This window comes from Rhinatrema bivittatum, chromosome 3 (genome assembly GCF_901001135.1).
Source record: "Rhinatrema bivittatum chromosome 3, aRhiBiv1.1, whole genome shotgun sequence".
In the NCBI taxonomy this organism is placed as follows: Eukaryota; Metazoa; Chordata; class Amphibia; order Gymnophiona; family Rhinatrematidae; genus Rhinatrema; species Rhinatrema bivittatum.
This window is the reverse complement of record NC_042617.1, coordinates 538,068,601-538,190,496: the sequence shown is the minus strand read 5'-3', so window position 1 is coordinate 538,190,496 and position 121,896 is coordinate 538,068,601. Positions and strand designations below refer to the sequence as shown.

At 44.6% G+C, this 121,896-nt stretch overlaps 2 protein-coding genes across 3 annotated transcripts in view; both read right to left on the bottom strand.

The window, feature by feature from the left end:
* Window positions 1-2,559: 2,559 nt before the first annotated feature.
* Window positions 2,560-81,887, bottom strand: LOC115088261 (tyrosine-protein kinase SRK2-like). Its single transcript, XM_029596366.1, has 9 exons — window positions 81,591-81,887; window positions 67,845-67,963; window positions 55,635-55,795; window positions 32,694-32,859; window positions 23,063-23,224; window positions 22,049-22,104; window positions 21,443-21,596; window positions 10,972-11,103; window positions 2,560-4,587 (listed from the first exon to the last, which is right to left on the bottom strand). Exons 1-9 carry the CDS (start codon window positions 81,884-81,886, stop codon window positions 4,388-4,390), a joined length of 1,446 nt encoding a protein of 481 aa, XP_029452226.1. The 5' UTR covers window position 81,887; the 3' UTR covers window positions 2,560-4,387.
* A 12,598-nt stretch (window positions 81,888-94,485) lies between these two features.
* The window catches only part of GCKR (glucokinase regulator), a 142,080-nt gene continuing 114,669 nt past the window's right edge, over window positions 94,486-121,896 (bottom strand). For both annotated transcript variants that reach the window (XM_029596365.1, XM_029596364.1), the window contains exons 13-19: window positions 120,428-120,504; window positions 113,680-113,776; window positions 104,828-104,925; window positions 103,151-103,234; window positions 102,711-102,860; window positions 95,945-96,079; window positions 94,486-94,858 (exon numbers count right to left, since the gene is read on the bottom strand). In XM_029596365.1, the coding sequence (XP_029452225.1) occupies window positions 94,691-94,858; window positions 95,945-96,079; window positions 102,711-102,860; window positions 103,151-103,234; window positions 104,828-104,925; window positions 113,680-113,776; window positions 120,428-120,504 (809 nt within the window). In that variant the 3' untranslated portion in view covers window positions 94,486-94,690. The remainder of the gene's footprint in view (window positions 94,859-95,944; window positions 96,080-102,710; window positions 102,861-103,150; window positions 103,235-104,827; window positions 104,926-113,679; window positions 113,777-120,427; window positions 120,505-121,896) is intronic.

Below are 121,896 nucleotides of genomic sequence, written 5' to 3'. Positions count from 1 at the left end.
GCTTTTTTTTTTTTTTTTAGCAGATTCTTTATATGATTTGGACTTCAGCCAAGGAAGTGGCAATAGCAGTGGTAGGTTCCTGTGGTTAAGGCAGTGGGCGGCGGACATTGCCTCGAAGTCAGGACTGAGCAGTTTTCCCTATTTGGAGAACTGGACACTTTGGTAGTGGAGGCAAGGCCACAGAGGCTGCCAGAGAACCAAGTGAGAGCAATTGGGGAGTCCTTTAAGTTAAAGTCCAAGAGGTCGAGGCTATATAGGCCTGCCAGGGCACAGAACACTCAAGAAAGTAAGCTCCAGCCGAAACAGCCCTTTCGTGGGAACCAGTGGTGGTTCCGAGTCAAAAGTTCCCCGGAATGCAGGGGGTTTTAGTGGCACCAAAAATTGTTTGGGGGGGGCTCACTTTTTGATCCCCCCCCCCCCCCCAGTCAGTGGCCACCTGACACTCTTTGTCGAAGAATGGGCCCGGATAACCAAGGACAGGTGGGTCCTGGAAATTATTCAGCATTGGCTGCCCCAGTACTGGAATTTTGTCTTGTATCCCCATGCAAGTCTCCAATAAAAAAAAAAAGAGCCATCCAAGAGACAGTAAACTGGATCTTGCAATTGGAGGCAATAATGCTAGTGCCCAAGCTAGGAAAAGGAAAAGGTTGCTACTTTCTGTGTTTTGTGGTTTCCAAGAAAGAGGCGACGCTCTGCCAGTGCTGGATGTGTAAAAAGTAAACAAGGCCCTCAGATTACCTTGGTTCAGAATGGAAACCTTAAGATCAGGAAAGGGGAGTTCCTTGCTTCTCTGGACTTGGCAGAAGTCTAGTTGCAAATCCCCATCAGACAGGCACATCAGAAGATTTTAAGGTTTGTGGTACTGGGAAACCATTTTCAAGTCAAGGCCTTGCTCTTCAGTTTGGCCACAGCACCAAAGGCCAAACCTTTACAGAGCGTGATGGTGGTGGTGGTGGTAGCCTTCCTGAGAAAAGGCAGCGCTGGTGAATTGGCGACAGCATTCACCCCAATGACTGGTTCATCAGGGCCACTTTGAGGGAGGAGAGCGAGGGATTCATCCAGAGAGTGAGGTCTCTTCTGGAATCTTTGGGACGGGTTGTGAACGAGGCCCAAGATCCATTTGCAGCCTTCTCCAACACCGCTGTACCTGGGATGCCCCGTTCGATACCAAACAGGGGAGAATCTTCCTGACACAAGAGAAAGCCGAGAAATTGAGAACTCAGGCGTGTGATCTGACCTGCAGCAGCAGTGACAGAAGGAGCTTGATCTGACCTGAAATGGCAGCAGTGGGAACACATTTTGCACTACTCAGGCACTTGTTGGAAGTGCAAGTGGCAGCATGTCCGAGCGGCATGGATGGGGCATACTGGTGCGAGCCCAGCTGACTGGTTGCATTATGCATTTCTGGCATTAGTGCTGCTTGTGCACATGGGGCCACTTGGGCTGAAGACAGACAGACAGAGAGAGAGAGAGAGAGGCTGCAGCATAGCCATAAGGAGCCTTCAGCTGCTGTGGAGGGCACATTAGGGAGGAAGGCATTGGCAGACCTGAGCCATGGGTTCTGTGGAGCCGCCAAGGAAAACCTGGTAAGGAAAGTGATTCCTGGAGCACCCAATTGTGCCACTTATCTCTTCAGAGCTGTGGGGAAGGGGGGCATGGACATCATCCCCTAAGGATGCTGGCTTGGGAGGCGCAGAGTACAGAAATCTTCATTATTGTAGCCCAGATACCAAGTCTGTCTCTTAATCAGGGTCTCCAGAGGGGACTGTTTTGCTCAGACTATGAATCTGGCATGTTGCAAGAGGGGGATGAGGAGAACAGGCAGAAGGGGGTGAAGGAAAGGTATGAAAAAATGGAAGGAAGTAAAGGAGCAGCCAAAGCACCATGGGGGTGTGAGAGAGAGCAAAACACACACACACACACACACACACACACACACACACACACACACACACACACACACTCATCCACTCATCCACTCTCCTGATGCTCTACTTTTCTAGGCAGAAAGATATTGGGGGAGTGGGGAGAAGCAAGAGGCAAGCCTGTTGGGGTTTTGGAAATGTTGTAAACTATGGAGAAACCTAGAAATATTGAGATCCATATTTAATCACTGTCCAGATAGCACAGTTTGCCAGATAAACTTATCTGACTAACTTTGGAGGTATATTCAGTACTGAAGCTAACATAAACCTGATAACTTTAGGACAGTTCTTTGGCCTGACCAGACTTAGCTGGCTAGGTTGTCTGGCTATCTTTGAATCTCGGAGTTAGCCAGATAACCTAGCTGACTAACTCAGCTGCTCCCAGTTACGCTCCCAGAATGCCTCTATCTTATCTGGCTAAATGCTAACCAGCTAACTTATTAGTTGGCTAGAATTTAGCTGGATAAGAGCCCAAATCTTCATTTACCCGGATACTTTCTGAGTAATCCAACTAAATACTTTTGAATATGGATCTCTCTGTTAGTGTCACTCTATCTGCCACCGCTTTTCACCCATGAGAATCCTGCCCTCGCCTCCCCCCTTCCCCATCTTTTCAAATCACTGAATGGGCCAGACATGGTCCCTCTCTTAAACTCTTCTCAACAAACAGCCTCCCTCCCCTCTCTTGGATCAGCAAACTGAAGAGGAACTTCCTCCCTACTCCAGCCCTTTCAGTGACTTGAATTGTCCTTCTCTTGAAAAGTTCGGAGACCCCTGCAATAGAGAAACAATGGAAAAAAATATATATAGAAGTGTGTCATATCTATATATATATTTCACAGGCTCTCCATGTCCTTACTCAACCTATTGCACAGCCTTCCCTCCACCGGGGGTCCTTAATGAACCCATCTCCATCCTTGCCAAGTTCCTCCTCACTGCTCACAACCACACCTAAGCTCCAGCCCCATATAACCCTGCCTTGCCAGAACCTCAGTGCCACTTCATGGAGTCAACCTTGGCTCTCTGACCTGGCTGCTTTTACCTTGCTCCATGCCTTGTGGCCTCCGGGCCTTCTCTTACCGTATACCTTGTTTTGTGGCCTATCTAGGCCTCTCCTTGCCTTTTGGCCTTTGGGTCTTCTGTTAACTTGCCTTGTGGCCTCCAGGCCTTCTGTTTCCTTGTACCTTGCTCTGTGGCCTACTCAGGCCTTACCTTGCCTAGTGGCCTCTGAGCCTGCTCTTATCTTAAACCTTGCTCTGTGACTTACTCAAGACTTATTCTGTCTTGGGGTCTTCAGGCCTTATGCTTAGTGGCCCAAGGGCTTTCTGTGCTGCTGTCTTCAGGCCTTAGTGTTCTCAGTTCTATGCTGTCCTTTTCTGCTCCTGTCCTTGTCTGCCTTGTCTAGTCCTGCCCATGTCTGGTTTTATCATGCCCTGCCTAGTCCAGTTCCTAGTCTCTGATCCCTGCCCAAGCCTGTGTCTTTGTCCAATCCCAGTCACTGCTCAGTATCCTGCCCAGCTTATGTTTGTATCCAGCTCCAGCCCTTGCTCGGTATCCCCTACCTTCCTACTCCAGTATCCTGTCTGCAGTTCCAGCCTGAGCCTGTCCAGTCTCGTCCAGCCTGCCTAGCCTACCCCATGATGTTCTGCTGCCGAAGCCAAGTACTACCAGCCCCCAGAACCCAAGGGCTCAAGCTTCAGGGAAGAAGGCTGGCTAGGCAGAAGATAAACCCCAGTACAGCCCTGCAGTCCTGCTCTGCTCCTGAGGGTGGGTTCCCAGACCCCAGCCAGGATGACAGAGTGTATGTCTAATATAGAAAGAGGATTATGGAGTTTTAAATACAGATATTCTGAAAGGGTTTATTGTAACAGTTAATTTTTCTCTTACACACAAGAAGCACCAGGCTTTTTATGAAACTGGGCTAAAAAGATGAGTTTAGAGACAGGCAGTGCATCTTCACTGTTAGTTTTGTTATCAACAGTGTCCTATCAACTTGATAATTGTGACTAAATGAATGTGATTGAATAATTTTCCTCATATGTGAGGATGATAATTAGTAGAGCATTACTAGGAAAAATGTTATCGAACATCATGGGCTGAGTCTGCAAGTCAGTCTTTTTGCACAGTTTTGAAGACTGCGTTTGTTTTGTTTTTATCAACGTTTTAATTTCCTTAAACTTCTGAGGAAAAAAATATCCATACAAAAAATTGTCAAAGCACTGAGGAACTTTAGCCTGATCCTTGAAGCAAGTATAGAAATAAAGGATGGAGATCAAAACTCAGGAGATTAAAGTCCTGTTTACTCCCATTAGGAGGCCTGTGAAAGCTTTTTTTGTCTTCAACATCCCCCTGCATAAAAATATTGAGTTCCTATATCAGGAGGTACTCATATCTCTTCCGGTAAATATTTCCTCTGAGCAGATAACAATCATTATGTCTTCTATCAGGTTCTCACTGAAATTTCAATATAGAATTTCTTCTGCCAATGCTGACCTGAGGAGCTCCATTAACTTCTTTTCCAATTCTTTGAATGAGGGTCTCTCGGAAGGATTATTTCTCCAGCAAATTAACATGATATTTGATATGTTCTTAGGGAGGTCTTGAGGAGGTATCAGTGCATTCCCTTTTATTAACTCCCTTACATATGTTATATTGCTTATGTCTGTGAATATAACAAAAGGGAATATCATTAGTGCTAACCATTTTATTTATTTCTCATTTCTTATATACCAGTCATCAGATACCAGATCTGGCCAGAGCAGTTTACAATAAAATACAGTCAATGTATACATAACAAATAAAATACATAATACTCAAATAGCCTAATCTATATACTTCAAGCCCCATCTATTTATGCTATTTTTAATTTAAAATTTGCCCAGGTTAAGATGGAAAAAGCCAGGTCTTTACCTTTTCTCTAAAATTAAGAAAGTTCTTTTCCATCCTCACCTCCAATGGAGCTGAATTCCACAACTCCAGACCACTAACTGAGAACATCCTTTTCCTATTTGATGCTTTGCATATATCTTGACTCGATGGGACCAACACCAATGCTGCTGATTTTGAGCGGAAATTATGGGTAAGAACATAGCCCTTAATCTTTTCTTGTAAATAGTCTGCACCCCTCCATGTAATGCCTTATACATCAAAGTCATTAGTTTGAAATTAACCCGCTTTTCAATAGGTAACCAGTGAAGGTGTCTTGATAAAGGTGTCGCACTTGCCCTATGTGGGAGACCAAAGATCAAACATGCTGCCATATTCTGTACCACCTGTTGTAAACGTGTTTTGGGAAGACCACCAATACCACATTACAGTAGTCTAATACTGAGCAAACTAATGCCTGAACCACCAATCTGAAAACAGGGACCTCTAAAAAATAAAAAAAAAGACCTGAAGTATTCTTAATTGTCTAAGTCGAATCCAAGCTTTCTGAACCATTGAATTAATGTAAAAATCCATAGTCAGAGCCTCATCTATTAACACTCCTAGATTCCTTACCTTCTGGCTTTTTTCAATGACTGCATCCCTTATCCTCAAACTGTTTAATTCTTTAAGCACTACCTCTTTCCCTATTCACAATCATTCTGTTTTGTCAACATTCACTAGGAGCTTTTGAGAGTCAAACTACTCCAAGATTTTCTTTAACCACTAGTAATTCTATTCAAAGAAACAGACAATTCATCCTTTACTGGAAACAATAACTGCACTTCATCAGCATAGTTAAAGCCTTCAAACCCACATCTCGAATAAGCGAACCTAATGGTTGCAGGAAAAGGTTGAATAATAGAGGGGACAAAGAATCCCACAATCTAATCTATATGGTTTTGATGAAACCCTCCTCACACGAACCACAGAGGAGCATCCTGCCAAAAAAGAGGATAACCAATCCCAAGCCTTACCACCTAAACCTAATTGTTTACACTGTTCCAAAAGGAAATCATGGTCAACCAGGTCGAAAACACTTGACAAATCCAACAAGATCACAATCACAGGTACTCCCTTATCTCTATATTTCAATAACTCATCTTGCATTGATGCCATCGCTGATTCGGTACCATAACCCTTTCTGAACCCCAACTGACATCTTTCCAACCCCCTCACCTCCTCCAAATAACTAGACAACTGTGAGCACACAACTTTTTCTAATACTTTAGCTAAAAAAGAGCAGTTAGAAATAGGACCATAACTAGCATAACTAGAATTACCCAATGAAACCCGTTTTAAGATCAGAGTCACCACAGACTGTTTCAAAGCTCCCGGCAGATAACCCTCCTCTAGGGACACATCAGCTGCAATCTAGGTAACAAATCTTCTGGTAATGATTCAATCAGAAATGATGGGCAGGGGTCCAGCTCACATGTAGTAACTTTACAATTTTGCAACATATTCTGTAATTCAAGTATACCCACCTTTTCAAATTGTAACATTTCCCCTCTATCCATGTTATTATCTAACTCACAACTGCATCTTTGACTCTCGACATTTGCCTGATCCGGCTTTGACTCTCCTGAATTATTTTACACCAATAGCTAACAAAACTATCCCCATTTATCTTATTTGGGATCTCAAATCTAGGAAGATAATTTCCCCCAAACAAAGACTGGGTAATCTTAAAAATTTCTTGTGGTTTATTATCTGATTTCTATAGCCATCTCTGATTGGGCCTTTCATATGACTATAGCTTCTTATAATGCTCGATACCTCAGAAAGTCTTTATTGTGGAAGGGTTAACCTGCATGGAGCAGCAGTTACAACCCAAACAGCAGTGGTACATTTGAATGGGGGTAACCTATACAGTTTTATGCCAAAAACAGCAGTGGTATGACTTCATCAGAGCTCAAAGAAAGCATGGGGAAGCCAACAGTGTGATGACCATGATGGATTTGGCCATGTTTAGGACAAAGATGAAAGAAGGGTTGAGAGATCAGGTGGAAAGCTCATGGGAGAACTTGGTGTTGAGTTGCAATTGGGAGTTTTGGATGTTCATCTACCAAAAGAGGATGAATCTCAAGTGGGCAGGCTAGATGGGACATTTTGGTCTTCATCTGCTGTCATTTACTATGGAAGTGGGGAGGACCCCAGCCATGTGGCACATGCCTATGCTTGAGAGATTTAAATTTCCTTAGTACATACCTTCTGCTAGTGTTGCGAGAGCGGCCTATAGCTGGTGTTAAGAGCATGGAGGCGCGGTCGCTAGCTCATAGGAGAATTTGAGCCCCTGAACCACGGCACGATTTAGGGAGGAGCCCCAAGGCACACCATGGGAGGTGAGAACATGCAAGCATGGGCGGAACAGGAACAAGGCAGGACTGGAACTAAGACAAGAAACGTCGGAACAAGAACAAGGCAGGGTCAGCCTTCCGCTGGACCTACACGCACCAATGAGACCCAGCAATGCAATGCTGGACTCAGGAGTAGCCCTCCCACCATTTGGTAGCCCTTCTGAACCTGTCGCTTAGGAACGACGAGTGTATGAGGCCAGACGGAGGCTGAGGGCAGGAACAAGGCAAGAAAGGAACTTGGAAGACTCGGACTAAGACTCTTGGAACTTGGAAGACTCAGATGAGGACTTGGAACTTGGAAGATACAGGTGGGCACTGTCCCTCAGGATGCCCTACACAGCCCGCTATGGACTGGTCACGGACCACCCTGTCCTGCACGCCCTACACAACCTGAGAAGGCTGGTTGCAGACCATGCGAGAGCAGGAACAGCGCCGGAAGGGGATCCAACCAAACGAGGCTTCAATGACTGGAAACAGGAACCAGATCAATACGGATTTACCCTTGGGGTGGTCATCTGGAGGACTTGAGGAGCTGGGAATACTCGGAACTTGGAAAACTCAGAACTTGGAAAACTTCAGGAACATCAGGACTTCAGGAAACGGAACAATGGAACCTCTCGACACAGAACAATGGGACCTCTGGAACATCAGGATTTATGAACATCAGGACCAAGGAACATCTGAAACATCAGGACATCTGGAACAAAGACAAGGCAATGAAGGAGCTCTGACAAGGAATGAGACCAGGAACATCAAAGACATGGAACGAAGAGCCATCTAGACAAGGGAAGACCACTGAGGACCTTAATCCGAAGAGGAGCACAGACAACTGTGAATTCCAGGTTCAAGGGCCCCAAGGAACTGGAAGTGAGCCTTTTTATAGGGCTGAAGCAGGAAACAAGCTGAGGATGGCTTCCGGTGGGGCCGAGGGCTTTTCCCGCCACTGGCCCTTTAAATAAACTGAAGAGATGCGCGCTGGCACCTAGGGGAGCCCAGAAGTGAGGCAGCAACCTGCTGCAAAGGCAGGCAATGATGGCGGCATCTTGCCGCATGAAGAGCAGGGCCTGGCAGCGGCACTAGGCCGCAAAGAGAAAACTCATCGGCGGCTTCCTGCTGCATGTTGTGGAATTGGCGGAAGTGGCTTCTTGCCGCTAAGGTGGAGGCATCCTGGGGGCGGCACTAGGCCGCGAAAATGCGTGCCGGCAGTGGCTCACAAGCTGCTAGAGTGGAGGCAGCGGCGGCTTCCTGCCGTTCGAAGAAGAAGTCTGCGGCGGCGGCACTATGCCGCGAAGTTCAGAGGAGATGATGGCGACACTGGCCACACGGAGCGGAGTCCCAGCGGCGGTGCTAGGGCCATGAAGAGCGATGACATCAGTGGCAACAGGGCTGGGAGTGGCAGAGTCCCGGCAACAGCAATGGTGGTAAGTGGAGAGCCTGCTCGCAGGATGGGCTCCGTGAGCAGAATTGTAACAGCTAGTGAGATGAGAGGCCTCTTTGCATGAAGCCTTTCTGAGGAGGTGCCGTGGAGTTACGATACAGACCTTCAGATACGTGAAAGATTTTAATGATGCACAAACTTCAAACCTTTTCTGTTGGAAAGGAAACAGTAGAACTAGGGGGTCATGAAATGAAACTTCAGGGGACAAGACTCAGAACCAACGTCAGGAAGTATTTCTTCACAGAAAGGGTGGTAGATGCTTGGAATTCCCTTCCGGAGGAGGTGGTGAAGAAGAAATCAGTTAACGAATTCAAAGGGGCATGGGGTAAATATTGTAGATCCCTAAAGGCTGGAGGACGGAAATGAAGAAGAGGGTGCATGATGGTAACCTGTATGGAGTGGCAGTAATTACCCTTAATAGAAGGCATGTGGATTTCTACCCTCAATAGCTTTGATGCTTTTGACGCAACTGCAATATCGCTCCCAGCTTTGACAGCAAGGGGAGGGGAAACTGGATATAGACAACAACCAATATGGACCCTGATGTTTATGGTCTGGGGTACTGACATGCAAACATAAGGGAAAAAGCACAAGATGGCTTCTATGGCCAAGTCCCAAAGCAAAGAACGTCAAGGCTCCTCATCCAGTAAAAATGTTGCTAGCAGTAATTTATGGGTTTGACAGTGGCTTGGTTTGATAGATTGTAAATATTACCATTCTTCTCATAAGGCTTGCACAGAGCAGCATTTACTACCCTTGAGAGAAACATGGGGGTATCCTGCACAGAGCGGCAGATACAACCATAAGAAGCTTGCTGGGTAGATGGGATGGGCCATCTGGTCCTTTTCTGCCATCATTACTGTGTTACTATATATGTTATTTTGAAAAAATGAGAGTACACTTGTTATATGTCTTGATGTGGAGTGGATAGTATGATGAAAGCTGGCTCATTTTATTCTGTCTGCATTGACTGGTATTTATTTTTCTGTATATTTTTTTCCATGTATAGTAATTTTAAGTTTTGTACAATACTTTGGGCAGCCAAGTCAAGCTGGGAAGATAATTTATAAATATGATAAACTAATAAAGGATCTCTGAAAATGATACTCTAACCCGTAGTTTTGGCACCCAAACCAATCTTGGTGATTTCACAGCCAGTCATGTAACCCATGTTACTAATAGAGAGAGTTTTGCCCTGCACGCCCATGTGGGGTTGCTAATGGTTTGTTCTATGTTTGTTCTGAACATGCTCCAACTTTTGTGTACTCACGGAATGGCAGGTATGAGTTTCTCAATGCAGTTCTAGTGGATTCAGCTCCCTGAAGAGCATATGTAAGCTCCAGGGAGGTTATGCCATCAAATTCAACTGGATCTGTCCAGCACCATTGGGTTGCAGTAGTCTAATAATGATGAGCTCAATCTAAGTGAGATTAATGCATGAGTTGGATAGATACATGCATCAGAATTAATTTAACTACGTCATGGTGCATTTCCAGCTCAGGAATGGATTAAGTTAACTCTCTCTTACTGGCAAGAATTGTGTCATGTAAAGTGTGTGAAGTAAATGAACAAGATGACTGCACTCAACTAAAGTGACCCAAGTTTTATTTGAAGCGCACAAGAGCATGGAGTACAATGAAGCTGGTAAGAGGAGAACACCCAGGACCTATCCTCCTCAGAGATTGTGTGAGCTCTAAGGAAATTAGGGTGGTGCAGATTACATTAGGTTTTCATGATATCCACAATGAATATACATGAGAAGTTTTCATACATGAGGTCTCCAATATATGCACATTTTTCTCCTGCATATTCATTGTCGATATCATGAGTACCTGACTAGCTGAGGCTTCACCAAGACAAGTATGGGAGCCAGTGATCTGTGGTTTCAGAATTTATACACTACCTGATCATTACCATCTCATAACAATGATCTGCTAGCCAAAATTGCTTAGCTCTTCATTGCTAAATGGGTTACTAGCTGAGATGAATGATTGAAAATAGGTTTGGAATGGCTGAGGAGTAGCTCTTTAGCACCAGGAGTGGCCTAGTGCTTACAATAACAAGCTGAGAATCATAGAAGACAGAGTTCAAATCCCACTGCCGCTCATTGGGACCTTGGGCAAATCACTTGACCCTCCATTGCCTCAGGAACACACTTAAAATATAAGCCTGATGGAGAAATGCCTATAGTACCTGAATGTAATTTGCTTTGAAGTGCCTGAAAGGTGGAATATAAATAAGTGTCATTATTTCTGATGATCCCATAACATGAGCTTAGAATAACTGCCACAAATACTAGGCATGTACTGAAAAAACTGCCTACCTGGAAAAGGAATGATTCCATATGTCATAATTTCAAGAAGCAGGATCCCAAATGACCAAACATCTGATTTAATGGAGTATTTCTCTTCTGTGAATACTTCGGGGGCCATCCATTTTATTGGAATCTTGGCACCTGTCGGGAAAAAGCATGTGGGTGAATGGGAGTACAGGCAATCCTCAAACTTGTGTTTCCTGAAGATTGCGTCTTATGTTAAAACGTAACTCAAAACCGATTGTTCTTATGAGACAATGTTATAAATAGGTCATTGGTTCCAGATACTGCATTTTCCTCAAAATAACCAGAATTCACTTTGGAAAGGAAGAAGGCATTTTCGCTTTTCTACAGACATGCTTTAAGTTACCAAGCAGAACAGATTTTTTTTTAGTAGTTCCACTTCTTCCTTTGTCTATATAAACTAGATAGTTTCTAGTCGTTCACCTAAGTGGGCTTGGAAAGGCAGGTTGCAAAATGAGGAAGTGAAACGGTAGTAATAACTCAAGAAAAAAGCTTTTGCTAGAACAAAGAACTTTGAAATCCTCTCTCTTATCTTAAATATAATGCTTTAATGAAAATAGCTTAAGAGAAGGGACAGGAAGTGAATATTTCCTACTAACCAGAAAGTTTAGTTGAGAGGAGTATAGTGAGCAGCAGTTGTCTGCAGATTTTACAGTATGAATTAACTTTGTATATGAAATTTTCTGTTACAGAAGGAAAGATTGCAGTTGCATGAATCAAGATGATTATTTTCCATCTGGTTTTTTATTTTTTTTTAATTTTTGGAACAGATTGTACAGCTTTGGGGGGTTTTATTGATTTTTCTTTTTTTTTTTTTACCCACAGTTGGAATTACTTTTTCTTTTTCACTTTTTTGAATAGGTGTGCTGAGTCTCTAATCTCTGCTTGTATTGGAGGGTTCCCTGCTGACCCCGCATAGGTTTTGATACTCATGCATTTCTTATATCTTTATATACAGGTTTCTGTTTTTAGATCTGAAGCTAGTAGGGAAGACTTACTTCTAACGCTGGGAATGTAAACTGAGTGTAGGTTACGCTTCTAGCGCAGCTTTGACAGAGGTTATGCTGGACATCGCTGGGAGAGGGTAAGTTCAGACCGTGTTCCCAGGGTTCAGAGGGATTAGGGTCCAGGGGAGGGCTGCTGTGGTCTGTTTATCACGATTGTGGGGGCTGGGAGGGCCTGGTGCAGTCCTTTCAAATGTGGAGGGGGGAGGGGGACCACAGCGGGAAACATTAATTTGATACATATAGGAGGTGATGTGGGGTAAGAGTTGCAAGGTCACTATGGCGTTTTTTGCTATTTGTTGATAGGGTGGGAGGAAATCGTGCCATGGGACCATGTAATTTTTTTTTTTTTTTTTAACTTTCTTGGCGCTACTTATCTGGATATCTTTTAATTCAACTAGACAAGGCCAAATAACTTTAGACTGGCTTCTGAACAGGTCTAAAGTTATCCGGCTAACATAGCTGATATAAGCAATGTTTGGCTAAGTTAGCCGGATAACTCCACTCCTTCTTGGAGCACCCCTGAAACACCCTTTTTTTTTTTTTTTTTTGGCATATAATTTTTATTAGAACTTTCACAGAACCACAGATACATGGGGACATAACAACATCTTAAGAGCAAGAGGATTACAAAATGGATCCCTTATATATTCCCCCCCACCCCCCCCCCCCCCCATCCAAGTCTCTTGTCTCAGAGTCCATAACAATTCAGCACAGTACAACACAAAATGGTAAATGGATCTCAGTCCCCTTATTTTCGAAGAAAAAATAACAAATTACAAATAGTAATCCCTCTATATAAAAAGGAAGTTTTGCATAGAGACCATTGTAATTATAAATCAGGAAATCCCATACTGCATATACAACATTTCTAAAATTTTGAGGTTGAGTGTGTAACATTTTGAAGTGCCATTCATTGAAGCTCAACTGGTAAAGACCCAATAAAAGGTTTCCAAACACCTGGGCAGGGGATTTCAACGTAATAGACTGTGATTCCAGGCACAGCAAGGCCACCAATCTCTTGTGCCACAAGGCCAAAGTGGGAGCAGATGTTTCCAGCCAATGCAGTGGTATGCATTGCTTCCCAACCAAACAACGTTTATATATATATAAAGGGCACCTGCCTTAACCATATATGGTGAGGCCAACGATTTACCTAATTCGCACACCTCAATGGAACCCTCAAGGTATACTGACCACCATTGGCCCACCGAGTGAAAAATTGCCTTCCAAAATTTTTTAATCAAAGGGCAATCCCAGAAATAATGGCTCAGGACCATTTTGATCTTTTTCTGCCATAATTAGTCTGTTACTATGTTACATCCAGATGGCCATATTTAAGGCATTTGCTATGTCTGGATATCCCGGCTCGAAACGCCTGCTGAGGGGAATAAAACATTCTATTCAAGATTTTAAATTGCAACTCTATAATAAACTCCTTCCGATGATCCATATATATCATGCTCACAAACAAACATATTGTCTTCATTTAAAGCAATAAACAATTCGTTACCCCAAGCTTGAGCCATAGATGCTAGGAGTTTATATGATGAAATTGAGTGCAGAAATCTATATAGAGATGAAAGTGCATGTTTGCCTCCCAAGCATAACCGATAAAATCTTTGGAAGGGACTGGAAGTATATTGGACTGTTTGTAGTTGAAAGGTAACCATAATATAGCTCCTAATCTGAGAGAAGATTAGGTAATGATGCACTTGAAACCCTAAATGGGAGAGGCAATAGGTGAATGAGGGTACTGATCTGGATTGTAAATCAATAAATGGTAAAATCAATGCTTTATGTGTCGACTCCCACTCTCTATAAGTTGCTACTTCATCCCCCGGGGGGAAGTCCAAATTGCCCCGCAATGGTAGTAAGAATGATTTCTCCCAAGGTAATGACAACTTATTTCTTAAGGATTTCCATGCTACTCTGGCCGCATTGATCCATAATGAGGTAGCCAGATGCCTTGGGAGAGCGGTTCATGGCATATGAAGAATGTAAGACAAGGAAAGAGGTGCCATCAGTGCTCGCTCTAGGTCCAAGTCGGAATAAAACCCCTTGTCCCCCAACCAATCACCCACCTGGCTCAGGTTACAGGAATGATTATAAAAATGAATATTTGGGAAGTTACACCCCCCCCCCTTCTTCCTTAGGAATCATAATTTTAGCTTGGGACAATCTAGGCTTCTGCTGTTTCCAAACAAATGCCAACGAAATCCAATAGACTGATAATATATCTTTTCGAGAAAGTAATAGTGGAATCATCTGTACCATGAATAGAAGTTTAGGAAGTAGCATCATTTTTATGAGGGCTATGCGCCCCATAAATGATACTGGGAAGTGCATCCACTGCTCGCAAGTCTTCTGGAAACCCGTTATAAGAGAAGGAACATTGACCGCATACCACTATTTAGGATCCCTGTGAATGTATATACCAAGGCATTTCAGCTTATCTACTGCCCATCTTAAGGGAAAATTAGACCATGAAGCTTGTAGCATAACAGAGAGGTTCAAGACCTCTGATTTAGCCAGATTTAATTTCAGCCCCGAAAAGCTGCCATACCATGTAAATAGTTCCAGAGTCCGTAGTAGAAACTCCCTCACTTTGGGAAGAAAAAGTAGAATATCATCCGCAAGGAGAAGAATTTTGGAGAAAGGAAAGTTTACCAAACCACCCGCTTCTACCATTAACTTTATTAATGCTTTAACTAAGGGCTCAAGGGTCAGTATAAATAACATTGGTGCTAGCAGACAGTCCTGTCTTGTCTCTCTGATTAGTTGAAAGGTTGCTGAGAAGCAATTATTTACCCGGACCCTAGCTTCAGGATTGGAATATAAAACATGGATGGCATCTAAAAATCTCTGCAGCTCAAACAGGGGAAGAATTTTGTGCAAAAATTCCCAGGAGACCCTGTCAAAGGCTTTTTCAGCATCAAAGCTAATAAGCACCGGTTCCTGGGCTCCCAACCGCCGCCAGTTTTCTAGTAACATTAATACCCTCTGACATTCAGGCCTGCTCGCCTCCCGTAAACAAACCTACTTGACCCTTAGAGAAGAGAGAAGAAAGGAGCATTTTAAGCCTATTGGCAATCACTTTGGCATAAAGTTTAATGTCTAAGTTTAGTAGAGAAATTGGGCGATTGGAGGTAACCAAAGAAGGGTCTTTCCCAGGCTTGGGTAGGACTATTATGTTTTCACTTTTAAGAGAATCAGACATTGTCTCTTGGTGAACTATAGAGTCAAAAAGACCAAGGGCCAGGGGTATCTTTATGTGAAGGGCCTTATAGAACTGAACTGTCAGCCCTTCCAGACGGAGATTTCAACAACGAAAGTTCCCCAATGGCTTGTTGAATTTCCTTCCCATGGAAAGGTCTGTTCAGGGTTTCCACTTGCTTAGATGTTAACGAGGGGAGATCAATGCTCCTCAAGCACTGGGTCATATTCTCAACATCACATTCCTTTGCTCTATATAACTTTTGGTAGTAGTCCCTAAATGCCGTGCAGATTTCCGATGAAGTGAGCGCCTTGCCATTATTGTCCTGGATATGGGTAACAAAGGCCGACTGCTGGTTGGAGCTGACCAAATTCGCCAACATTCTTCCTGACTTATTACCGTATATAAAAACTTTATGCTGCAAGATAGAAAAGGATGAATTGGCTCTTTGGTGTAATTGATCCTTTAACAATTTAGAGGTTGTCCTGTATTCTTTTCTTAAGTTGGTGGAATGATCCCTAGCCAAGCATCTATGCAACCTTTGGAGGGACTCCATAAGTGATAGGATATCTTTATCTAGTTCTTTATGCCTTTGTTACAGTATAACTAATTATCTCCCCTCTCAATACTGCCTTCGCTGCCTCCAAAACAAGATGGAATTCTCCATATGGGAGCCATTATTGGCTTCATATTCTGTTCATTTCTCCACCAAATAAGATTCAAATTGCTTATCTTGGATCAACCATCTTGGCATTCCCCACTCTGTTCGTTCCACCAAATTAGAAAAATTGGTTAGTTCATGTACCACAAGCTCCTGATCTGCTATCATGATCAGGTTAATATCCGATCGAGTTAACCCTGGGAACAAAGATTTAGAGATAAGGATGTAATCGATCCTCGTTTGGATGTTATGAGCCTTGGCTATGTGAGAGAAATCAACTTCCCCTGAGTGAAATGTTTGCCCAGCATTCAACACATGCAACTGTTTATAGAGGAAAGAGATACCCTTGTGGGACCCCAATACAGGAGCGGGGGAGGCTGTCTGTCTAATCTCCCTTCTACTATATAATTAAAGTCTCCCCCTATTATTAGCGGTACTGAGTCCAGGGAAGCTAAAACAGATATATGCATTGGGGGGTGAAGGGCTGATGTGCACGGAGCACGAGAGAGACCTTGGGGTGATAGTGTCTAATGGCCTGAAGTCAACAAAGCAGTGACACGGCGATAGCCAAAGCCAGAAGAATGCTGGGCTGCATAGAGAGAGGAATATCTAGTAAGAAAAGGGAAGTGATAATCCCCTTGTACAGGTCCTTGGTGAGGCCTCACCTGGAGTATTGTATTCAGTTCTGGAGACCTTATCTCAAAGGAGATAGAGACAGGATGGAGGCGGTCCAGAGAAGGGCAACCAAAATGGTGGGTGGTCTCCATTGAATGACTTATGAGGAGGAGGAGGGGTGATATGATACGGACCTTCAGATACTTGAAAGGTTTTAATGATCCATGGCCGTCAAAAAACCTTTTCCATTGGAAACAATTTAGTAGAACTAGGGGTCACGATTTGAAACTCCAGGGAGGAAGACCTAGAACCAATGTCAGGAAATATTTCTTCACTGAGAGGGTGGTGGATGCCTGGAATGCCCTTCTGGAGGAAGTGGTGAAGACTAAAACTGTGAAGGATTTCAAAGGGGCATGGGATAAACACTGTGGATCCCTAAAAGGCAAGAGGATGGGAATAAATAAAAAAGCTTAACTGGCATGGAGTGGCAGTTACTACCCTTAAGAGAAACATGGAGGTAAATTCACGGAGTGGCAGGTACCCTTAAGAAAACATGGGGATAACCTGCATGGAGCGGCAGTTACTACCTTGGGAAGCTTGCTGGGCAGACTAGATGGACCATTTTGGTCTTTTTCTCCTGTCATTACAATGTTACTATGTTAATTTAGTGAAAAACTCATGGTCATATCTATTTGGAGCATAGATCGAGGCCAACCTCACTGGTTTCCCCCCAAAAAAGCCCACTTATAGCAACATAACGTCCCTGAGGGTCTATACATGTGTGGGATACCTGAAAGGAGACCGACCTGGGTAATAGTATAGCCACCCCACATCATTTAGAAGTTCCCTGTACCGAAAATACTTGTGCAAACCAACACCTCCAGAATTTTTCATGCTCCTGTGCTATCAAATGCATCTCTTGAAGAAACTCCACTTGGCACTTCTCTCGATGTAGATGGGAGAGCACTTTTGATGGGCGAGCCCAGTCCTGCCACATTCCAAGTTATACATTTATTTGCCCCCCTCCCCATATGGAAAAATAAGAGCTGGGATTATAAAATAGATCACCTCCTCTGTTACCCATATCTCCACCAAAAACAACTATATACCACTTCTGCCAACTACCCATACCAACAAGTCAATCTTTCCTGTCATAAATCAATTTGGTGTCCATCCAGACACCACAGTACAAGAGAATTTGAGCCACCCTTTCCATAACCTCTCTTGCCCTTCCTCCCCCCACACTCCCTCCATGACCACCACCTTCATACCCATTGCCTAACACTAGGCTAGTTATTCTCAGTTTAGCACCGCTGCAGACCAAAACTTTCAGTATCAAAAGGACAATTAGGATGGAAAAACGTACCGGGTATATTTAGCTGTCAGGTCTCTTTTCTGCACTGCTGTTTTAAATCAAATATCCATAACGGCCCGTGTGTTTTATGTCCTCATAATTTGATCACTCCAGAGACATGGGCCACTTACAGTTATTCCAAGAGTCTTTGAAACTTTGATACTCAGTCCTAGTGATCTCTGCAGGCCAGCATCTTTCAATAATAAAGAAACAATGGGGATGGAAAAACATACCAGATGCATCCCGCTGATCTAATTCAAGCAAAGATACTGACATAAATCTTTTATCATTCAGAGAGTATAATTTGCTGTACAAATTTCTTGGCTGCATCAGCCACTTGGAAGTCTTGTTGGGAACCAAATGCACAGGGAATTGTAGAGCGAATCTAATGTTGTGCTGAGCCAACTTAGAAGAAATAATAGAGAATACTTGATGTTGCAACATCACCTGATTGGGAAAAATCTTGGAATATCAGCACTTTATGCTCTTTATACATCAGTTGTTTCTTCTTATAAAAGGCTCTTAAAATCAGAGCCTTATAGGTGTAATGTGATAACTTGGCAATCACTGCCCTGGGCCAGGCCCTCTCCTGCAGTTTAGGCCCCAAACCATGGGCTCGTTAAAAAATCATTTTCCCCCACAGTTCTTGTAGGTCCAGCTCCTCCAGAAATTTACTCACATCCACTGTAACATCGTCCTCTGCTATCCCCAAGAATCATAGATTAGACCGCCTTGCGGAATTTTCCAGATCATCGATCTTTAATATTTTCTCCTGCATTTCTTTTTCCTGTGCATTCATTTTTCTGACTGAAGAATGTCATCTTCCATGGTCGACAACTGACCTTCTGCCCGGTCCAGTTGTGGAGAAAGCTCAGACAGAAGCTTTCAATTCTTCAATTTGAGTAGAGATGAGCAAAAAGCGATCATCAAGAGCAGTTACCACTGCATCTGTAAGTTTGATAATTAAAGCTGCATCAAAGTCCTCTGAGGGTCCAGCTCCCATGCCGTCGGCCATCTTAGGTGAGGTCAGCTTCACTTTCTCTTTTTCCTGCTTTGTTGCCCGAAACACCATAGCCTTGCGAAATCGCCTATAACTATTCTGCTGTGATCATTTCAGGTTCTGCTCCTCTGGACCCAAAGGGATGATGAGTTTTTCTGCGTAAAGATTTAAAAAACTCAAAAAAAGGGAGAGGCAAAACCCGGAGCTCAACAAAGTGCGACCAGCTAAGCCCATCACATCATGTGACTCCCCAACATCCTTTTTTTATGCAGCTAAATATAGTTATCCAGCTATAATTTAGCCAGATAAGTGGCAGAATATGCCACATTTGCCAGTTAGATGGATAACTTGTGAGTTATCCGTCTAAATGTCATTTGAATATTGACCTCCACATTATTAAAATGAACACTTTTCTAAAACTTGGTTATCTGTTTCAGAGCCTCCCCATTGGAATACGTAAATAGTTTTGATTAAAGACACAAAATAAGATCTTTGGCTTTATTTGGAGAAAACTCCCACCATTAGATTCAAAGGAAGTTCTTGAGCATCAAGGGAGTTTGGCAGTTCCTAACTTTTGGTGACATATTAAATGCCTTCCTAAAACTCTAGTAGTATGATATCCTTTTTCTGGGATTAAACCTTGTGCACAAATAGAGCAATTTGTTATAAGCGATACTCTCACTGGGGTATTAACCTTGGTATTTGGTAGCATGATAGCCTAGAAAACAAGAACTCATCCTTTTATTGACTTAACTGTCAGTTTTGGATAGTTTAAAAAAGAGAAGCAGTATTTCAAATCATTTTTCTGAGCTGATGACATTGAAGCATAATTTATATTTTTCACATGAGCTGTTTTTCAACTTTTTAGTTTAATAGAGGAAGTTTACTTAAAAAGTAGAAATTCTGAAGGCTTAATATCAATGTTTTACAATATATAAAGAAACCTCTCTAAATTAAGAGATGTACATAAAAACTTTGGAAAAATATCAAAATATGCATTTACAGCTGGCACAAGATTAAAAGAAATGTGGGAAGATACTATTTAGGTGGTACCTTACTCCATACAGACTACGGATGACTTTCCCTGATGATTTTAGCTCAGTACTGAAGAAAGTATAAAAATCATGGTGATATTTTCATATCTGTTGGTATTGTCCTATACTTCAGAATTTTTTGGAGTGCAATCTGTAATTTGCTTTAAGGATATAATGTCTGGTATAACATGGAATATCAAAACAGTGCTCTTTGGGCTTCCAGTTTCCAATCTTGAATTTCAAATGTCTAAAATAGTAAGACTTTTTAGTAGCTGCAAAATAGCATCTCATTGGAAGAAACTAAGTTGAGAAGAGCTTGTGATAATTTGTTGTATGGGAAAAAATTACTATTATTGATTAGAAATATAAGCATGAGCTTAATGTCCATTTCCTGATGACCTTGATTGATCTTGCATTTAGATTTATTGCATTTTATACAACAAATTGGAAAAGATCATGGGAACATTATTTCAAAAGTTTGGAAAATAGGTTCCGGTTAATCAGTATGTAAGAGTCTGCATATTAACCACTGATATTTGTATTCTCATGCAATATAAAAAATAAATTAAATAAAATACTGTAATGTTTTTGGCTGGCTGTGGGATGTCCCATGACCAGCCACACTCACTGCCTGATACCATGACCCATCCATGGCAAAGACGTTGCCTTGCTGTCTCCCCCTTGACTCCTGTGGTGTGCCTGTACTTATTGGCCCCATGGCTGGAACTCTTCTTGCTGGCAGCTACGGATGACGTTATGTGGCTGAGTATTTAATCCCAGCTGCGATACCGGCACACTGCCTTAGCAGCAGATCCTCCCTCAGCCTTGCAGTGATTGTTGCCAGTTCCAGATCCAGCCTTGCCTTGTTCTCAGCCTGCCTAGTCCCAGCCTTGCCTGCTGCAGCTCTGCCTCGTTCCTGCTTCCTGACTTGCCCCATCCTGGTCCTCCTCTTGCCTGTTTGGTATTGACCTCTGCTATGGACCTGGACCACGCTCTTGCCTGCCACCTAGTATTGACCCTTGCTATGGACACAGACTACTCTTTATGCTCTGCTTGCCCTGACCCTTGGCCTGTACCTGGTATCTGATTGCTACCTGCCCTGACCTCAGCCTATCTCTGGACATTCTTTCTCTGATCGCCCTTGGGGACTATCACCTAAGTCCTGCTGGTCCCTGGAACCCAAGTGCTCAACCTGCAGGGAACACGGCTGGTATAGGTGAAGGTCCAGTTCAATCCCAGCCAAGGGCATGTCCAGCTGTTGGCAAAGGCCTAGTAGGTTCGCCTACTAGGCTGCATCAGCCACACCAAAGCACAAAGGGCTCACAACGGTTACAGTATGAAACAGATTCCTTATTGGACAATATCATTTCATAAACATAACATTTTGTTTAAATTGATATTATGTTTCAATGGCATATTAACAATTTACTATGCAAGTAGTTTTGCTTCCCCAGAAGAGTTAAAACTGTATATATTTTGTTATTTGCTCTCTAAATAAAATTGCAGAAACTCTAATAGCCCCTTCTTCTCCTGAGAATCTTCAGGGAGTTCATAAATAACCAGGAACACACCTTTAGACATCTGGTGAGAGGTGTCATCTGCAAAGCGAGCCAGTCCAAAGTCTCCTATCTTACAGGATAGCATGCCGGTCAGCAGAATATTTGCTGTCCGCAGGTCTCGGTGGATACAGTGTTTTGTTTCCAGGTAATCCATTCCCTGCGCAACCTAAACGCAACAGCGGATGAGAGGTAAGTCATTGGAAAAAGTCCTACAGAACAGACAGATAAGAGCTTCAAGGCTGCCCAGTATCTGCGGATGGTGGAAGGAAGTCCACTAACAGCTATTAATCAAGCTGACTTAGGTAATAGCCACTGCTTATTACTGGCATTAGTAGCAGGGGATCTGCTTTGTGTTTGGGTTGTAGCCTGGATTGGCCATAAACATTTATGGGTCTGCCAATCAAGATACTTCAGAGAATGAAAGTCAGCCTAATTAAAAAAAAAACCAAAAAAAACCCCAGCCCCATCACATCACAACACAACAATAACTGTAATATCACACAGAAGAGCACAATTCAGTAGAAAACACTCAACACGGCATAGCTCTATTCTGCAAAAGATACTTAACTAATTTATTTTGATTCACAATGGTATAACTTAAGAATTAAATGGATTTACCTGGACAGCAAAATCAATCAGTCTATGCGGTTCAAGATTTTTCTCCACTTGGTATGCTAAATGAATAAAATGCAAAACAGAGAATTATTCTGTCTTTAGACCTTTATAATAGAACAAGTTGAACCAACTTATTCTGTCACTGGTAGGCACAATTTGATTAGAGTTGGGGGCAGTTTCTAAGCCTTCTTAAACAGGTACCAAACATATTATGAGTTGCCAATTAGAAGACATGTGACCTCAGGAGTTTGACCTCTTTCACCAATTCAATAGTATGAAAATGAAGCTCCACTTATACTATTAAATGATGAGTAAGTGGCAATCCTGAAATCAGATGCATGGTATGAACTATATAATTAGGGGGGAGGGAAAGTTATGAGAAGCTCACAGAATAATGTAACATATTTGACAATTTTATTTAATGTGTGGCCCTATCTAATTCTGCTGAGATCCCTCATGAATGAAGTAGAGAGTCAAAGGGCGAGAAACCCCATATTAAACCGGAAAATATACAACCCATGAGCAAAAGTGGAAAGCATGCAGGGGAAGGGGTGTTAGAGGCCCACCTTCGAGACTGGAAAGCAATGGGAAGTCCCAGTGTTTGGGCACTTTTATAATTTGGCAGCCAGGGCACATGCCTATGCTGCCCATGCCTAAATGCAGCCCTGCATCTCTACCTCCGCTGCTTCCACTGCCCTATCTCTCATTCCAATCATGCTTTTGTCATTGATTCTGTCATCCCCTTTCACTCACTGCTGCTTCTTTCCCCTTCCTTCCTTCCTTCCTCCTCCCTTGCCTTCTTTTTCTCTCTGGCCCTGTCCCACCACTTCATTCTGTCAGAATCTGCTTTGTTTCCTCCACCTCCTCACTCCCTGGCTCATCTTCTATCCTCCTGTGCTACGTTCCCCATCTGCTTACTATTCTGTCACTCTTACCTGACTTTTCATCTCTGTCTCTTCCATTCCCATTTTCTGCAGCCCCCCCCCCCCCCCTTCTTTCCTGGCTGTGCCAGCTTACTTTCCAGGTATGTCTGCAGGTTGCCATTTTTCATAAATTCAGTGACAATAAAGGCTGGTTCATTCTTCAGGCAGATGGCATACAGCTTCAGCAGCCGCTCGTGGTTTAGTTTCCGCATAGTTTCAGCCTCTTCCTGAAGAATATCCTTGAGAGAATTACTCACTGTAAAAAAAAAACCAGAAGGCAATATCGCAGCAGTCTCAGCCAGTAATGTGCATAGGTCAGATTTCAAGCCCTCACTGCCACTGTGCAGTAGCGAGTGCTTTTCACATCACAAAACTCCTACTTCCAACATCAAGAGGTTGAAAGGAAAATCCCACTCTAAAAATGCAAAGCCGCTTTATTGTGCAATCATTCGGGCTGGTGGAGCGCACTGTTACCCCGCGATTGGACGCGCGTTTTGGACACGCTAGCTTTACCCCTTATTCAGTATTCCAACCTCCCCGAACCTAATAGCGCTCGCAACATGCAAATGCATGTTGATGGCCCTATTAAGTATTCCCGCACGATACAGAAAATAAAATGTGCAGCCAAGTCGCACATTTTATTTTCAGAAATTAGCGCCTACCAAAAGGTAGGCGCTAATTTCTCCAGGCACCGGGAAAGTGCACAGAAAAGCAGTAAAAACTGCTTTTCTGTACATCCTCCGACTTAATATCATGGCAATATTAAGTCTGAGGTCCCGAAAGTTAAAAAAAAAAAAAGTAAAAAAAAATAGAAAAAAAAATTGAAATAGGCCCGCGGCTCATGGGTCAAAAACCAGATGCTCAATTTTGCTGGCGTCCGGTTTCCAAACCCGTGGCTGTCAGCGTGCTCGAGAACAGACGCCAGCAAAATTGAGCGTCGGCTGTCAAACCGCTGACAGCTGCCGCTCCTGTCCAAAAAGAGGCGCTAGGGATGCGCTAGTGTCCCTAGCGCCTCTTTTTACCGCCGGCCCTAATTAAAATAAATTAAAATACTGAATTGCGCGCACAGGAGAGTGGCCTGTGCGCACGCTGGGAGAGCAGGCATTAGCCCGCTCTCCCGCATTTTTACTGTATTGGCCTGATTCTAAAGTATCTCAACAGCCAGATAACGCATTTAGACTCAAGTATGAAAGATGTGCCGTGTTGGATCAGAACAAAGTACATCGAGCCCAGCATCCTGTCTCCAGTAGTGGCCAGCTCAGGTCACAAGCAGCTGGCAGATCCCAAAATGTAGCTCTATTTCTTCATACTCACGTCTCCCAGGTGTATTTGTGTTTTAGGACCTGATGGAATATTTACAGTGTTGTCTTTTCATAAATGGTTGTTGTTGTTTCAGTTTTGAAAGTTTCTACTGTTTTGGAACAGGTTTGCTATATAGTTTTTGAGTGAATTTTTATAGGGTTTTGTGTTACATCACAAGATGCCTGGTCTGCTAATGGAGAGACACTGTGTCACTGTTACTGAAAAGAAGACATAATTTGAATGTTGTCCCAATTTTAAGTAGGAATGGGATACATTCCAGTTCAATCCAGCCAACCTTTACAGATTTTACCTTCAACCAATGTTGTAAGAATTTCTTTTAATTGATAAATTTAAGTATTTCTTGGGATTTGTTGTGCAGTCTATTTCCAAAATTCACAGATTTCAAGGACCAAGATGGCCGCCACATGAGATGCAGTGGAAGGAACTCTCTGATTTTCCTGATTCTTTTTTGAAATTTCCTGACAATGCCTCACACAAAACGCAAAGCACGTTTGAAAGATTCTCTTAATTTGAAAGAAGAAGAATTACAACTACAACCTACGATTGAGTCCTTCTTCAACCTTACCCCGCAGTTTCCGGAAGCAAGGGCCGCTATGGGTGAACTCCAGGAGCTCGGAGTGATCCCCATGGCCGAGGAGATCTTGCTCAGCCTGGGCGCACCCAAGACGCCGTCACCGCCGCGAGTCCAAGAGAGAGGAGGAGGAGAGGAAATATCGCAAGCTCCAAGTGAGAGGAGGAAAGAGCTGCTACCCCCCATCTCGAGACGGATGGAAGCAGCAGAGAATTGGCGCAAGGAGAGGGTGGAGGAGATTGGGAAGGAGCAGTTGCCTCCACGCCTAAACCCAAAGGCTTACCGGGAGACATCAATGAAAATGACCTTCAAGAACTGGCAAAGCAACATTCCTTTAAAGCATTTGCATTGCAAAAACCTCCTGTAGTGACTTTAGACACGCTGTGGAAGGCTATGGCGTCGATAGAGTCTGCTGTCTTAACCTTAATGCAGGCATTCTTAGATTTAAATAAAAGGGGTTTGAATGCTGAAAAAATGAAGAGTGAGAACCAAGGTAAAATCATAAAATTGGAGGAGAAAGTAAATTCTCTGGAAAAAGTCCAAGGAACTATAATTAAAGCAGAGTTAAATGCTGAAAAAAGTTTTGAGATGATTGAGAACACATTAAGGTATTCAAACCTACGAGTGGTGAACTTTCCAATGCTGAAACAATTATCTCCGGTAGAAATGCTGAGAGAATATATGCAAGAATGCTTAAAGATTCCCAAAGAGATATTACCGGTTGTTTCAAAGGCTTATTATGTTTATATGAAGGATACAACATCAGCAGGAGCAGAACAAACCCAAGAAAAACAAGAAAAGAAATCTTTGAATGCCTCAGAATTATTGGAAATGTCTTTACAGACTGAGATTAAGAATAGGGGTACATTATTAGCAACTTTTCCATTTGAACAGGATAGAAATTTAATTTTGAAATACTTCTTTAGGAATAGAAATGTAAAATACTAAGGGCAAAATATTTGGATTTACCCAGATATTGTCCGCTCCACACAGGAGCAGAGAAGAAAGTTCTTGGTAATGAGGCCTGAAGTATTGAATCATGGGGCTACAATGGTTTTGAAATACCCCTGTAAATGTTGTTTAAAATTTCAAGGAAACAGATACATATTCAATGAACCAGATCAATTAAGAGGTTTTCTGGATGGAAAGGGTTGAGGGGATAATATATAGGGGGTAATGCATCATGTGATGGCTTATTTCTTTTTATATGTTTAAAGGAATCGAGCTCCAATATTTCTTGTTAATCTTGGTCCCAATATTTCCTGTGTTTAAGAGATCTATGTTTAATAGTATTTTTCTTTTACTTTATTATCTCAGAGAAATATTGTAAGCTCTCTTATACTTGATATATGATGTAATATATCTGAAATAATGCATAAATAAAAAAATTATAAAAAAAATTCACAGATTTCACATAAGAACCACCATACTGGGCCAGGCCAAAGGTCTATCAAGTCAGGTTTCCTATTTCTAACAGTGGCCAATCCAGGTCACAAGTACCTGGCAGGATCCCAAATAGTAGATAGATCCCATACTGCTAACACCCCAAAATAAGCAGTGGTTTTCCCTAAGACTAACTGATTAATAAGTTTATGTACTTTTCCTCCTGCTTCACTAACAGTCTTTACCACATCCTCTGGCAATGAATGCCAGAGTTTAATAGTGCATTAAGTTAAAAAAAAAAATGTTTCTCCAATTTTTTTTAAATGTGCTACTTAGTAACTTCTTGGAGTGTCTGACACTGTGATATGACTTCTGAAACATATATATATATATATACACACACACACACACATCAAACATACTTTTAAACATTAAACTATTATGTGATTTTACAAGATTGTTGTGGGAAGGGATGTGATGGTGATATAATAGTGGTATAAACACCAAAGAATAAGTGGAGAAGCAGCAATCACAACAAATTTGAAATCCAGAGAGAATGAGTGTGACACTATTAAACTATGGGTCTGAAGATAAACTCAGAGCCAAATTTAGAGATTTCAAGAAAGGGTTTTAGTAAAAATAATCCTTGTTTTCAGTCATTTCTTCATAAGTACAGTTGTTTCTTCAAAAAAAATTTTGAAAACAGTCCTGTTACAGAAAGATACTCAGTCCCCCTGATTCTTGCAGGACCAGGCACACAGCATATCAGAATGAATACTGAACCTGGCTCTTTAGAATAACTTCTGATACTAAATAGTCAAGATATTATTGTACCTAGAATGCTCTTTCATTGTTTCATTTTGGGTTTGTAAATATTATGAATGTTTTTAATTGTAAAACATCCAATCATACTCTGTTTGGAGGGGCAGTATATAAATACCTATAAATAAATAAATAAATAAACAAACAAACACGTTCTTTCTCATGTACATAATCACAGGAATGTTCTTTCTTGCACACATGCTCAGTCACAGGCATCCATTCACAGAACATGCTCTCTCATGCACATGCTCTCACAGGCTCAATCACAGGAACATGCTTTCTTGTACATATGCACACTGTCACAGGAACATGCTCTTGCACCCACATACTCAGTCATAGCAACATACTCTTACAATGAATCACAGGAACATACTCTCACACTCAAACACACACACACATTGTTTATCATAGGAACATTCACACATACACAAAAGCTCTCTCACATACATGCTGTCATACATACATGCTCTCACACTATTACACACAGGCTTTCACACACACCCTGGCAAACACTCCCTCATACACATGTTTTCAGGCACACAACATCTTAAACACACATACTCTTACAGAAGTTCTCTCACACATACACACCCCTCTTATTCATTCTCACAGGCGCTCTTCTCTCAAAACTCTCACACTCCAGGCCTTCCCTTTCTTCTGGGCTTTTCCTTGGAGGTTCTGCTGGGCTTCTGCGTCTTCTCAGGCCACAAAAGGATGGACTGTGCTGTGGCCCTGCTGGCCCTTAATGTCTTCATGTACCGTGGCCCCGCTGTGTTGGTGCTTTTGTGGGCCAAGAACAGGATTTTCTTCCTGCACACAGGGCCTGAGGTCTTCTGGCACCACTGAAGGACATCATAATTTAGGAGCGGTGCCACTGCTGAGATCTCTTTCCTGCTTGTAGGGGCTGAAAACTCCATAGGATGTTATCATTTAGTGGTGAAGCCAACATTTTAGATTTGAAGTGAAGTGGCCACCATAGGGGTGTAGTGGAAATCAATTGCTGCCACCCTAAAATTTTGCCACCTGAGGTGGCTGCCTCCTCCTGCCTTATGATAGAGCCACCCCTGTCACATATGGCTTAGAAAAGGTGTCTTTTTTTAACTCTTTATTTTTTTTTAATTAAGCTTTTATACAAAGCACATAAATGGTTACTTTGTAACACAATATAGGGTAAATAGTATCAATATAAAAAAGAAAACAAAAACCAAGAAATATTATATAACAAATAAACTCCAATTGATGCCAACCCTTTGTTAACAAAGAAACAATGTAGCAGAGGAAGCAATGAAATCAGAGGGGTGATCTAACAGGAAAACAGTTACAGAATGAAAGGACCATAGCAAAAACTAAACACTCTGGGGTAGATTTTCAAAGGGTTGTGCGCGTAAAATACGTGCGCAACCCCCGAAAACCTACCCCTGCCTCCCCCTGCGCGCGCCGAGCCTATCTTGCATAGGCTCGGCGGCGCACGCAAGCCTCAGAACTCGCATAAGTCCCGGGGCTTGAAAAATGGGCAGGGCCGTGGCCTCCGGAGCAGCCACCGGGCCGGGGGATGGAGAGCCGGTGCGCGCAAGTTATGCCTGTCCAGAGGCAGGCGTAACTTCTTCAATAAAGATCAGGGGCAGCAGCGTGCTCATGTTATAAAATCTGGCCCTCTGTGTGAAAAAAAAATCAGGAAAAGTCGGATCCTTCCTAGCATCAATAAAGGATCTTAGCTGCTCAGGAGAGAAGAAGATATAAGTATTTGAATTATATTTAATATGACATGCATCGTAGCATAAAGGAAGCCCCTAATGGTAACACCTCTTATCTCAGCACAAGAAATCCTCTCCTGTGCTCTTGATTAATCCTAGATAAATCAGGAAAAATGTGGACCTTCTGGCCATGAAATTCCAATTTAAGATTTTGAAACTAAAGAGACCTGACTTTACTTAAATCACAGTCTAAAACAAATGAAACAAGTAATGTATCAAATTCAATTACTTCATATCCTGACGCTGCAAGGAATTGAGATACATTAAAAGAAACAAAATTAGGATTAGAGCATAGAGAAACAGGAAGGAAAATTGCCTTATTTATAAATGGTATATCATCATCAGAAGGAAACTTTAATACGTCCAAAAAAGATCACTTTAAAGTCATTATAGGAAGTTCACCCATAATTTTGGGGAATTTAAGAAAACGCAAATTTAGAAGTCTTGAGGAATGCTCCAGAAATTCAACCCATCTAGAAAGAGCTCCACAATCTTGTAACAGATTAGACTGAATAGTAACCATCTGATCCAAATTTTGTTGAAAAGATGCAATTTTAGAATCATATTCTTGTATCTTAAGATGATAAAAAGAGACCAGAGGGTTCCCTTTAGCTGTAAATGAATCCAGCTTGCCTGAAACAGTCAAATGTTGACTAAAATGATAAATTAAGTCACAGAGAGAATCCAGCGTAACTTCTGCCGTTTTTCTGGGGAGGATGAAATGCTCACCCGATAGCATTAGGGATTGAAGATGCCAGTCCTGCTCCCAAATCCTGGACAGAGACATCCACCATTGGTATAGGCATCGAGGGAGAAACCGCCAACACCGCTGATAGAGAAGCCACAGGCTCGACGACCCCTTTTGTGTAGCAAGCAGGTGATCATTCTGTGCTGCTATGATCGATCGAGGAGGGAAAATCATGTCTGGGTGCCAGCAGAGAGTCCTGAGCAAGGGGGGCTAAGAAAGACCTGGAGAGGCTGGTGAGGCTGGTGCTCCTCCACCGGCGCTCTGATTCTCTGGGTGGCTCTCTAAGCCACCCAGAGAATCAGAGGAAGGAGGTGTGAAAGATGTAATTAATTGCTGCTGCTGTTGTAAGGTAAGAGGATTCAGGGGGGTAAATCCAAACCTTTCCCTTCCTTTTAGGCGCTATTAGGTAAGAACATGAAAGAAAAAGAAAACAAAGGTTTGGCAGCAACTTTAGCATCTCCTATTACGCAGCCATCTTGCTTCAGAAAAGGTGCCTACGATAAAATGTGAAGACTAATTAGAAAGAAATTGAGACGAAGCAAGGATTAAAGTCTGTATAAGGCTTGTGACTGTTTTAAAGTATGACCTTGGAAACCCAAATAAACTGCATTCCACAAATTAAAAAAGGTTGAAAGAAGAACAAGGGTCACCACAATGGCTAAATGGAGCTGGGAAAGAGGCTATTAAAATATAAAAGGCATTCTTTTAAAAAAAAATGGAAAGCTGGACCTAACAAGTGAAACAGAAGGCCCATAAACACTGGTAAGTTAGATTTAAACTACTACTAAAACAAACAAAGAGAGTCTGTGAGGAGAGACTTGCCATGGGGGAAAAATCTAAGGAAAAAAAAAAAGCTTTTTCATGTACATTAAAAAAACCCCATAAAAACAGAATCTACAAGGGATTCAGCTGGGCCATTAGATGAGCAGGGGTAAAAGGGGCAGTATGGGAGATTAAGGCCATAGCAGAAAAATGAAATTATTTTCTTCAATCTTTACTGCAGAGGATGCTGGTGACATACTTACGCAAGACCCATTCTTTCTAGATGATAATTCAGAGAAACTGAAAAAAATCAATGTGAATCTTGAAGAGGTGCTAGAGTAAATTTATTAAATATTAATAAATCACTGGGAACTGATGGTATTCACCCCAAGGTTCTAAAGGAACTCAAATGCAAAACTGTGGACCTCCTATGGATAATCTGTAATTTATCATTCCACTTTGTCTCTGTACCTGAGGATTGGAGGGAAGCCAATAAGAACATAAGATGTGCAATGCTGGGTCAGACCAAAGGTCCATCGAGCCCAGCACTCTGCCTTTGACAGTACTGGCCAGTCCCAAAAAGTAGATCTCATTTCATGTTGCTTACTTCTTAGGAGCAAGCCCATCTTGATGGTGGAGCTGGCTAGATGCAAACCAAATAGATGAGCACTGCAATATGTGAAAGGTCTTTCTCTCCTGGGGAGCTTCCCTAAATAGTACTAAATAGAAAGTGGGTCTGGTTTCAGTCTCTTACAGAAAGTCCATTGTCCACCAGATTTTTCTTTCCCAGTACCTGCCAGCAAAGGCACATCGGCTGAAAGGGTGAAGCAGTTAAGATGAATTAAGGCAAGGAAATAAATCCTCTCCCTCCTCTGCTAAGATGCTTTCTGTGCAAGGTTTAGATTATTTAACTCAGTCTCTTATGAGAGTGATCCAGCCATGTGCTCCTGGGCATGGATATCTCTGGAAAGGAAGTCTCTTAGTCACTCAGTTCCTGGCTCCACTGTCCCTTGTTAGGATTTTACATGTAGCTTGACTATGAAGCAACAACAGTCGTCTCTCTATTTCTACAGAGTGCAGACTTCTGCCTCTCCCTCTTGATAATTAGCTCTTGAGGAGAAAAACTGATTGCAGAGCTTCCAGATGCAGTCCTCTCTTCCTGGCTCCAACTCCTAGCCATCCCCACCTTGCACACACAGACAGAGCCAGCCAAATTGCCCCATTTCTACCTTAAATGGTCACCCAGCATTCCTTTGGCTTCCTCCTCTGCTGGCTTTGTAGTGCTGTTCTCTGGATAGGCTAAACAACTTATTAACACTGTGAATACTGGATGCTAGTTCTTGCAGAATATTTGTCATTCACAGGCGAGCACACAGGGGTTTTGGATGTATGTTTATATTTCATCACCTTGGCTGTGATGGTTTGCAGACTCTACAGGGTTGAAAGCCCCTTTTTGTCAGGTCCAAAACACCTCACTCAGATCTAGACACTGCTCGGTCCACATTGTAAGGCTCCAACATATGATAAGCTCATGGGGGCATGAACCTGGCTTATAGTAGCTTGTTACATTATTTTATGTAAATTAAAGCCTTGCAGAAAAATCTGCCTTCCTCAATTAAGGGAATGTATATCAGAGAATTTGGAGATGAGGTGGGGTGAGGGGGTGTAAGATAAACAGGGACAGTAGAATGCAAAAGAGAGAAGAAATTAATAGCTGTACTTTTAAAAAATGCTCTGCCCCAACAGAGGTGGACCAAAGAAATAACGTTTGGTAATTTGCCCTGCCCCAAACATAGAAAGTCAGTTTTAACTTTTAACAGCAATAAATATACCAATTTTTTAAATACTTTTTTAAATTTTGAAATGGAGTTCAAAGTTTCTCACAGAAGCTATAGACCAAACTGAATACAGACTCTCATCAAACTATTGTTGAAACCAGCAAAGTGCATTTTTAGGATGATCTGTAACCATATGATAACCATTATGGTAGGATGGCTGAATTTTCAATGGAGTTACGTGCATAAATGTAACATACTATCATAGCAATTTTCAAAAGACATGCGAGTAAATCCTACGGACAATTCAATGGCACATATTGTAGCAATTTTCCAAAAGCCCACTTACATGAGTAAAGTTAATTTCCATAGGTAAAACCCATTTTTAAGCGTGTAAATGCTTTTGAAAATCAGGCTCATATTGTGCAACTTAATCTCAGTCAAAAGGCCAATAAGGGACCAACATCAGTGTGTAGCTCAGACCCTGCATGTGGATCCCGGCCAAACAAAGAGGTACATGGTGAGAAAATGACAGGTTGTAATTACAACTCTTTAGTGTTCGCTAATCATTGCATGAAGAGTATTACCATTCAGTTCCTTGATCGCCACCTTGGTTGTTTCATTCCAAACTGCCAACCAGACATTCCCAAAGTTACCACTTCCCAACATTTCAATTTTCTTGATGGAACTAGGATGGATTTCCAAGCAGTCAATGGTGTTGTGTGCGAGGCTGCCAGTGGAAAGGACATCCAGCTGTGGGAACAGAGGATTACTGAAGATGGATATATCACCGGTAGACCTTTTCAAGTGTAGCCCTATATGTCAGAGTTGGTGGATTGCATCATTAGATTCCTTAGCACAGACTTTGAACAATAGGAAGTAGTATAAATGATAATAAAGACCCCAAGTTTTCTGCAGCAGCCTGGATATGCAAAGATTACAAAAATTCTGTGGCATCGCTTTTGAAATTATTCAGCAGATTTGCATAATTGCACTTAGGTATACTGTTGTGTGCAAAAAGTCAGTTTTATTGAAAAATCATAGCTTAAAATATTTCATTAAATAAAAGTTTTCTGACCTTTGTTGCATGGGAATAACCTTTTACCCTTTGTCCATATCAGTTCTTTCTTTGCTTTGCTTTTCATTAATTTTTCTTGCTTCCATTTCCTTCTCTTCCTCACTACAGCCTGCATCCCCGCTTCCCCAGTCTCCCCTTTTTCTCTTTCACCTCTAGTTTTTCCTTCCCTTCCTCGCTCCTGCCTTCTCTACTTTCCCTTCCTTCTGAAAGGAATGGGAATGGGATACCTCCTAGGATACTTAGAAAGCTCAGAGGTTCTGCTGAAAGACCTGCTCAATGTATCTTTGGAGACAGTAGTGGTTCCGGAGGGCCGGAAAAGGGCAAATGCTGTCCCTCCTCACCACGCATATTTTATAAAATCCAGGGTCGGCGCGCGCAAGGGGGTGCACATTTGTGCAACCTGTGCGCGCCGAGCCCGGCGCGCGTTGCCTGTTCCCTCTGAGGCCGCTCCGAAATCGGAGCGGCCTCGGAGGGAACTTTCCTACGCCCTCCCCTCCCATTCCCCTCCCTTCCCCTACCTAACCCACCCCCCCGGCCCTATCTAAACCCCCCCTACCTTTGCGTGCGCCGGGCCGGCTGCCCCGCTCCGGGGGCTGGTCTGGAGGCCGCAGCCACGCCCCCGGAACACCCCTGGGCCAAAACCACGCCCGCGGCACCGCCCCCGAAACACCGCATCACTTGTGACACGCCCCCGAAATGCCGCATCATTCCCGGCACGCCCCGACAAGCCCCCAGACATGCCCCTCTGTGCAAGCCCCGGGACTTACGCGCGTCCCGGGGTTGCGCTCGCTGCCGAGCCTATGCAAAATAGGCTTGGCGCGCGCAGGGGGGGGTTTGGGGTAGGTTTTTGGGGGGTACGCGCGTATCCCTTTGATAATCTACCCGTAAGTCAACTTGATTAATATCAGTTAATGGACTTCTTCTCCAAAACTTATACAAACATTTTTTAAACCTAGTTATACTAACTGCCTTAACCACATCCTCTGGCAACAAATTCCAGAGTTTAATTGTGTGTTGAGTGAAAAAGAATTTTCTCCGACTAGTTTTAAATGTGCTACATGCCAACTTTATCCAAAAGAGTAAATAATCAATTCACATTTACCCATTCTAGACCTCTCATAATTTTATAGACGTCTATCATACTTCCCCTTAGCCGTCTCTTCTCCATGCTGAACAGCCCTAACCTCTTTAGCCTTTCCTCATAGGGGAGCCATTCCATCCCCTTTATCATTTTGGTCCCCTTTCTCTGTACCTTCTCCAGTGCAATTACATCTTTTTTGAATTGTACACTTAGAATTGCAACCAGAATTGCACACAGTACTCAAGGTGCGGTCTCACCATAAAGTGATACAAAGGCATTAAGGCATTTTCCATTTTATTCATCATTCCCTTCCTAATTCCTAACATTGTTTGCTTTTTTGACTGCCGCAGCACACCCAGCCAAGAATTTCAATGTATTATCCACTATGATGTCTAGATCTTTTTCCTGTGTGGTAGCTCCTAATATGGAACCTAACAGCATGGGTTATTTTTCCCTATATGCATCATCTTGCATTTGTCCATATTAAATTTCATCTGCCATTTGGATGCCCAATCTTCCAGTTTCACAAGTTCCTCCTGCAATTTGTCACAATCCGCTTATGATTTAACTACTCCGAATAATTTTGTATCACCTGCAAAGTTTGATTTATGTCAATCGTTAAATTCTTTTCCAGATCATTTATAAATACATTGAAAAGCACTGGTCCAAGTACAGGTCCCTGAGGCACTCCACTATTTACCCTTTTCAACTGAGAAAATTGACCATTTAATCCTATTCTCGGTTTCCTGTCTTTTAACCAGTTTGTAATCCATGAAAGGACATCACTTCCTGTCACCTGACTTTTTAGTTTTCTGAAAATCCAAATACACTACAACTACCAGTTCACCTTTTTCTACATGTTTATTAATCCCTTCAAAACAATGAAGCAGATTTGTGAAGCAAAACTTCCTTTGGGTAAATCCATGCTGACTGTGTTCCATTAATCCATGTCTTTCTATATGCTCTGTGATTTTCATCTTTAGAATAGTTTCTACAGTTTGTTTCTGACACTAAAGTCAGGCTCACCCGTCTGTAGTTTCCAGGATCACTCCTGGAGCCCTTTTTAAATATTGGGGTTACATTGGCCACCTTCCAGTCTTCAAGTACAATGGATAATTTTAATGGTAGGTTACAAATTTTAACTAATAGATCTGAAATTTCATTTTCTAGTTCCTTCAGTACCCTAGGATGCATACCATCCAGTCCAGGTATTTGCTACACTTTAGTTTGTAACTCTGGTCTACTACATCTTCCAGGTTCACAGTGATTTGGTTCAGTTCATCTGACTCATCACCCTTAAAACCTTCTCCGGAACCGGTATTTCTCCAACATCCACATTGGTAAACACAGAAACAAATAAATAATTTAGTGTTTCTGCAATTTTCCTAAGAGCCCCTTTAACACCTTTGGTCATCTAATGGTCCAACCGACTCCCTTGCAAGTTTCCTGCTTTGGGTATATTTTAAAAAGGTTTTATTATGAGTTTTTGCCTCTACGGCTAACTTCATTTCCAATTCTCTCTTAGCCTATCTTACCAATGTTTTACACTTAACTTGACAATGCTTATGCTTTTTCCCATTTTCTTCAGATGGATCCTTCTTCCAATTTTTGAAGGATGCTTTTTTAGGCTAAAATAGCCTCTTTCACATTTTTTTAACCATGCTAGTAATTGTTTTGCCTTCCTTCCACCTTTCTTAATGTATGGAATACATCTGGACTGCGCATCTAACATGGTATTTTTAAACAATATTCATGCCTGTGTACACTTTTAACTTTTGCAGCTGCACCTTTCCATTTTTTTCTATTTTCCTCATTTTATCAATGTTTCCCTTTTGAAAATTTAGTGTTAGAGCTGTAGATTTACATATTGTCGCCTTTCCAGTCATTAGTTCAAATTTGATCATGTTATGATCACTATTACCAAGTGGCCCCACTACACTTACTTTTCTCACCAAATCCTGCATTTCACTAAGAATTAGATATAAAATAGTAGGGATGTGCAGAAGGAAAAAATTAGTTGCGATTTGGTATTTGTTTCGCCGGGACCCAAATTCATTGCATTTGTTTCATAGGGGGAAAACCCAATTCGTTGATTAGTTTTATTCATTTTCTGATTTCCCATTAAAGTCAATGGGGGAAGTATTTGCAGCCTATTTTTGGCTGCAGAATTGGAGTTTTCTTATCAATTCTGATGAAATTTCTGGGGAGCAATCAGCAGAATGAGAAAAGAGCTCCAAGGTACTTAGACTGTGGCAAAGTGGCACCAAAGTGGCATGAATAGCCTAAGGCAATGTAAAGGGGCAAAGGGGTACCAGGAGTGGCAAGAGTGCTTTAACAGGTGCAAAGCAGCAGCGAGAGTGTAAAAAACACACCACAGCTTCAAAAGAGAGCACCGATAACAGATGCATGAACCCTCGAAGGCAGCACGACAGGCAAAGTGGCAAGACAAGTGGCATCAACATCCTACAGCACAATAAAGGGGGAACATAGCAAGCAGAAAGACCAGCACCAACACACTGAGGAACCATGATAGTGGCAAGAACTGTGTTTCTGTCTTCTTCAATTTTGCCTTATCGAATGTCTCAAAAGGAGTTGAGTGAGTCATCTGAGATATGGCATCAAGGCAGAGTGGTAGAACGTTGATAGAAGCAAGACAGGCTGGCAGAGCGGAAGTAGTCTGGTCCCTGTAGTTTTGATAGGGGCAAGACAGGCTGGCAGAGCCAAGGTAGTCAGGTCCCTGTGGTTTTGATAGGGGCAAGAAAGGCTGGCCCCGGGGAGAGTTCCCTTACCTTTGAGCAGGAAAGGGCTTCCCACAATAAGAACATGCCATACTGGGTCAGACCAAGAGTCCATCAAGCCCAGCATCCTGTTTCCAACAGTGGCCAATCCAGGCCATAAGAACCTGGAAAGGACCCAAAAACTAAGTCTATTTCATGTTACCATTGCTAGTAATAGCAGTGGCTATTTTCCAAGTCAACTTAATTAATAGCAGGTAATGGACTTCTCCTCCAAGAACTTATCCAATCCTTTTTTAAACACAGCTATACTAACTGCACTAACCACATCCTCTGGCAACAAATTTCACAGTTTAATTAGTTTTAAATGTGCCACATGCTAACTTCATAGAGTGCCCCCTAGTCTTTCTATTATCTGAAAGACTAAATAATCGATTCATATCTACCTGTTCTAGAACTTTCATGATTTTAAACACCTCTATCATATCCCCCCTCAGCCATCTCTTCTCCAAGCTGCAAAGTCCTAACTTCTTTAGTCTTTCCTCATAGGGGAGCTGTTCTATTCCCCTTATCAGTTTGGTCACCCTTCTCTGTACCTTCTCCATCGCAATTATATCTTTTTTGAGATGCAGTGACCAGAATTATACACAGTATTCAAGGTGGGGTCTCACCATGGAGCGATACAGAGGCAGTATGACATTTTCCGTTTTATTCACCATTCCCTTTCTAATAATTCCCAACATTCTGTTTGCTTTTTTGACTGCCGCAGCACTCTGAACTGACGATTTCAATGTGTTATCCACTATGACGCCTAGATCTCATTTACCACTTACCACTCATTGCCAAACTGATGGAGAAAATTGTCAACAAGCAACTGTCAGAATATCTGGAAGATCATAATATTCTATCCCCGGCTCAATATGGTTTCCGAAAACGCCTAAACACCGAATCTCTATTACTATCTCTCACTGACACCATCCTCGTTAACCTGGAGAAAAAACAATCGTACCTGCTTGTTCTTCTTGATCTTTCTGCTGCGTTTGACACGGTAAAACACACAATACTTATAGACCAACTTGCCAATATAGGGATCAAAGGCACAGCTCTAAGATGGTTCCAGTCCTTCTTAAGCAACAGATTCTACAAAGTTAGAATAAACAACAAAGAATCGCATCCAATCCTCACAGATCTAGGAGTCCCACAAGGTTCCTCACTTTCACCCACCCTCTTCAATATCTACCTCCTCCCTCTCTGCCACCTACTCTCAAACCTCAAGCTTACACACTACCTCTATGCAGACGACATACAAATCCTTCTCCCGATTTCAGAATCCCTTCAAAAAACCATCACATACTGGAACGAATGCCTACAGCCGATTAAAAACATTCTCTCAAACCTCAACCTAGTATTGAATGACAACAAAACCGAAATGCTCATTGTCTCCCAGGATCCCCTTACAATCTCATCAAACCTCTCTCCTCCTAACTCAAATAGCAAGTTCTCACCCGACGTCAGAGACCTTGGAGCCTGGCTAGACAACCATCTAAACCTAAAAAAGTTCGTAAATACTACCACTAAGGACTGCTTTTACAAACTGCAAGTCCTTAAAAAACTTAAACCCCTCCTCTACTTCTCGGACTTCAGGCTCGTACTGCAATCCATCATACTATCAAAGCTCGACTATTGCAACTCCCTTCTGCTAGGTCTACCCTTCAACACCATCAAACCATTACAGATGGTACAGAATTCCGCTGCTAGAATCCTCACAAGTTCTAACAAAAAAGACCATATCACCCCAATCCTTCGTAACTTACATTGGCTTCCCATCAAACATAGGATACTCTATAAGATACTCACAATAGTACACAAAGCAATATACAATCTGGCTCCTATCATGCTAAGCACTCAACTTCAACCGCATACATCTTCTAGACCAATTAGAAGCGCATACAAAGGAACACTGCATGTCCCACAAGTAAAATCAGCATTGAGCAAACGAGCATTATCTTCAGCAGGACCCCACCAGTGGAACGCGCTCCCCCCAGATCTAAGACTAGAACCCAGTCATCAAGAGTTCAAAAAAAGACTGAAGACCTGACTTTTCCAACAAGCCTTCCCAGATTCTCAATGATACTTAGACAGGAGGACTTCCTAAATACTAGGTATCCCTAAATTATTGACACCTCACCAATTCCTACTATCAGGACTCCACAACTGCACAATCAATTTTTGAGTCCATAAGTTCACTATATTATTCTTATTGTATCTATATGGTAGATTTGACAGGTCATCACCACTACGTTAAATAGTTAAATTGTATGTACATATTATATTATATTTATTATTACTATGTTAAATTGACATCCGGTTTTATTGTTCCTTATGTTCTACAGTTATATGTAAAGCCCCCTTCCGCTGTTGGGCAGTTCATCGTTTTATGTAAACCGGAGTGATTTGTAATTCCCACAAGAACTTCGGTATATAAAAATTAAAAATAAATAAATAAATAAATAAATCTATCTCTTTCTTGGGTGGTAGCACCTAATATGGAACCTGACATTGTGTAACTATAGCATGGGTTATTTTCCCCTATATGCATCACCTTGCACTTATCCACAAAAATGTGCAGCTTGGACCTAGTACCTCCTATTAGTGCCCAGCCTAATTTAAATACTGAATTGCATGCCTAGGAGTGCCCACTCTACCACACCTTTTATTAAATCAGCCTGTAAGTTTATACCTGAGGCAATAGAGGGTAAAGTGACTTGCCCATGTTCACAAGGAGCTACAGTGGGACTTGAACCCTAGATTCCTGGTTCATAGCACACTGCTGTAATCACTTGGCTACTCCTCCACTAGAGTGGGGTGTTTCCATTGGCATCTAGTGAGCTCTTGCTGGTCTTTTAAAATCTGGTGGACGTAGCAGATATACAAACGAGAATTTTCAAGGCTGAGGTGGAGGAGGGTGCATGTGAACAGCGGTTCAACATGGGTCACAGGGTAGATACAGGCTGGCTACCCCCAGGGAGAGTTCCCTTTCCTTTGAGCAGGAAAGGGCTCCCCGCAATGGGTTGGCCCCTAGAGTGGAGCACGAGCCTTCAAAGCATGGCGATGTGCAGGAGGGTGCCATGTGAACAACGATTCAACATGGGTCAACAGGTACTAAGAGGTAGGCCGGTCGGCTACCCCGGGGAGAGTTCCCTTTCCTTTGAGCAGGGAAGGACTCCCCAGGCTCGCAAAGGGTTGGCCCCTAGAGTGGAGCATGAGCCTTCAAAGCATGGCTATGTGCAGGAGGATGCCATGTGAACAGCGGTTCAACATGGGTCAACAGGTACTAAGAGGTAGGCTAGCCGGCTACCCCGGTGAGAGTTCCCTATCCTTTGAGCAGGGAAGGGCTCCCCCCCAATAGGTTGGCCCCTAGAGTGGAGCATGAGCCTTCAAAGCGTGGCGATGTGGAGGAGGACTCACTGTGAACAGCGGTTTGACATGGGTCAACAGGTACTAAGAGATAGGCTGGCTACCCCGGGGAGAGTTCCCTTTCCTTTCAGCAGGGAAGGACTCCCCAGGCTCGCAAAGGGTTGGCCCCTAGAGTGGAGTACGAGCCTTCAAAGCGTGGCTATGTGCAGAAGGATGCCATGTGAACAGCGGTTTAACATGGGTCAACAGGTACTAAGAGATAGGCTGGCTGGCTATCCCAGGGAGAGTTCCCTTTCCTTTGAGCAGGAAAAGGGCTCCTGGATGGTCAGGCAAAGCGTTAGAGGTCAAGCCCTTTAGGGACATAAGGCCTGAACAGAAAGGCACAGCATTCGAGGATAGAGATCAAGCTCTTGTAGGGACATAAGGCCTGGAAGAGCAGGCACAGCATTCAAGGTCAAACCCTTGTAGAGACATAAAGCCTGGATGGACAGACACAGCAATTGAGGATAGAGGTCAAGCCTTTTTAGGAGCATAAGGCCTGGACAGACAGGCACAGCATTAGAGGTCAAAGCCTAGTAGAGACGTAAATCCTGGACGGATAGGCACAGCATTAGAGGTCAAGCCCTTTTAGGGACATAAGGCCTGAATGGACAGGCACAGCATTCAAGGATACACAGGCACAGCATTAGAGGATAGAGGTCAAGCCCTCGTAGGGACGTAAAGCCTGGATGGACAGGCAGGCACAGCATTAGAGGTCAAGCCCTTTTAGGGATGTAAGGCCTGGACGGACAGGAACAGCATTCGAGGATAGAGGTCAAGCCCTTGTAGGGACATAAGGCCTGGACCCACAGACACAGCATCTGAGGATAGAGGTCAAGCCCTTGTAGGGACATAAGGTCTGGACGGACAGGCACAACATTAGAGGTAAAACCCTTGTAGAGATGTATCGTCTGGATGGACAGGCACAGCATTAGAGGTCAAGCCCTTTTAGGGACATAAGGCCTGGACGGATAAGCACAGCATTAGAGGTCAAGCCCTTTTAGGGACATAAGGCCTGTACGGACCTGCACAGCATTAGAGTTCAAGCCCTTTTAGGGATATAAGGCCTGGACGGACAGGCACAACATTAGAGGTAAAACCCTTGTAGAGATGTACAGTCTGGATGGACAGGCACAGCATTAGAGGTCAAGCCCTTATAGGGACATAAGGCCTGGAAGGACAGGCACAGCATTAGAGGTCAAGCCCTTTTAGGGACATAAGGCCTGGACAGAGAGGCACAGCATTCGAGGATAGAGGTCAAGCCCTCTTAAGGGAGTAAAGCCTGGACAGACAGGCAGGCACAGCATTCGAGGATAGAAGTCAAGCCTTGTAGGAACATAAGACCTGCATGGACAGACACAGCCTTCTAGATCATACCCTTGTAGAGACGAAAAGCCTGGATGGACAGGTACAGCATTAGAAGTCAAGCCCTTATAGGGACATAAGGCCTGGACAGACAGGCACAGCAATTGAGGATAGATGTCAAGCCCTTTTAGGGACATAAGGCCTGGACGGACAGGCAGGCACAGTATTTGAGGATAGAGGTCAAGCCCTCCTAGCGGCGTAAAGCCTGGATGGACAGGCAGGCACAGCATTCGAGGATAGAAGTCAAGCCCTTATAGTGATGTAAGGCCTGGACGGACAGGCACAGCATTAGAGGTCAAACCTTTGTAGAGACGTAAACCCTGGATAGACAGGCAGGCACAGCATTCAAGGATAGAAGTCAAGTCCTTATAGGGATGTAAGGCCTGGACAGACAGGCACAGCATTAGAGGTCAAACCCTTGTAGAGACGTAAAGCCTAGATGAACAGGCACAGCATTAGAGGTCAAGCCCTTTTAGGGACATAAGGTGTGGGCAGACAGGCACAGCATTAGAGGTCAAGCCCTTGTAGGGACATAAGGCCTGGACGGACAGGCACAGCATTAGAGGTCAATCCCTTTTAGGGACATAAGGTCTGGGCAGACAGGCACAGCATTAGAGGTCAAGCCCTTGTAGGGACATAAGGCCTGAATGGACAGGCACAGCATTCAAGGATACACAGGCACAGCATTAGAGGATAGAGGTCAAGCCCTCGTAGGGACGTAAAGCCTGGATGGACAGGCAGGCACAGCATTAGAGGTCAAGCCCTTTTAGGGATGTAAGGCCTGGACGGACAGGAACAGCATTCGAGGATAGAGGTCAAGCCCTTGTAGGGACATAAGGCCTGGACCCACAGACACAGCATCTGAGGATAGAGGTCAAGCCCTTTTAGGGACATAAGGCCTGGACGGATAGGCACAGCATTAGAGGTCAAGCCCTTTTAGGGACATAAGGCCTGTACGGACCTGCACAGCATTAGAGTTCAAGCCCTTTTAGGGATATAAGGCCTGGACGGACAGGCACAACATTAGAGGTAAAACCCTTGTAGAGATGTACAGTCTGGATGGACAGGCACAGCATTAGAGGTCAAGCCCTTATAGGGACATAAGGCCTGGAAGGACAGGCACAGCATTAGAGGTCAAGCCCTTTTAGGGACATAAGGCCTGGACAGAGAGGCACAGCATTCGAGGATAGAGGTCAAGCCCTCTTAAGGGAGTAAAGCCTGGACAGACAGGCAGGCACAGCATTCGAGGATAGAAGTCAAGCCTTGTAGGAACATAAGACCTGCATGGACAGTCACAGCCTTCTAGATCATACCCTTGTAGAGACGAAAAGCCTGGATGGACAGGCACAGCATTAGAAGTCAAGCCCTTATAGGGACATAAGGCCTGGACAGACAGGCACAGCAATTGAGGATAGAGGTCAAGCCCTTTTAGGGACATAAGGCCTGGACGGACAGGCAGGCACAGTATTTGAGGATAGAGGTCAAGCCCTCCTAGCGGTGTAAAGCCTGGATGGACAGGCAGGCAGAAGTCAAGCCCTTATAGTGATGTAAGGCATGGATGGGCAGGCACAGCATTAGAGGTCAAACCCTTGTAGAGACGTAAACCCTGGATAGACAGGCAGGCACAGCATTCAAGGATAGAAGTCAAGTCCTTATAGGGATGTAAGGCCTGGACAGACAGGCACAGCATTAGAGGTCAAACCCTTGTAGAGACGTAAAGCCTAGATGAACAGGCACAGCATTAGAGGTCAAGCCCTTTTAGGGACATAAGGTCTGGGCAGACAGGCACAGCATTAGAGGTCAAGCCCTTGTAGGGACATAAGGCCTGGACGGACAGGCACAGCATTAGAGGTCAATCCCTTTTAGGGACATAAGGTCTGGGCAGACAGGCACAGCATTAGAGGTCAAGCCCTTGTAGGGACATAAGGCCTGGACGGACAGGCACAGCAATCGAGCATAGATGTCAAGCACTTTTAGGGATATAAGGCCTGGGCAGACAGGCAGGCAAAGCATTACATAAGAACATGCCATACTGGTCAGAGCAAGGGTCCATGAAGCTCAGCATCCTGTTTCCAACAGTGGTCAATCCAGGCCATAAGAACCTGTCAAGTACCCAAAAACTAAGTCTATTCCATGCTACCGTTACTAGTAATAGCAGTGGCTATTTTCTAAGTCTATTTAATTAATAGCAGGAGGTCAAGCCCTCATAGGTGCGTAAATCCTGGACGTACTGGCAGGCACAGCATTCGAGGATAGAGGTTAAGCCCTCATAGGGGCATAAAGCCTGGGCGGACAGGCAGGCACAGCATTCGAGGATAGAGGTCAAGCCCTTGAAGGGACAAAAGGCCTGGACGGACAGGCACAGAATTTGAGGTCAAGACTTTTAGGGACATAAGGCCTGGATGGCAGGCACAGCATTCAAGATCAAGCCCTTGTAGGGATGTAAGGCCTGGATGGACAGGCACAGCATTAGAGGTCAGAGTCAAGCCCATGTAGGGACATAAGGCCTGGACGGACAGGCACAGCATTTGAGGATTTCCTTTGTGCAGGTATGTTGTGGTTTGATCTGTCACCTCTTCTTGAACTGGTTCACTGCCAACACAAAATGGCATCTTTTCAATTCAACAGAGGATCTCGTATCCCAAACTGATGCAATGAGAAGTGGACATGATTCATTACACTTACCAATTAATATTGTTTACAAACTATACTACTGATCCTTAATGGCACCTGTGTAATTTAATATTCTTTAGCATGATTTTTATGTGCCTTAATGTAAACTGTTGTGACGGTCCCCACTGAATGACGGTATAGAAAAATGTTAAATAAATAAATAGAGCAATAGAGACTGCCATTTGTGAAGCACGAACTGATCTGGAGATTATTTGTGAATACCCAGAAGCTATTAACTTTACTTATGCACTTCAGCTGATGACAAAGGAACATAAAGAGCTCTTAGAAATAAGAAAACCGCTACTCAAGTCCAAATCTATAATATCAACCTATGTTGAGTTTGTGGTTTACATAGTGCCTCTGTAAACTATGGGAAGACAGACGATGAACTAGAGTGCAACTACCACCAGTTTTCTATAGTACTAGAAACATTACTGTTGGCACCTAAGAAAGATTTCGGGAACATGGCCCATATTATGAAGATCAGGAAAACTATTGAACATATGAACTCTGCAAGCTCCAAACATCAGAAGTCAGCATTTTCTGTTCTTACATTCCAAATGTTGCAAAACAGGAAAGAATATTCTGGAAAGAAGTAATGCACAAATCCATGAAACTGAAATTAGAAATACTAGAACTAAACTCAGACAGGCACAGCGTTTGAGGTCAGGCCATTGTAGGGATGTACGGCCTGGACAGTGGACGGACAGGCACAGCATTTCAGGTCAGGCTGTGTAGGGACATACGGCCTGTTCAGTGGATGGACAGGCACAGCGTTTGAGGTCAGGCCTTTGTAGGGATGTACGGCCTGGACAGTGGACGGACAGGAACAGCATTTCAGGTCAGGCCCTTGTAGGGACGTATGGCCTGGAGAGTGGACGGACAGGCACAGCATTTCAGGTCAGGCCCTTGTAGGGACGTACGGCCTGGAGAGTGGACGGACAGGCACAACATTAGAGGATAGAGGTCAAGCCCTTGTAGGGACATAAGGCCTGGATGGACAGGCACAGCATTTGAGGTAAATCAAGCCTTGTAGGAACATAAGACCTGGATGGATAGGCACAGCATTCTAGATCATACCCTTGTAGAGATGAAAAGCCTGGATGGACAGGCACTGCATTAGAAGTCAAGCCCTTTTAGGGACATAAGGCCTGGATGGACAGCACAGCATTAGAGGTCAAGCCCTTGTAGGGACATAAGGCCTGGACAGACAGGCACAGCAATTGAGGATAGAGGTCAAGCCCTTTTAGGGACGTAAGGTCTGGATGGACAGGCAGGCACAATATTCGAGGATAGAGGTCAAGCCCTCCTAGCGGCATAAAGCCTGGCTGGACAGGCAGGCACAGCATTCGAGGATAGAAGTCAAGCCCTTATAGGGATGTAAGGCCTGGACGGACAGGCACAGCATTAGAGGTCAAATCCAGTAGAGACGTAAAGCCTGGATGGACAGGCAGGCACAGCATTCGAGGATAGAAGTCAAGCCCTTAATGGGATGTTTTTGGGGTACTTGCCAGGTTCATATGGCCTGGATTGGCCACTGTTGGAAACAGGATGTTGGGCTTGATGGACCCTTGGTCTGACCCAGTATGGCATTTTCTTATGTTCTTGTGTTCTTATGTAAGGCCTGGATGGACAGGCATAGCATTAGAGGTCAAACCCTTGTAGAGACGTAAAGCCTGGATGGACAGGCACAGCATTAGAGGTCAAGCCCTTTTAGGGACATAAGGCCTGGACAGACAGGCACAGCATTAGAGGTCAAGCCCTTGTAGGGACATAAGGCCTGGACGGACAGGCACAGCATTAGAGGTCAAACCCTTGTAGAGACGTAAAGCCTGGATGGACAGGCACAGCATTAGAGGTCAAGCCCTTTTAGGGATATAAGGCCTGGACAGACAGGCAGGCACAGCATTACATAAGAACATAAAAACTTGCCATACTGAGTCAGACCAAGGGTCCATCAAGCCCAGCATCCTGTTTCCAACAGTGGCCAATACAGGCCATAAGAATCTGGCAAGTACCCAAAAACTAAGTCTATTCCATGCGACTGTTACTAGTAATAGCAGTGGCTATTTTCTAAGTCAATTTAATTAACAGCAGGAGGTCAAGCCCTCGTAGGGGCATAAAGCCTGGATGGACAGGCAGGCACAGCATTCAAGAATAGAAGTCAAGCCCTTGTAGGGAAATAAGGCCTGGATGGACAGGCATAACATTAGAAGTCAAACTCTCGTAGAGACGTAAATCCTGGATGGACAGGCACAGCATTAGAGGTCGGAGTCAAGCCCATGTAGGGACATAAGGCCTGGACGGACAGGCACAGCATTAGAGGTCAAGCCATTTTAGGGACTTAAAGCCTGACGGACAGGCACAGCATTAGAGGTCAAACCCTTATAGGGACATAAGGCCTGGATGGACAGGCACAGCAATTGAGGATAGAGGTCAAGCCCTTTTAGTGACATAAGGCCTGGACGAACAGGCAGGCACAGCATTCGAGGATAGAGGTTAAGCCCACATAGGGGCATAAAGCCTGGATGGACAGGCAGGCACAGCATTCAAGGATAGAAGTCAAGCCCTTGTGGGGATGTAAGGCCTGGACGGCAGGCACAGCATTCGAGGTCATGCCGTTGTAGGGATGTAAGGCCTGGATGGACAGGCACAGCATTAGTGTTCGGAGTCAAGCCCATGTAGTGTCATAAGGCCTGGACAACAGGCACAGCATTAGAGGATTTCCTTTGTGCAGGTATGTTGTGGTTTGATCTGTCACTTCTTCTTTAACTGGTTCACTGCCAGCACAAAATGGCATCTTTTTCATTTCTGAAAGATAATTCAACAGAGGATGCTTTTAAAGCAATAGATACTGCCATTTGTGAAGCAAGAACTGATCTGGAGATTATTTGTGAATACCAAGAAGCTATTAACTGTACTTATGTACTTCAGCTGATGACAAAGGAACATGAAGAGCTCTCAGAAATAAGAAAACCGCTACTCAAGTCCAAATCTACAATATCAACCTATGTTGACTTTGTGGTTTACATAGTGTCTCTATAAACTATGGGAAAACAAAGGATGAACTAGATTGCAACTACCACCAGTTTTCTATAGTACTAGAAACATTACTGTTGGCACCTAAGAAAGATTTCGGGAACATGGCCCATATTCGGTATGATAAGACCTGGTCTTGAGAATCGGTATAGTAAAAGAAGTTAAAGAAATAAATAAATAAATAAATAATGAAAGTCAGGAAAACTATTGAACATATGAACTATGCAAGCTCCAAACATCTGAAGTCAGCCTTTTCTGTTCTTACATTCCAAATGTTGCTAAACAGGAAAAGAATATTCTGGAAAGAAGTGATGCACAAATACATGAAACTGAAATTAGAAATACTAGAATTAAACTCAGACAGGCACAGCATTTGAGATCAGGCCATTGTAGGAATGTACAGCCTGGACAGTGGACGGACAGGCACACCATTTCAGGTCAGGCCCTGTAGGGACATATGGCCTGGACAGTGGACGGATAGGCACAGCATTTCAGGTCAGGCCCTTGTAGGGATGTATGGCCTGGAGAGTGGATGGACAGGCACAGCGTTTGAGGTCAGGCCCTTGTAGGGACATACGGCCTGGACAGTGAACGGACAGGCACAGCATTTCAGGTCAGGCCCTTGTAGAGACGTACGGCCTAGACAGTGGACGGACAGGCACAGTGTTTCAGGTCAGGCCCTTGTAGGGACGTACAGCCTGGACAGTGGACAGACAGGCACAGCGTTTCAGGTCAGGCCCTTGTAGGGACGTAAGACCTGGACAGTGGATGGATAGGCACGGCATTTCTGGTCAGGCCCTTGTAGGGATGTACGGCCTGGACAGTGGACGGACAGGCACAGCATTTGAGGTCAGGTACCTGTGCTGATTTTATCTAGAGGATAGGAGGCAGTTGGAGCTGCTGCAAGGCTTTCAATTGCTTTTATTCATCTTGCCATTCACAGGGAAAATTTGGAAACCCAAGCAAAGGCAGGTTTCTTTTCAAAAACACCAGCATTTCCATCAACTCTGATGCTAGCCTTGAGTGATGAGGGGCCATGATATCCCCTGTCATTGAAAATACACATTCACTGGACACACTGGATGGTGGACATGACAGATATTGCTGATCCACTTTGGCTAGGTGTGGCCAGACAGCGGACTTGTGTGCCCAATATGCCAGCAGATCTGTCTGCATGTCCTCTGTGGGCTCTGAGAGATACCGTGTCACTGACAGTTGTGCTAGTGTCACCTTTGCTTGGGTGGGCTGAGAGTCACTCATGCCAGCTACTTTCTCTCTAGCCCGTAGCACAAAAGATGAATCTTTATGGACAACATGCCTTTGCCGTACTGAAGTGGAGAAGGAGGAGGTACTAGCTGTCGCTGACAGAGTGCTGCTCCTGCTTGGGCTAGCACAACTCTCTGAAGTGCCTGCCGCTGTTTCCTCCTCTGCTTCATGCCTAATCTGTCTCTGCCTATGGCGCTCCTGATCATGGACTTTTGCTAACAGGAGTTCCTTCACAAATGAGAGACAATTGGACTGTAGGGCGAGTTTCCCTTTTTACACGGGGATCACAGACTGTGGCGAGCATGTATGTGTGGTCTTCTGTTAAATGCCTTAATCTCTCTTGCACCTGCTGCTGCAAAAGGTCCAGACAATACAGCATCTCAGCTGTCATTCCCTCTTCCTGTTTAAAGCCCTTCAAATTTCCATCCATGAAATTAACTATAGGGATGATGTCAGCCAAGGTGGCACGTCTGGAACTCAGCTCCTCCGTGACATCCTTGAAGGGCTGCAGGATTTTAACCAGCTGACTCATGACTAACCAATCATGATGCCCTAGGGGATTCTGCACACCTATGTCCATTGAACCAGAAACTTCATGAAGGGGTGTCTGCAGCTCCATTAACCTATGCAGCATCATATAGGTGGAATTCCATAGGGTGGCAATGTCTTGAATGAGACGCTTGTGAAGCATGTTCAAATCAGTCTGCTTTTGTCGGAGAACCTGCCCCGCCTTCACACTTCTGTGGAAGTGCACTGCTATGTTCCTGCACTTGTGTATTAACGTATGCAGGTATTCATTCTCTTGGTGACTGGACTCCAACCCCAGAGCTGACTTCACTACCAGGTGCAGAGTGTGTGCAAAACATCGGATGTTCCGAAAGCGCCTATTGGTTATTGCCTTAACCATGTTTTCACCATTGTCTGTGACAAAGAACTCTGCCTGAGGATTCCTGTCTCGCTGGTGTAGTTGCAGCCGTCCAGCATCTTTCTGATACATGCTAGAATATTGGCTGCAGTATGGGCCTGGTCCGTCAGGTGGGTGTGCAGTAAAGTCCAACTCCACCCTGATACTTGTTCACTAATATTATTATTATTATTATTATTATTTATTTCTTTTGTATACCGACATTCGATCGAGATATCACATCGGTTTCCAGATAACAGGTTGAATAGAGCCGGAACTGCCCTATTTTTACATTGTAACAAGATAACAGTTGATTAAACAATATAAGGAACATTGTAACATATGGATAAAATTAAAATTAAATATTAAAATGTGGGTATATAGAAGTGGCATATAGCCTATATACAATATGTACAATATTAATTTATATTAATATTAATAATAGAGCTGCTGCCTGCCCCTGCCTCAGCCAGGTCCCACCAGTGTGCTATCAGGGAGAGGTAAGAGTGTGCAGCATTCAAGGCAGTCCAGATATCGCAGATGAAATGCACACTCACCTGTGCCTTAGCTAGCAGTGCTTGGATGCGACTTCGACACTGCTTGTACAGGCTGGGGATGACCTTTCTGCTAAATGTGGTTTTGGAGGGGACTTTGTAATTTGGAACTACGACCTTCAGAAAATGCTTGAAACCCACATTCTCCACTATCTGCAAGGGCTGGTCATCAAGGGCAATCATTTCCCCAATGCTCCTGGTTACAACTTTTGAGACTGCCTGCCTCCTACCACGAGATAGTGTTACCGCACACCACCCCATTTCCTCCATGGTGGGTTGTCGCTTCTGCCACATGGCAGGAGGCTGCTGGCCTGCCACCTGACTGCTAGAAGAGGCTGAGGGTGTGGGGTGACTCTGCTCCTTTTCATCCACTTTACGCTGCCTGGAAAAAGGGGTCCCCTGACTGGTACTGCACCATCCCCAGATTGCAGTACTGTTGTTGGGTGTTGCTTCTTCATATGATGCGTCATGCCAAAATTAGATAGATGTCCCATTTGCTTGCCTCTGCTAATAGCCCTGCCACAGTAATTACACTGAGCAAAACGCAGGTCCTCCATCACTTTAAAGTGGCTCCAGATCACAGATGTCGTTCGTGATCCCTTCTCTATAGCCTTTGGGGTGGATGCTGGCACTGGAGCTGAAGTAGTGGGTGCACCCTGAGAAGCAATGCCAGGGGCATCAGTCACACTCTGTGCCTGCGCTGACTGCTCTTCCTCCTCCTCCTCATCAGTTTCATCTCTCCCCTTCAGCACTGAAGTGGAGGCTAAGACAGAACTAACGAATCCTACTAAACCTTCGTCAGCTATTACTTCTTCCCACAAAAGATGATTCTTCATCAGAATCAGAAGCAAACATTGTCTGCGCTACATTGTCAAGCTAAGTTGTGTCTGCTGTTGCACTGCTGCTTTTGGGTATCGCCATTTTGTCTTGCATGACTCTGCCTCCCCTTCCCTCACCTCCAAAACTACAGAGTCAGAAACAGGTGGTGGCGATGCATCATCTTTAGGTTTCAATTTTTTTCCAGATGGAACTGCCTGCCCCTCCAGAGATGTTAGATTGGAACAGGTCCCTTTTTAACTTTAATGAGGGACTGGCACTCCCTTTTGAGGTGCCTCCTCTCCCAGTCCCAATCACTCGACCACATCTAGCTTTCCCTGACATTATGGATTTAATGTCACTGCCTACTAGGGATTTCAAATAAAATAATTATTTGCAAAAGAAGCCCACTGGGGATTTGGCTTCAGAGAGAACCTCTGTCCCAATATACGTGAGTCTGCAAAACTGGCTGCCCACAGGCACAGTGCCTTGATGTGCACTAATGTAATGTATGTATTGTGCACACAACAAAGTTATATCTACAAAAGAGGCCCATTGGGAATTTGGCTTCAGAGAGAACCGCTGTCCCAATATATGTGAGTCTGCAAACCTGGCTGCCCACAGGCACAGTGCCTTGATGTGCACTAATGTAATGTATGTATTGTGCACACAACAAAGTTGTGACTACAAAAGAGGCCCACTGGGGATTTGGCTTCAGAGAGAACCGCTGTCCCAATATACGTGAGTCTGCAAAACTAGCTGCTCACAGGCACAGTGCCTTGATGTGCACTAATGTAATGTATGTATTGTGCATACACAACAGAGTTGTAACTACAAAAGAGGATTTGGCTTCAGAGAGAACCACTGTCCCAATATTCGTGAGTCTGCAAAACTGCCCAGTGCCCACTGTCACTGATGCCCAGTGCACTGCCTTCTTGGATTAAAAGCACACAGAGAGACAGTGAGTTCAATTAAAAAAAAACTGCAGTTAACAAAAAGCCTGGCTTGGTACAGCAGCAAAATTGATGAAATATCTTTTTCAATGACAATTCTATCAAACTAGCTAGAAATTCAATATATATCCTACCCACGATACCCAAATCCTGCTTGCAACCTACCCCAAGGGTTAAAATAAGCAGCAAAATGCCACTGCTAGTGTTAGCAGCTTCTCTCAGTGGCACAGAGAGCCCATCTCAGATCAGTTTAAAAAAGTGTGGTAAAAAAAAAAAAACAGGGCTAGCTGGCAATGCAGCCAAATTGAACAAATATCTTTTTCAATTTAAGTAGCTAGCAATTGAATACAGATATGAGACACTCAAACTTGCTCTGAGTTCAGCCACCTCCCCGGACCACCTCCCCAGACCATCCCCGCCAAGAAAGTGTGTGGCACGCCGTGTGCTAAATGTATAAATAGTGCTGCGTCATCAGGAATAGCGTCACAGAGCACTGAGTGAGAGCGGCTTAGCTCTGATAGGTTGCATTCTGGTCTCCTTGCCAACCTGTCTGACCCACACTATGACAGGGCTGTGAGGTCACTTATGACTCACAGGAAACATAAGAACATAAGAACATGCCATACTGGGTCAGACCAAGGGTCCATCAAGCCCAGCATCCTGTTTCCAATAGTGGCCAATCCAGGCCATAAGAACCTGGCAAGTACCCCAAAACTAAGTCTATTCCATGTTACCATTGCTAGTAATAGCAGTGGCTATTTTCTAAGTCAACTTAATTAATAGCAGGTTTTTTGCTATGGATACTCCCACATGGCCTTCTCCTATTTTAAACGGCTGCTAAGAAATCACTGAGAGCCAAAAGAATGAAACTAATGATATGTTTGTATTCGTGGGGGATCGTGATACGTTTCGCAAACCCATGAATACAATGAATAGGGACATATATGTTGCGGATTGCCAATGCATTGCAAACGAATGCACATCCCTATAAAATAGCTCCCTCATCAGTTCCTGAACCAACTGCTCCATGAAACAGTTGTTTATTCCATCCAGGAACTTTATGTCTCTAACATGTCCTGATGTTATATTTATCCAGTCAATATTGGGTCCCCTTATTACTGCACTGCCAAATTTGTTATCTTCCCTGATTTCTTAGCATTTCATCATCTGTCTCATCATTTTGTCCATGTGGTCAGTAGTATACTCCTACCCAACACATATGGGATTTCTACCCATATAGATTCTACTGTGCATTTAGTTTCTTGTATCATCTTTATCCTGTTGGATTCTATGCCCTTCTGGACATAAAGCACCACACCCTCACCAAGTTGATCCTGCCTATCATTGCGATATAAATTTGTACCCTGATATAACACTGTCCCATTGCTTGTCCTCCTTCCACCAGGTCTCTGAGATGCCAATTATGTCTATCTTATCATTCACTGCTATATACTCTAACTCTCCCATCTTACTTCTTAGACTTCTGACATTGGCATACAGTGTAATTTTTGTTTGTATTAACAACCTGCTTTTCAGTTGATAAGGATAATTTGCAATCCTTTAACTCAGATGATTCTTTTCTTATAGGCACATGGGCTACTTTTACTTTTATTGGAACCTCTCTGTTGGGATGCCCTAACTCTCCTGTTTCATTAGTATCCCTTGAAGATATCTTCCTCCAACCATGCATTGCTGAGTGACTGTTGGCTTTCCCCCTTGTTCTAGTTTAAAAGCTGCTTTATCTCTTTTTTAAAAGTTAGCACCAGCAGCCTGGTTCCACTCTGGTTAAGGTGGAGCCTGTCCTTTTGGAAAAGTCTCCCCCTTCCCCTAACGTTTGTCCAGTTCCACCAGAGTGATGCTCTCCAACAGGGAGACTTTTCTGATCAATGACAGCACCGGGGCTGTCAGACTGGATTTGGGACTTAGCTACTTCGTCCCAGTCAGTTACTCTAGGTCCCATACCATGGGCATTCAATATATTTATAAGTCTCCTATGCAGATCTATGTCAAAGGCCTTACTGAAATCGATGTACATTACATCTAGCACTCTTCCTTGATCCAACTGTAGTCACCCAATCAACGAAATTGATCAGATTTGTCTGATAAGATTTACCTTTAATAAAACCACGCAGCCTCGGATCTTGCAATCAATTGGATTCCAAAAATTGCACAATCTTCTGTTTTTTCATTGATTCCGTCAGTTTGCTCACCACAGAGGTCAGACTAACCGTTCTGTAGTTCCCAGCCTCCTCCTTACTTCCATTTTTATGAATAGGAACCACATTCACCCATCACTAGTCCTCCAGAAATACTCCTGACACTAATGAAGTATTGAAAAGGTCAGCCAGCGGAGCTGTCAAGATATCTCTGTTCCCTTGGTACTCATCGCCTTATCTATTTTAAGTTTAGCTAGCTCCTCACGAACACACTGTTCTGAAAATCGATTGAGATTTACCTCACTTCCAATCTTATTTGTGTTTGCTTTATGTGGTCCTGATCCAGGCCCTTCCACAGTGTACACCGAACAGAAATATTTGTTAAAGCAATTTTGCCTTTTCCTCATCAGTCTCTACATATTGCTCCCCTTCACCTCTGAGTCTCACAATGCTACTTTTGCACTTCCTTCTATCACTAACATAGCTAAATAAAATCATGTCCCATTTTACCATATATGCTATTTTTTACTTCTATTTGAGTTTTTCTACCTATCCTAACAGCAGCAATGTAGTGAGTGGAGCAGCAGTCCCCCACCTCCTGCTCTGCTGGAACTGGTACTCAAAATGGCCCCGGCTGACCTCATGGCAGCAGTGCTGGAAGGAATTCTTCCACAGGTTTCCTACTCCTGATTAATGCAAGAAACAGGACCAGATGAAACTGAGCTAGGATTTCTTGAGTGGCGTTAAATGGCACTACCACTCATAGGTGCCAGCTCTGTAAGTGCAGTGAATGCTTGAGCACCCCTAATAAAATGCAAACTCCTTCACTATGCTCAGGGAGGGTTAATTTGTATTGAGTTTAGCACCCTCAGTTATTTTCAAAAGTTGTCTCCTATGACCACTGGGCTATTGCTCCAGCCCTTTTCTTTCTCATTGCTACTGTTTCTCTGTAAGTCTGCCTGTTTCTCTCTCTCTCTCTTTGTATATGTATATATATTTTTTTTTCTCTTATGTCTCCCTTAATCTCTTTGGCAAACACAGAGGGCAACTGTGATAACTGTCAGTTTCCCTATAAAAATGTATACCAGAGTGTTTGGCACAAGCAGAATTCTGAGTGTTTAAAACACACAATGATTTCAAAACCAAATCAGTTTGAACTTTCCCTCCCTCCCCTGACCCAACCCTGCTCCCTTTTCCTCTATCCCCCTCCTCCCCACAAAGGGAAAAGTATTGCCTGCTTTTAAACTACACTGAGGGGGCGAAATGGGGACATTTTCCAAACACATTTTTGATGTGAGTAAAATGCATGATTTCCCACATAAAAACCTTTGAATATTGCTTGCATTAACATTTTATACTTTTATCGTTCGCTAGGTCTTCCTCTGGTTTCTCTCTGCATCCAATGTGTTTGATGCTCTCTGTTTACTTATTAATGGAATGGAATGCTCTTACCTTCACACATGGCTGCTTCAGCCTGGTGCACAGTCCATCTTCAGTGTGGGAGTAATATTTCACCAGTTCTGAGAGGCTCCTGAACTGTTTTCTCTCAACTATGTGGAATGATTTCTCTGAACCGAGGATTTTGTAGTGCCTCACCTGCTCTCTGCAGCGAACTGAGGGTAAAATCAGAAAACACTCTGCAGTGCAGATCCAGAGAGCCTCTAGCATATTCTCCTATATACGAGGTACAGAACATGTTATAAAAATGTGTATACTACCGACTGGCCATGAGAATACTCAGGGATCTGTAGCTTAATGAGGGATTTTTGCCACAGGGCAGTGTGTTAGTCAGTGGAAGGCACATTTACAATACAGGTATATTAAACATTAATATCTGTCACTATAAAAGTCCTTCACATACTATAAGTCCCATCAAGTGCAGCATATGAAATAGTATCCTTACTGCAGGCATTCTTCCTAGGCTGCAGTCTATGCTGTGGGAGCCTTACGTAACCCCTGTACCAAGGGGCCACTTTCCAGCCCTGGGGAGAGTTGGATGTACTCACTAAGGATGAGCTATGCTCACTCTCTGGGGACAGGTTTCCCTGTAAGGCCAAACTGGTTGAAGACACTCCCAATATAGTCCCATAAACTCCAGTGTCCATAAACTCCAGTGTCCAAAAAGTAAATAATGTATTGTAACACTTAAAAGGTAAATGTACTAATGTAGTGCAGCCCAGTGTTAGGGCCGAACTGGTGCAGAGACACACTCAGTCTCCGGGCTAAGTCCCAGTTTCTTTAGTGCCAGTCCTTTCAGCCCCAGGGCATGGATTCTCTCGATGGGGGTGGGGGGGAGCTTAACCTCCTGGGCCCAAGTTGTGCAAGGGAGCGGGGCATCTACTTTCAGTCTCTTCACTGTCTCACAGTTAATACTCGCTGTTCATTGGTTCAGAGGGAAGCACCTTCCTTCAGGATAAAAAATAGGCAGAATACTGGAGGTGGTGTTTAAAAAAAATTGCTGTAACAAAAAATAACTACAAAGTCCATTCAAAAGATAAAGTCCAGGAATCTTTACAAAAACATAAAAGTTCACCGTGCCTGTTCTCACTTCGTTCTTCTCTGAGCCAGTAATCCCTGTGGGGTAGGGACTTTTGAAAGACCCACACTCCTGGGTGACTGAAAGTGGGCTCCTGGCAAAAAGGCAAGGGTCTCAATCTCTCTGATAGTCTTCAAACTCTGGACCTTGAATGGCAAAGAGCGAAAACTTCCCAACAATACAACCGAATTGCTTCTCTCAAAAAAGCTTCTCTACTCCAGGCAGATGCAGAAGCATCCCACTTCACCTGGGTGTGGGGCAAGCAACGCATCCAGATTCTCTTTTCTCAAGTGTGTGTGTGTGTGTGTGTGTGTGTTGGGGTGTGGGGAGTGTCCCCTCCTGAAACTGGGATCAAGTCCAAAAACTAGAAAAAAAAATTCTCTTTACTAAAATCAGTCTCTGCAGCACCTCCAACCCTCTCTTCTCCAGGCCAGAGGGGCCTAGCCTGGGACCTCCATCAAAAACCTCTCCTCATAGCACCAGCTCCAAATCCTCTGCCTTTTGCACTTGCTCAGCCCCAATTTATGGGACCAAGCTGACCGATCCCAGCCTTGGGAGAAGGAAACTTTTAGGCATGGTCTAAAAACTCCCAGTCCCTTAATGCTGGCAAAAGGGTAAAACTTACTAGCATGGGATCGGAATATCCCTTTCAGTAGGAAAACGGTTTCTTGAAATCGCAATCCAGTTCCTTATTCACTTCAGTTGTCGTCATCTTGGTATGATCACAGAAATCACAATTTAGCTCTTTACACTTCACCGTTGTTTCACTTGTAATCCAAAATTTCCGTGGCTCCAGCAACTCCATCACTGCACTTCTGGGCAGCCTCTCTCACTTCTCTCTGCCACAATTTCTATCAACCAGTCTCTTCTTTCTGGCACTCTTAGGGGGTCCTGATGGTATTTCTTCTCTGTTACAGAAGTCTCTATTCTACTCATGCTTCAGAAGCAGCTCACATCCCCACTCACAGGAGTGACTCCAGCGTCTGTACACCACAGTGTCAGTCCCCAGCCCAGTGCTGAAATAAACAGCTGCAACCCCCCCATAGGTCCAGCCAGCCCCTCCAGCACAGTCCCTTCGTATGTCCAAATCCAATCTCCCCCCTTTCTTCTCAAAGTGCTCAGTACTCACTTTTCAGAATCAGTTCACGCTCCTGTCTCTACCTACAGAAGCAACTCCCGGGCCTGTATACCCCCTTGTCCGTTGGCCACAGTGTCAGTCCCGAGCCATGCACGGAAATAAGCAGCTGAAACCTTTCCCCTTAGGTACTGCAAGTCCCCCCAGCACAGACTATGTATCCAAATTCCAAATGTTGTCTTAATCAGCAAGAACTTGTAAGCCACACTTGCACTTCTGTCCACCTCTGGGCTGTTGGAAACCCCCCAGGCACTCCTCGACTCACACTCTTGCAATCCACACTGGTCTCTCCTTTTAGCTCCAGTCCAACCTTTAGGTCTTTGATAAGCACTTCAGGGTGAGGTTCTAGGTGTTTCTCCTCTACCCCCTTGGCATGTACCCTCCAGAGACTCCTGTTATCCTGACTTCTTCCTCAGACGACCTACCCCTGGTCCATGTGCACATATTCCTTTACACTGCACACAGCTCTCACAACCATCGGCTGGCAGTCACATCTGCCACTCAGCACACAGGCACACTCCTACCAGGGCTGTCCTTGACCACCAATCTAGAAGTTTCCCAATATAAAGAATAAGGTAAACTTTTAACACAATACACACCACTAAAGGATGAGCCACCTACATATCTCCTTCTACTAGCCATTCCCCTTTTTTGGCCTCCCAGTAACACCCACAGGAAATCAGAACATTCTTAGGGGCCGATGCAGTATGGTGTGCTCAGCCGAGCGCACTGTTAACCCGCAGTCAGACGTGGGTAGAATAGGCGCTAATCAATCCCCTAATGCAATAAGGGGATTAGCGGATATTCAGCGCACGTCCAACGCGGAGTGAATCTAATAGCGCTCATCACATGCAAATGCTCTGAATGAGGCTATTAGGCATTCATTCCCGATGCAAAAAAAAAAAAAAATGTGCGTCTCGGACGCACATTTAACTGTCATCTATTAACGCTTGCCTGGAGCAGGCGTTAATAGCTGAGCGCATTTAAATCAAGTACAGAAAAGCAGAAAAAACTGCTTTTCTGTACTGCCTCCTAAAAAAATAAATAGACAGTTGGTTTCAGGAAACGGATGCTTGACTGACAAGCATTTGCTTCCTGAACCTTCGGCGTCGGTTTTCCTTACCGGCGGATGGCCGAGTCACGAAAACCGACACCGGTAAACCGGTGTCGGTTTTCGTGCCTGCTGTCTGCCAGTAAGGAAAACCGATGCCGGGTCTATCAGCATTGGTTTTCGTGATGGCCGTCTGCAAGTCAGGAAAATCGACGCCGATAAACACGACGTAGGTTTTCATGCCTCGGCTGTCCGCCGGTAAGGAAAACCGATGCCGATAAACTTGGCATCCGTTTTCCTTGACCACGGACAGCCGAATCACGAAAACCGATCGAGACCCCCTAATTTCAATATTGCATGGCGCCTGGGGCGCATTAAGAAAGCGGGCCCTGACTGTTCAGCGTCCGCTTTCTACAAGAATTTATTGCATCGGCCCCTTAGAATTTAAAGCATTGAACTTTTAACCTGTCAGATCCATTGAAAGCATAGCTCCAGTAAAACAGAGCTACTACGCCATCTAGTGACCCCTTGGGTTTACACTTACAACAGTAAAAGGTGCAGACTGGCACTGCTCCTAGTTTCCTGTGGCAGCTCAGGATATATATATATATATATATATATATATATATATATATATATATATACTGTTGCGTACATTTGAATCATTTTCATATTAAAACATATACACTTATTTTAATTTGTCACTGTTTGATTACCTCCCACTCGCCCCATCTCCCATCCAGTCACCTTTTTTGATATTTAAATTATTTGATAAAATTTAAGAATTGCTTTCCAGATTTACTTTAAATCGCCCAAAGTGATGTACAAAAAAGAACATAAAACAATGCATAGAATAAAACAAAATTACAATTAAAAACAGACAAAATCAGATTGTAACTTCCACCTCCACCATTTCTACCGTCCCATACCTCACAGATCATTGTTCTCGCCCTTAATAACTCCCTCCACATACCTTAGCGACCATTAACCATGTTTTTAGTTTAATTCAGAATTGCATTAGATCTTTTTCCTCTCTGATCTCCGGTGGCAGTTCATCCCATAGGTACTACCATGGAGAAGGCCCTGTTCTGAAGCTTAACATGATGGTAGGCTTTAGCTGGCGGAAGCTCCAACTGATGATAATAATGAGATTGCAAACTCCTAATCGGACAGTTCTAATTCAGCTGATTTCTCATATATGGCAGACAATTCCCTCAAAATTTTGCATGCAAATATAGATTGTTACTCAATTAGAAGTTAAATCTTCAAAATAAGTGTCAATTAATGATTTAGAACAATGTGCAGTTCATCTTATATTTAGTAATTGAATAATTTAAGTCCTATTTCTGGTCATTGACAAACTAACATAAGACATCTCATAATCAGATTTAAAAACCTCTTAGATTTAAACATACTCACTCCTTAAACAGCTTTAAAAACTTTAACAATTTAACAAAATTAAGATGCAGACAAAAAGTCCAGCAGCAAGATGGGGGCTAGCCAGTATTTTGTATTGAGTGCCATATATATAATTATTTATCTGCTAGGAGAGGTTGTACGTGTACACCCAGTGCAAAGAGATCCTGGCTGTCGAAGAATGAGTCCAATCAGACCTGGCAGACCTGTAAGAGCTGAGGCAGTCAGAGAGAAATCCTTCAGGGTCATAGTAGAGGAGTCCCAACTCCAGCCTAGCAGCTCTTGTGCTGTTTTGGAGCAGCAATATTACCTAGAAAGTGCTCATTTCCTTGGTATGGCAGGAAGTGGTCCTGTAGCTAGGTGCTGCCCTTAAGGTGAAGCTTTAGCCTCTCACACTGAGGATGTGTTTCCAGGTGCGTGTGCCCAGGAGGATAGGATTAGGACTGCCATTATAGTTAGCAATTTGATCATTCAGAATATAAATAGCTGGATGGCTAGTGGGCATGAGAATTGTTTGGCAATTTGCCTGCCTGGTGTGAAGGTAGCAGACCTCAAGTGTCACCTAGATGAGATTTTAGAGTGCTAGGGAAGAGCCAGCTGTCGTGGTACATGTGGGTATAAGTGACATAGGAACATGTAGGAGGGAGGCTAAATGTAAGCTTTTAGGTAGGAATTCAAAGTCAGCATCTCCAAGGGTGCATTTTCCCATTCCATATTCAGGACCCTAAAGGCAGGTTGATCTCCAGAATCTCAATGCGTAGATGAGAAAATGATGCATGGAAGAAGGCTTTAGGTTTGTTAAGAACTGAGGAACATTCTGGGGAAAGGGAAGCCTATACCGACAGGATGGGGTCTACCTTAACTAGGGTAGAACCCAGCTGCTGGTGCTAACATTGAGAAAGGAGATAGAATACCTTTTAAATTAAAGCATGGGGGAAAGCCCATAGTGTTCAAAAGTGCATGGTTCAGATGCTTTTCAGCATCTTCAAAGCAGATTATATTCAGGTACTATGATTATTTGCCTGACCTCTACAGTGGGATTTGAATGCTTTTTTCACTGGTTCATAGCCCACTGCTCTAACTACTAAGCTACTCCTCTACTCTTCCAAGTATAGATATCCTGCTGGATCCTTACCAGAAACCATATGTTGTGATACCACTTGCGGTCTGATCCGCACGCAGCTTCTCACCTTTTTACTTTTGCTGCGCTGCCTTTTTGACGTGGCTGGAGGCCGCCGACGCTGGAGCCGTGCTGCTGACCACCCAAAGGGCCAGGAGGCCGCTGCTGCTGCCGTGCCCACATGGCCCGGACCGCCGCACTTCCAACCTCCTAAGCGGCCAGGAAGTCGCTCCCAGCTTTGTTATCCCTTGCGGTAGGGAGCCGCAAGTCAGCCTGCCTTCAATGGCAGGGAGCCACCAACACCTCACTCGAACTTGCTCTGTGGCCTAGTGCCACCCCTGGCCTACCTTCACAGCAAGAATACCGCCAGCACTCTATTCTTCCTTCTGCCTACCTCTAGGCATGTGGCTGCGCCTCCTTACTAGATTTAAAGGGCCCACGGCCAGATGTGCCCCGGGCCCCACCTGATGACATCATTCTGGGCGTCTCCTGTTCCAGCCCTATAAAAGGGCTTTACCTTCACTCCTGCTTTGCCTTGCATCGGAGTTCTTCGCTCCTGGAAGTCTTGTCTTTCAGCGTTCCATCAGGTCTTCGTGTCTTCATTGGAGCTCCATGTCCTGTTTTGATTCCTGAGTCTTCGTTGCTTGTTCTGATGTCCGTGATCCAGTCTTCATGTTCCTGTTGTTCCGTGATCCAGTCCTGATGTTCCATGATGATCCTGTCTTGATGTCCTGAGCCCTTGGTTCCTCATTGCCACCTTTCCTGGTGTGCCATGTCGTGGCACAGGCCTGCCTTCTTGTCTGCAGCACAAGTCTCCAAAGGGTCATCCTGTCCGAAGCCAAGTCTCGTCTTGGTCCTGTCTCTTGAATCTTCCTGTTTGAAGCCAAGTCTCGTCTTGGTTCTCCCTCCTGAATCTCGTTCCGGCTCCTCGGATTCCCTTGTGGCTGCTCCGTCCATACCTAAAACTCTGTTTGAACCTGCTCAGCTCCAGCATGGTCAGTGATCAGCCATGGGCGGCTGTGTTGGGCACGTCTCGGTGCAGGCTTCTTCTGAATCTTTGCCATGTTCCAGCTTCAACTTCTACGTATCCGTCTGGAGTCTGCCTCGCATCAAGCGTGGTCTGCGACCAGCCCCGTGGGTCCACCCTGTGGTGGGCTGTGTAGGGTGCGCTGCGTCATAGCCTTAACCTAGTCCTTGATCCTGAACCTTGATCCTGAACTTCCTCACTTCGAGTCCTCGTCTGAATCTCTCTAGTGCTCAGAGTTCCAAGTTCCTCGTCTGAGTCTTCATGTTCCAAGTTCCTCGTCTGAGCCTTCCATGTTGGTCTTCCTGAAGCGTGCAGGACCGGTGGAGAGTTTGAATCTTCAGTTTCCACCCATGCTTGGACACGTCTCGCCTGCCTTGGTACTGCCTTGGAGCCTTCTGGGGTTGTGCCATGGCCCAAGGACACACATTCCTCTCAAATGGGACTGTTCTCCTAGCACTCCCTAACACCATATACAATATACCATTTGTGAGGGGGAGGAAAAAGAGCAATAGTGTTGGTGTATAGCCCCCCCCCCCCCAGCCCTGGCATCATACAACATATGTGGAGGCCGCCAAAAATTGATATGGGAATTTAGCGGAGGCTAACAACCTTTCATCCCTATGGCGTAAATGTGTCTCCTGAACAAATGCTACCGTTGCTTGCAATCGATTTAATTCCCTGAACAGCATCTGGCATTTGAAGGGGGAATTTAAGCCCTTTACATTGATTGTCACAAATGTTATACTACTCATGATCGTGACCTTGTACCCCTCCCATCACCTTCCCTTTCCTCTCCCTCCCCTCCGATTGCATAACCTCTACCTCCCAGTATTGCAGTTCACCTCTACCTTGATCTACTAAAGTTCCAGAAACCACATGAAAACACTGACTCTTTTCCCCTACCTTCCTTCCCGCACCCCCCTTCCCCTTTCCCCCTTCCTTCCCAACCACTAACCCCATTCGCATCCCCGTCCACTATTCCCGTGGACCCCTATAAAGAAGGAAAGAGTCATCCGGATGTTCCCCTCCCTAGCATTATAACAATTCAAAACTTAATACATCTTTTCCCCATAAGTGATTCATATGTGAGGTAGAAAAGTAACTCTTAGCACCAGAACCTTTCCTCTCTTTCTGCACCATTGCAAGCTCTTGGTATCTATGTTTTATCCCACAAAGTCCAATCTACCAGATTATAAAGATCAGTATTATCTGTCCATGTGTATCTTGATCAGCAAGCCGCAACTCCCATCTTTGCAAAATCTTGTATCAGAGCTCTGTTCCCTTACTCAGTTCAAGGGAGGAGAGACTCTTAATTCAGGTTGGTATTTCTCATGGCTGCACAGTCTGTCCTCCGGAGTGTCTAGTAAGGTGCCTCCCGCCTGGCCTGGCTCTTTTCCACTTAGGAGCCACCAACGTGACCTCCCGAACCATTGTGAAGGCCTCTTCATTGGTTTTAACGGTGGATGTTGTCCCTTGCATAGTGAATGCCAGGCCCCATGGATACAGCCATCAATACCTGATGCGTTCTTTTTGCAAAATTGTCGTCAATGGCTGAAGCTCTCTCCTTCTTTTCAACGATGCTGGAGAAATGTCATTGAATAAGGTAAGTTCATGCTCTTCCCACTTAAATGGTGCTAATTTTCAAGTGCATCTCATGAGCCTTTCCTTAACCAGAAAGCTGTGCATACACACAATTATGTCTCTTGGGGCATTGCGCAGGGCCCTGCCCAGCGCTCTGTGTGCCCTCTCGATCACCACTTCCATGTGGCTTGGATCCACTCTCGGTTCCTCCAAGGCAGCCAATAGTATGGAACAAATCTTATGGGCAACCTCCAAGGCATTCGTGTACTCTGGAGTTTCTGGCAGCCCCCTTATCTGAGATTAGACCTCCATGATCTAATCTCTAGATCTTCCAGTTTTATGAACATGTCCTCCTGTTTCTGGTGATATTCTTCCATACCTGTCGCCAAGGCCATAAGCTTAGTTCCTTGTTCCTCCACCAATGCCTTAGCGTCTTCTACTCTCTTTCAAGGTCCCTCAGATCTGTCAGGAGATCTGCAATGGACAAGCAAAAGTCTTCCCGTAAAGTACGAATATCTTGTTTGAGATCTTGGAACCAATTGTTAAAGTTCTGTTTCATCAGCGTATCCAGAAGCTCTTCGCTTTCGGAGCATGCTCGCTCTTTCACAGAAACTATGCCATCAGCCTCCACTGCGTCAACCATGCTGGACAAGGCCTCAAATCTCGATCCGCCCTCATCGAACGAGAAATGGGTTAAATCAACCTGCTTTTTCTTGCTGGTCATGTTACCGATATTTCTATAGTTAATGCCAGTGCTTTTCATCCAAATCAGCCATACTCAGGGGGAAAATATTAAGTTTGCCTGTGAAGGGGAGCGGAGAAGGAAGTTCAAGCATCCATTCTCTCCGGATGACGTCACTTCCTCCCGAGGCATGGCATTATATATAAAGAACAGTATTAAAGCAACAGCATTCCTCGGCTTATGAGGTAAGGAGGAGGCACTGTGGATTAATCTGAAAAGAGGGAATGGAATATGTTTATAATTCTGAATATATACAGACCTCTATCACAGACAGGAGATGGATAGGGATTTAATGTAAAATATTCACAGGATTGCTGTGAAAGGGGAGATGCTACTGCTAGGTGATTTTAATCTTCCAGATGTTGACAGGGACATCCCAACTGCAGTATCTTCTAGAAGCAGGGAGATACTGGATTCTCTGCAAGGAGAACTGTTCTGTCAACTGGTAATGGAACCTACACCGGGGGGCAATACTGGATATGGTTCTTACCAACGGGGACAGTATTTCTGATTTTGTAGTGGATGATCATCTGAGAACCAGTGGCCACTGGATGGTGTGGTTAAATATTAGGACATAAGAAATGAAGGTTCATTCTAAGGTGGGGGAGTTCCTCAAGGAGTCGTTAGCTAGATGGGAAATAGAAGGGCAGGGGGAAAAACTAAAAGGAGATATCATAAGGGCAACTAATGGTTTGGTTAGGAATGTAAATACAGGGAAGAGGAAAAAGAGACATGGCTTTCTAAAGAAGTAGCTGAAAAGGTAAGGAAGAAAAGGTTAGCGTTCATAAACCATAGAAGATCTCAGAAAGAGGAAGACAGGTGGCAATATCTGGAAAAATTAAGAGAAGCTGGGAAAGTGGTCAGAAGAAAAAATAGCAAATACAGTAAAATGGGAAGCATGACCTTTTTTAGATTGTTAGTGATTGAAGGAAGTGCAAAAATCTCTGTGATAAGAGAGGATGAAAAAGATCAAATTGACAAACTTAAGAGTGACAATTCACTAGGACCAGATGGCAGCCACCCTAGAATCCCAAAACAACTAACATAAAGTTGCACTTTGAAGTTACAACTTTGAAGCACCCCCTGCTTCAAAGTTGTAACTGAAATGTGCAGAGGTCACACCAGTCCTATAATCTCACAAGTTCCCAAACAGCTCTGGGACATGTATACTTTGAATAGGGGTGAGGCTATACTTCCAGGGCCCATGGCGTTGGGATGGAAATCTCTTTTCTGGGTGTAGTTCTTAATACTCATGTGTGGATGCAGAAATTGACAGGTAGGATACTCTGGCTGGATATTTCAAATTAAATCTTTACTGTGATATTTCAGTATAATCAATTTGTACTTAAAGTTGTTTCCAGTTACATTTATGACCCGATCTAGTGTAGATCCTCACCACTCTCCTCTATCTGTGAATGTGTCCCTCAGTACTGAGTTCTGAGATGTTCTTACCCTCCAGGGTTAGGAATGATAAGTACCACAGGTGGTGGGTATATTATAGGCATAATGGGATCCCTTCCCCAACAGTACTTGAGGTCAAGGTATATTTTCAGATGTCCAATAACCAGTCCTTATCCTATATCCCAGGGTGAAGACTCTGATGAGGGTTTTCAGATGTTACAAAATTTCTTATTCCTGATCTCCTCTCAAAACAGCAAAGTTGGATCTCTTTGACTGAAAGGTCCTATAGCCAGGAAAAAGTCAGCTCACTACTGGGCAGAAAGGGTGGTAGAAAAAAAACATCCTCCCAACTCAAAAGGAAAAATCTTCTCAAACACCAACAATCAAAACTTTCTTGGTGAGTCACCACTGCCTCTACACAGGTTGTGAGAAGGACACAGCAAGACAGCACCTTTTACCTCCCCGAACCAGGACCAGTGATTCGCAAGACAGAAAATCCAAAATGAACTTCCGGAAAATAATAAATTACTTGCTCCAAAAATCTGAAGCTGGACAGAGCTATGTCTCTCCCCTTCTTCAGTGTTTCTGACTGAGGGCGTAAAACTGGAATTAGCCGTGCCTCTATTGCTCTCCTTATAGACTTATCACCAACAGGACACGCTTTGTGCTAACTCAATGGGACCGTCTGAAGAAACAACTCCTATTCCTTTAAAAAACAAACAGAGATGCCACACCACTCTTTTATTTCCACCTACATTTATGTAGCCAGGAGCTAACCATTTCAGCCAGCCTGTTAAGAATGGTATGCCTCTCTCCTATTTCCTAAGCCAGGACTTAGGCTAGGGCCATCTAGTGGAGACCTAGAGGTCTCTACACCAGTAACCTGTAACCTATCATTTGAAATAGCCACAAAACCTGAAAGCAGGGGGCTGTTCCGGTTCATGCCTCTCCTCTGGGTTCCTGATGCTGACCCTCATCCAGTGTTACAGCTGCATATCGAGAGGCCACCCAAGCTAAGTCTGGTTTTACTGGCCTTGGCTCAAGTGCTATCCAGCCATTTAGCCTCTTTATATTTATCTCTTCCTAACATACCATTCGCTGCTGATTGGACATACCATAATGTGGTTGCATCAGGTACACATCTTGAAGCCACTGGCCTTCTTTTAACTTGGAACTTCACTGAAAATACGGCTGAAGCAAAATTAAACGACATAAGTTTTGGAAAAATAAAGCTGACCAATGCTGCTGATTCACATCGATGCATGTGAAAAAAAGATAAGTATTTACGTAATTTTTCCCTGAAGCAGTTGATAGTACAAAACATCAGCTGATATTGGGATGTGATTGAACTGTTCAGGATGTGATTGAACTGTTCATCTAGACACATTGATGATATGCTTTGAGGCTATTTTATTTGCATAAAAAACTTATAAAAAGCATACTTATTGGGGTAGATGATTGAGAGGACCAGCACTGAATGCAAAAGTTCTGAAGTGTTTTTTTTCCGGCTTGCTGATACCCCTTTATATAAACACCATTTGTATTTACCTTTTGGCACACCAAATTATAGTGTACGCTGACTTCTTTATCTTGGAGGATTACTCACTACAGTACATTCTTTAACAGCAGTTAAAAACGTAGCCCCAGACATACCTGAAAGGTAGTAGCATCCAATTTCCTCGTTCTTCCAAACTTGAAAAGCCCCATCATCATTTCTAGGGTTAAGAAGGAATCTTCTGGCATCGAGACGATTCAAAACCCCAAAATACCAACTAAAAAGATATGACAGTTCAGACTGTTAAACTATGCACCTTCTTCAATTAAATGGTTAGCTTAGTTGAAGAAGAACAACAGTCCACCAAGTGCAATCACAGAATCATAGAATACAATGCCCATCTAGTCTGCCCATCTTCCTTTCCTGCTGCAGTACCCTATATCCCACTTCATCTCCAGCTTTCCCCTTCACCTCCTCACAACTAAGGAGCCTTATGCATACCCCACACTTCCTTGAAGTCTGTTGTAACCCCTGTGCTGGTTGTACCCGGGATAGTGATACCAGAGGCCATATTTCAAATACAGTTTCAGGTGACAAAATTTCATACTGTTAAAGTGTTTTAAACTCCTGGGCTCCCTGAGCAGGGGAAAAGATAACTTTCAAGGCCCTTCACATTGTAAACACTTAATTCCCAGTCGACAGTTCTTGTATACAGCACCAAGTCACTTTGTAATTAAAAAAAAGCACACTTTGGTTTCCAACAATACTTTTACATCAGATGTTGCAAAATGATAAAAATATTCTTTGCAGCTGTTCATTTTACTTCTCAATGGTACAAGTGCTTTAAATAAATTTGAGACTTCTTACAGTCTTGTTCAAGGTTTAGATGGTAAAGCCAAATGATTTAGTATTTAATCTGTTTCTCTCATCCCATTGGCATAGGGCAAGTTAATGCTTCCCTCCCAATGTTGGTGATTCATTAAAGGTGAAATCTATTTTATACAGTCATTTGTCTCCTACTTCTCCATGCAGTTTTCTGCTCTGAGTTCCCCAGCCTGCCCACAGCACCTGAATGGCAGGTACCAGTCTTAGTTCCAGTATCAGAATGATACTCCTGTTATTCCTCTTCTCCAGCAGATATTCATGAGCCCTTAAGGGGTCCATCTTAACTCCTTTCTCCCCTCTCTCCTTCTCCATTGGATGGATGTAAATCATCCCTCCTCTGGATACTGATGATCCATAGGTTCCTTCTCAGTGAAGAGACCTCTCCCTTTTAAAGTTCAAGAACTTAAAAATTGAATAGATATAGAGGGTGAAAAAAACTCCCATATCTAAAAGTAACATACAATTTCCATGGAGGTTCAACTTAAATCATTAAAAAAACAAACAAACCATGTTGCCCCTAAGATGGGAAAAAGAAAACTCCACATCCTAAGATGGTGGTCTGGATTTACTGCATGTATCAGAGGAATACACCATTTACTTTCATCCACATGGGGGAGCTATACACCCACACTATTGTTTATTATATTTTCTCCCAAAACAAAAATACACCTGTTCCTGATAGGGTTCCATTAATCTCTACAGTGTTAGTTTTTGCATCTACTGGGAAGTTATTCCATATATCTATTACCCTTTATACAAGGATCATCCCTCTTCATTTGCCATTTCTAAGGAGATCCTGATCAGTTTTTTTTTTCTTCACTTAGGGCTTAATTCATCAAGACTTATTCCTATAGACTCAGGGGACCCAATATTCAGTAAGCTGGTAAGCAGATAAATTATCTGGCTACAGTTAGCCAGATAACATATCCTGGATATTCAGTGGGTTAAATGTCCCACTGAATAACTGATTAAAATTATCCAGCTAACTGTGGCCAGATAATTTTATACCTAACTGGCTATATTTTGATTATACCAGCAAAAAAAAGGGAATTGTCGAAGAACCTCTCTATATAAAGATGTCTTGCAATTAAATAGATGAAGCTGCATCAGCAAGCCTGATGACGTGCCCCTCGGAACTTTGGGCCACCCGGACGACTCAATCATTTGCGGCAAAACAACTATTTTTCAATATATTTTTTATGCATTTAAAATATAAAGTCCATCAATTTGGTGACTGGGGCTCTACAACGGCCAATATTTTGCATCAAAAAAGCCTCATCAGGAGCCGCGTAGTTCCTTTTGTGAAGATGGACGAGATGTTACGACCGAAACATCAGCCGTTGTAGAGCAAAGTTAGCTGGATAAACTTATCTAGCTAACTTTAACAGGATATTCAGCAGCACAGCCACATCACTGAATATACCCAACCAACTTAGTTAGCCAGATAACTTTATCTGGCTAACTTTAGAACTACTCTATACCATGACCAGTTATCCGGATCAAGTTATCTGGCTAACTCTGATTACTGGAGTTAGCCAAATAACTTATCTGGCTAACTTAACTTTGCCCTGGAACAACCTATATTATCTGGCAAAATTTTAGTCTACCCTTCCTGCTCCAGCTGGACCCCCACCCCCTCCCCACCCCAAATCCCTAAATACAACCAGAAGTTTGGAACTAGCATCCAGCTCTCAGTGCATCCAATGTTGCTGTCAGAGTATTGTTTTCATGGTAATGTGGGATGCACCAGGAGCCAGTGCTGCACAGTGCACCTTGAGGCTGAAATATTTTCCCAAGATGTCTATAGCTATACAAATGAATATGTTTCATAGGTATATGTTAGAAATTTCTGTGGCATGTTTGATAATTACCCTCTTAATGAATAATTTTGTGTTAGATCCTGATAGGGACTAGGTTCTCTGAGGTGTTTTAAACATAAGGAGACCCAATTCCTCGATTGTGTAATAATGCATTTCCTGTTGTAGCTGAGACTACAACAGAACTTGGTTAAAACATTTCTCCTCGTAAGACCTGTAGTCTTACAAATTGGGTTCTTTTTGTTGCTCAGATTCTGTACAAATGCATTCAGTACCATTCGATTAGGTGTGGTGGGGACTGTGCCCGTCACTAAATTTAATTCCCAGATTTTTCCAGCTATGGGCAGTGGGAGTGAGTTTGCATTTCTGAATCCTCCCCTTGCCAAAACCCCACCTTTTAGGGGGATAAGCTTCAAGGGGGGCTATAAGATCCCTTGGAGCAAACTCAATAGTCAGAGGGTTAGATGTGGCTGAAGGAGACAGAGATCCCTCCCAGGATCTCAACAGAGAGGGCGAGGAGCTGGAAATCTCAGAGCAGAGGCGAGATAGAGAAGGAGAGCTGTTCGAGCTGTTCATGAGATTCATCCAGAGTCTTAACTGAGGAGACGTTTTTGACTGTTGGAGATTTTTGCATTTTATTTCCTGGTGTGAAGAGAGTGGTTGCTGCCTGCCCCCTCCTCCTCCCCCGGCTCCCTGTGGATAGGGATTGAATCTTTTTACTCAAGTGACCAGACAAGCAAGGATGAAAAAGAGCATCAAGAGCTTCAGTGTTGGATAATTGGATTACAGTTTAAGGTTTTGGGAAGTTTGGAACCCATTTTGGATATTTTTGGATTGGGGATATTTTTCCAACAGATTGGATGATGCTCGAGGCTGCACTCTAGTAGTCCCACCCCACTGGTGAGGGTGAAGGTGCGAGAGGTAGGAGGGAAGTGAAAAAATCTAGAATGGACAAGGATACCACTGCTTTTCTCATTTTGATCTTTTTGATGTTTTTGATTTTCTCATTCTTGGGGTGGATACTTTTATTTAAGTTACAGTAAAGGGTTTACGTTGAACACCACTACTGGACTCCTTTTGCATTTCTTCCTGCTGATTCCAGTGAAAGGGTTGAATGGATTGAGACTGGGTTGAGTTCATTTTCTATTTGTTTATTTCACAATAGCCCTAGAATTATCATAGTGGTCTTTGTTTCTCAATGCTAATTTTCCCACATCTGTGACAGACAAAGGGCTGTGTCTTTGTGTATTGTATTATTCTTTAAATTGGGACCTGCCAGCATGCCGATAGGTGAACTTACAGGTATGTATGCTTGTTGACCTTTATTTTTTTCTAATACACATTGCTAGGGATGTGCATTCGTTTTCAACGAATGTGGCATCCACAATGAATAGGTCCCTATTTGTTTGATTCGTGGGTCCATGAAATGAATGATGAGCCTCCACGAATGAAACAGATCATATTAGTTTCATTTGTTTGGTGCACTCTTGCCACTCCTGGTACCCCTTTGCCCCTTAACGATGCCTTAGGCTATTCATGCCACTTTGATGCCACTTTGCCACAGTCTAAGTACCTTGGAGCTCTTTTCCCATTCTGATGATTGCTCCCCAGAAGTTTCATCTGAATTGATAAGAAACCCCCAATTCTGCAGCCAAACATAGGCTGCAAATACTTCCCCCATTGACTTTAATGGCAAATGAAAAATGAATGAAACTAATAAACGAATATGATTTTTTGCTATGAAACTAATGAAATGAATTGGGGTCCCAATGAAATGAAAAAATGAACAGAAACACATTTTTTTCTTCTACACATCCCTACACATTGCCATCCCACCACAGAAAGACATCTGCATGATTCTTTTCTGTACTTTTGTAATCATTTTCTAGACACAATCTGGTCTACAAATAAATGACCTGGAATTCTAAAAGTCATTTTTACAGTAAGCATTGTTGTTTATGGCTCACCATGCCCAATAAGGCTCATGGCAATCTGGAACATAATAAAATTACATATAGTAGCAACTTACAATCAATAAGGTCATTTTACAGCATCACATAAAATAAGTCATTATATTAATAAAGTCATAGATAAAACATAATAATAAACACTACAATTGACAAATAAACCCCATACCAATCTAAAACACATTATAAAGTAAAATGCAACTCCTTAAAAATCTGTACAATGCTGGAAAATCTGCCATGAGCTACAAATAAAATATAAGGCTCAGCAAATGCTTGACAGAAATGCCATGTTTTTAGGGCTTTCCTAAAATGAAGACAGACCTGCTACAAATGTAATTCTTTAGGTAAACTATTCCACAATTTGGGAGCCACTAATGAAAATACTCTTTCTCTGGGTCTCTGCAGTCAAGCATTGCTATTGAGGTAATAGATAAAAGGTCATCAGAAGTTAATCTCAGTCTATGGTAGGAAATGTAAGGGATTACAGTCGGTAAAATAATCCAATAAGATAGTCCAAGGCCATGTTTGATTTTAATTGTTAGTATCAGGATCTTAAATGTAATTCTAAATTATGTAGGTAGCCAGTGTAGGTCTCCTCAATACGGGGGACATAATCTCTAAAATGCAATCCTCCATGAAGTCATGCAGCCATATTCTGCAAAGCCTGTAGTCTTTTCAAAGATTTTTGTAGAAGACCCATATAGACGGCATTACAGTAATCTAATCTTCATAATTCTGTAGCTTGAATTACTGAGGACAAATCTTGTCAGATAATCTTAAACTGATAGAAATCTGAACTAACTACAGAAGAAATCTGATCTGCCATCGACAGCTTTGAATCAAGCCATATTCCACGATTCTTGACTTTCTGCTGAAATGTTAAAAAAAGAACCATTTATGTGAATCTTGATTTCCGGATGCAGATCTGAAGTTCTAATCCATAATACTTCACTTTTATTACTTTGTCTCAACCCATGTTCTCTAAGCCATATAACAATAAATGTTAGGCCAAGATTTATTTTATCTAATTCCTTTAGTCCATCTTTTTTTAATGAAAAATATAGCTGCACTTCATCTGAAAATAATAGTGGAAGCTTGATGTCCTAATACTTTATAAAGTGACTACATATAAATGTTAAATAAAAACAGCAAAAAATTCCAGTTGCTTACCTAGCACTGTCTTAGTGCTAATTGTATCAGGGCCTGAATTCTGTATATAGGTTAAGAAAGATCTTCCATTTTGGAGGAGCTTGATTACAAGCAGAGGTAATTTTTCTGGCCTGATTCAGGTGTTATGACTTTATTTTGAAGAGGGAGTATTTAATTTTGTCTTTATTGCTTTTGTTTGGTTATTTTTGAAAGAGGGATATTGTTTCCATTGCTTTTCTGTTTGTTGAGTATTACTGCTTAGATTTCTAGATATGAATTTTAGAAGGGAAAGGGCTGCTTTGCTGTTAGGTTTTTATTCTTATGCTTTTAGTTCCCTACCTCCCCCTAACTCCCACCCACCCCTACCTTCCATTCTAAGTATATAGACCAACCCACTAATTAGGAGGTTAGTTTATGCAAAATAATGACATTGGTTTGCAGAGACACATAAGAAAGTAATTTAGATAAGTTTAGTTATTAATAAAACAGATCACTTAAGTAAAATTCAAGAGAGTTAAATTAGTAATATCATAGTAAACCCTTCAGGAAATTACATTTTATTGTTCTGATCTTTAGTAGCCAAGGCTATAGAATTCTTTATATAGTATATACCAGATAGATACATAAACCTATTTTATAAAGGGAGTTTGGGATAATTGTGTATAATACTATTTTTTCAGCTGTCTGCAATGAAAAAGCAGCTGACACATTAGAAAGGAATTGCTCAAGTTTTAGAAATCCTCCCTTCCCTGGCAGCATCCAGAATATCTCCCCCAGCTCCCATAGAGGATTCAGAAACCCAAGAACAAATGGTTTACAGTGGGCTCTGGTAGAACAAGACATGTGACAATACAATACCCAATTTCCCCAACTGTTCAGCATCCTGAATATCCATCCCCACTCCCACAGAGAAGTCAGACATTCAGGATTCAGAAACCCAGGAATAAATGGATTACAGTGGGCTCTGGCAGAATAAGACCTGTGATGAAAAGACACCCACTCTCCCCACTGTTACTCTCCCAACCGTTACTCTTACATAATATCTTTTCTGCATTGGATAATGAAGAAGCCTCAGGAATAGAAAAGGAGGTGATATCTGAAAGAGATGTAGTCACCTCATGTACCCAGAAACCCTTAAACATTATCAAAGGTCATTAAAGGAAGCTGCTTCTGCTGGGAGACACAGTCAGCAGAGGCAACAATTTGGGTAATAATTTTGATGGGGGCACAACAGTTAAATGCCTTCCAGGATCGTCAGGCAGTAGAAATACCAACCAGATAGTCAACACAATTACAAAAGAAAGTAGAGACTTCAATATCAATGTTATCATTCATCTGGGGACCAATGACCTTGCTAGATATGGTATCCTTGCAGAACAAAAAGATTTCCAAAACCTAGGGAAGAAGATTAGACACATGACAATGACCATTGTGTTTTCAGAAGTATTGCCAGTTCATGGAAAGGGGAAGGAAACTCTCTGTTATATAGATAACTTGTCTGTCGAGAAAAATGGTGTAAATCAAATGGTTTTGGTTACAGTAGTGGCTGGGGCCATGTATGGAGCAGTAAAAGGTTATACTGTAAAGATCATCTACATTTGTCCTTGCCCAGAAAGAAGATGCTAAGTGAGAAATTCAGAGCATACACTATCAGGCATTTAAACTAGAAGGCAGGGGTGGCAGGAGGTGGCCAGTGAAATTGCAATGTCACCCCCAAGCAATATAAGAATTGGGAGAAGAAAATAACTCAGTCAGCACAAAGTAGCAGAAAAGATGACTAGGAAGAGCAGCAATCCTAGGGAGAAAAGTTGGAAAGCTATGACCACAAATGCTTGTAGTCTGGGCAATAAAATCCCAGACCTGCAGGCTTTAATAGTGGAAGCAGATTTGGCCATATTTGCTGTTACAGAGACCTGGTTCACTGAGTCTCATGACTGGGATACAGTCATCCCTGGCTATAACTTGATAAGGAAGGACAGAGAGGGCAGAAAAGGAGGAGGAGGTGTTCTTTATGTCAAGAACAATATCCAAGTAACTAAACTGCAAGGGACATGGGGTAAAGAAGAAGCATTATGGAAATCCTAAAAAAGGAAGATGGTGTGTCTACAGGCCTCTCACTCAAACAGAAGAACTAGACAGAGATCTGGTCGAAGATATCCAAAAGGTGAGCAAGAAAGGAGAAGTGTTGCTTGTTGGAGATTTTAATCTGCTGGATGTAGATTGAAGAATCCGTTCTGCGGAATCTTCCAGAAGAAGAGAGATAGTGAATACCCTACAAAGGGCACTATTCAAACAAATGGTAATGGAACCCACAAGGGAGGGAGTTAAACTCAACCTAGTTCTCACTAATGGGGATAATGTCTCTAATGTCTGAGCACTGGTGATCATCAAATGGTATGGATTAATATCACAAATAGGATACAGAGAGTCACATGAAGACCCGAGTTTTGAATTTAAAAAAATGCGGACTCTGTCAAAATGGGGACATACCTGGAAGAAAAACTAGAAGACTGAGAGAAAATGAGAGAGGTGGAACAATAGTGGGCCAAACTAAAAGGAGCAGTTAGAAAGGCAACAAATCTGTATGATAGAAAATAAACAAAAGTAAGAGGAATAAGAAATCAATCTGGTTTTCAAAGGAGGTGGCTGAAAAAAATAAAGGCAAAAAGAACAGCATTTAAGAAGTATAAAGGATTCCAAATAGAGGAACACAGGGAAGAATATCTGGTAAAACAGAGGGACACAAAGAAAGAAATCAAAAAAGTAATAGGTCAGGTGGAAGAAAGGATTGTCAAAGAGGTAAAGCAAACATTTTTCAGATATAACAGTGAAAGGAGAAAGGTCCGAAGTTGTATAGTGAAATTGGAAGGAGAAAAAGATCAATGTATGGAGAGAGATGAAGACATGACAGAAATGTTAAACAAATACTTTAGTTTGGTGTTCACTAAAGATGACTCTAGCTGGTTGACAAGGCTATAGATGGTTTGGAATAGACAAAACTCTGTTTACGGAAGAGAATGTATGGGAAGAGCTAGGAAAACTGAAAGTAGACAAGGCCATGTGGCCAGATGAGGTACATCCCAGGATACTGAGGGAACTCTGAGATGTGCTGATGGGTCTGCTGAAAGAGTTGTTCTATAGATCCCTGGAAATGGGAATGGTGCTGCGAGATTGATGAAAAGCAGTGGTGGTCCTGCTTCACAAGAGTGGGAGCAGAGAGGAGGCTGGAAACTACAGGCCGGTTAGCCTCATCTCGGTGATGGGAAATTTAATGGAGACTCTGCTGAAGGAAAGGATAGTGAACTATCTAAAATCTGGTGGGTTGCTCAACCTGAGGCAGCATGGTTTCACTAGGGGAAGGTCCTGTCAGACAAATCTGATTGATTTTTTTGTTTGGGTAACTAGAGAATTGAATCAGGGAAGAGAGCTCGATGTGATTTACTTGAATTTTAGTAAAACTTTTGATATGATCCCTCATAAGAGGCTCGTGAACAAAATGAGAAGCTTGGGAGTGGGTGCGAAGATAGTGGCGTGTATTGCAAACTTGTTGACTGACAGGAGACAGCATGTAATGGTAAATGGAACCTACTTTGAAGAAAGAATGTCGTTAAGTGGAGTGCCAAAGGGATCAGTTTTGGGATTGATTCAATATCTTTGTGAGCAACATTGTGGAAGGGATAGAAGGTAAGGTCTGTCTATTTGCGGAAGTTACTAAGATCTGCAAACAGAGTGGACAAGCCTGAAGGAGCAGAGAAAATGAAAAATGATTTAAGAAAACTTGAAAAGTGGTCGAGGTTTTGGCAGCTGGTATTCAATGCCAAGAAGTCAGTCATGCATCTGGAGTATGGTAATCCACAAGAGCTGTATGTAATGGGTAGTGAAAGACTAATGTGCTCGGACTAGGAGAGAAACCTTGGGGTGATAGTGTCTGGTGATCTGAAGGTAGTGAAGCAATATGACAAGGTGATAGCTAAAGCTAGAAGAATGCTGGGCTGCATAGAGCGAGGAATAACCAATAACAAAAAGGAGGTGGTGATGCCCTTGTACAGGTCCTTGGTGAGGCCTCACCTAGAGCACCTTTTTCAGTATTGGTGCCCATATCTCAAAAAGGATAGAGATAGGATGAAGGCGGTCCAAAGAAGAGCAACCAAAATGTTGTAGAGTGAGCATCAGAAGACTTATGAGGAGAGGCTGAAGAATCTGAATATATATATCTGTATCGGGCCGATTCAGTATGGTGCGCTCAGCCGAGCTCACCAGTAGCCCCCGTTTGGCCGCGCGTTTTCAACGCACTATTTTTATCCCTTATATAGTAAGGGGTAATAGCGTGTGGAAAACACACGGCCAACCCCCCTCCCCCGAAACTAATAGCGCCCACAACATGCAAATGTATGTTGATGGGCCTATTAGTTATTCCCGCGCGATTCAGAAAGTAAAATGTGCAGCGAAGCCGCACATTTTACTTTCAGAAATTAATGCCTGCCCAAAGGCAGGAGTTAATTTTGGCCGGCACCGGGAAAGTGTACAGAAAAGCAGAAAAAACTGCTTTTCTGTACACCCTCCGACTTAATATCATAGCGAGGCTCCAAAAATTTAAAAAAAAATGTAAAATCTGCCCGCGGCCCGCAGGTTGGAAGATGGACGCTCAATTATGCCGGCATCCATTTTCTGAACCTGTGGCTGTCAGCGGGTTTGACAACCGACGCCAGTAAAATTAAGCGTCAGCTGTCAAATCCGCTGACAGCTGCCGCTTCTGTCAATAAAGAGGCGCTAGGGACGCCCTAATTTGCAAAGCTTGTCTTAGTGAATCACGTACCCAGGAGAGTGGCCTGAGCATGCGTCGGGAGAGTGGGTGCTCGCCAGCTCTCCCCCGCAGTTTACTGTATCGGCCTGTAAGAGAGGAGATGCAGGGGGGATATGATACAAACCTTAGGATATCTGAAAGGTTTTAATGATGCACAATTGTCAAACCTTTTCCATTGGAAAGAAATCAGTAGAATTAGGGGTCATGAAATGAAACTCCAGGGAGGATGACTCAGAAACATCAGGAAATATTTCTTCACGGAGAGAGTGGTGAATGCCTGTAATGCTCTTCCAGAGGAAGCGATGAAGACAAAAATGGTGAAAAAAAATCAAAAGGGCATGGGATAAACACAGTGGATCCCTAAAGGTGAGAGGATAGATATGATAAAAGAATGTATGTGGGTAGCTGACTGGTGCAGTAGTAACTACCCTTAACCAATAAACCTTGATATTTCTGAGGCAACTGCAACATTGCTCTCTGTTTCCAAAGCAGGAGGTAATGGGGAATTGGATTCAGACAGCGACCAATGAGGTCCCTGACATTTATGGTCTGGGAAATTGATAAGCATATGGGTAACCAGCATGGCGTGGCAGATACTACTATAAGCTTACTGGACAGACTGGATGGACCATTTTGCCCTTTTCTGCTGTCATTTCTATGTTTCTCTGTTTCTATTAATGACCTTAGACAAATAAGTGCAAAATTAACCCTTAACAAAATTGAAAGAAATAGGTGTTACGAGCGTGCGCGGGCGTCTCAGGCAGGTGGTGAGCCCTTGGGCCACGGCAGGACTCAAGGAGGAGCCCAAAGCCACACCGTGGTAGGTGAGCTGAGCAGGCATGGGGAGCCAGGCGGGTACAAAAGCAGGGAGTCCGACCCTCAGCCGGACCTGCACGCCCATGGCAACCAACACTGGAAGTTGATTGATGAACGGTCCTCCGACTGTTCCCGGCCCTTTCGGACCTGCAGCTGGGTACGGCAATGGGCGGCAGGCCGGACAGAGGCGAGGGCAGACAGAGTCCTTTACACTGAAGACATCGTAGACAAGGCAGGTGCAGAGACATCAAGACAAGGCAGGTGCAGACATCGTAGACAAAGGCTAGTGCAGACATCGAAGATGGGGGCTGGAAGGAGACATGGGCACTGTCCCTGAGGGCGCCCTACTCAGCCCACCCACGGGACTGAGTCGCGGACCACCCCGTCCCATACGCGCCCTACTCAGCCCAGGAAGGCTGGTCGCGGACCACGCTGAGAGCAGGAGAGCACCAGGAAAGGTCCAGTCGAGAAGGAACTCTGATGCTGGGACCAATGACATCCGAAGCCCCGTCGGCTGGCAGGAACAGAAGCTCAAGAGCCCGGGGGACGAATCCCTCCTGTTGGCCACACCAGGGCCCAACAGGCCAGAAGGCTCAGGAGCCAGACGAGGACATAGGGCAGAACAACCGGAACTGGAACAGGATCAGGCGGCTTCAGGTAACACATCAAGGCAGACATCAGTAACATCAGGTAGCGGACATCAAGGTAAGACAGGACAAGGAGCCATCAAAACAAGGTAGACCATGGAGGACCTGGATCGAGGAAGAGGTACAGGCAACTGTAGCACTCAATCCAATGGCCAGTTGCAAGTGACAAGAAAGTCCTTATATACTGGAGGTTGTAGGCAACTCTCTGGGAGGAGTTTGCCAGGACCGCCCCTTGCTGGCCCTATAAGTGGGGTAGAGAGCTGCGGGCCGGCCCCTAGGAGAAGGGCGTCGCCAAACAGGAAGTCCAAATGCATGCATGCAAGCCACAGGCAGGCCTCAGGAACCGCTAGGCCTCCCAGGCCCTGGAGCAAGTCCCGGATGGTGCACAGGAGAGGCCCTGGCTTCGAAGCGGCCTCCGGGAGGAAGGTAAGATACCTCCTGTAGCGCAGCAACAGGGGGGATCGCAACAATAGGTCTATTAGAAATCATAGGCCAACAGATTAAGATCATAGATTAGGATAAATTACTAGTCATCAGTTGGAGAAAGCACTGCTTTTTACTAGGAAAAGGAAGAACAGCAAGTGATTTAGGTCAAAGTCTTGTCATCTGCAAATAGAGCAAATTAAATACATTTCTGGGGCAGCTTGATTTTGTAACATCATGTGAGATCTTTGTGGTAACTATTTCTAGTTGCTCTGATTTACTCTTATACCCTAAGCAGCAAGAGTCTTCAAAGAGAGCTATACTAAACTATACACTTCAGAGATTTATAAATGTATATTGTAGTTTGAAAGAATAAGATGACACCTGATACTGTCAAGCAACAAATAGGCAAGAAAGCAGGACAACAACCAGGGATTTTGATTGTGCAGGTGAAAGTTAGATTCCACAGGTGAGCTAATGTTACTTGGAGGACAGTTAAGGAGAAAGTAGAGACTTTGGAAGGTCTGACTCACTTTCTTTCAACAGGTACCAGAGGCTCCCAATAGCTGAGGGATGGCTGGGAAACATTGTATTGTCAAAGCTATTGCCTCTGATACTAGTTTTGCTGCTGTCCAGACAGATGCCTTGATCCATAGAAACATCAAAACATGATGGCAGAAAAAGACCATATGGCCCATCCAGTCTGCCCATCCACCACTTCATTTAGCTTTATAATTCTCATCACTTTCTTAGAGATTCCCTGTATTTATCCCATGTGTTCTTGAATGTAGATACTGCTTTTGTCTCCACCACTTCAACTGGGAAGGCTGGTCCATGCATCCATCACACTCTCTGTAAATATATTTCTTAAGATTACTCCTGTCTACCCCCTTTCACCCTTATCCAATGACCCCGCATTCTAGAGCCTCCTTTCCATTCAAAGAGCCATGCCTTTCCTCTAGAGTGTGCATGTTTAGATTTTTAAGTCTATCCCCTTATACTTTGGAATGAAGACCACACTGACCATTTTAGTAGCCACCCTCTAGACCAACTGCATCCTGTTTATATCCTTTTAAAGGTATGGTCTCCAGAACTGTATGCAGTATTCCAAATGTGGCCTCACAAGGGACCTATATGGGGGCAATATCACCTCCCTTTTTCTGCTGACCATTCCTTTCCCCATGCAGCCAAGCATCTTTCTGGCTTTTGCTATCATTTTATCCACCTGTTTGACCACCTTAAGATCATCAGACACAATCACCCCCCAGATCCTTTACATTCCACAGCAGAATGTGGATGGATTTCAGCATTGTAGCATTTCATATAATTCATAGCTTTAAATAATCCTGACATTCAAAGGCTTCTCCTTTCATACATTATATTAAAAACCACTTACTTTTCTGACTCCAGGCTATCTGCGACTGCCAAAACCTCCCTTGGGATAAATCCTTTTTGGATCTCTCCGTGCTGTGACCTCATTGCTACATAGAGCCACTCTCCTTGTTCTTCAAGTACCTGTAAGTGATCTCCTTTCTGTAGCCTGAGGTCCTGTATGGTCCGAGGCTTATAGTTCCTGATGGACACATATTTGTTTTCTTTGACTTCATTGTGTTGAGAGGATAACTGGATCCTTGTGTTCCTTGGACACTGATCACAGCCACTAGAATACCTCTTACAAACGGTGAGTCCCATGTCATTATATCCTCTACTCTGAGCCAGCCTGCCTCTAACATCTGGAATTTATATTCTGCTAAATTCTTAAGAGCATGAACCAGGAAATAATGCACAATCTGCACAAAGTGCAGCTACCTAAAACAGGTCTATCCAGTTCCAAGACTAATCCTACAGTATATGTCAATAAGTCATCACCTCTAGATCAGTGAAACATAGAATATGATGGCAGATAAGGACCCCAAGGCCCATCTAGTCTGCCCAACCCCATTTCTGCTGCAGCATCACAAATATTTGTTGTTAAGTTGAATGGGCTGGAGACTGAAGCATCATGGCTTTGCCTCCAGGTCCTGCCTTCCATATAGAAACCAGGTGGGGCCATGGCCATCACAGGGCCTGGGAGAGGAACACATGCTAGCTCAATCTCTAGGCCCACATACCTTGACAACTAGCTACTGCTGTTGGAATCAGGCTTTGAGTTGGCCTAGGATTGCTAACTTTTACACACTCACACCTTGCCTATACAGCACCTCATGAGGGTTTCCTCTGAAGCTCGAGGATTGGGAAAGTGTGTATGGGGTGGGCTGCTGTCAGTTGTCCTGCCTTGATACCACTGCTCCTTGCTGTTTCTTGTGCACCCACTATCTCTCTCCTGTCTCCCCAGTGCCCCATTTCTCTATCCCTTGTGCCCTCCTCTCTGTCTCCTCTCTTACCTTTCTCCAGTCACTATGCCCCCTTCTATCCTATGCCCTCTTTATGTCTCTTCCTCCTTTGTCCCCATGCCCCCTTGCTTCTCCGTCTACCCAATCGGACACACTGGGGTAACGACTCTCCTGCTTCAGTGATATGGTGGCAATAACAAGTAATCGGGTTTCTGCTGGTAGGGAGTGAATCACTGTAAGATGAAACCCAAAGTGAAGACTGCTGGAGAAAAATGTTGCCCTTCTTCCGGCTGGGTCTTCTCAAAGGAAACAAGGGACTGAACCCAGCCAGGCAGTTTCCAGGAATAGAGAGGGAAGACAGAGTCTTGAAAGCAATAAGCAGATGGATTACAATTTCTTTAATAATAATAATTTTAGGTGTTCGGTTTTATTTGTAACACCATGAAAATATTTGCAGAATTATCAACACATTTGCATTAACGGTGTCAATATCAACATTTAACACTTTTCTCTTTTGCTTGTATAGGTAACAATATAAACCTATCTAAGAAAAGCAAAGAACCGGTCTTTCAACTAGTTGAAGTACTCATCAGATAAGTATGTGTTACTAAAAGAAATTTTATTTTCTCTAAATGTACTTGTTTGACTACTAAGAATTTGAGTCTTTGTGTCCACCTTTTGTTTTCTAGGTATAATACACCTGATTCTTAGGTAAATGGTAAATATCGAACTCTTTGTTTCCTGTTTGCCTGTGTCTATGTTTCTCTTGACTTCTTCCCTTAAGTATGCAAGTAATTCTGTCTCTGTTGCTGTTGGCCAGCTGTGGGCTTCCCCCCCCCCGAGCTGGTTCTCCTTACCTCCGGCCGGGAACGGAAGGGGTTCCTCCGATGCCGCGACGCCTCCTGCAGCGGTGAAGTGGCAGGCCACTGCACAGGCCAAGCTGCGCAGCACGGGGAACGCCAAGTGTCCCTAGGCACATGCCCGCCTCTTTAAGATTTAAAAGGCCCGCGGAGGGAAAGTCACTGCAGCACCGCCAGATGACATCTCCTGGACCACCCCATAAAAGGACAGCCTGGACCAGATATGAGTGCCTCAGCAACGGATCAACTCCTGTGAATAACTAGTTGCTTGTGATCCTGCTCCTGTGTTCCTGGTTCCTGGTCCTGTTTCTGTTCCTCCTGGATTGACTCTTCAGTTTGGACCTCTGCTTGCCTTGACTCTGTCTTCTTCTTGGATCATCTCCTGGCTGACTTCACTTGTTCTTCTGCCTGCCCCAACCACGGTTTGTCTTCGTTCCTGCTGTTCTGCTGCCTGCTCTGACCTCCGCCCGTACAGACTTGTCCTTCTTGCCCGATCCCTTCTTCGGATTCCTCGCCATTCAGAGGCCTGCGCTACGTCCAACCGGCCCCGGCACCCAAGGGTTCAACAAGTGGGGAAAACGGGCTGGTATTGGTGAAGCTCCAGTTAGGTCTCTGCACCAGCCAGCTCCGCCCACCAATGGCGAGGATCTGCAGGGATCCTCCCTGCAGGTAGAGTCAACCTCACCTCGGCTCATGGGTCCACTGACGCAACAGTCTCTTTTCTTTGAGAAATCTGTACCATTCTGTGGGGCCAATGTAATAAAGTGCGCTGAAGCTGCCGCAGGTTTGTGCGTGCCTGTACATGTATTCATATGCGCGTTTTCCCACGCAAAATCATGTATGGGGATGTAATAAGACTTTGTGCGCGGGTAAAAAGCATGTATGAATGTGCTTACTGACCTGCGGTTTTTCTGCGCGAATGCATGTAATGGCATACAAAGGAGACAATTACCTAATCATAGGCAATGCAGAGAACCGCACTCATGCTAGTGTGGGTTTTTTAATGCAGATTTTTTACCACCATGGTCAGGGCACAAGTTAAGAGTCAGCGCCGTCTTGGCGGCCATTTTATTCCATTGCTTGCATTGGTGTGGTATGGCTGTGTGTCCGTGCAGCTCTGGTGTGATTTATATGATGAAGATTTCGGATTGTGTCCAGTTGTTCCTGATGCTGTGGTATATCCTGCGGGTTCACCAAAGGATGACAAAGAAGAAGGTTTGGCAGGTGACAAAGGTCATGGTAGGAGAGATTGGTAATTAGCTAGGCACCTTTCTGGACACCTGAGCACCCAAATTCGCTCCCAGCTGAGTGCCTATCCTGGTGCCCGAGCAGCCAGATTCATGCCCAGCTGAACACCTATCTCACTGCCATGCAGTGTGAATATCACCCATGAAAATATTTGCCATTTTTTTTCTGTAACACACAGTTATTGAGATTAATAAAAATAACTTCCAGGGTGATACTTTTACTGAACTGGGAGATGTGTTCGTGGCCAGATTCGTGATTAGCTAGGTGCTTTTCTGGGCATCCAAGTGCCCTTATTGGTAATTAGCTAGGCATCTTTCTGTGTGCCCGAGTGTTGGGATTTGCACCCGACTGAGCGCCTATCTCCACAACCGAGTGGCTAGATGCGTGGCCGTTAGAGTGCCTATCTTGGTACCCCGAGCATCCGGATTCACACCCGGTTGAGTGCCTATCTCTGCAACCGAGCGGCCAGATACGCAGCCATCAGAGCGCCTATCTCAGTGCCCGAGCGTCTGGATTTGCACCCGGCTGAGCGCCTATGTTGGCACCCGAGCATCCAGATTGGTGCCCAGGTGAGCACCTATCTCGTTGCCATGCAGTTATCACCCACATATGAAAATTCACACTTTCGCTTTTATGCGCAGATTATCGTCATGGCTTTTCGGCGTGGATGTGGCCGCTTATTACATAGGGCCTTACCACGATTAGATAGGAGCATTCCTTTGTGTGTGCGCAGATTTTCTTGTGCAAATCATTTGCATCATTTATTTTTTTACATCCTGCAGAAGCAGCAGCTTTAGCCGTGAGCGGTGATCAAAACCCGTGCTGATAACTACCGCCTGTTTTGCCAGGGGTCTTATTACATCGGCCCCTGTATGTGTTCTCTCTCTCCTTTTTGATGTTATTGCATCAGAACTACTGGGTGCTGTTATCTCAGTCTCCCTGTCTCCTACATTATTTCAGGCTGTGATAGTATCTCAGTTCTGATTCAGTGGTCTAGCTAGACTGTGTGTTAGTTCTGTGATGTACACACTTAGCTGGATCCACTGATTTCTCGCTGGTCTTCGTCCCCTCCATTGGAGCTGATCCGCTGAGCTGGCAAAAGGCTGGTAGCAGACGCTGTTTAAGGAACTGAATGGCCTCCTTTTCCAAGGTCTGTGAGGGGAGCATCGTCTCCTGTCTTGTTTCTGGACCTATCTAAGCTTTAACTAAAATAATAGGGTGTTCCTCTAATACTCTGTCCCCGCTTTTCTTCTGAAGATATACTAGACAGGAGTTCCCTAAATATATAGCCATGAAAGCTTTTTGGAACTTTGCTAGCTAATTTTCTATAAATAAAAAAACAGTAATTAAATTTCCTGATTCTCACGAGAGCACAGGGGAAATTTGGGAACCAGTGTGAGAGAAATAAAGAAACTCTCCCACTCACACACACCTTCCTATCTACTCACAGATCTGGCACACTCAGTCACTTTGCTTTAAGTGCTGCTGTGGGTGAATATATAATGACCACTTGGAGTTTGTAAGAGGCCCTTTTGAATACTGTGCTAGGTAGGACCAGAACGCTGTTGCCAGCTCTTATGCTGAATTTGTTCTCCCTGTACGGCTGCAAAATTGTAAAGGCAGTTAAAATTGTATCTCTTTTCCATACCAACTGTGTATTCTTTTCCTTGCTATCAAGGATTATTCTTAGCTGAAGAATTGTTCTCAAATTCACACGGTCTCTTATTAGACAGGTTTAAATCTTAAAGAATCTGGCATCTAAAACCTGTGCTCCCTTTCACTGATAATTCTTCCCTTATTTACGATTTGTTTCCTTTTAGGGAAAATTTAAATTTAACTCTTTCAGGATGTATATCTCCTATTTTATTCAAATGAAAATGAGAGCTTAGCAATAAATCCATCTCATAACAAACTCTCACTCTCCTTTAATTTTTAACTTAGGGTTACATCTCTCTCTCTCTCTCTGTTCTCTGTGCTCCCCTCTGTAATTTTTCTCTCTCTCCTTCCTCTCCTGTGGCTCACCTCAGCAGCTTTCACCTCCCAGCACGTGCTAAGGGGATGGGACCAAGAGGATCCATTGCCGGCTGTCTGGGATCTGCTGAGAGCTGCTTGGAGCCACAGGGAGTTGCTGCTGAGGGCTGTGTTGTGGTTCTTTCCCCTTATCTTTCGCTAAAGTCACTACGCTCACATAACGCCTCTCCTGAAGTCGCTGCATTGGCTCCCTATCCACTCCCGCAAAACGTTCAAGCTCCTCTTTCTCACCTACAAATGCCTTCACTCTGCAGCACCTCACTACCTCTCCTCTCTTATCTCTCTCTATATCCTTCCGCATGCACTCCGCTTGTCAGATAAGTCACTCCTATCTGTGCCCTTCTCCTCTACTGCCAATTCCCAACTCTATTGCTTTCCACCTGGCTGCGCCGTGTGCTTGGAAACGTCTTCCTGAACTGGTGCGCATTGCTCCTTGCCGTGTTTAAATCCCATCCAAAGACCACCTTTTTGAAACCACTTTTAAATCTTGTGCCTGATTGTCTGCTTTTAGTCTGGTTAACTAACTTTCTTTTCTTTTCTTTGTAATCATTGTCTTGCTTTATGAAATACCCCAAGACTCTTGTCTTGTATGTTTGTCTTATTAGATTGTAAGCTCTATCGAGCAGGGACTGTATGTCGTGTAGCGCTGTACATGTCGTGTAGCACTAAAGAAGTGTTAAGAAGTAGTAGTAGTAGTAGTAGTAGTAGTAGTAGTAGAGTGAGAAGATCTTGGAAGGCAGAGGTAGGTGGTGATGGGGGGAAGAGAAAGAAAAGTGGATGGGGAGATGGAGATGAGAAAAAAGTGACAGAAGAAGATAAGGAAGGCAGAGATGGAGGGAACAGAACTGGCGATGGAAGTAAGAGGAAAGAGTACAAGATGGCTGGAAGTTGTTGCGCACTGTGTTCGCGTCCAGCCCACTCACAGGCCTGCTCACCTCTCTGGCTCCGCTGCAGGTCCCGGGTCGGCATCCCTGACAGCGGCCACGAGTTCCTCCAGGCCTCGGCATCCCGCAGAGGCGGTCGCCGGGCCTTCCACTGCGCACCAGACCTCACGCCGGAGTTCGGCACCTTCCGTAGCGTTGGCCACGCCCCTACATGCGTGCGCGCAGACCGCCCGGCCTCTTGTAGGGCCAGGGGCAGGTCCTAGTTCTGTGGCATGCCCTGATTGAAGGAACTACTTAAGGAAGTTCCTGCCTGCACTTCCTTGCCTTGGCAATCGGGTCAGCTTTGTTCCAGTTTCGTTCCAGTCTTGTTCCAGCCTTGTTCCAGGATCCTACTGTTCCAGCCTTGTTCCTGCATCATACTGTTCCAGTGTCCTTCTGTTCCAGTGTTCATCTGTCCAGCTCCCCAGGTAGTACCCTCGGACTGTCTCTCTGGTATTGACCTTTGCCTGATCCTTGACTCCTCTGCCTGCTGCCTCCCTTCTGACCTCGGCTTGATCCTTGACTCCTCTGCCTGCTGCCTGCCTTCTGACCTCCTGCCTGTGACCTTGTCTGACCTCCGGAACCTGACCTCCACCTGATTGACCTCTCCTCGGACTGACCTTTGGATTTGACCTCTGCCTGATTGACCACGTCTTCTGATTCTGGCTCTGTCCCTTGCCTTGTCATCGCCTACGCTGTTCTGGTCTTCCTTGCTCCATCTGACCTCCAGTCTCGAACCTGATCACGCTCCTCTCCTGTCTGTGGGCACGCCTGTCTACCATCTCTCCAGGAGACCCTGCGAGGCCCACCTAAATCCAAGCAGCCCGGGTCCCTACGGGCTCCACCCAGTGGGACCGTGGGCTTCCAGTGGTGAAACTCATCCTAGCCTCTGTCTCCCCCAGTGCTCTGCCCCCTGGGGGCAGTTGCTTCCTGGTCCCTACCATGGAGCCGTTCTCCACTGCTCCAGGACAAGGGTCCACCCCCGAGTGCAACAGAGATAAGGAGTTGGAACTGTGAAGAATGAAGTAGGAGAATGAAGCTGAGAGAGATAAGTGGGCCCCAAAAGTCAGAGTTCCTCTAGTTATTCTCTGGATGGAGTGGTATCCTTTTTAAATTCATATTTACTTTGAGGTGGACATTCAAAGGGTTTGTCTGGGTAATTTTTGAATTATGTGGATAAAACCTGAGTCTTAAATATTTTTCCCTGCTCCCTGGCTAAATTTTATCTGGGCATTGATTTACCCAGACAAAATATAAAGAGGCACAGCTGATGGGTGTTCCAGGGAAGGGGTGTTCAGCAGGTGAGCACTGAAATTCATTGATATCCAGATAAAGTTAGCCAGATAAGACTGAATGGAAAAATAACAGACCTGATGTTAGCTGGGTAATTTTCCTGCTCACTGTCCCATTGGATATCGACCTCTAAGCAACTATAAAGTTTATATAATTATAAGTGCATATCCATCCTTGGCTGATCTTACGCTGACCTGATAAAGGGAGCCTAATTCATAAAAGCTACTCAAAAATGTGTTACATTGCTTTTGAAGGTATTTCCTAAAACTTGCTTGTTAACCTTTGTTTCTAAGGCCTTTGCTGTGGATCAGATTGTTTACACCCCCAGTTCTGAAAGAACTAAAAAAATGAAATTGTAGATAGTAATTTGTAACCTATCATTAAAATCATCTATTATACCTGAAGATTGGAATGTGGCCAATACCATTTTAAAAAGGGCTCCAGGGGAGATCCAGGAAATTATAGACCGGTGAGCCTGACTTCAGTACCAGGAAAAATAACAAAATATATTCTAAAGAACAAAATCACAGAATATATATAAAGACATGGTTTAATGGGACACAGCCAGCATGGATTTATTATCGAAGGGAAGTCTTGCCTCACCAATCTTTTTTGAAGGGGTTAATAAACATGCAGATAATAGTGAACCGGTGGATATAATGTATTTGGGTTTTCAGAGTTTTCCATGAGAGACTCCTGAGAAAATTAAAAAGTCCTGGGATAGGAAGCAGTGTCCTATTGTGGATTGAAAACTGGTTAAAAGATGGGAAAAACAGAAAGTAGGATTTAATGACCAATTTTCTCAATGGAGGAAGGTAAACAGTAGAGTGCTCCAGGGATCTGTGCTGGGAACGTTGCTTTTTAATATATTTATAAATGGTCTGGAAAAGGGAGCACCGAGTGCGGTGATCGGGTTTGTAGAGGACATAAAATTACTCTGTAGAGATCCTTGGATCCCTACTATGATCCAGTGTAGAATTAAACCACCTTTGGTTGGAAACATAACAGTAGTGTGAGTGTATCTTTCCCCCATGTAGAAGAGAGTATTTGGTAAGTTCCTTTGATATAATCATACCACCATCTTAAGGTGTGGAGTTTCCTGTTTCCCTTCTTAGGGGCAGCATATTCAGGGCTGTCCCCTATTTTTATAATTGATTTAAAGTTGTTGAACCTCCATGGAGATTTTCAGTTACTCTTATATATTGGAGATTTGTTCACATACTGACATGCTCTCTCACCTAAACCATCTCTCAATCACACACAGACACACATGCTCTCTCTCTTACTTATACACACAGGCTCTTAATCATACTTACACATGATCTCTCTCACACACAAAGGATCACAATCATACACACACACTCTTTCACACAAACAGATTTTCAATCACAAACTTACACATACAGGTTCCCAATGGTAAACTTACATTCATGCTCTCTCTCTCACAGGCAGGCTCTCAATCACAGACATACTCTCTTTCACATATACAGGCTCTCAATCATTCACATACAAGCAATCTCTCACCCACACACACAGGGGCGGATTTTCAGACTCCGCGAATAGGCCTACTTTTGTTTGCGCTCCAGGTGCAAACAAAAGTACGCTGGATTTTAGTAGATACGCGCGGAGCCGCGTGTATCTGCTAAAAACCTGGATCGGCGCGCGCAAGGCTATCGATTTTGTATAGCCGGCGCGCGCCGAGCCGCGCAGCCTACCCCCGTTCCCTCCAAGGCCGCTCCGAAATCGGGAATCCTCTAACGCCCTCCCCTCACCTTCCCCTCCCTTCCTCTACCTAACCCACCCGCCCGGCCCTGTCTACACCCCCCTCTTACCTTTCTCCGGGGATTTATGCCTCCCGGAGGGAGAAGTAAATCCCCGCGCGTGAGCGGGCCTCCTGCGCGCCGGTCCGCGACCTGGGGGCGGGTACGGAGGGCGCGGCCACGCCCCCGGACCGCCCCGGGCCGTAGCCACGCCCCCGTACCCGCCCCCAAAACTCTGCCGACACGCCCCCGAAACGCCGCGACGACCGGGCCCGCCCCCGACACGCCCCTGACACACCTCCCTCGGAGAACCCCAGGACTTACGCGAGTCCCGGGGCTCTGCGCGCGCCGGTAGGCCTATGTAAAATAGGCTCACCGGCGCGCAGGGCCCTGCTCGCCTAAATCCGCCCGGTTTTGGGCGGATTTAGGCGAGCAGGGCTCTGAAAATCCACCCCACAGGATCTCAGACACACATACTTGCTCGTTCATTCACACTCTCTCTCTCCCCCCCCCCCGGAACGAGCGGCAGCAGCAGCAGCCTCCTCCCAACCCTAACCTTCATTTTCAGCCCTGGCGGAGCAAGGAGTCCCATCGGCCGCGGGGGTTGACGCTCTTCTTCATTTTCCTCCGAGCCGCGCTGCACATTCTTCAGACCGCGCCTCTCTTCTGTTCTTCGGGCCGATTCTGACCGCACTAGCATGGTCTCTTCTTCCCGCGCACGCACCCGATGCTCACCACTTCCTCTTCCGGGCCGTGGGGGAGGGGGGGGCGGTGGGAAGAAGAGACCCTGCCGATGCCGGTGCCGCCGACTCCAGCTATCCTGCCGTATTCCGCCCGGGCTGACAGCATTTTAAGCTCGGGCGGAGGAGGACCGGGGAGCAGCTGGGTCAGCGAGGGACCGGGAAGTGTGGCGACACACCGGTTGAGATCCACTGGACTAGGGTACTACTTCGCCCTGCCACGAGTCAAAACAGGTTTTGCAGTCACCCAGAAGGGAAAAGTAAAATGAGGGGACTGTGTATTTTCCCATTTTGTTGGGAGGAAACCTTCTACTACCAATTTCTTATCCACCCAAAGGAGGGGAGAGTTTTTCTGACTTTCCTGTTATCAGGAAGGAGCGCTGACTCTGAGCAGAGACTCTGGGAAAGATCAAGGCACTTGAATTTTTGTTTACCCTGTATCCAGGCTTTGTTGTACTTTGTTTGTGATTTCTTCTGATCAAGTTTTCCTGAGTTGCAGTAACTATTTATTATTTGAACACCACTTGGGGACGGTAAGTTTTTTTTTCTTTGATCTGCTCCAACTCGGGAGGGAAGTCACTCCTGCCTGAGGGGAATAGACCAGGCTGCTGTATTGCCCTGCCATGAGTCAAAACCGGGTTTACAGTCGCCCAGTGAGAGGCCTTTTTGTTGTCAATTTTTTCCATTTTGTTGAGAGGAAACCTTTTACCACCAGTTTCCTACCCACCCAAAGGAGGAACGTTTTTTTGACTTTCCTATTCCCAGGAAGCGATATTGACTCTGAGCAGATACTTTGAGAAAAATCAAGGTACCTGGATTCTTGTTTTTTCTGTAGCCAGACTTTGTTGCACTTCTTTTGTAATTTGAACTCTGATCAAGTTTTCCTGAGTTGCAGTAAATTATTAAGAACATAAGAACATAAGAAATTACCATGCTGGGTCAGACCAAGGGTCCATCAAACCCAGCATCCTGTTTCCAACAGAGGCCAAACCAGGCCACAAGAACCTGGCAATTACCCAAACACTAAGAAGATCCCATGCTACTGATGCAATTAATAGCAGTGTCTATTCCCTAAGGGGCGGATTTTCAGAGCCCTGCTCGCGTAAATCCGCCCAAAACCGGGCGGATTTACGCGAGCAGGGCCCTGCGCGCCGGGAAGCCTATTTTACATAGGCCTACCGGCGCGCGCAGAGCCCCGGGACTCGCGTAAGTCCCGGGGTTTTCGGAGGGGGCGTGTCGGGGGCGGGCCCGAACGCGCGGTGTTTTCGGGGCATGTCGGGAGCGTTCCGGGGGCGGGCCCGGGGGCGTGGCTACGGCCGGGGGCGGCCCGGGGGCGTGGCCACGCCCTCCGGACCCGCCCCCAGGTCGCGTCCCGGCGCACAGGAGGCCCGCTGACGCACGGGGATTTACGCCTCCCTCCGGGAGGCGTAAATCCCCCGACAAAGGTAAGGGGGGGGTTTAGACAGGGCCAGGCGGGTGGGTTAGGTAGGGGAGGGGAAGGTGAGGGGAGGGCAAAGGAAAGTTCGGCCTTGGAGGGAACGGGGGTAGGCTGTGCGGCTCGGCGCGCGCCGGCTATACGAAATCGATAGCCTTGCGTGCGCCGATCCAGGATTTTAGCGGATACGCGCGGCTCCGCGCGTATCTACTAAAATACAGCGTACTTTTGTTTGCGCCTGGAGCGCAAACAAAAGTAGGCTATTCGCGCTCGTTTTAAAATCTGCCCCTTAGTAAACTTGATTAATAGCCATTAATGGACTTCTCCTCCAAGAACTTATCCAAACCTTTTTTAAACCCAGCTACACTAACTGCACTAACCACATCCTCTGCAACAAATTCCAGAGCTTTATTGTGTGTTGAGTGAAAAAGAATTTTCTCCGATTAGTCTTAAATGTGTTACTTGCTAACTTCATGGAATGGTCCCTAGTCTTTCTATTATCTGAAAGTGTAAATAACCGAGTCACATCTACTCATTCAAGACCTCTCATGATCTTAAAGACCTCTATCATATCCCCCCTCAGCCGTCTCTTCTCCAAGCTGAACAGCCCTAACCTCTTCAGCCTTTCCTCATAGGGGAGCTGTTCCATTTATTTATTTATTATTTATTATTAACTTTTATTTACCGACATTCGTGAAGCACATCATGCCGGTTTACAATGAACTCAAAGGAGGAAAATTACAATAAAACAATAGAACAATAAAACAATAGAACAATAAAACAAGGGAGGAAGGTGGGGAAGGAGGAAACCGGGGGGGGGGGGGGGGGGGGGGGGGGGGGGGGATAGGGGGATGGGTTGCCCTTCTCTGTATCTTCTCCATCGCATTTATATCTTTTTTGAGATGCGGCGACCAGAATTGTACACAGTATTCAAGGTGTGGTCTCACCTTGGAGCGATATAGAGGCATTATGAACACTACTGCCAGGGTCTAGCCTGATTTGTTTTTTCAAAACGTGGTGAGAGTGATTTGAGAAGTGGAGAAGAGAGACTGTTCAAGGGTCCCCACCTCCGTGTGCCTAGGGCCCTGGAGGCTTTTCCTCCTCTCTGCTGGAAGAACCCCAGCACCCTAGTGACCTACTGCGAAGTTTGACTGTGGTAGAGGGAAAGAAAGGAGAACCGGGAAAGACAGTGGCCCTGGGGACTGTTGTGTGCCACTGCATTCCAGGAGTCACCTGACGAGGGGGTTACACATGAAACACATATCTTTAGAAACCCCTCACCTGGTTTCTCTGACCAGGCTACCAGGCCAGCAATCAGCTAGGGACTGCTCCCTTTCTCTTTACCCATTCATCCAGCTGCCAATACCAATTGGAGGGGGATGGACAGAGATGTACCCTCATTCTTTATTGGTCCATTCCCTGCAGAGGATTCTAATGATATTGGTGACTGTGCTTTTTTTTTTTTTTTTAATTGAAGTGTCACTAGCCTGAGCATTTGCAGATAGCTACTTGTGTTGTCTAGCTGCCCTTTCCCCAGTGTCTGCTAACATATGCTGAGGGTCACAGTCCATCCTTCCTTATTATCTCACTGGTACCAGTTTATAGTTTCATGTTAAACAAATTAATTCACTCTCCATTTAGTGGGCAAGGCCACCACCAACTCAGTCCTGTGGTACATTGCAAACTTTATTTAAGCATTCAAACTGTGTGACTAAAAAAAAATAATAAACAGAAAAATAAACCCTAATTCTGCAATTCGATCATACAAATATGTCTTCCGGTCATGCTCCAGAGTTGTCAAATAAAAGATAGTCACATGTAGAAGATAGGGCGGCTCATCCAGCCATTCTGCTACAGTGATTCTCCTGCATCCCTATTTGTTCTGCCCTGCAGCCTCAGAAGTTTCTGCTCCTCGCTTGCGACCTGGAGCGCTAATCGATGCTTCAATGGCAGCTCGGATGGATGGGAAGGCATCGAGGCGAGTCTTAGCTTCGTGAACTGTACAACTGCGTAACAAGCTTACGATGGCCACAGGCAACACCTGTACAGAGTCAGAACAGAAATCATAATCCCGAGAGACAATGCTCCAGTCAGAAGAAGTACTTGTACTTTTCTACAATTCTAGGTTGCTTTAAGTCAATAGTTACTGCTTGATGGACCTCTCAGGGTCATTTCATGTGCATCTGGTCCAAAGGCTCTGCTTCAAACACTCACACTTTTATTTTTCACTCTTCCCTTTCCTCCTTGGAAACCTTCATAGTCATAAGACCATTTTTGGCCAAGGACTGGCATCTAGGCCCTGAAAAGAGCACCTTTCCAACTCACCCCCAAACACAAGACTGAAACCTAGCTTTACTACCAAACCCTGGAGCTGATGCCTAGTCACCTGTTATCATACAACTGCTCATTTTTACATTCATAGATGCTTCATAAGTTTCCTGTTAAACAGACATAATGGCTTCATTTGAAAAGAAAATCCCTTTTCTGTACAAGGTGCAACCCATGTGCTCCCCCTCCCTCTCCTGTGGAAGAACGCACCTTACATGGAAATGGGGGTAGCAGAGAAGTGATCCGCTTGCACCCTAGTAATTTATCAGAGAGAATGCAACTCAGCACATAAGAGATATTACGGTGGCTACTTTAGTTGATTTCTGCAGCTTTTTCTGTGGCGCAGCTCTCCAATTCCCCCAATGCTGAGCTGCTAGAAGAGCACAGCCTGCAGAGTTCACCAAATTCAAACAGCACTGAGTTACTTCCCACACCTGATATCTCCTGTCTGAGCATTTATTGTTGTCCTAAGACAGGCCATATCCAAAAGACAGGAAAAAGAGAGGGAGAACGCAGCAAAGTCACAGTATAGAGGCAGCTGGAGATAAAACAGAGGGGAAAATGAGCAAAGCCAAGAAATGTAAATTTTCAGATATTAATAAAAATAAAAGGAGAAACAAGAAGGGTGAGAGAGGACAGGAAGAGATCCAAAAAAGGAAAATGACCAAAAAGGTAAGGAATAGGCAGAGGGTAGAATTGAAGAGAGAAATGGATACATAGAAAAAGAAAGGTAGCATGTCAGGGTGCAAGAAACTGATAGAGATGGAGATGAGAATGGAAAAAGAAAAATAGCTTTTACCTTGTCCTTAACTGATGCTGCCTCAACATGCTTGGAAATTGGAAAGCTCCTGATCTGGTCTGTTAGCATCTCAGGGCCATAAATAGATTGCAAGAGGGTTTCTATGCATCGGGGCTGAGGTTGTTCTGTTAACCGCTGTGGAGGAGAAACAGGGAGAGAAGACTGAGCCTTCAAGGCAGTTCTGTCTGATATACTGTGAAATACTATGTATCCTATGGAGGTAATTTTCAAATGACTTATGTGCGTAAATGTAACATACTTTTTCACGTGTAAAGTACACACACACGAGTAAATCCTATGGACAATTCAATGGTATATACTGTATCAGTTTTCAAAAGCCCATTTACATGAGTAAAGTGCATTTACTCATATAAAACTCAATTTTAAGCCTGTAAATGCTTTTTAAAATCAGGCCATTTATGTGCAATATCTAGCAGACTATGAGGATGTGATGTACAGTTTCACCTGCATATGAGATATGTAGTGAACTATGAGCATGTACTGTACTATTTATAATATATGATATGCTAATGTACATTAGATATCTAATTCAATATGTATTTGATATGCTAATTAAAATTAGATAACTAAAATAATATACTAATGTACAAAAGATAACTCAAGGGGTAAAAGGGGCACCTATGGATGACTAAATGAATTATTTGCTTCAGTATTCAATGAGGAAGATGTAAGCGATACCCATGCCAGAAATTATATTCAAAGGTGATGATTCAGAGGAAATGAAATACATCTCTGTGAACCTTGAAGATGTACTAGAGCAAATTGATAAACTAAAGAGTAGCAAATCACCTGGACCAGATGGTATACATCCCAGAGTGCTGAAAGAGCTGAGAAATGAAATTGTGGACCTGCTATTGGAAATTTGTAAATTATCATTAACAACATCTATAGTTCCTGAAGACTGGAGGGTTGCCAATGTAATGCCAATTTTTAAAAAGGAGATTAAGGAGTGATCCAGGAAACTACAGACCAGTGAGACTGATGTCCATGCCAGGTAAAGTGGTAGAAACTATCATAAAGAACATGTAGATGGGCATAGTTTATGGGACACAACCAACATGGATTTATCCAAGGGACGTCTTGCCTCACAAATTTGTTACATTTTTTTGAGGGTGTAAATAAACATGGATAAAGGTGAGGCAGTTGATATAGTATATCTGGATTTCCAGAAAGCATTTGACAAAGTCCCTCATGAGAGACTTCTTAGGAAATTTGAAAGTCATGGGATAGGTGGCAGTATCCTATTGTGGATTGCCAACCGGCTAAAAGACAGAAAACAGAGAGTAGGGCTAAATGGTAAATTTTCCCAATGGAAAAAGGTGAACAGTAGAGTGCCCCAGGGATCTGTTCTGGGATTTATGGTTTTTAATATATTTATAAATGACCTGGAAATGGAAACAACAAGTTTTAAAATTTGCCGATGACACAAAATTATTCAAAGTTGTTAAATCACAAGATGATTGTGAGAAATTGTAAGAGGACCTTGCAAAACTGGGAGATTGGGCATGCAAATGGCAAATGAAATTTATTGTGGACAAGTGCAAAGTGATGCACTTAGGGAAGAGTAACCCAAATTATAGCTACACGATGCAAAGTTCCACATTAGGGTCACCATTCAGGAAAAGGATCTAGGCGTCAGGTCTAATAATAGGTTGAAATCTTCTGCTCAGTGTGCAGCAGCAGCAGCCAAGAAAGCAAATAGAATATTAGGGATTATTAGGAAAGGAATGGGGAATAAGAGAATATCATAATGCCTCTGTATTGCTGCATGGTGTGAAGCAGGCCGATGCAATATCATGCATGTAAAAAATGTGTATTCAAAGTGGATGCATGTTTTTTGAACGAATGCACATCCACCTCTTCTGGGCGTTCGATGCAATATGTGGGAAATATGTGCTTGCCAGCAAGCCATTTCATCAGGGTTTAAACACTAACTTCCCTTCTCCCTGACATTTGCCTGAATAAAAGCATCACTTGTGCTTAAGCCTCTCTGCCTAGGAAAGGATACCTGACTGCCCTGAATTCCTGGGGGAGGGGCTGGGTGTTCCCTAGTCAGAGGCAGGACAAAGTCAGGAGGTATAGATTTCAGCAGCCAATGAAATGATCCGTGCACACCACCTGAGCCAAAACCAATAGTGTAGGGACTCGTCTGTTGCTATGGGAAAGTAGCCAATCATGTAATGACACATCATCTGCCTTTGTATGAATGTACAATAAAAGGAAGAGCCTCGTGAGGGCTCGGCCCTTCCCTTCTCTTCCTGCCTGCGATGAAAGCTGACTCAAGTGTCTTCTTTGCCTCCATACTCTACACAATATGCACATGAGCTGCTGCGCCTAAAGGGACATGCAATGGATAATTTGTGCATCCCTAGTTCTCTGCATTGGGCACCCAGGAGAAGTGACTGTGTGTCTACAACAGCCTGGCCAGAGCTCCGTCCCCACCCCTGGCAGGGCTGTTCCAGATTGGTCCTTTTCACTAACAAATGTCAGTGAAAGGACCAGTCCCCTTTCAGGACAGCCTTATACATATAGGGGCAGATTTTTAATATAACGTGTGCGGGGTACATTTGTGCGCGCTACGCGGCGCGCACAAATGTACACCCGATTTTATAACATGCGCATGTTAGAAAATCTGGGGTCGGTGCGCACAAGGAGGTGCACACATGTGCACCTTGCGTGTGCCGAGCCCGAGGGGAGCCCCGATGGCTTTCACCGTTCCCTCCAAGGCCGCTCCGAAATTGGAGCGGCCTTGGAGAGAACTTTTCTTTCGGTCCCCCCACCTTCCCCTCCCTTCCCCTATCTAACCCACCCCCCAGCCCTAACTAAATCCCCCCTACCTTTGTTTCAGAAGTTACGCCTGCCCGAGGTAGGCGTAACTTGTGTGCGCCAGCTGGTTGCCGGCATGCTATCCCCCGGCACAGGCCGCTGTGCCGGAGGACTCGGAACCACCCCTGGACCGCCGCCTCACCCTTGGCCCCGCCCCCACCCCCGGACCGCCCCCAGACTGTCGCCCCGGCTCCACCCCCGGCCCTCTCATTCTTGAAAACCCTGGGACATACGCGCATCCCGGGGCTTGTGCGCACCGCCGAGCCTATGCAAAATAGGCTCGGTGCACACAGGGCTAGGTTTTCGGGGGTTACGCGCGTAACCCTTTGAAAATCTACCCCATACAATATACACAGCCCTGAGCGTGTATATTCTGTGTGTATATTGTGTGCCCCCCAATTTTTATTTTTTTTATCAAGACTTTTTTTTGCATGGTGCTGCTTTCTGTGGTTCTTCCTACTTAGTATTGCGATGATACTAAATAGAAGAAACCACATAAAAGCAGTTTATTTGTTTTTAAATTGAGTCCTTGACGCGTGGGAAGACTTTACGCCTGCTCTAGGTGTAAAATTTGACGGGTTTAAAAGTGTGCCTTGGTTGCATGGGGATTTTTTGCATTGCGGGGTGATAGCTAATAGCCTCATCTACATGGAATTTACATGTGATGAGCGCTATTAGCTACGCGCGAGTTTGAATGCATATTTTGGACACGCTGATCCCCTTATTGCATCGGGGGTTATGGACGTACAATATTGCATCGGCCTGAAGAATATTGTGTGCAGCTCTGGTCCCCACATCTCAAAAAAGATATAGCAGAATTAGAAAAGGTACAGAGAAGGGTGACCAAGATGATAAAAGCGGATGGAACGATTCACCTATGAGGAACGGCTAAAGAGGTTAGGACTCCAGCTTGGAGGAGAGAAAGTTGAGGGGAGATAATGATAGAGGTTTATAAAATGATGAGTAGAACGGAACAAGTAAATGTTAATCAGTTATTTACTCTTTCAAAAAGAACAAAGACTAGGGGACACACACAATGAAGTTATTAGGTAAAACTAATAAGAGAAAAGTGTTTTTACTCAATGCATAATTAAGCTCTGGATTTCATTGCCAGAGGATGTGGTGAAAACTATTGGTGCAGCTGCATTTAAAAATGGTTTGGGTAAGTTCCTGGAGCGAAAGTCCATTATTAAGGTGGAGTTGCAGAAATCCACTCCTTATCCCTGGGATAAGCAGCATGGAATCTATCTACCCTTTGGGATCCTGCCAGGTACCTGTGACCTGGATTAGCCACTGTTGGAAACAGGATACTGGGCTTGATATATTCTTGGTCTGACCCAGTATGGCAAGTCCTATGTTCTTATGTACATGGAACTTGGGTTCTTATGTAAATTAAATTTGGTATATTATCTCTCTCTCTCTCTCTTTATATATATATATATTTCTCTATATATATCTGTATCTATCTATATGTATATATGATATACCATGGTACATCCTAATCTGGAGAGATACATTGCATAATCATAGATCTCAGTTAAACCAACCGGTAGATCACATATTCACAGAATTTGATTTCTCATCTAAACTTGTATACTACACTCATAGCCAGTGATAATCTGCCAATTCTTTATCAACAGCACCCTGCTCTGTCGTGGGAAAACCTTTTGTTTAAATAAACTAATTTAAAAAGCAGCTCCTGACAGCCTCCAGAAAGTCCTCATCATGTATCAATGCTCATAACAGTATATATCCCTCCCATCTACTAACGTAGATGGGGCAGGGGCAGATTTTAAAAGCCCTGCGCACGTAAATCTGGCTGGATTTATGTGTGCAGGGGGGCTACGCGCGCCAAGCCTATTTTGCATAGGCCCAGCGACGCGCATATGTCCCAGGGCTTTAAAAAAGGGGTGGGGTGTGGGCGTGGTGGGGCAGGGCGGGGCCGGAGCCTTCAGGGCTGGCCATCGGCCAGTGCGCACAACCTACGCCTGCCCAGAGGCAGGCGCAACTTATAGGATAAAGGTAAAGGGGGGTTTAAGTAGGGCTGGGGGGCGGGTTAGGTGGGGGGGGCTGGAAGGAAAGTTCCCTCCGAGGTCGATCCGATTTCGGAATGGCCTTGGAGGGAAAGGAGGAAGGCTGTGCGGCTCGGCGCGCGCAAGTTGCACAATTGTGCACCCCCTTATGCGCGCCAACCCGGGATTTTATAACATGCGCGCGGCTGCGAGTGCATGTTATAAAATCGGGCGTACATTTGTGTGCGCCAGGTTGCGTGCACAAATGTACGCCCGCGCGTACCTCTTAAGATCCGGCCCTCAGAGTACATATCAAGGTCCATTGAGCCCAGAATCTTGTCTCTGACATTGCCCAATCCAGGTGGCAAGTGCCTGGCAGATTCCATAGAGTAGATCTGATTCCTGTTACTCACTCCTAGGGATAGCAATAGCTTTCTTTACTAGCTAATAATGTTTTATGTATCTTTCCTCCAGGAATTTGTTCAAACCTCATTTAAACCCCGCTATGCTAGTTGCCTTGATAACGTCCTCTGGCAACAGATTCCACAGCTTGATAGTACTCTGATTGAAAAAGTACTTTCTATGATTTGTTTTAAATTGGCTGGGTTTTTAGTTTCATGGAGTGTCCCCTTGTTTTAGTATTATTTGAAAAGTAAATAACCATCCTTTATTTACCCGTTCCACCCCACTCATGATTTTATAACTTCTATAATATCTCCTCTCTTTTCCAAACTGAACAGCCCTATCCTGCATAACCTCTCATCCTCATTCATCGTTCTCTTTTCCAGATCATTTTTTTATTTTTCCTTTATTTTTATATATTTCAACATTATAATATATAGAACACAAATTCCATTTGAAAACAGCAACCATCAACAAAAAGAATAAGGAATACAACTCAAGAAGAAATACATTTATTTTCTTGTTGCTTATAGCCAGTCCACAATTACAGGGCAGTCAAATAATAGATTGCAATGAATATGCATGAGATATATTTGCATGCACTGCCTCCATTGTTGCATGCAAATCCGTCTCATGCATATTCATTGCAGATCTCCTGAAAGCCAGTCTGGCTGGGGGTCCACTAGGACAGGTTTGGGATCATTGATCTAGATTGAACATCTAACTATGAGTAAGAGAAATACTACTGTGGATGGGAGGGATATTTAATGCTATGAGCATTGATATGCGATGAGGGCCTTTTGAAGGTTGTTGGGAGACGCTTTTTAAATTAGTTTATGTAAACGGAAAGTTTTCTCTCAACAGAGCAGGGTGCTGTTGATAAATAATTGGCAGGATATCAGTGGCTATGAGTATGTGATATACTAGTTTAGATGAGAAATCAAATTCTATGAATTCATGAACCTAGCTATGATTATGTGATCTACTGGTTGGTTTAACTGAGATCTATGATTATGCAATGTACTAGTATAGAATAGATAGCTGATGTGATGTACTTGTGGGGGACTGCCTGTAACAAACATAAAAGACAGCCTTGCCCTGATATTTCAGAAAACTGCATTTCGTCAAAGCTATGGTTCTCACTCCGTGCCTGGCACTGCTCAAATGAACAAGTGAGGGCCTTACCTAAGTTTGGTAAACTGAATATGTAGAAAAACCTAAAACTGATACGGAATTGTTGAGAGAGAAGGGAGGGACTTAGAAGCAAGAAGAAAGTAACCGTGGAAAGGTTCTAATGCAAGTGAAAAGACGATGGCAGACAACAGATCGTATGGGATGCACAGATCAGAGCTATCGTAGGAACCACAAAGCTCACATTCATAATAGGATAAATAATATACATGGTAAATGTGAACCGGACTTGCCAAAGGAAAAAAAAACAACCAACTTGTTCCTACTTTCTCAGATGACTGATAATCAAATCCATCTCGTGAGCTGAATAATACCTGCATGACAGACACCGCCCTCTGGAACCACTTTGTGTTGCTGACTTTGAAGTCGATCATGTAGTTCCGATAGATTTTCCCCTTAAGTACATGGGCTCCAGTACTGATGGTGTTCAGGATCCATTTGGTGCTTAATTCCCTCTGAAATGACTGCACAATCAGGACAGAAAATAACCGAAAGGTTATTATCTGATCACCCCGTGAGCAACTGACACCCCCCCCCCCCCTCAGCACCACCTCCATCCAATAGCGATTGTTTAGAAAAGATCCTTGGCAATTACAGGTAAAATGAAGGCATTTTTCTAACACAGCTGGTTTATTTATTCCTGCTTAACATGCTTGTTCCGTATCAAAACCCCATGAATACCTGAACTTAAAAGTGCACAGCACTGATTGGGCCTTGCCTCAGTCTATTCCTATGTGTGATGTAGTCTTCTCACCTGGATAAAATTCCCTTCATACTCCAGAAATAAAATGGGCCATGTTATGTTGATGATGTTGGGGAAAAGCTTCTTTGTGGAGGTCTGTAGTAAAGGGAGAGGACAGACAGACAAAGATAGTCATGAAAAGCTTTTCTTCTTCAGAGATCTGTACACAGCCAACTGCCCTCACTGATCCTCATTCCTTCACCCCACCCTAAACGCTTTCTGATTTTCTCTAGCAGAAGGGAAAACGTATAATAAAATAAAGCAAAACAACCAAAATCTAGCCTTAAGACGGACTGCTGAACCACTAGCAAGGCTCTAATGCTAGGGCCTTAGGTAGCAACATTAGCAAATTGAATTATTTGACAGCTAAAACAGACAATCCTCGCTTCATGTTCTGTATCGGTAAAGGTTTTGAGGATTCCTTTTACTCCTCTGACAGGGATAAAACAGCACACAGACATTTGAAAATATGCATATACATTTATTCTATTTATTTAAGCATCTTATATTCTTCAATTTTTCCATTTGTCCAATGCGGATTACAACACTAGGTATAGAATAAAATAAATAACAAAACTAGTGCAATAAAATAATAAAAGTCTGCAATTAAGTTGCCTGAACAAACAGAAATGCTTTTACAAGTTTCCTGAATTTCAAATAATCCCATTCATTACAAATATCCAAAGGCAAAGAGTTCCATAAAATAACAGCTGCAATAGAAAAAGACTTTTGTCTTGAAGATGATACACATTTCTAGGAGGATCAGGCTGCAAATTATGCGACAAGGAACACAACGTTCTTAATGGGGCATACCAGGAAAATCTATCAGAAAGACAAAAACTGTCACCATGAACTGCCTGATGAACTATTGCAAGCACCTTAAAAGTAACTTTCTCCTTGTTCCTCATCGCAGGCCATAAACAACATGCATAGCAGCATTCTGAACTAATTGCAGAACAAGAAGGAGATATTTAGGCAGGCCTGAATATAAAGAGTTGCAATAATCAAGTGCACTTAAGAACTATTGCTTGTATAACAAATGTACATTCCAAAACTGCTAAAATCACTCACAAAGGCTTAAGATTAGACACAATTTCAAAAAGGCTGGCCTAGCAATCTTTTGCACTTGGGATTTTAGAGTCAACTGAGAATCAAATAGCCCGCCAAAATTTCTAACCTCTTTTTGCAAGGTGACAGAAAAACCTGCAGGAGCAATATCTCGTGGGATTACAAGAGGAATACGTTTTCCCAACCATACTGCCGTCGTCTTGTCACAATTTAAAACCAAACCATTCTTTGTCATCTTTTTTTTTTTTTTCATCAGGGTAATACTTTGAGAAAACTTCTGAATGGGAAATTTACCTGCAATAGTACTGGGAATAAAAAAAGCTGCTCATCAGCAGGACAGATTTTATATATAAAACCCAGGAGCCAGCCCATACATGCACTGCTTACTCCCCCAACCTACACCCCCAGAAATGCCTCTCTTAAAACTAATGGAAGTACCCATTCTGAGGGAGGAGGAGGAGGATAGTATTCTAACAGGGTAATAAATACCTACTTATCCAGGTAAATCGGTATGTACAATTGCCCTCATGTTACTTAGTATAGTTCTAGTAGCCGAGAAAGCAAAGAGGGGAATGAATGAGGCAATGCATGTCAATGATAAATCTATGAATAAGCCCTTACTGGTAGGTACTGGCCAGCTGTAGCATGGGAGACAGCGTGGAAATTTGATGTCTTTTCCTTCACTAGAGCTGCCAACTTCTCGATCTCAGGCAGTTCATCTAAAAGTCAAAGTGAGGCAAATATTCAAATATGTCACTGAGATACTCCCTTTAATACCAAGAACAGTTATACCAGGGGTGATCAACTCCGGTCCTTGAGGGCCACAAACAGGCCAGGTTTTCAGGATATGCACAATGACTAGGCATGAGATAGATTTGCATGCTCTGCTTCCATTGTCTGCATATCTTTCTCATGCATAGTCACTGTGGATAGCCTGAAAATCTGGCCTATTTGTGGCTCTCAAGGAACAGAATTGACCATCCCTGAGTAGTGCCAAGACCAATAACAGCAGACAGGCTCTGTTGTTCTTGCCGGCGACAATCTTGCTGAAACACTGGTTCAAAGCTGAGGTACTAAAACCGTATGCACCTAGGGGTGAATTTTAAAAGCCCGGAGAGCACTAAAGCCGGGAGATAAGCGCAGAAGTCAGGATGGCCCATGCCGCATGGATTTTAAAAGGCGCCTGCGTATGCACGTATCTCCCGGCATGCGCCCAAAATTTGTTTGTTTGAAAAAAGGGGTAGGGCATGGACAGGGCACGGGCGTTTCAGGATTTATAAATGAAACCACTTGTGCGCATGCCGGGGTCCCCTACCATGTACCTTTACTTCTGCTAAGGAGGGCGTGTAAGGCCTAAAATAAAGAAAAACTAGGCTAGTCAGCGGGGTTTTAAGTGTAGGAGCTAAAAGGGTAAAAAGGAAGCTAATTAACTTGGGGGGGGGGGTTTAGGAATTCCTTTTACCTGGGTGAACTGGGAACGAACTGGGGAAACTGCTAATTGCATTGGTGCTCGTGTCTACTAAACTGCCCCCACTTATGAGGTAGAGACATCCATATAAAATTGTGCGCACATGTACGCACGTACAGTCTATTTTATACCATGCGTGCATATACGTGCGTATGTTATAAAATGGCCACATCCCTTGGCGTGAGCCAGCATACGTGCATACATGTGCGCCTGCGTGCCGGTATCAAAGTTACCATCTAAGGGTTTGATTCATCACCAGTAGGGATGTGAATCGTGTCCTCGATCGTCTTAACGATCGATTTCGGCTGGGAGGGGGAGGGAATCGTATTGTTGCCGTTTGGGGGGGTAAAATATCGTGAAAAATCGTTAAAAATCGTTAAAAATCGAAAAATCGAAAAACCGGCACATTAAAACCCCCTAAAACCCACCCCCGACCCTTTAAATTAAATCCCCCACCCTCCCGAACCCCATCCCTCGCCGGAACATCGTTAAAAATCGAAAAATCGAAAAATCGAAAAACCGGCACACTAAAACCCCCTAAAACCCACCCCCGACCCTTTAAATTAAATCCCCCACCCTCCCGAACCCCCCCCCCAAATAACTTAAATAACCTGCGGGTCCAGCGGCAGTCCGGAACGGCAGCGGTCCGGAACGGGCTCCTGCTCCTGAATCTTGTCGTCTTCAGCCGGCGCCATTTTCCAAAATGGCGCCGAAAAATGGCGGCGGCCATAGACGAAAAAGATTGGACGGCAGGAGGTCCTTCTGGACCCCCGCTGGACTTTTGGCAAGTCTCATGGGGGTCAGGAGGCCCCCCACAAGCTGGCCAAAAGTTCCTGGAGGTCCAGCGGGGGTCAGGGAGCGATTTCCCGCCGCGAATCGTTTCCGTACGGAAAATGGCGCCGGCAGGAGATCGACTGCAGGAGGTCGTTCAGCGAGGCGCCGGAACCCTCGCTGAACGACCTCCTGCAGTCGATCTCCTGCCGGCGCCATTTTCCGTACGAAAACGATTCGCGGCGGGAAATCGCTCCCTGACCCCCGCTGGACCTCCAGGAACTTTTGGCCAGCTTGTGGGGGGCCTCCTGACCCCCACGAGACTTGCCAAAAGTCCAGCGGGGGTCCGGAAGGACCTCCTGCTGTCCAATCTTTTTCGTCTATGGCCGCCGCCATTTTTCGGCGTCATTTTGGAAAATGGCGCCGGCTGAAGACGACAAGATTCAGGAGCAGGAGCCCGTTCCGGACCGCTGCCGTTCCGGACCGCCGCTGGACCCGCAGGTTATTTAAGTTATTTGGGGGGGGGTTCGGGAGGGTGGGGGATTTAATTTAAAGGGTCGGGGGTGGGTTTTAGGGGGTTTTAGTGTGCCGGCTCACGATTCTAACGATTTATAACGATAAATCGTTAGAATCTGTATTGTATTGTGTTCCATAACGGTTTAAGACGATATTAAAATTATCGGACGATAATTTTAATCGTCCTAAAACGATTCACATCCCTAATCACCAGTGGTTTTAGCTTCCAGGAGGCAAAGAGTGGCCAAATATTGTCTTTTGCAGAGCATCTATTCTTGTACAAAGGCACACTTGACCATCATTCATTGTATTTTCAAACTAAAAGATATTCAGAAGAGCCCAAAAAAGATATTTGGAGCATATAGGAGGTTGAACTCACTTACCCTTGATATTCTCAGGCTCCTGTCTACAACTGTTGATTGATTAACCCCAGCCCATGCCCCAAGCGTGTACATCTGTGGAGTACCTATTCTCTTCCCCAAAGCTTTTAATCCAAATATATGTACTCTAGCTCACAAGAGGATTACGTCTGTTGCCTACGTAGCTCCCAATATTTCCTATGAAAGGAACAATGATTTTTAAATTTTATTTTCCTACCATGGATTAGCACAGAAACAAGCATCTGCTATATTATTTTTATTTTATTTACTTTGATCATGTTCAATAGAATGGAATAAGAAAAACATCGCAGGAAAAAAACTGGAAAAATGTCCTGTTTGGAACCATTTCTGACCACGTTTAAATAGACAATATTATGATGCCTGCAGCACGCTGTGGCACTTATCTACTGAAAAGCAGCTTTTTGACAGTCCTCACCTACTGCACCAGCAAAACCACCAAGGACACCAAATGTAGAACCAAAAGACTATTTATTACATAAAAAACAAAACGGTGTTATTGATTTTTCCCTTTCTCGGGGAGATGGCAGAAAACAGGTTGCCAGGTTTCCAGAGCCTCTGGACAGGGTGAGGGTCGTCCCTTCACTGCCTGGGATCCTTCCCCTCCTGCTACTGTTGAAAATGGAGCATCAGCATGCCTAGGCGAGGCCGACAGAGAGGGGAAAATGACAGTTACTGAGGATGCCTCCAAAACCCATCAGTAAGCAGCAGGTGCAAAGCAGGCCAGGCAGTACATATAAATACACTTCCAAAAGGAGGAATCTCTTTTTCTCCAAAGCAAGTACCAGGCTGGGAAGGCATGCATGCATGCGTCCCTCTTGGCATGCTTGGTCTACAGGACATCGGCACTTTGAAGAGGCTATTGAATGCCTGCGTAATCAGGGGAAAAGGAAGAAATAAGATGGAAAGGAAGGATGTGCAGAAGAGAGAAGACATACAGTGGCACCAAGAAAGACAAAGACAAGCAACATGACAGACATTGCTCACTGAATGCAGAGACAGCACATGCCTGTTAGGAACCCAGTGAATGTCAGCCTTAGAGACAGGAGATTATGCAGATGAACCTCAAGAACACAGGTGAAACAGAATCCCTGATACATACTTTAGAAACCCATGTAAAGTAGAAATATCTATATATACTCTCTAAGACACCCTTCCTAGCTGCCTGCCCCCTCTCTTACCCCTCCCCCCCTGCAGGATCAAGAAAGAGTGGAGCTCTAAGGAGGAGCAGGATATAAGGTCAGAAGGAACAAACAAGCCTTGCTGATGCAATGACTCATTTGCCTGGTTCCTGACTCGTGGCCTAGCTCCTGGAGTGCCATGCCTGGTTACTGACACCACTCTTAAGTACTTCAGACCTGTGATTGGCTACGCCACTCTCTTCCATCTTCCCAGCCATTGGCTTCCACTTCACCCAAAACCTGAGGCCTCTTCTTGGCAGCAAGATTTGTGGAAACATTGCCCCAAAATTGCCTAGGGCTTGCTCAAACCCTGGCAGTGCCTTTTCTACTGCACGTAATAGTGGACTGCACCCAAACCACAGAAAGGAAAACAATCCTACAATGCACAACTGCACAGGCAAAAAAAAGAGAAGGACAGGAGAAAAGACTCATGTTTACTGCAGCATCATTTAATGGACTCATCGACACTGTGTGTGTGAACCCTGTCCTCGCCCAGAAAGCTAGGAGACAAGACACGTCAGGTTTACCTGATCTGGTAGGTGGACACATCAGGGGTCGTCCCTCCTTGTTCCAATGCTGTTCCTGGAGGACCAACCTCAGGAAAGCGGGCAAGCATCAGCAGGAGGCAGCAGAGTTTCTACCCTTGGCTGCCATTCTTACCAGGATTTAAACAAGAGCTCATGATGCACACATTTTTTATACTGTGTTTTGCCCCACTAAGGCAGCACATTACCAGCATTTAAAGGCAGCGTATCTGTTAATGCTGCCAAGGCACAGATGATAGGCATTTGGCACTCTTTGGTGATTCTGAACAGCAGGCTTTTGGGAAGGAGCAAGAAGAGTGAGTGGAAACAGTGACCATTTCTTGGTAGATAACGTACTTACCTCCATCAGTACTGACGTGCATCCCTGTTCAGAGCACCAATAACAGGTGGTGCGCAGGGAGCCATAGACTAAAAGGCACTGTGCTAGTTACTAATTATGAGGGCTGTGCTTCAGAAGATGGTAGGGGTGCTTTCAGGAGTGTATTGCATAAAGACAGAACACGACTATGGCACTGATGGAGCCCTTATGCGTGACAAATTATAATCCAGTAGCCAGCATTACTGGTTTGTGTGGAACTAGAAAGTTCCTCATATTCTCCTCTATCCAATGTTCCCCAAGCTCTCCTCTACCCAATGCTGACATCGCTTCACCATCTAGTAGCCAGTAGGCCCATATAATGGCTAGGGTCATGTGAATGCTGTCCCTTATTATAACTAGCCTCCAGGGTGGGTCAGGGCTTCAGGCCTGGGCTCAGCCTCCCACCTAGGCCAAGTCCCAGGCATTGGGACCTGGCCTCCGACCTGGGTCTGGGCTGAGGCCCTAGCATTGGGACCCAGCCTGTGGGTCAGGGCATGGAGTCAGGCCTGGCTCCAGGCCCTGGCCTAAGCCAAGGCCCCAATATCGGGATCCTGCCTTTGTTGGCTTACCCGGTAGATTAGGGTTTTTTTTCTTAATTTTGGGGGATCTCGGCCAAAGCTCCGTCATCAGCCAGTGCGACCGCTGAGACTGTGACAGTTGCGTTCGGGCCTAGGCCATGGCCCCTGCTTTGGGTTGCGGCCTATGCCCTATGTGAGGCCCCGGCATTGTGCACGGGCATAGGCCATGGTCCCTGCTTTGGTCCTTGGCCTATACCCTAGGTGAGGCCCCGGCTTTGGGCCTAGAACTAAGCTCGATGCATTAGTTTTAAACATGATGAACGAATAATGTTTGTTTCATTCAGGGGGATCCCTGATTCGGTTCAGGGCCCCCCAAATGAAACAGTTTAGCCTTATTCATTGCATTTTGCACATTTATTTTAAACAAATGCACATCCCTAGTGTTTGTGTCTGTATGAATACTGGGGATTTCCCAATTGATTACTATAGAATCAGGGTAAATAAGAAAATAAACATCATGCTGGGTCAGACCAAGGTCCACTGACTCCAGCGTTCTGTCTCTGATAGTGGCCAGTCTGGGTCACAAGTACCTGTCAGATCCCCAATAATTGAGTTATTTCTTATTTTACATTCCCAGGGATAAGTGCAGACTTTCCCAAGTCTACCTGCCTAATAACTGTTTTTGGACTTTTTCTTCAGGAACTTGTTCAAACCTCTCTTGAACTCCCACTATGTTAGTTGCTTTGACCACGTTCTCTGGCAACAGATTCCATAGCTTGATTGCGCGCTGAGTGAAAAAAAAATTCCTACGATTTCTTATAGATCTTCTGGTTGCCAGTTTTATGGCCTAGTATTGTTTGAAAGGGAAAATAACTGTTTATTATTTACCCATTCCACACCACTCATGATTTTATACATTATAATCATATCCCCACTCAGTCTCTTTTTCGAGCTAAAGAACCCAAATCTGGGTAGTCTTTCTACACAAGGGAGTTTGGCCATCCCCTTTAGCATTTTTGTTGCCCTTCTCTGTATCAGAGAATATGTGTTGTGGAAATGGGCAAGCATTTTGTCTTCTTGTCCTTAGATTGTGTTGACCTTATGGCCCACCATGCTTTTGGCCAGATTTTAAAAACCTGGCACGCATAAATCCCGGGGTTTCCGCCCATGGCCAGGCTTTACGCGTGCCGGGCCAATTTTCAAACGGGCCCGGCCATGCGTGTAAATCCCGGTACGCGAGAAAGTGCCGGGGACTGAAAAGGGGGTGGTCCGGGGGCGGAGAGGGGTGGTCTGGGGAGTGGGGAGGGGGTGGGGCTGGAGGCACTGGTAGAGCGGTCATTTGCCGCTGTGCCGGGGGAGCGCACGCTGGCAGTCGGCCGGAGCGCGCAAGTTGCTTCTGCTCTGGAGGAGCAGCAACTTCAAAAAAACAAAAAAAAGGGGGAAGGGAGGTTAGGGTAGGTGGTAGGGAACTGGGGAAGGCCGACGATACGTCGCTGCGCAAATTTAGCTAAACTGTGCCCCCCTTGCGTGCGCCGCTTCCGATTTTATAACATGCGCGCACTGGCATGCGCATGTTATAAAATCGCGCACCCATGTGTGCGCGCCGGGTAGCACGCCCACATGGACGCGTGCGCGTATTTTTTTTTTAAATCTACCCCTTAATGTATTTTCCCCATCTTTTTCTATTGGTGACTAATGTGATTTGAGTAAATTTGCATGTCTGAAAAAGGAATAATCGGGTTTAAGCATAGAGAAATGAGGTAGCCAATGCATTCCGAGCTCAGATCAGGGCATGCCCAAAATGCTTCATTTTTTGCACACTGTTTCCCTATATTCAGCCTTCCCTACAGCCTGTATTCCAGCCTTGAATAGGAATTATTTTTGGTCGTGAGATGGGCTTAATAGCAATTCACCTCAGTTTCTGCCAAGAAATGGGTGAATCAGATTTTCTTTTTCAGTTTCTGACCTCAGTGTATTTATTTATTTAGTTATTTATTTAAAAGCTTTTACTATACCGACATTCGTAGGTCACATCACGCCGGTTTACAAATAACTGAAGCAGGCAGAAATTACAATAAACACGGTAGGGGTAGGAGGAGCAGGCGAGAAGGGGGAGGGGGCAAGGGGCAAGAGCAGCTGGAAAAATAAACGGCAGGCGAGTGAGAAGTGACAGGAATGAACAATAAAAGAACAGTAAGAGAAACAATATATCTGTAACTGTATAGTGTACTATGATAGAGTTTTGCACAGAGTGCCATGAAATAGAAAGCACCTTGGCCTTCCTTAGATAAAGAAATTGCCTGGACATATTATATAAATGTTCTGGCTGTAAATGCCTTAATTGTTGTATTGTATGGTAACCATATATGGCTTTGCATGGGAAAACGCACATACAATCGCGTGCAGAGGCGCGTACAAACCCGCGGCAGCTTCAGTGCATTTTATTACATTGACCCCTATGAGGTTGGAAATATTTGTGGCTGGCGAATTGCCAATTAACTTTTCTTGCAGAGGTTGCTACTGATTGGCTATTTTTCTAGTTTAGTTTATTGGAATTTCTAGACTGCCTTAACAGCAAGTGCTCAAAGCGGTTTACAAAATTGAAACATTAATTAGAGCATTTAACTGAAACATAAGTACAGCATTTAAAATTCCATATGTATATAATAAGGGTTTTGTGAGTGAGAAAAAAGCATGTACAAGCGCGCTTGCAGAACCGCAGGTTTTCTGTGCGACTGCATGATAATGGCATGCAAAGGAGGCGATTATCTATTTACAGGCAATGCAGGGAGCTGCACTAGGAGAGAGATTAGGTTAGTGTGGGTTGTTTAATGTGGGTTTTTAGCACCTGGGTCAGGGCAGGAGGTAAGTGAAAGTGCCGATGTGGAGACCAGTTTTTTTAATGCTTTTGTGAGTCAGCCAAGAGGCGGACGGAATGGGTAGAGAGAAGGCAGCTTCTCAAAGAGGCTGAATCACCAATCTGCATTTCATGCTCTCGCCGGCGGTAGGAGTCTGATCATGAAGGCGTTAGATATTGCTCTACCCACCTTCACATCAACTTCTGGACCACTAATTTTTTTTTTTTTTTTAAAGAAAGGCTTTTGCCCCGAGAATCAAATGAGAGTGTTTACACGTCGATGGATGTCCACGCGGGTTTCTGCGTGGATGTCTACGTGGTTTACTATATAGGGCCATGAGCGTGCGTTACTGTGAGCATTATGGCGCGTATGTTTGATGTGCGTGGATTTTTTGCGCGTATCTAATTAGCTTACACGGCCGTTATTACATCCCACGCTTCCGCTGGTTTCTGTCACGAGCACCCAAGAAAATAAACACAGAAAAATCGGCTCGATAGTGTTTCCAAAGGTGAGGGTAATGAGTGACTCTATATTTATGTTCATTTTGGATATTATATATTGTCTTGCGTTATAAATTAAATGAAGCTGTTCCTTCGGTGAATATGCCTTCTGGCAAGAGACTGGAACTCAGACGGGAAGCTTGCTATGGGACCAATGGAGGAAGTATTCATCAATAGGGAATAAGTAAGGATATTTTTATGTTTGTTATGGTTGTATTAAGAACCTGAAGATAGTGCGCTCAGTATGGCTCTCCATGTGTCTGAAACACACCTATGTGTGTTGTCAACACTGTTTCTGTTACCCCATGCTGACCTCTGATCTACTTCCACCTCAGCCCCAACAATGTAAACAATCCTCACCATCCAGCGTGAAGATAAACAGAACAGTATCCATCTCTGATAAGGAAGGTAAAATGTTCTTCATAAAATCTTCATGAGAGATAGCGAATTCTGCGCCCTGAGGAAGAAAAGAGAGAACCCAGCCATAAAGAATGTCGATGCAGGGAATCCAGTATTACCTCCTTTTCATATCCCCCACCAAGTCCTTCCGCCTTCTGTATAATTCTTCACTCATCTGCTTCACCACATGGGCACAGGGTAGGATCTGAGCTCCCCCAGCGTTTCCTTTAGTCTTAACTGTGACTGTACATATACAATGGCACCTACTGCACCTATATAGATTACTTACAGAGCACAAAGAGGCTTGTCGCTACATTTAGTCGCGTGAAGCTCCTGGGATAGGGCAACAGAGATTGCCAGGCAGTTATCAACTATTGTAATCAATGATTTTATCAGCTTAAAGGGAGCTGGAGCCATCAAGTAGAGAAGGAAGCTCAGATTAGGAAAGTAAGGCTGGGGTTTACTGTCAGAAGCCAAATGAGCCGGTACTTACATTTCTCTCCCTCTCGTTGGAAAGCCTGCCAACCTAAGCCGCTGAATTGGATAGTTTAGACTTTCTAGTGAGACCTAAGAGCCTGGACTGTGCTTAAGTGTGAAAAGGCAGACACATTGAGATCCTACCCTAAAGAGCTTACTAGGAAGGACTGCTCGTGTAACAGGCCCCCTCATGGTTTTTATTTTTGGCAGGAGATGACGTCTTGTATTCCTAGTGATGGGAAGAGAGGAGGCTGCTCATACTCCCCTAAAAGGCTGTACATGAGATCTGATATACTGAGCAAAGGGCCCATCTAGCCCAGCATCCTGTTTCTAACAGTAACAAGGGGCAGGTACTTAGAGAAAGCCTTTAAGAAACAGGATTTGTGTAGAGTGAGTGGTGGTCCTACCTCTGCCATAATCTCCCTATTACCAGCACTCAGGCTTTGCCTAAGCCCTGGGACCTGATGTTATATTCTTGACTGCTGTGCTTAATAACCTCTGCGTGGGCTCTCTTCCATAATTTGGTTTAATTCCTTTCGGAACTTAGATCAAGTCTTTGCCTCACGGGTGGATTTCCTCCCTTTCAAGGCCATGGGAACTGACACTGAATCAACCCCCTTCTTCAGCATTGCCAGAAAGCTGCGACCACCACTGCTGCCTGCATGCCTGCCTGTCCAGCGTTCCCCTACCACAGCTCCCTCTGAAGTGTCTGCCTAGCCATCACCACAGCACAGTCTGCAAATCTTTTATTTATCAAAGGAAAATGAATCAATCGCCATAGAATTTCAAGAACCGTGCTGTAGAATTATCAGATTTTCGGTACAGAATCTAACCAGGAGCTTTCACAATAAACAGGTGGGCCTTGATCATGATTTTTTTAGACCTCAGTTGGTAAAAGCAAATGTCTAGTTAGGCGTCTGAAGTCAATTATTTGATTTGATTTATTTTATATTCGGCTTTTTCAGGCACTTCAAAGCAGATTGCATTAAGGCTTTGTAGGTAATTCTCTGTCCCCAGAGGGCTCACAATTTAAGGGGGTCATTCGCTAAACCATGGTATTTTTCCCATAGGGAAAATACAGCAGCCCGCAGGGGAAAAATACTGGGGCTGCAAAAGTCCCCCCCAAACAACGTACAATGGCAGCCCCGGGATTGTGGGGCCACTATCACTAAAAGAGGCCGGTGACTCTGAGTAAGCACACCTCAGACAAGTGTAAAATCCAGGGGGTCTGCACAGGACACCCCCCCCCCCCCCGTTACACCCCCACTCCCTCGCTCCTGCCGCCCTTGGAGGCGGCTGTTGTTGCAAAATAAAAAAAATCAAATTTTTTCTAATCTGTGCAAGCCCCGCCCTCAACCCCCCCCCTTATCTAAAAACATTTGGCCCCAAGAGGCTGGAACTCCCACCCTTGGATTCCCCCACGCTGAAAAAAAATCCCTGGTGGTCCAGTGGACCCCACTCCCGGACCACCACCCTCCCCTTAAAGACAAAAGTTGCTCTGATGATAGGAGCAAAATCTGGGTGTGGCCATTTTCAAGATGGCTGCTACCGGGTCCAGAGTCTAAGGAACTCTTAGGGCCCCCACTGGACCACCAGGGTGATTTCTACAAGTAAGAGGAGATCCTGGGGATGAGGTTCACTAAACCACCATGGCAGCTTTTGTCTTTAAGGGGGGATAATCTGGGGTGAGGGTCCACTGGACCACCAATGATCTTTCTTTGTGTGTGTGGGGGGGGGGTGATCCAGGGATGGGAATCCTGACTTTCTTAGGGCTGGAATTTTTTAGTGAAAGGGAGGGGTTGGGGGTGCAGGGCTTGTGCTGACTGTAAAAAGTAAAAATGTTTTCTGCATCAATGGCCACTTCCGAGGCAGGCAGAGGGGATAGACAGGGGCTTTACAGAGACCCTGGTCTTTTACACTCCTCTTGGAGAGTGGGGGGGTGCTTACTCAAAGCAGGGCCCCAGGAGCCTTGGGACGGGTGTTAACATCCTGAGGATCCCGGGAGAAGTTAGCTACAACTCTTCAGTTGTTGTTAATTTCTAATCAAATAAACACGAATCAACTTCTAATCAAATAACACAATTTTTTCATCAAGCCGTGTTATTTGATTTACATAGTTTAGGGTATTAATAAGCTCCTTAGCATGTATTTGCTTGCCAATGAGCAGATTTAAATATGCACAGAGCTAGGGCCGTCATAATATGAGATATTTCAAATATCTCATGTTATCCGCATGTTAGGTCCTTCATTACATGAAAAATAGTGTTTTTCGCATGATAAATGGTAGGGATGTGCAGAGCAAAATTTTATGTTCATATTTTTTATGTCCGAAAGGGGGTCCCACTTGCGGCCAATATGGACATAAAAAAAATCCAATGAGTTGGGTATATGTACATATGTGCAAAAAAAAAATTTAAACCCCCTCACCCTCCTTAATCCCCCCCCCCAGACTTACCACAACTCCCTGGTGATCGAGCGAGGAGTGAGGACGTCATTTCTGCAATCCTTGGCGAGAAGCATGTGACGTCGGTGGCACGTCGAGTGACGCGGCGTCACGTGATTCCCGGCTCGTTCGCGCCGGACGGCTCGTTCGGCCCAAAAAGAACTTTTGGCCAGCTTGGGGGGGCCTCCTGACCCCCCCAAGCTGGCCAAAAGTTCTTTTTGGGCCGAACGAGCCGTCCGGCGCGAACTCGCCGGGAATCACGTGGCGCCGCGTCACTCAGACGCGACGTCACGTGATTCCCGGCAAGTTCGCGCCGGACGGCTCGTTCGGCCCAAAAAGAACTTTTGGCCAGCTTGGGGGGGCCTCCTGACCCCCCCAAGCTGGCCAAAAGTTCTTTTTGGGCCGAACGAGCCGTCCGGCGCGAACGAGCCGGGAATCACGTGACGCCGGCGTCACTCGACGTGCCGCCGACGTCACATGCTTCTCGCCAAGGATTGCAGAAATGGCGTCCTCACTCCTCGCTCCATCACCAGGGAGTTGTGGTAAGTCGGGGGGGGGGGGGATTAAGGAGGGTGAGGGGGTTTATATTTTTATTTTGGCTCAATAATCGCGATTTCCCACATATCGAACATATCTATGTTCGATATGTGGGAAATCCGATCGTTTATGTCGAATCAATTTTTTAAGTAAAAAAAAAATATGAGTTGCGTTTTACTAATGCGGTCAATCCGAATGCACACCCCTAATAAATGGCCTAACATGGCTTAGTGAATGAGCCCTTGGAGGGTGTAGTGATTTGCCCAAAGCCACAACGTGCAGAGGCGGAATTTGAACCCTGGCTTACCTCGTTCACAGCCCGCCACTCGGCAAGAACATACATCTAGTGGCAATTTTCTAAATAAAAGGGTACTGGACTGAGGCTTGTGCTGTGAACCTGCCCACGAGGAGCACGGGCAGGCTCCCTACCTTTGTGGCCAGTCGGGCCGCTGACTTGCCTCTCGGTCCCCCAGCTATTTTTGGCGCGGCAGACCGCCGCTGACCTCCCTGGCATGGAGGCGGCATTCCTTCTTGCCCTGCGCGGCAGGGCCGAGTCGCCAGAAGCCTCCCATGCGGCTGGGACAGCCGCTGCAGCTCCTGCTCTCCCCAATGCGGCTAGAGCCGCTCCCGAGGTGCTCACTGCTGCCGGGGTCCTTGCCCGGTGGGGAGGCCGTCCCTGCTGGTGCCTGCTGTTGTCCTTGTCCATCTCCCTTCAGGGAGGCGCCATCCCTGCAGGTGCCTGCAGCCCTCCTGCGCTTCCTGCAGCCTGCCTTCCCTCCAGCTTCATGGCAGGGCTGCTCTCACTGCCTGCCTGGTTCTTTGGGCCTTCCATGTGGCTAGGAGGACACCAGCGGATCCTGCTCTCTCCCAGCTCTCCTTAGGCGTGGGCGCGCACCTGCCTTTAAAGGGCCAGCCAGATGTGGTCCCCTGCTAGCTCCTCCCTGGGCGTTGTCCTCTTCAGCCCTACAAAAGGGCCCAGCGTTCATTCCAGCTTTGCCTTCGCAAGGAGTTAGATGCTCCTGGGATCTTCCTGTCCTTCGCTCCAGGAGTTGTCCCTGTTCCAGCTCTTCTTCAAGGTCCTGTGTTTCCTGTTCTTCGTTGGAGCTCCTTGTCTTGTCCTGATGTCCATGTTCCAGTCCAGATATCTGCCTGCTGTTCCTGATGTCCGTGATCCAGTCCAGATGTTTGTTCTCCATTCCTGATGTCCGTGACCCAGTCCAGATGTCCTGAACTCCTGGTTCCTCGTTGCCACCCTTCCTGGCGTGCCACGTCGTGGTCTGCGACCAGTCCCACGGATGGGCAGTGTAGAGCACCTCGTGGTGCAATGCCTTCCTCATTTCTGCAGCACAAACCTCTGGGAGACTTGTCCCTGGTCTACGGAGTCCCTTGTGCTCGCTCCGCCCATGCCAAAGACTCTACTAGTACCTGTGCCGTTCCAGCGTGGTCCGCGACCAGTCACTGGCATGTAGGGTGCACCCCGGTGCAGGCCTCTACAGCTTCTGAGTCATGCTCCGTTCATTACTCCACTTCTCGTCTAGAGGCTACTTCGAGTCCAGCGTGGTCCGCGACCAGTCCCGCGGGTGGACTATGTAGGGCGCGCTGTGTCGCAGTCTCAGTCCAGTACTTTGCTCGAGTCTCCTGAATACCTTGAACCTTGCTCGCGTCTCCTGAATACCTTGAACCTTGCCTGAGTCTTCTGAATACCTTGAACCTCGCTCCTGAGTCCTCGTCTGTGCCTCCAAGTACCTTGTTCCTGAGTCTTCGTCTGAATCTCCATGTTCTGGTCTTCGCTGCCCTGGACTTCATCCGTCCTGCTGCTTCTTGCCTTTACCTAGCGGCAGGTCCGAAAGGTCTTGGAACGGTCGGGTGACTGTTCATAAGACCACCATTGCGTTGCTGGTCTTCCCGAAGCGTGCAGGTCCGGAGGAGGCTCAGTCTCTCCAGTCTTCTGTCCAGCCTCCCTCCTGTCCAGCCCATGCTCGGGCATGCCTCGCTTGCCGCGGCACCTCTTCGGAGTTCCTCTGGGGCCGAGCCATTTCCTAACAGCTTGCAGCAGTGAGGAAAAGGAAGTAACTTCAAAAAGGGACCAGGCTGGCGACCTGGCAGAAAATCACCACCGGATACATCTGTATTCAGGTCAGTATTGAATAGGGATCGTCCGTCTACCTTTGGGAGTTAGCCAGACGAACCCAGAGTTTTGAATTTCCCACTGCACCAAGCGGATAAATTTTAGCTGGGAAAGTCATGGCCCGCTTAAAACTTAACTGGATAAAAGGAGGGGCATTCTGGGAGTGGGGCTTTCTCCAGCTAACTTACCTTAAAAAATTGAAAAACCTAACAGGTGAGCAGTAGTAGCTCCACCCTCCTCACTCTCCACCCTCCAAGAGAATAAAACAATGTAGCAGGTATCCAAGTGGCTCTCTTCCCGTCACCTCCCCCCCACCAAGAAAGTAAAAAAAACCCCAAAAAACCTGTAGTGCGGCCCAAACAATGCAGCGGCCCAATTTCCCCTCCTTTACCTATCTTAAAACAAATTTGACTTGCAAATCCACACCCTCTACCTGCACCCAGAAGCCCAGCGGAAAGAAGGAAGGAAGGAAGGCAGGCCCTTACCTCCTCCTGCTGGGCTGCGGTGGAAGTGCTGGCGCAGTTGTCAGCCAGGCTCTCGGAATGCGCCGGAAGTGCCTCTTTCTTATCCGGCTAAATCTTAACCGCTGACTCATTTAAAAATGTAACCACTTGGCGAGGTGGAATATTCAAACCTCGGGGCTTGTCCGGCTAACTTCAAAAGTTAGCCAGTCAAACCTTTTTAAATATCGACCCTGGCACTTCAAGTATGGCCTTATACAAAAGCAATATTACCTCCTACTAATGATATCTCTCCCCATGCCTCCGAGTATCCTGTCAGCTGCTATATCAAACTAGCTAACAACTTTCAGGTCATTTGAAGTAATTAGTCCTATGCCCCTCTGCAGTTTGGAAGTTTTCAGTCCTTGTTCTCCTAATTGATCATCGGCCTAATGTGCTTTTCTACCCCAAATTTTACACATTTTTTTTTTACTGTTTCTAAGCCTTGACTATGCTTCCATTTTTTTCAAGTCCACTTCCATTTATTACATCCTTCCCCGTGTGTGTCTGTTGCAGATTTTTGTGTCACCTGCAAACAGTTCCTACTGCACTGCTCTTTTAAAGTGGGAAACACATTGATTTGAATTGAGTTTTCTTCACAGGCCAGCCAGTCCCGTGACCCACCAGCGCTGTCAGGTCGCCTTCTTTGTTAACCATTCCATTGTAGCCGCCAGCAATGAATCCTCTGAAATCTCTGTAATCTGGAAAAAAAAAAGAATTCCACGAAGTTTAATGAGAGGAACATGAGAAATATAATATAAAGTGCTGTTTAGTGTGCTCTAGTTGGAACAGAAAATTAGACACAGAAAATGTAGCATTTGCTGTTGCAATCCACCCAGCAACTGAGTGTCCAGACAGCACCATTCTTAGTGGCAATCATACTGACCTGACGAAGGGAACACAGCTCTCGAAAGCTACTTGGAAGTGTATTTAGCCCAATAAAGAGGTGTCAGTTACAACTTCCTTGACCTTTATTTCTCTGGATCTAAGTGGACTAACACGGTACTCACCTTACGCTCAGGCCGATGCAATGGCGGCTCGCGTAAATCAGGCTTACATGATTGAGCGCCCACTCTCCTAACATGCTCCCAGCCACCTCCCCTGAGCGCGAGATGCATTATTTAAATGAGGGGGGTTGCTCTAAAAGGGAGGTGCTAGGGAACATTGTGCGTCCCTAGTGCCTCCTCGGCATCGGGCGCCCAGGAGAGGTGGCTGTCAGTGCAGGCTGGGAAAACGGAAGCTCAATGCAAGCGTCCGTTTCCCCCCCACCCCCTCGCCACTGGCACAAGATGCCAGCACAAGACACACGGCCTGGACTGTACGTCTTGTGCGTCTATATTGGGCACCCAGAATTTTTTTTTTTCCCCAAGAATTTGTTCAAGACGTTTTTCCCTGCTTTTTGTGATTCCTCCGCTTAGTCTTGCAGCCATACTAAGTGGAGGAATCACAGAAATCAGGAATTTTTTCTTTTCCCAGTGAGCCCTTGAGCGCAGCATACCCTTTACTCCAGCCCCTGGCTGGCATAAAATTTGCCACGTTGCAATGGCCGCGCGGGAAATGTTTTGAATCGTGGGGATTAGCTAATAGCCTCATCTACATGGAATTTACATGTGATGAGCGCTATTAACTAGGCGCTGGATTGGACGAGCGTTTTGGACGCGCTAATCCCCATATTGCATCGGCCTGTTTATACATTAACCTATTACAGAAATCAAGGAAGTTTCTTGGTTGGGTCAGGATTCCTGGATATCAGTCTGAGAATAGCTGATTGGGGGAGTTCTGCAGACAGATGACACAGAGGTGTTGGCTGCAGGGATGTGGGTGCTTTGGAGATAGGTACATCAGCGATACCAAGTCAGAGGAGCTGGAGTTACAAGAAGCAGGCATTCTGGGGTTGCTGAGGACTGTAGATCTAGCTCACAGGCAGGGGCAGATTGCCCTCTCCAGGGATTGGGCTTCCCCCAGTGGGCTGGTTGCTTCCAACCTGTGATTTTTTTTTTTAATTCCTGGCACTCTTGGAAGGATGGTGGCATTAGCAGGAGAAGACCCGCCGAAACAAGGCCGCCATGGGAGCCCGTCCCCATTGCAGCGAA

What these genes read in the sequence shown, in the direction of transcription:
- LOC115088261 (XM_029596366.1), bottom strand. Translation starts at nt 81,886, where the DNA reads ATGGGACTCACCGTTTGTAAGAGGTATTCTAGTGGCTGTGATCAGTGT. An exon ending in GGCGATCAAGGAACTGAATG is followed by an intron (nt 23,225 to 32,693) that starts GTAATACTCTTC and finishes TTTTTTTTACAG; the next exon opens with TGAGTAATTCTCTCAAGGAT. An exon ending in TGATTGATTTTGCTGTCCAG is followed by an intron (nt 21,597 to 22,048) that starts GTAAATCCATTT and finishes TGTTGCGTTTAG; the next exon opens with GTTGCGCAGGGAATGGATTA.